Source organism: Diadema antillarum, unplaced genomic scaffold, assembly GCF_040938485.1.
Source record: "Diadema antillarum isolate AM-2024a unplaced genomic scaffold, OU_Dant_1.0 seq00000510_RagTag, whole genome shotgun sequence".
Taxonomy (NCBI): Eukaryota; Metazoa; Echinodermata; class Echinoidea; order Diadematoida; family Diadematidae; genus Diadema; species Diadema antillarum.
The window spans coordinates 902,946-1,015,000 of record NW_027271464.1 but is presented as its reverse complement, the minus strand read 5'-3'; the positions used below and the strand labels follow the sequence as shown (position 1 = coordinate 1,015,000).

General features: G+C 38.8%; 2 protein-coding genes across 2 annotated transcripts; one reads left to right on the top strand and one right to left on the bottom strand.

Annotated features, from left to right (window-relative positions):
* The first annotated feature begins 32,169 nt into the window (after positions 1 to 32,169).
* Positions 32,170 to 42,227, top strand: LOC139734109 (extracellular tyrosine-protein kinase PKDCC-like). Its single transcript, XM_071644926.1, has 5 exons — positions 32,170 to 32,211; positions 35,146 to 35,253; positions 35,849 to 36,089; positions 39,152 to 39,259; positions 41,543 to 42,227. Exons 1-5 carry the CDS (start codon positions 32,188 to 32,190, stop codon positions 41,812 to 41,814), a joined length of 753 nt encoding a protein of 250 aa, XP_071501027.1. The 5' UTR covers positions 32,170 to 32,187; the 3' UTR covers positions 41,815 to 42,227.
* Positions 42,228 to 48,874: 6,647 nt separating this feature from the next.
* Positions 48,875 to 78,976, bottom strand: LOC139734105 (RNA-binding protein 25-like). The gene is made up of 21 exons (XM_071644920.1): positions 78,894 to 78,976; positions 75,325 to 75,509; positions 74,481 to 74,536; positions 73,649 to 73,711; positions 69,377 to 69,436; positions 67,772 to 67,873; positions 67,009 to 67,158; positions 66,369 to 66,434; positions 65,691 to 65,793; positions 64,389 to 64,450; positions 63,678 to 63,761; positions 58,906 to 59,114; positions 58,139 to 58,373; positions 57,103 to 57,266; positions 56,177 to 56,327; positions 55,090 to 55,218; positions 54,491 to 54,656; positions 53,744 to 53,821; positions 52,019 to 52,350; positions 50,153 to 50,299; positions 48,875 to 48,967 (listed from the first exon to the last, which is right to left on the bottom strand). Exons 2-21 carry the CDS (start codon positions 75,413 to 75,415, stop codon positions 48,875 to 48,877), a joined length of 2,541 nt encoding a protein of 846 aa, XP_071501021.1. The 5' UTR covers positions 75,416 to 75,509; positions 78,894 to 78,976.
* Between the last annotated feature and the right edge of the window lie 33,079 nt (positions 78,977 to 112,055).

The window sequence follows — 112,055 nt, the reverse complement described above, 5'->3', positions numbered from 1 at the left end:
ATAATATATTATTCCATGATAAAAATGCAAAATGAGGACGAGCAGGTGTTATTCTATGCATTATGCAAACTTAAGAATTACATTGTACCTGCCGTTCAAAGGACAATTTAAGCAACTCTAAAATATAACAGAAATACAGGAGACCATCATCACAAGTAAACGCTTGACAAGGCCTCAGAAATGGTTGTCTAAACAATACGACAAATTAAGGGGATATACTCAAGTCACCGCTCACTGGGTAGAGATAAAGAGAGAAAGAAAAAAAATGAAGACAAAACAAGTGCAGTGGTGCATTGTACATTGTGTCCCTCTGAAGTTCATCGATTTTCCTCTGAACATAGCAACTTATGCAAGTTCATGAGGTTTCAATTCCAAAGATAGAAAACCGTGTATATAGTATTGTTGTAGAGAGGACATATTTTCAAATTGTGTATGTGAATGTGTCGTTCGTCTTGTAGTCGTATTAGGTATATAGATGCATCATTACTTGAATATACATCAATTTCAAATATTATTTTTAGGGGAGATTTGTTACAATACTTGATGATGTAATATTATCATGAAGGTAATGTGTCCATCGTAAGACAATCGGGCTTATTATCGAAGTTCCACGCGATGCATTGTAAATCAGAGACACTCTAGCAAAAAGAATTACATTACACACCGTGGCTTGATACTGTTAATGGCTGCAGGACGTCTTCCACCCTCTTCCCCTCCCCCTCTTCTTTTTCTCTCTCTAGGTTTCTTTCTCTTTATTTGTACCTCTCTTCCTCTTCTTCCGTCTTTCTTCCCTGTAGGCCTGCCAACCACACTCTCCTGGAGATGTATCTTCTTGAAGAAAAAGCTTTGTCCGATCGTGCCACCCAATCTGTAACATGCTTTGCAATCTATACCCGGCGCCCCTTTCCCTACTTTTGTATGTACCCCCTCTCCCTCTCCCTCTGATGTATATACCAGGGATTACAAGGTGCATGACTTGAATGCGTTCTGTCGAGTTTGCAGGTGAGAACTCCGAAGAGAGGGGCGAAGCCGGCGCTGGTGTTTACCTGCCGCCTATATGAATTCAAAGAAGATGTATAAGAGAGTGAGAAAAAAAGGGAGGATAAGAACGCAGAAAGAGGGGATGGTGATACTGTATACAAAGACACGAGAGGGGAGTTTAATCGAAAGCGTTCGGGGAAGCTTGGATGAGGACAGAATGCTAGCGAGGGAAGGGAGAGAGGGGGATTTTAATTTGATTTGGGGTTGATCTTGTAAACAGGGTATAAGAATCGGAGGGAAGACGGGGGCGAATTCTCGACTTGGAGGTGATGAGGTGAGGGGATGAGATGAGGCGAGTTGTATACATGATCCTGGAATATATCAAATTTTCCAAAATTATATCACAACATAGCTTATTCATGAAGAGGAATGAGTTTTATACCATCTTTGTGCAGCTTCCCTCTAAAATAAAAATTCGAACACAATGATAGCAGTGATACCGTCGACCATCTCGATCTGAATTTACAGTATGAGTGTACCAGTAATAAACTGTCTTTACAACAGAAATATTCGATAGTAGATAATGCAATGCAGCGTTAAGTGGTGATAATGATTGATTTTAGAAGCAAATCAAACTAGAAAAGAGAAAGAGAGGAAAAGGGAATAATCAGACTGAAAACATATTAGGCCCTATACTTTATGACTTGTTCTACTCATACAAATAAATATTGTTAAAACAATTCAATTCGATTAGTGCATTTTTATCACCCTTTGTTAAATGAGGTACATATGTCACTGAAATTAGATTAAATTCAGAATGGAAGGTCGTTTCTCACAGGATAACGCAAAGATAACTCCACCGAATGTGTACTGAGAAACCAGTAGGCCTACATAGCTTTAATGGGCTATTACGAGGCCACGCGGACTTGGCCGTTTTATAATGAGCATGTGTTCACCTTCTACATAGCACGGAGGCTCACCTCCCTGTACATAGTGAGCTACATAGATATACTGGTCATGATTGCGCTATTGATGATAGCCTTAAAGTGTGCCGTAAGCGTCGGGGCCGACAGGACATGGACGAATGCAAGGCATCAATTAATAACGGGGGAAAGATCCCATCAAAAAAAAGCTAATCGCCAATACCCAAATGTATTCGGTCCCAAAGCAGGACCGTGTCTGCAACGGCAGAGTTGCAATTAGCGACGAATGATTGGAAAGAAAGTACTGACCCACTCGGCTGATGTAAAAAGCACTAAAATTATAATGTTCATGGACGAATAGCATGGCTAGAGAAACAATGATTCATGAATACTAATCTCTTATCCTATCAGGCGGCTGCGTGTTTTAATGGAAGTGTAGGGTTTGTTGTCGTTGCAGTTTGTTCGTTTACTCTTTGTTTTTCTTCAGGGACCTCAATCGAAAAGCACTTTTAGTGTGGAACGACCTTCACGGCTGTTATGCCGTGTTGACGTTCACCTCTCACTCGGACCCCGAAAATAGCATCGTGTACTTGAAGTCAAACTGGTAGTATAGAGACTGAAATAAGTGGATGTACTGTGGGTGCGTGTATGTAAAAGCACTTCACATTTGTTGTGTATGTGGTAGGATCTGAATGTGTATAATTGGTTTGGGAGGAGCTCTATTCCGTATTTGAGTTCATGCTATGTAAAGATTATTATCAAACAAACCAAATGGGGATAAGACATTACTAGTATCGGCAAAGTAGTGGAAAATTTACATATTTTTTGAAACCTTTTCATCATTTTCGTAATCGTTAAGTTTCAATACACATTCCGCTTTACTTAACTTTTAGACAAAGGAGCGAGTTGACTTTTATTTATATATACACCCTGACCAACTGACCGTTATGTACATGCACTCTTGTTATCTATCTACACTTTCTGTATAAGATATTATACAAGGAAACACGCATATACCGAATAAGTTGCACACTATTGGAATATTTTTGTCGGTCACTTCCAAGTTATTAGCCTATCTCTCTTTGCAACGATAAATGAATTAATAAACGCAAATGAGTAAACGCGTAAATGCTCCTTTGAATCTGCGTATGTGGTGATCGATTCATGATTATGGTGTCACTTCCTTTCTGCTCTTGCCGATGAAGTGAGTGCGATTCAAAATGTACTTGGTAACAAACTGACCACAAACGACAATTTATAAGGAGAGGAATGCCATCTATTTCATCCGGGGACAGCATGCTTGCCACACAATTCATCAGTCTCTCCGCTGTCCTGTTCTTCCTCTGTGAGCTTACCAAGAGGAGAGCTGGCGGAGTCAAATGATCGGCCGTAATCCTCGGGCTAAATGTCGGTCCCTGTAGCCCCTTCATGCATTAAATTCGAGACGCCCCAATTACGGCCTTGATTGGATACCTTATGGCCCCTCTATCTAACCCAAGATCGGCCCTGGTCTCAAGAAGGATCTCCACAATGTGACGAACTCCGGTATCACTACCAAACATCGCATGCCCCCTTTGAAATTGTATCATTTCTTGCCAGAAAGAAAGGGGGAAAAAATGCTCATCTTTGATTGACACGGGCCCCGGGGATGTGGCGCGAAAACCACGGCAATGACTGAGGAGTAGTGCACGTCAACTCGACGTCTTAGCTGCCCGAGTAGACAAAAAAAGGGTACGTATCTGTTACTTCTCCATTTGATATGAATTGATCTTATCCCATGTGATATGATCTTGTCTGTCATAATCTGGGCCCTTGTGTGCAAAATGGGGAAAAAAACACCAACCCCAAACAGAAACGAATATGCTTTGATTGGAAGTCGAACAACTCCGCGATTTGTGTGTAGTTTTTAACACTTTTTTACGAGTGCGAAATGGTGGGACCGATTTCACTATTTTTAAAAATGATTATGCGAAACTATATATATATATTTCAGTCTTACCTCTTATCTAAGGTCCAATTTCTATGACACTTAAGCGAGTTATTTCTAAGTTTAATCTATTTATTGCAACCAATTTGATCTTGTTTTAAAAGTGGAAGTTTACCATTCTATACATAGCACACCAACTACATGAGATCACATTGAATAGAATGAGATTAAAACTAAAAATTAAAACGGAAATACTTTCTTAACATTCTCTTCTCAAACACACAAACATGTAAAAACACAGGTTACTAGTATTTCCTAAAGAGAGAGAGAAAGGGGATGCATTGAAAAAACATTCCCATACAACAATATTGTAAAAAAAAAAAAAAAAAATGGGTCAGATTTGAAAGTTAACCTCGATGTCATATTTCTTATCATTTTCATCGAATGAGGTTGGATCCTCCAGACATTAGTGCTTATGTTTTCCTCGCCTGATAAAGCTTTGATAGTGACATAATTTTGTTTCTACCCTGGACATTTTATCTGTAGCTCTGCTCTCGATATGGCTCGAGTTTGTTTTTCCCCAAAGTGTATATATCTCCTTTATCGGGCGATCTGTACTTTAATCCCCAGGTAAAATGCTAGAGTTATTTCTAGCGGTGACCGCTTTCCAGAAAGAAGCTTGTTGTATTTATCTGATTTCGTTCTCCGAGAATCGTGCTAAGTAGGGAATTCGGCCTGAAATACTAGCCCCTCCGCGTCTCACGCGGAACGAATTTTGCCAAAAAGAATTTTGAAATCCACAGAGTCCAGGCCATAAAGAGGCTAATTGGTCTTGGGAAATTACTTAGTGTGTTAGATTTCTTCGATAAGTTTTGCTAATCCATTTTGTGTCTCTTAATATATCATCGTCCTTCTTACATTTCGTGCTTAAAAGCAAAAATATAAGACGCTGAGGATTTCTTTGCATTCTTCTCAATTCAACTATTTTGATCATTCCATTTGCAACCAATGTCCATGCAGAATGTAGGTGATTCTTTCACACAGTAAATCTTTCCAGAAACTAGTGCGTCTACTTTGATCATGCTCCCAGATTTGTCTTTCCAATAAGGAAATTTTAGCCGCACCATATCTGAAAAGTCAGTGCGTTGTACTTCGAATGGATTGAAATTCCACAAAGACCAGACCAGGCCTTTGTAGGCTAATTGGTCCAGTGAGATTATTGCAGGTATGGACAGTGTTTACGAGAAGTTTCGATTTGTCGTAAGTGTGTTTATCGATATTGTTATACTTTTAAGATCCTTAAAGATCTTTGGAAGTTTCCACCCAGTCAAAATGCTGTCCCGTTTGGTCCACGATCGGTATACTCCTGCCGAATGTGATGCATTTTCTCTAACATTTCCTCATTTTCGAGGAGAGGTTGACATGGATCTGATTTCGCTCAGAGATGCTTCCAAGCTCAGTCGAGCACAAGCGGCGAATTTAGAATGAAATTTGAGCCGCACCTCACATGAGGCTGAACGAGTTTTGCCGCGAATACATTGAACATCCTAACAGACCGGAATACATGTAAAGGCTAATTCGTCTGTATAGAGTCCATTTCAGGAAAAGAATCAGGTTATTATTGGAGGTTTCGATGGATTTGTTTTTGTTCTCGCTCTAATGTCTTCGCTCTTCCCGTTGGAGATTTTGTTTTGGGATCCATTCTGATTCCGTCCAATCTGACACAATCACCACGATTTGAAGAGTAAGTGTAATAATGGTGCAATGCACTATCGGCCTGGGCCCCATTTCATGAAATATATTAGGATAGCAACTTTTGCTGGAATGGCAACTTCCAATAGCAACAGCCAATCAGGAAGCTGGATTCTTGTCGTTACCATGACAATTTCCACTCTAGCAAGAGTTGCTATCATATCAACTCTATTGAATGGGGCCCTGGTGAGCTATTCTGAGGCGCATTTCCTCATGATATTAGCAAATCCAGGAAGGATGAAAATTGATATCATGTGGGCAAATTTTAATAATCCTTGTGAGCAAAGCTTAAGCAGAATGAAGGTGTGTTCGAATTCAACGGCAATTATAGCTCTCAACGTCGACATCAGGCAAACCAACAAACAAATATACTTCAAATTACTCGCTAGACAATTCTTCAAATAGTAATCATCACCATACAATGTTATTGATATCCAATAAATTGTGATGACAAGGACTCTTGAATACATCGTTGTTTGTTATAGGTTGTTTGTTCGTTTTAAATTAAGTACGGATGTGCGTATTATCTATGGGAATGTAGTGGTTTAAGTATAACGGTTAAACCTCTGGACACTCTGAACACTCAAGAGATACGAAATTCGAGACCTACAGATCCAGTTCGTGCACCCTTGTACAAGACGTCCATTGTCGATGCAGATGTGACATTAGTTACCTACCCTCAATGGGATAGTAATAATGGCAGAGCCCTCTGGAATAGCGGAACCAAGACTAGAGAAAGCTATTGATCTTTGATAGGATCATCGTAGATGACTGTTAATCCCAAATATACACACCCCATCGCCAAGGTACTAATCGATTATCACGAACGAGGTGTTTGACCATATTAATCAGACATACCACGAGGCCCTCTTCTTGCAGGAATCCCTCGAGAAATTCGGAAAGGACGGAGATACAACCACATGTCTGTATTATAGCAACTCACGACGGCAACATGAAGTTAACGAGGTTGAATTTGTGCCTGTCGTACTAAACCTTGGCTAGAAAATGGCAGCGCTTCAAGAGAACAGAGAAGAACGAATTAAAAACTGCCCTCAATCATGTCAATCACAGATTCAAGATAGATTGCTTTCAGAAAATACATTGTTGAGGAAGAAATAATAAGATATTACATGTAGTATATTACACATTATGCTCGTACGTGTACGTAATCATTGATGACAGCGTTGATACAAAATCATTTGCATTAATCTCATTAAATTAAATTGAGTGAAGCGACCGGCAGATTCGAATCAAATTATATCAAATAAACTGATAACGCTCATGAATTAGCGTCACAACGTGACCTTTAAGACATCCGTACTCCAAGGCTTTCAAGCTTTCAAAGGCAGCGAAAGGGCGTCGCCATCCGCGCGCGACCTTCTAAACTTTGGCGGCATTGGGTGACTGCAGCGGGCGCCACCAATCTCCGACGCGGGACGTAAACGTATCTTTCCGATGAAACAATGGATGCGATCAATCACCATGGAGATATAAGTGGAGGAGAAAATGAATATCATCCCATCGCCAAAGTGACGGTCTCACCAATTTATTCTCCCATTTGAGTACAATGTACCACTCCTAACTTGATTTTTCGTAACATATATTTCACATTCATCAAATTAGTATGCTAGCTTACCCCAAACATGCATAATTATGAACATCTTGTTACATCATCATACCAAGTCATATTTGTAATCGGTGATTCTCTGAAGATCAAGCTGGTATTTTTTTTTTCAGAGAAAGAGAATTATACAAGAGAGACATTGTATTTTATGTGTCATACCTAAGCAAGATGCTGCAGTACGGATGAGCATAAACAAGCATAGGTATAGATAGCATCATGCTATAGTGACAGGTAATTAGATATTCAAGAGAGGATCCCATTTCTCCTACAACCATCGCAAAACCAAGGAATATGCCATGATGATGCAGCTAGGAGAGACAGACCGCTGTTAAAAGGTGCTCACTTCACTCCCCTAGCTCATCTTAGTAGTCAACATCGTAGTCAACTGAGGGGCAACCTCCAACCCCTCCCTCTCCGCCTTAGGGATCTCACCCACCTCGCTCCGGTGCCTGAGAGCCGTGATGGCGGATCAAGGTTGGGGGTCAAAGGTCGGGTCGGTCGAAGCGGAATATGACGGGATGATCGAGCGCATGGATGAAAGATGGACAAATTACCGTGAAAGAAGGCCTAAGCCCCAGCGACAAACATCACCACCATCCTCATCACCACCCCCTGCTTCCCCTCCTCCTCCTCCTCCTCCTCCTCGTCAAGTCGCGGTGGAGTGTCTTGCCGATGCCAACTCAAATTCTACTCGAGCGCTGCCAGTCCCGGACGAGGAAAGAGGAGGAAAAACAAAAACAAAGTGGAGACCATTCTCGAAGTCCGCGATGTTGCGAGTTACTGATGGATGGAATTTGTGAAGTTCGCCGTGATTCGAAGACGGTTTTTGTGCGATGACGTGTATGCACCTTGCTGATCCCTCCTTCTACCATCCCCATACTATCTCTTTCTTCATTTTCTTCTTCATCTTCTTCTCCTTCTACTACCTCTTCATAAATTCTATTTACATGGGCACCTTTCTCCCAGGCAGACTTAACTCCGTAGATGATGACCGTATTGTTTCCTTTGATTATAACATTTTTAAAGGATGCATGATTGTTCTATTCTTAGATTGTGTCAATGATATGTTATGCACTATTCCTCCCAGAGATTTTAAATAAAAAGTATATTTATGAATATATGTGAAATTTGAATGGGGAAACATTGCTTCATCTCAGGAATCGACCACAGTGTGCTTTTTTTCTCTTAAGAGAACATAATCTGTACACACTATTTTACTGTTTTACGGGGGCTCATACAATTACATCTCATACGTTCAAGTGTTTCGATTTTGGGCAGGGACAAATCCCGAGCTTTTCTGCTACAGGAAATGTAAAAAACATCGAAGCAAAACCAAAATAAAAAGCCTAAAAATGGACGAGAATATGTCAAAGATTTCTTTTTTTGGATGAATTTCTTGCTGCAAGAAAGTGGAATGTCTTCCTTTAATGCCGCTCTTCGTGCATGCATCCAAACAGCACGTTATGCGCACGAGTCGCAAAAAAGGCGAAATGGATCAGCATACTAATATAGGGCTCTATCGGAGCTGGGAATAAAGACATTGATGGAGAACTGGTGACAAGTCTAAGCCTAACAAGATTACGGGGTATCGACTGATAGGTGAAGCGGTAATGTAGAGGAAATCACTGTGTTAGAAAGGGAGAATAGAAGGAGAGAGATCACGAAGAGAGAAGGAATGAATGAGAGGGAGGAGGCGGCAGTGGTCTATATATATATATATAGAGAGAGAGAAGACGATACAAGTGGTGAGTGAATCAGAGACCTGGGGTTCATTGACACGGTGAACAGATTGGTTTGACCTGTTTCCATATAGGTGGAGCGAACTCCATACGGTATATACCAAGCATAATGATAACACACACTAGATACAATGTAGAACATTATGAAAATGGGTGCCGATATTAAAGTATATGTATTTAGAGACTTGACGCTTCATGCGGCATATAGGCCCACTTGATTATAATCAATATGTATATACACTAGAAAGCACCAGTTTACACCATATCCAGTGGTTTTATTCTTCCATATTGAACACAATCCCTTTAGCAAACACGTGTACACACATGATATTAATTTATGTTTTATTCAAACTAGCTCATATGCATTCTTTGAAATCGAAAAGGATGTTTAGATTAAAATCCGAACTGTACTTCACACAAAAGCCGAAGTAGAACGAGTAAAATGTTGCGCTGCCTTTATACACTCTAGATGTTTGAATTCAATGCACACGTAGATTGTAATTGTTGAAGCATTTTCTGTCCTCCTTTCCTCAAACCTTATATTCCCCCCCCAAAAAAAATAATAATAATAATAAGATGTATGGAACTACCACGTAAATGAAAACGGAGTTCGAAGAGGTAAATTGAGGGCAGGCATTCTCCCTCCACTGTTCCTGAATGCTACCTCTTTGGGATGACGATGGCATACTTGGCGAGATTTTCCCGCCTAGATCAAACATCGTCTGCTCTACTCAAAGAAGTTCTTTCCACCCCTTTGAGATGCTATTATTGTTTGGCGAGGGGGGCAAACTCTCATAGACAAACTATTAGGAGCACTCTTCCGCATCCCCCGCTACCATCCACTTAAACGGTGGTTAATTCCCCTTCACCACCTCTTCGTGTTTGAGGCAATCTCAAGGACTCCTCCAAGAAGAAGATAGATTCATTGTTTCCAAGTTAAAACACAAAGCCTCTTCGTAAATACATTGCTGATGGCAAGACTGGTTACCATGATCAGCGCATATATACATACACACATTGATACAGGCATACACACACCCATACACACACTTTCTGCTATAACATGCATAATATAACAAGTTTGTATGTCCTGTGTTTTGTGTCTGCAGATGCCTTTTGTGTTGTGTGTATATTACTATTAATTATCAGTATACAATATGCATTTCAAATTTGGGTTGTTCCTTTAATTGGTAACCATGGAAAGATGGATGGCGTTTCTCGAGTGTCTCTTGTATTTTCAGTTTGACATTTCATTCCTGTTACCTCAGCTCCTTTTAGGTGGCGTATCCATTCATTCATCCTTTTGTTTTATAACTTATATTATATTCAAAAAGACAGGTGCGAATATATTATGTGTGACTTCTATGCGTGTACATTATCTTCTATAGCCGCATATAAAGGACAGATATGGTACTCGCAGGTTCTGTCTTGATGTGTTGTTAAAGTGTGTGAGTACGTATGTGTGTGTGTGTGTGTGTGTGTGTGTGTGTGTGTGTGTGTGTGTGTGTGTGTGTGTGTGTGTGTGTGTGTGTGTGTGTGTTTGTGATCACAAACATGAAGTGTATGAAAAGTACAGTTAAGATATATGCGTTACCTTCGAATTGGGAATGCCTGCATTTCCGTATATTAAGTAGAGAAGACATGGATATGAACGCGTCCCTTCTCCTTTTAATGACCAAAAATGAATAATATAATATTATTATCATTAACTAAACCCGAAATGTCTTCGTCGTTTGCTTGAAAAACTGTCTGCAAATAGCGAACTTAATGTTGCCACATAACACACGCGTGTCATTATCATCACCAGACGGGTTCCTCAGTAACAGCAAAAATGTATCGTCTTAAAGCTATTGTAGATCAAAGAAAGTGGTTCGAACTCGGCAAACAAAAACCGGGGGCTTTTCGTTTCTCTGTAAGGACTCTCCTCTTAAAACCCTAGACAAATTTGAAGAGGCTCTTTGCTCTGTTTAGACTTCAAAGGGCAGACAAGCAACGACCGGTAGCTTCAAATATCTGTGGTTTTGTTTTCTCATTCTTGTACCTTAACGTCAGATAACTCCCTGTGACTCACAGAATAACACCATGGTCCAGACAGTTGCACCACTGTAATGTATAGAAATATTATGTATTTGCCTGTTTTTCCTTTGTTCAACTTTAGATACTGCAGAATGGTGTCAAACGGATAAAACAATTTACCTCTGCGGTATCAGACAACGAAGATCTAAAGAATGAATCTAAAATTCCATGCACCTTTATGGAATTTCTTTTTCTTTGCCCATACGCGACCGGTTAAGGTGTTTAATTCTTTCAGTAGCCATGCATTTTAAGATGGTTTCAACCGAGGAGACTTGAATTTCAGATTATCAATTGTGTGTGTGTGTGTGTGTGTGTGTGTGTGTGTGTCTGTACAATGTTTGTGTATAATCTTGTTTGTCTTTGTATAATGATTTGTTTTGTTTTTGTGAATGTAAATTTTGTGGCATTGAACGAAATTCGAATAAAGAATTCAAAACAGTGTGTGCGCGTGCGTGTGTGTGTGTGATGTGCATTGTGTTTGTGTGTTTGTTTGTTTTTTTCTGGGTAAGGCCTACCGCTTGCAGAAAGACCCCAAATCTGACTTTTGTAGACAAGAAATTAAATATGCATTCTACTACTTTGATTCGTTGGTGTTCTAAGGCTTAGTGTGAATCCTAAATAAACAAAAACATCTAACATCTACGGAAGATGGCATAATTGAAGTGTGTGAGCCACTATAGTGTTCATCATTCGGCATTCTATTACATGTACAGTGAGAACAGTGTGGCGAGTTGGGGGGAAATGGTGCATGTCCCCGGGTTTTGTATGTACCATGAATACACACTAAATGACGCTGATCAACTGTGATAAAACACGCTGTGGCAAGTTTAACAAAAATGTATAAATGAACTGTTCGTACCGTGGAAACTGTTCTGAATTATTCGGGATCGCACTGTGTCATGTATTATGTCTCCCTTTGAGATAGGTTCGTCTGACAAGTTCGTTTGCCCTCGATCATTCTATTTTCCATTATGTCACAACTTCTGCGTATCCTTCAGTCAATGAGTGAAGGAGGGAGAGTGTAATTTATTCATATCTTTGCGTGTGTATGCTGCGGTTTTAAATATTAATCAAGATCTAACTGTTCGAGATCCACACTCAGGTCATCACACTGTGGCATACCTATATCTGTGCCGCGCGATCCGAGGTGTGGGTTAGACACCGTCTCGCCTATCTCGCTCAGTCACTGTCCATCATGTTATAACCTCTTGACTTCCTTAACAGTGAATAGTGGAGGGGAAGTGTAATACATTCTCCATTCTTGTCTGAGAGTATGCATGTCAGGGGAAGGAGAGGGTAGGAAGAGGGGGAGAACGCGAGCTATAGGCTGCTTTAGTATGCCCCCATTGTGAAACCGAATAGGTTTATCCTGGTATTGGTTTTCGTGGATCAACATGCGAAGCCTCTGGGAAAATGCAATGTGCGACTCCTTATACATCCATCAACGTCCCGATCTCCTTTGGAAAGGTAACACCCCGGCGAAAGAAGCTGAAACATTTCTGGATACAATAACAGATGCTATCCCCTGTTTACATGGACTAAACCCAATAAAAGCACTTAATTCAAACATCTGCCTCGGTCGGCCCGAAGACCTTTGCGGATGCGCGCGCGTAAAGTACGTCCTGCTGCTCTGTTGCCCAACCTGTAAGTCCCACCCATTGGCGCTGTTAAGCCATTGTCTGCGAGATAAGATGATTTTCAATGTTTCACACAGGGCACGTTCCATGTAGGCCTACTCGATAACTTAAACCGCAACAATTGAGTCATACATGTAGCTGACGTCAAGATTTATCTTCAGGGCGCAACTCCTCATCTTTCTTTCCTTTCCTTCTTATTTTGAATCGTTCTTTGTTCACGCTGAACGCTCCTGGAGGTGTTTAAGTTTGTTATCCTCATTCACGGAGCTCCATGGGACTGCGCGAAGGGGACTACGTTATTTTTAAGGTCTATGATAATGAATTTTGTGATGAACCTACATACCAGAACATACGTTGTATTGTCAAAACCTTACTTTTAAACCGACGTACACCCACCCATCCACACACAACTTACACGAGAAATGAATTCATCTTATCACCATGTTAGGAGACATTCTAAACAGTAACAGGTCAAAGAAGTAAATTTGTATTGCAACTTTCACAGTCGTTTGAACAATTACGCAACTTCATCATTGAAGGTGATTAATCTAAGGAGGGAGACATCTCACCTCCCTGATTACTCATCTCTCTGAGAGTTAACAGAGATTGAACGTACTGACCACTTGGGAATACAAGGCACTAGTAGGCACAGACAAGTACAAATAAATAAGCGAAGACGAACCTTTCTCTTCCCCCCCCCCCCACAAAAAAAGAAGGGCTGCTGATGAAGACACAAATAAAAACACAAACACAAACACACAAGCTCCCCTGTTCTGTTTATCATTTTGATCTACTATATAACTAAATGAACAAAACAACAAAAACAACGACGACGACACCAACAACAATAACACCATCAACCATTCAACAGGACAAATCATAATAGCAAAAGAATGAACATGTACAAGTATACCGACTGGAAATTGCCGATGCGATTTTTTGTCGAATACAGAGGTCCTCTTATCATCAAACAAGTCATAATGGGTCGTGACGTCTTAACATGGATCGGCACGCGATGTTGTAATGCATTGTGACAATGCCGACATTTTCCTCATTCTTTTCAAACCCAGTCGGGAAGAAGACCGAGGAAATATAACAAAGCAATGGGTAGGGAAGACTCCTTTGGAACTATAAGAAGAGAAAAGAATGCTCTCTGAGAAAGTACAGTAACTTTCACTCATATTCACAGCTTGAAATTATGAAGGCCGATGGTTTCGAGATAAAGCTCTTATTTTGATAATCATAGCATCTTGAAATGACAATGTGATGTTCTCGGGGAAATTTGCTTGGTGACAGTCTTGTCTGCTCCCTGAATTCAGTCATGTTAATTCTGATTTCTCTCCAAGTTGATAACCATGATTTTTCTCTGATTGACTCACACTCAACGATATCATTTCACACATGAGTTTGCTATTCCGTCTGCCTTTTCCAAGTAGCATAACCCTGTTGCTCTGTCTCACTATTACACAGATTCTACTTGAGAAGTATTGAAAACTTACTTGATAAAAAAAGAGACAAGAAGAGGAATACTTGAACTTGATGTATACCTTTAAGCACAAAATGTCGGTCTCCCCCATCCATGACCTCGAGTGCACCTCGAGCCGCAATGGTCCCGGGCGATTGGAGTCATCTTCGCCCTAATTGCTCCATGACATTCTGCGACAAAACGGGACAAAACAAAATGAAACGAATAGAACAAAACAAAACAAAACGGGGCAGGGGGATATCAGATATCGTCTGTCAAATTTCGGCCAGGGGGCTTGAGTGCCATGTCGAACCCTATGACATGTTTACTCGTCCTTATTTCTGAAGACACATTCTGTAGTGCCCCGATCCGCACCCATGTCTCGAAGCACAAGCAGTGTCCCGCCTCCTGGCGGTTTTTGATCATTCCATCATAATCACGTGATAGTCATCACAGTCAAAAAGCCAGTCACCGGAGGCAACGATTTGAATGACTGTCGTCTATTTATTTTACTCCGCCCTCTTCAATTCCATTTTATTCATAGAGCTCACTGAAAAGCAGTAAATATTGATGTGGATTGGTTGATATCTGCGGTGTGACGAGAGGGTAACGGTCTTTGAAAAGAATCGGAGAAAAAAGACTCGATGCAATAACAAATCGCATACAGATGATTAAGATGAGATAATGGGTTCATGATTCGTAACTATTTAGAACGTTTGCAAACTGTTAGAGCTGGATGATAATGGAAATATTATGCTGATGTTCACGTTTTCTGATTGGTCAGATATCCTAGGAATCTATTCCGTATGTTTAACTTAGCAACTAAGCTGACAAAGTCTCGTCGGATGCAATGAATGTATGATGATCATGATTGCAGATTTTTCTGTGCCACAAAGGCATCGGGAATGCTCGCCGCAAAGTCGTCGCTATTGTGCTGTTACACGACATCTGCTGACTCTTGCTGGAAGCCAAACCTCACACCCGACCCCTAACATAACAAATCAATCGTATGAAGTGAAGAACTTACATAGTTACTTTTCAATTCCTACGCGTGTATCTCCAAGGATACGGGGTAAGGATTCCCAGATAATACCGGTAATTATTTGTCAATTTGTAACATAAGTCCCTATCAGATGCGATCATCCAGCACGCCTGGATCTTTCCTGAAACTAAGACTATTGTCGAACCTAGCTCGGGGACAGGGATGACTTGAGTGACATCGTCGAGAGTAAGACAATACCATGATTAAATGGGGTAGGACAATCGTCGGGGAAAACAACTTAGGCCGCCAGCGCTAGTCGGCGGAGAGCGCATAGAATGTGTTGCGTCTGTGACTCACATATCACTAGCATTGCTTTTAAAAAAATGAAAGAGCCCATGTGTGTGTGTGTGTGTGTGTGTGTGTGCTTTTTTCCCCCAGATTTGTTTTAAAGGATCACAATATATGAAATTCACTTCGACAGTGATAAAGTAGATATCATGGCGTCCAACAGGGTCCCTCAACATAAGATCTTTGCTTCTTTCCTTTTTTTTTCAATTACAATAACGAAACAAAGCAAATCGCGCACTTTTATGTTTTTGTTTTTTAGGGGTTTTTTTATACCTATGACAAAAAGGAACGCTTAAAATCGAAGGTTAATCCTTCCAGACGCTTATGATCTGTGTCCTTGGACTAAATATTCATCCTTTGTGTCTTGTCTGACCCAAGTGTAAATAAAATGGGTACCTGACAATGCTTGGGTAATGATAATGGCGAGGCCAATCTATACTGGAAAATCAGCGCTAATTATGAAGAGGCTGCACTTGCCCTGGTGTTAAGGCGTAAGTTTATTAGCATTTCTGATTTATCCATAGTCACTCTCACTCCCAACATAATTATATATGCATGGGGCTGAGAATCGTTTTATCAGTTTTATATGAGTCCCCGGATGCCTATACAAAATGCGTACTATTCATCTGTAATTCATTTATCAAGTTTGTGAGGATGTGAAGACTTGAAGGGATTTTAAGACCTTGATAAAGAGTAAAGTGATTTTCGAATTTTTGATTATTGTTTTTTACTCTAACGTACAGCACATGCGTTTATAGATCCCCAACACACACTGTTACAAGTGCATACTATAAATAAACGCAACCATTCAGAAAAAAAAAAATCATTTAGAAAACAACATTGTTGTGCAATCCTGTACGATCGAGTCGACAAATGATTTTACGCAGCAAGAAAAGCAAAACAGGCAGTTTGAGTATTTAAAAAAAATGCAAACAAAAAATTACTCAGTTTGAAAATGAGAAGAGTTCCATTGGCGTATATGCTGACCATCATGCAAACGCTGTGCCTAAACAAATTCTATTTACTTTAGATTTTGTGCAATTAACAAATCACACTGAAAAGAATTAAGTTAACAGTCACCTGTGATTAGTCACAATCTTTCATGCAACAGGGTTTCGAGGCAACAGCCTAAATAAAGATCATGCATGAAACTTGATTCTCTGCAGTCATTGCTATCATAATGTTCTTCATGTAGTCATCTAAAATACAGCGCCGCTTGCGTTCGTCATGGAAAAAGCAAAAACGCAAAAGAAAAAAAAAGTCACGGGATAGATCGCGTCTTGATTTCAACCTGTCCCGCGGCGGAACTGAATTGAGGACAGGGGTGTGAGAAAAGAGAATTGTGTTTTGGCGCCTTATTTCGACTTCCTCCTCACTCTCCAAATGCTAATGGCAAAGTGTGTTGTCTGCAAACCCTGAGACTGATGTTGTTAAAGTCATTATAATCTTGGCTCCATGCGACTATTAGGGCATTTTAGAACCTCAAGAACAGGAGGGCATGATTAACCCGCAACCAGATTTTTTTCTTAATCTCTCTCCCTTTCTCTATTTCATAGATGGATTCTATCCATACATTCACCGAATTCATCTGATGTGAAAGTGAAATCTGAGCTTTGCCACTATTCAGAGCTCAAGGGCGGTATCAAGAAAGTAGAAAATACTCGCAAATTCCTTGTGGCCCAGATCCGCCTGCAGTAAAAGAATGTCCGGGTCAAATTGAGCCCAAAGGATCTGCTCGTGTCGGACCCGATACCGGGTCGAAATTGACCCGGCATTTGGTAAACTTGACAATTGTAATCTATCGAAAATTGATTCAAATTGGCCCAATTTGCCGTAATTTTCGACCCAGAAAAGGGTGAAGACCCCGTAGCTTAGAATCACTTTGACCTTGGATTCTTTTTTTAAAGACTATATGTATCATCCGTGATTTAAACTACGGGCTTCTCCCCCCTCCCACATCGATACGGCAACGTCGTCTGCTGAATTATCCAAAGGCCTTCAGAGACAATCTCTCCATAGGTTCACCTGATTCATTGATGCAGAAGCATTCAGGGGCCCTTTGCATCAATAAATGAACAGGAGATTAGGCTGAGAATGGGAGACGAGGGCGTGGCTTACACACTTTCTTTTAGTAACGATGCTTCCTCCATCTTCTCTTCCCAACTCCCTGATCTTCCTATTAAAGAACAAAAGAAAACCCTCCCTTGATTAGAAATTGTACCGCCGGAGAAACAGGGATGTGTGGAGAAACCAACTGCAGTCGTAGAATTAGGATAGGCCCTACTGATAATAATTATTATGCTGATGATTCTTTCTCATTTGTCCTGTCTACAGTCTTTGTTTCCTCCTTCGAGTGGACATGTGTGTGTGTGTGTGTGTGTGTGTGTGTGTGTGTGTGTGTGTGTGTGTGTGTGCGTGCGTATATGTGTGCACACACGCTCCAAAATAAAAACACCCCAAAATAAATTGTACTGTATGTTGAAATATATGATTAAGGAGCACAAGAGAGAAGAATAACTGCTTATTTTTGTTTATATTAATTTCGTTGTTAACATGGACCTGATATTCAATGAAATTCAAATAAAGAATATTATAAAACAAAAAAGTGTGTGTTTGTCTGTGTGTGCGTGAGCGTGTTTGTGTGTCCTTCTGTGTCTTCTACACTTATGTTGCTTTCTGCAGTACTTCCTGGATGGTCCACATCATCTTTGCAAGTCTGTCCTTCACGTGGGCCTCTCATTTCCAATAACACGATGATTTGGATGAAATTCTTATGTAATCATTGTATTTAAAAGAATTCAAGTGATATTCGAAAGAAAAATCTGAATTGAATCGAATTAATGTTGATGGTCGGTTTCAAATATGACATTTTTATTCGAGAATAATCGTGACAAGATCTAACATAAGAATGAGGAGCATAATTAGTTACAAACCTCTCAAAATCGATATCGTCTTATAATATAGGAAGCTGATACGTTACACGACAACGAACAAGGTTTGCTGGGTAGGAAATACGCTGTAGCCAGATGCCAATTATTTCGATCAGCTCTGCGTCCATGTATCTATGAATATTCATCAGCGTTCGCATTAAGTCATGAAACATTGAGATGTCCCATCTTTTTTGAAACAAGCAAAGAAAACAGAAGCAAAAGTAAAAACATAAAAGTGCATTAACACCGATGAAGTGCAGTCAGCGGATCAATAACTTATCAGTCCATCGTCGCTGATCTATAGACTAAGAAACCGAATCCTCCTCCGGTCATGGATATGCATTATAATGACGTCATTTATTATTTGTAGTAATGACATTGACAATAACGACTGTCTCGCGGGGACAGAGGATGTTATTATTTCTTCGTGTACCCTTTATCAACTAAAACAGTGTTCTTCTCTTTTCTCATTTAAGGCACATCTAAAAGAGTAAACTGATTGTCGAACTGTACACAGCCGATACTGATGTCTTTGAGTTTGATTAGATTTTTTTCAAGTTTTGGTCACTCCTCAACAAGATAGAAATATTTACCGATTTGAGACATCCGTTCTTCTCCTTTTTTTCATGATTGTAAAAGGGCAGCTAAATTTAACACAAAAACATGCATGTTCAGAATTCACACCGTCACACTTGCACTATTAGATACTCTTTTACAAGAGGTCAAGTAAAGGATACAGCGACTTCATCTAATCACACACCCAAAAATATGCCTGCACGCAAACGTAAGCAAGAAACTTCACGATCCCACAGTTTGTCGCCTTTCCCTCTTAGGAATATGATTATGTATACTGTATAACAATTTGATTGCATTAGTAAAGTTTTAACGTGGATGTATCAGATGGGGGTCAAGCCAAGTCAAGCTCTGCTTATGATGACGGTCTCCTGTATTGTTTTTTCCGCTTGTTTACGTATTCTATAATTATGAAATGCAATGTCGCTTTTTTCCTGTGTATTTTGTTATAGGAACAGTGGTGTATTGCGGAACTGACAACGCCCACATTTGTTTGTTATGTTTTTAAAAATTCTTACATGACATTCTGTATATACATTTGTTACTGTACTTTGAAAAAGAAAGAAAAACAGTAATCTAACCAAATCAAATTAAATCAAATCATGGGAATGAAGATAAAAGAGCGCCAGTGAAAGTGTGGGATTTATGTCTGTAAAGAATATGCTTTGATAAAAAGTCAAAGAAGATAAGATATTGCCTGTATCGTTTTTCGTTTTTGGGGAGGTTCTTTGTTTCAGTGTATCGCATCTTTCAATTATATAGGAATTCAGATAATCATTCCCAGCAAACGTGATTGTAATCCATTATATGAATGACTGAATACACAATATTGTCGGGTACACAACGTTGACACAGAATGAGATTCCTCTTGAATAGACGGACCGACTGTTTTGAGCAGTATTAAGCCCACTATTATACGTATATTTACATTATTTCCAGTCCGTAGAATATCTTTGAAGTTTGCTATTTTTCAGATGTAATAAACCAGGAACATAAACAAGAAATATAAAACAGAGAGTCTGAGTGAACGTGCACAAAAAAATAGTAAAGAACTCACAATCATGAATGGAATAAGACAAGTGCAAATATTCAGCCTTCCAATACACTTCATGAATATATTATTTCGCATTGCTCTTAGCAATGAAAAATAGGAAACCGCAAAGAAGCGTATGCATTTTAGAATACACAAGATTCTTTTACAAAATGTTGGAAAACCGTATATTCTTCCCTATACGTGGCTGCCAAATACAGACGCATAATCCGATAAGAGAATAATGGAAGCTCGCGGATTAAAGTGAGACATATTTTGTCATCACCATCTCCCGTTCTAACTGCATTTACCCAATACCACAAAGAGCTTGTCGGAATGAATACTAAACAACGCGTCATCCGCGTTCTCTCTAAAGTCTGCAGTCATTGACTGCGCAGTCAATTTGCTGCACGATATATAGGATAAGATTTCAAACAATACGCGGAAAAAAATGTGGCAATAAAAGTGCAGGCTTCTCCCAATTCCCCATCACCCCACCCCACCCCGCCGTTGTCCTTGTGCATTTCCCAGTTTTGTAGGGTTCAACTGGGATTCGGATTTCGTTCATTTCCAGCGCATTAACGAGTGACATTCACTCTTGTTCCTCTCTGCCGCCCCAACCAAAAGAGCAGAGGAAAGCAAAAAAGAAAAAAAAAGGCATCCCAGGCCTCTCCGGGAGATGAGGGTTGGATGCGGGCCCTGACACCTTGGAGTGGCAATTTCCACGGGGTGATGATGAGTGGTATCGGGTTGCCATGGCGACGATGCACCCCAAGATGAGAACGTGAAGAATGAGATGTTGCAGGTGGAAACTATAATGATATAAGGTTGAGGCCATATGGAGAGAGGAGGCAAATAGAGAAATACACAGAATTGATGGAGAAGAGAATAAGACGGGGTGAGGGAGAGATGAAAATATGAACAGAGAGAGGGAGAGGAATCTAAGGAGAATGAGAAATATAAACTCTGTGTCCACATCTTTGTATGTGTGTAAAAAGATGAGGAAAGAATCTCATATGAACTTCTTTATTTACAAATTATATTGATGTGTCTTCAAATTGTTGGACAGATACATTTTTATGTAGGACGTTACTGTCTCATACTAACGTCTTCAATTATTGCCGTTCATCCACAACAGCTTCAACTATTTAATACTCTTGAGGAGAAACAAGATCAAACTTGTGTCTGGTCTATACTCAACACATTTCTCCTGTTCAGCCGGGTTGCTAGAAGGAATCGGAATTTGTTTTGTTTCTTGCTTACCTCTCATGATGTAAACACGCACACACACGCACACACACACACACACACACACACACACACACACGACACTCTTCGCTTGTATACACACACGCAGACAGTGATGCGTGCACACACACACAAACACATATACACACAAACAAACAAAGAAAAATACCTCCTGTCACTTGTACTTCTTTTCCCCATCATTTAGGTCACGGGCAGGCCAGAAGAGTGCAGTGACAGTGGGAATGTTGTCAATACCCCCCCCCCCCCCCCCATCCCATCACCAAGTTGCTGAAGGAAAAAAAAAAGTGGAAAAGGGGAAAACCATCAGAAACGTAGATGTACATTGCGTGTGCATGCGCTGGGCGTATTATGTGCTAACAGCCTCGAATGATGAGATTTGTAACTTCTCAGTGATCGCGCTATCTGGGCTACAACGTCATACACGAATAATATGCTGTAGGCCCCCGAGTCGTCAGAACGCGTAAAGAGGCGAAGCTATGGTGCGGAATGGAAAGGGAGGGAGTGGAAGGGAGAGGGGAGGAGGAGGAAGATGAGGAGGAGGAGGAGGAGGAGGAGGAAGAGGAGGATGCAAAAGGACAACAAACAAGAAGGATGATATCAATATGGAATTCAGAGGAGAAGGAAGAAGGAGACAAATAAAGACAAAGGAGGAGAAAGGGTGGACCCAGCAGAGGGCTGATGGAAGGAAGCGTATGAAAAGACAGGGAAATGGATAGGAAAAAGAACAAGAGGAGAAAGAGTATGATATAGGACAAAAGGGACATATTTAGATGGATGAAAAGGAGGTGCTGTTGCAAACTATAGAGGAATAGGAGTGGGGTTACAGAAAGAGGAGGAGGAGGGGAGTTGGAGAAGAATTATGATGCACAAGAGAAAAAGGGAGAGGTGATGATGGTGGTTGTGGATGAGGAAGATGAAAGATGAGAGCCAGGAAAGACATGTGACCAGGATAAACATGAAGATGATGAGGTAGAAAAGGGAAGACTACGAAAAATATCGAACTACAGAGAAGGAAGACCAAAGATTGAAGGGGAGAAAAAACATATTAAAAGGAGAGGAAGAGTAAGAATATAAAACTGAAATGAGAACAAGGAGGGGCAAAGAAAGTTACTAACTTGATAAAGATGTACACAGTTTTTAGTTATTCATATCAATTCACCACTCGTTCTGCAGTTCCAGCTTTTCTTTTGGTTCAGTGAATAACCCATCTCACTCCGTCACCGAATGAGTTTCTCTTTTTTTTTTCTTCTTCTTCCGGAGAGGAAGATAAGTTAGTTGTAAAGTGCATTTATCAGAACAGAATCAATGAATGGGGGAATGGGTGGGAGAAAGAGAACGAAGGAGTTCGATCAAGTATGTTATAACATGAATGCTTGGACGCAGCATTTGGAAATGAATCGAATCAACCCCTCCGTCGCCACATGTCCTTAGTCCTTCAGATGGAGGGAAAAAGGAAAGGAAGATGGATCGGAGTAAAAGAGCGGGGAACTGACAAATACAATTTGCCTCACTTCAGCCAGCCCAACTTCGACGCTAGGGAGGGACACTCGTTAGTCGAATAGGCGACGTCTGAATTGAATAGATTGATTGTTTGTGTTCGCCTTTTAGCGTCCTGTAAGTGTTCTCTACATGTTCGAGTTCGAACGGTTGATGACGCGGCTAACGTAACCGAGAATTGACGGTTAATGCATAGTGACGGCTCTCAAAAGTACAACGTACTTATGTGACGGAATGTGAAGAATAAAAAAAAAGAACAAAACTTGCACACTGTACACATCAGGTCAGGAAGCGAAATGAAACATTCATTGCGTATGTCAGTCCAGTTCTGCCGTATGAATTTCCTCGTCTTCAGCAATGGGTCGCGCCATGTCGCTGAAACTGCGAACCCAACCGGAGTGACGAGAGAGCTCGGGGAACCCGCCGCAAAACCGTCCGGGTTGACATGATCCCACTGGATTTACAGCCAAGCTGTGACTGAAACTTCACGAGTGGCCTCTTGAATAAATGAACACATCAAATTAAAGAAAGAGAGGGAGAGAAGGGGAAGGGGTGAGATGCAAGATGGAACTAACGGACGATGGGAAGAAAGATGAAGCAGGCAACTGTACGGGGAAAGCTATGCGTTGGAAGTCTGGTGATGCGGTTACATTTCATTATTCCGAAGGTTCGTAGTTCCGAAAATGAAACGAGGTTCGTTATTCCGAACAAGTTACATGAGTACGCTCCTTTTTTCCCTCTCTCTCTCTCTCTCTCTCTCTCTCATTTTCGGATCAACAAACCTTCGAAATAGGCCACAAAATTAATGTTAGGAATAACGAACCCTATTTCATTTTCGGATTAACGAACATCTAGGTATAGGTATACGATATTTGTGTGTTTCCGAATAACGAACCTTCGGAATAACGAACGTCGCTCTGGTGATACAGTGGAGAGTGCTCAGGACTCTAAAACACGAATTTCCGAGTTCGAACCCTGTCTGGTGCGTAGGCATACATGCTCTGAAGAGGCTTCTGCCCTCCGTGTCCAGCTTGTCCCAATAAACGGGAAGTAGGAATGGGGGAGAATATCTGAAAATACTCGGGTGATGCTGCCGGAATGTATATTCAAGAAAAATGATGATATCAACACTGATGAAGATAATCTGGGCAAAAAGGAGTGTGTATATCGTTGGAAATGACTGATAAGGCTGTATACTTCTCTAACCACGGGGATTTGTGCAAAATGCCAAATGGAATGGCTAAAGCCCTTACAGCTTCGAGACTCGAAACCCACACCTTCATATGATTTTCACTTTTTTTCCCCTCTAAATGTCTAGTTTTAGACAGAGCACAATTGGATGAGCTTAGAGCATGTAGAGTGAATGTAGAGTAATTTCATGTAATTAAATGTATGAAATAAGTGTCACTATAAAGTATCACTATGTGGCTATTATGATATATTACTCGTATATCGCAATGTCACTTACAAATAATATAGTGATGATATAATAATGAAGTACCTAGAGTAGCGTCTTCAATCTTAACCCTGCTCTTCCAGAGGGCCCTGCCATTGTTATTACCCCAGCGTTGCCAGGTACCCATTTTAACCTCTGGGCCGAGAAGGATGCCGTGGGTAAAAACATCTTGTCCGATAGGACGTAAGCACTCAGCTGTTAGACTCGAACTCGGGACCTCCATGTCAACGTCAATAGTCTTATCCACTATACCATTGTAGCATGCTTCCACAAAATAGTCTATCACTCTCTATCAAATCTATCTTTTTGACTTTCAGTTTTCTGAGGCACATGACATGTTTTTGCTTGGGGGGAAACTGGATGAAACATTTGCTTGTTATACGGTGATGTTTGCTTTTTGGTTTTGTCGTTTGTCGAACCTAATCAGTATCGCTAAGTAAATCGTAAACGCGTACTGGCAGTGGTTGCCCGAGTTCAAAAGAATCGGTTTGCACTCGTCGCAGATCATACAGACGATCAGATGACATGATCAGGAATTAAAATGAACGCGTAATGTCCTGAAGGGTCAAATGATATTAGATAGATTCATGCTGTTGTTTTCCTGGTTGCCAGAAATGCTAAAATGGAAAATATCATTTTGCGCACGCCGATTAATTCCTAAGGACCGATCTGAGCATTACGCGAAGTGTGATGTTTTGTGTGAAACATTCGCCGGCACGCACTCAAGCAGCGTTTCGTTGTCAACCGTTTGAATTCGTGGACGTCTCCCCTCGCAGTCTGATGTTTCAAAATGACGCACGCTCGTCCCCTCGAGAAAAGTGCACATCCACTCAAAGTATGAAAGAAAGGAGTGTAAAGACGTTTTTTTTTCCTCCCACACGACTTTTCTTGTTCCCAAATGACTATTACTGTATGTTATTTCTTGCCGTCTTGGCTCTAGTGTGCTACTCGGTGTGAGACTAAAAACACTGATGAGTTCGCTCTGAGTATTTTCAGTTGTCAAACAATATGCATTTCTCCATTTCAGTGTGTTTCTACTGTTTCGACACCGCCATTTTGCCCAACAATCAAACGACCACATGCAGTGTCATACCTTCCACAGTGTTTTGGTCAAGGTGTAACGGACATAATGTTAAGACTATACACAGGACCAAAAGACCCAAAAAGTATAAGATAAAATGCCTTGGCTGTGATCTTCATTTCTGTCATGTGTACAATCTCAGTTTTGCACTGTGTAACACATCGAGGATAAAACAACAGGAACCAAAGCAGACATTCTTTGAAGCTTTATAGGCCAACATTGCTCCACAAAGTAGCAAGGTATGGTAACATTGTCACCTATTGATTACTGAAACATGACACAAATTGCTCTGAGATCTGTAAGATACTCTGTTCATTATTTTTTGCTTCCTTGAAAAGATGATAAAAGAATCGCTTTCTCCGCTTCCTTGTAACCATGTTGAAGCTTGCCATCTTCTCATGGGAGGACGGGGGGGGGGGGGGTAAGAGGTATCAATGTATCAACGAAGGAAATGATACCCCAAATCAATGCTGAAAAGTGCGACCACCGTTCCCTTTTCGTAAAAAGGGCAGACGGCATGCGCACCCTTTCCCGCACGTCGTTAAAAATGCACCCGTGAATGCACCTCTTCTGCGTGCAGCTTCGCGACTGCGCGAGCTCACAGTCGCGGCCACGTACTGCGCCCGCGGGCGATGAGTAATGAAAGGAGCGCAGGATTGGTACTCAAGAGATAATGCGAAGGGTGTCATACAGGCTCATCCTAAAAAATGGCTGTGGCCCATCGCCTGTGATTGACGTCCTGATGTCACGTGGAATGCTTTCTGCCACAGACTGCAACCTCTCGCGTCCTACTTTCTATTCATTCCCTCTTTTCTTCCCTCGCTTTTTCCCATCCTCTTCTTTCGCACGCATCTCTTTCTCCTCAGTTTTCTTTCTCATTTTTTAGCACTGGCTCTTTCACTCAATAGATTAAATTTGTCTCGAACTGTTAGACCATGGAGCTTCTATGGTTAAACAAGAGTGTCATCTCAATTCGACAACAGCAACGGCAACAAAAAAGATCAAATTGCAAATTGCCAACATGTAAGAAAGATTACTTCAGACACCCTACTAGGACTTCCTCTTGAATAATTGTAAGAGCAATCCAAGAAGCTGACAGTTTTAGGAAGAGATGGAATTAATGGTTTCCTCTCTCACATTGGTTATGTTGTCCTTTGAATATTTCATGTACACTGAATGAGATTAAATTTTCTTTTTATTAACATGTATAACTAATCGAAATGAAATGGTATGAATTTGATATCTATCATTTTCTTCGACATCTTTAAGGATTCGTTTTTGCTTGTTTTTTGTTTATTTGTTGCCATTACACTACTCACCTGATTTATATTTGATCGAATCATTTCTTTTGGGACAACTCTCGATCAAACATTGACCAGGCACTTCGTCATTTTGTCCTCAGATGACCGCTTACACGCGGGCATTTTGATTAAGTGTGTTTGTGGTGTACAAATGGGGACACGCTCTTTACTTCTTCTGCACAGCTCATGAATCCTTGAAGAAGTTGTCTTATCGGCGTGTGACAGGTTTGACGCATGCGATGGGTCCACATTTAGACAGGCTCAAGTGTGTTGTCAGAGATGGGTTAAAGGGTGGACGGGGGCACAACCCAAAGAGGGCACAACCCCGCCGATCGTATCGTCGGACCGGAAAATGGGTGTGATCAAAACGTATACATGTATAGTCTGACTTCCCAATGGAGTACTACACTTTGTAGTACATTGTAATTTGTGTGTGTGTGTGTGTGTGTGTGTGTGTGTGCGTTGGGGATGCACATTGTGAATGTTTAGCGTGTGGTTGTTGTTTTCGTCTCCTTCTTTTTTTCGTGTACCATCTGCCGTCGCTGTAGCCTGCACGCCACCAATGATGCTTCGTCGAGATGATGGATGGTATCCCGTCAGCCCCGCATTGACGTGTAATAATGTTTGAATGTGTCTGAATGTGCATGAACATGCGTGCGTTTGTGTTTATGTGTATGTATTTGTGAGTGTGCCTGCGTGTGTGTGTGTGTGTATGTGTGTGTGTGTGTGTGTGTATGTGTGTGTGTGTGTGTGTGTGTGTGTGTATGTGTGTGCGTGTGTGTGTGTGTGCGTGTGTGTATGTTTGTGCGTGATGATGAATAGTTATGTGTATGCATGCGTGTGTGAAAACACAACAACTCAATATTAACCAGATAAGACAATGTACATGGTTCAAGCATTGAGAGTGAGAGTGGAGGGGGGGGGGGGTTAGGGGAGAGAGGGAGCAGAGGAACCAAGAAAAAAAATGAATTCCATCCATCAATGTCCATTGTTTCTCGTATTTAGGGTCAAAGCCTTGATACTGGATTTCAGACCAGATTTACGTCAGAATCTATGCAGCATGCTTCCCCTTTGTGACACCCTTGTCGAACGGAGAAAAGAAAAGTGTTTTGTTTGTGACCTTTGTCAGTGTTGTTGTTGGACTTTTTTTTTTTCATTCGAGAGATGAACAGAGCAGAAGAGAGTTATTTCTGGAGAGTCGCAGTCTTGATTTCAAATCGTTGTTTGATTTTAAATTTGATATGTCATACAAATGTAAAATTTTAGAAAATTCTAAAATTGAATTGAAATGAATTGAATTGAATTGAATTGAAAAGAGGGAAATTAGTGAATAAAACGATTCGTGAGAGCGAATGTGAATCTTTTGAAGGCAGAATGATGTCATCAACTGGAGTAAAGTAATTACATAATGACTTTTGTCGTTATTATTACTAGTATTCGTTAAAGATATGAAAGACGTTAACATTCCCTAACTTACTTTAGCCAATATAGTGAAGTCAATGCAAACATAGAGTGCCTGTTCACTTGAAATCAAAGCTACACTTCATATATTTAAGTGCGGGAAAGATCCAGACGATTTTGTTAATGAGGACGACTTGCACATTCAAACCATTTTGCGGTTATTATTATGCCCCTCCCCCATGAAGCTATATACTAGTATACGATAGCAGTTGCAAATCGGATGACAGTTCCGAGTCAAGTGCAGGGGCGGCGCAGCCGTGGGGGCCCCCACACTTTTTTTCAACCCGGAAGTACGTAAGTGGCACTAAAATGGGAGGGGAGAGAATGAGCTGAGGACCTTTTTTTTTTTTTTTTTTTTTTTGCTTGTTAGCTGAAGAAACCCGGAAGTGGACGGGGAGAGATGAGCTGAGGACCTTTTTTTTTTTTTTTTTTTTTGCTTGTCAGCTGAAGAAACCCGGAAGTGGACGGGGACGGGAAGAGATGAGCTGTGGCCTTTTTTTATTTTTTTTTGCTTGTTAGCTCATGAAACTCGGAAGTGGGCCCCCACGCTTTTGAAAACACTGCTCCGGCCCTGAAGTGCTGTTAGCATCGTTTCGCCGCTGGCCTACTCCGGGATATCTTGGAGTCAATTTGGAGTTACTCGAACGGTCCACAGCAAATCGCAATATGGCGCCTCTCATCGATCTTCTTTTTTTAAAATCATTATTCTGTGTGTACATTTCAGGTCACAGCTGCTTCATCCTTTTCTCTGTATTTTTTTCCCTGGCTGTAAAAAGCGACATTTTGTTTCTCTGAATTGACAAAGAGGAAAATTCATGGTGGACGAAGTGAACGGTCAAGTAGGAGCCCATTTGTGATTTTTTTTCTTTCTTACTCTTGCATTGTTCATGCTGAATGCCCTAAAAACATTATTAAAAACGATATTATTTCCTTGTCCCTTTTCTCCTCCTTCTCCTCCTCCTCTCCCTATACATGTACTATTCTTTGCTGTTGTTCATCTTTTCCTCCAGACCCCTCTTGCTTGTCTTCTTTTGTTTCTTCCTCGTTTTCGACTCGACCATCGTAATTTGTTTTGACAATTTATTCCTCTCTTTGATGTCCTTCTTTAATCTTTATACATCTCAATCTCTTTATGACTATCTGTCCCATAATCTCCTTCTTGTCTATTTTGTCAAGTTTGACTTGATATGAGTTAGGCTTCATCTGAGGAAAGTCACATTTTTGTGTTTCCCTGCACTGGCATACATAGCGCAGGTTAAAGAAAAAAAAATCTTCAACAGCTTGGACACTAGACTATGTCTTAGTGTATCCATCCCTTCTTCGACTCTTACGCTTCTCTTCTTTCCATTTTTTTTTCTTTCACCTCGAGAGTTCAAAAGCAAAACCATCAAACACCTCGCTCCATCTCGCCTGTCTACCTTCCGTCTCATTATCCCGATTCCAGCGCCGCCGAAAATATTCTAAAAACAGAAATCAATGACACTCCAACCCTCATGAAAGCCATGGATCAATGAGTCCGCGTCTACGTTTCTCCTACTCCATGGCACCCCACAGTTCTTCATCTCCCTGCCGTTCCTCCTCCTCCTCCGCTCTTGCTCCTTAACACCAGTTCTCATTTCCAATTCATGTGAAAAGTCATCAGCAACCGTTGTTGCTAATTTTTTGGAAAGGCGATAGTGGGACGACTGCTCCGCGGTGCGAAAAAAAAACCAAAAAAAAACTTCAAGCGCCCAGTTCTTTCCCCCCAGTGGTTGCCTTGAGTGCGCGGCGGACGGAATCTCCGCTGCGGGAACGATTTTGTTTTTTGCGCGGAGGACTCATATGAAATTTTAATTCGACATTTTGCCCTTTATTATATTCTTTGACCGGAAAAGAAGCGAAATAAGGTCACCTCATCGGCTGCAGCGTAAGCATTTCGTCGCAGTTTACCGATCGATAGGGTGTCGGAAATATGAACCAGGGAGACCACTTTTTCCATAAGTCAATGAGATGGCACAAGCTGCATCTTCGTATACAGACTCGCCACAAAGACTGTGTGATTTTCAGCTGACTATTTCAATCACTTTCGAATTGTTTACACCTAAAAGGGAGAGAAAATGGATAAGTATGACGCAGAATGACGCGGAATTTCCAAAGCATGTATAGAGACTCTCTGTGGTATGAAATCAACGAAAAAAATGGTTGTTTAGAAGACATTATGCATCCTTAAAGGAGACTTCCGGTTGACTTCTATTCATATACTTAAGCATTTGAACATCTATAGATTGGTCATACTGGATATAGCGTTTCAGAGTTTATAGTGATTGGGATGAGGGATAAAAATGTTTTCGAAATTCATTACAAATCATGAACGAGGATGATGACATAGCAGCTTCACATAAGAATGCATGGTTTGGCGCTCAAGGAAGCAGAAGAATAGAAGAAAGCATGCATAAATTCTACACGGGTGAAGCTGTTCAGCAGGTGATGGTGCTACATTTCTGGGATATTGGAGCCTCTATGTCATCATCCTTGTTCAATGTTTTATGTTTGGGGTTTTTCAAAATATTGGTTTATCTGCCCTTATAGGTCCACAATGAGTTCCACAAAATAAAAAACATGGCACTATCGATTCATATTACATTACATGATGTGACATTGTAAAAAATCGTCTGGATGTCCCTTTAAACGTTATGCTTGAAGTGAGGAAACAAATCGAAGTATTTCACAGAATGTATTTAATCCTTCTTCTTCTCCTCCTTTTCCTCGTCTCTCTCATCTTCGCTGTCTTTCCCTCCTCATTACGTCAACTCATGGAGGTCCATGGCCCAATCAAATCCCACTCTCCCCATTACTCAGTGAAGATAAATCGCCACTTTGCATTTAACACCCTAGATATCAATATTCCATGAAAACAGTCTGCCATTTTTAACATTCGAATATTCTCATTCATAATTTAGTGTTATGGGGGTGAAAACACTGGTCCTGAAAGGGGCGCATCTCAGTATATGGTGAGCGCGTTTGGACGCCTTTAATGAGTAGACACCTAAAAGAGATTGACGATGTGTGCCTTGATTTTGAACCGCGGAGCTACAACGGAAACATACTCACCTAACATACAAAATATTACACCTCAATAAAATGATTCAGACATAGCTCGCTTGGATATTCTCGTTGGGAATGTGTCACGGATAATGCCGCGTATATGAATGAGTTCTTGAAACAGCCTCTGCGTATTTTGCAAGCGTATAATATATTGCATGACTGATCGTGTTGCGGTTGAAATTGCAATGACGTCATCAACTGATTCAAACTTGACAAAAAGATCTCATCGTGATAAAGAGATTGTTGTTGTTGTTTTCAGGGGATACCCAATAAATTATTTTTAAAGGATAACCATCATAATACATTTCAGTTACGACGTTGCTCTAGCAATCATGTCAAACTTCTGTCAATCACTTGCATAAGTCTATGACAGGATCCAGACAGTGTAAACAGAATGGAAAATATCTATCGACTTTAAGGAACGTTCTGCCCTTTCACCGCTTGCTTTTTAGCTCGTTTTTCCCGTCATGCTTGAAGACATCGTAGATCAACCATCTCGGGAAATGATAACACATTTGGAAACTCAGACAGGTTGTCAAAGGGCAGATTTTGTTATTGTTTACATGCAATTTTGTCCCCGTTATTTCGGTATCGAAGCGTAAGTCCTCCTACAGGTGTCGAAAGCTGCACAGACGTACCGTACAAACATTAGTCTAAAACACAAGACCGCTTCTAGTCAGTCGATAAATCAAAACAGACTACAACGAATGATGATTTCACGTGTCTGTAACCAGAGCTTTGTGTGACCAATATCTTTTAAAGTTGATTGTTATTACTTTTATAGTAACAGATCTTGAAATACATATTCATAGTTGGTTCCATGAATGACTCAGTTATGCAGCTGCGTGAATCAGCGATTAAATGAAGAAATCTATAGCCAGTTTTACTCATCTCTTATTTCTTTCTCTCAATTATATTTCCGTAGCTACTTGGATTCTGCGTGAGCGATGGCGAGCAAGCTGGAGAGCAGGCGGCCGACGGCGATCTGCCGCCCTCTATAGTTATCATAGCGGAAAACGGTACCCCACTCACATTCCTCAACTATCTTCAGATGCCGTGGGAAGACCGTCTTCGGGTGAGTCACAGCCACTGATACAGCCAAATCTGCTCTCTTTTTCTCTCTTCCCTTCTTTAAGTTTTAATGACAATTTGCAAAGAGACTTTACCAAGATTCACCTGCTCAGCCTCACGTTCGGGATTACCTGTTGACGATAGAATACACACCGGTCTGGGGAAATGAGTTCCTTTGATATTCTTAGTCATCAAGGGCTTTTGAGGGTTTCTTAACCTATGCTTCATACCTTGCTAGCCTTAGATTTGTGAATTGTCGTGGGCATTTCTCTCTCTCTCTCCCTCACAAAACAAAACAAAAACAAAGCAAAAAACGGTGATCCGTTCGTTCATATTTTGATGGGCAAAAGAGCATTGACCGCAATGACTTCTATCAGCATCAATGTCGTTTTTATACCTCTACGCGTTCACAAGTCTAGCGCAACGTTGGATTTAGTGAATTGGCTCGATGAAAGACGAGCCTTTACATTCCAGTCGCATCCTGTTGTATGTGCATAAAGAATGCAATAAATAAAGGCCGTCATTATTTAAGCTCAACGTTAATGAAGGCAAGCTCTTTCTTCTTCTTCTTCTTCTTTTTTTTAACCAAATGTAGTATTCAAGTTAATAGCAACAAAGAGCATTGCATCCCATCTTAAGGTAATCCAATTTCTTCAGCCCTTCAATTGAGAAGGACTGAAACTTCCCAATGGTCAACGAAAAAGCAATTGAAATGATTTCCATCAAGCTTTTTTGTTTTATTGAAATACACAATTTCATTATTTACGACTGTTCGTCTCCCCGCAAGAAAAATGCCCAGTTCTGAGGTATAAGGTAATAATAAGGTTGCTATAGGTTCTGATTTTTTAATCTTTCAGATTATACCAGCCTCTTTCCAGCATATAACATGATGCAAATTCATATCACCTCTGTGCTTTTCTTTAAAGAGATAGAGAATCAAAACATGCATACAAGTCATATAAGTGTCCATTGTGCACATGATAATATGCATCATTACGTAATTGCCATTTTTGCTATACTGGCATGCTGTATCTGTGCGATTTCATTAAGACAGTTCTGAAGCAATCTGGTATACTGTTGAAACAGTTCCACTTACAGCACAACATCAATGACAGGAAGATAAGAGAAAAACCAAGTATAAGGACAAGAACGAATTAAAGGTTTAAGATCGACTTGGAAGAAGTGGCTCTTCAAAAACACCGAACAGCAATGATGGATTCATTCAACAGTAGGACCACCCATCAGCCTGTGCGTTTCCTTCGAGCTCAATGACGTGACCATCTCGAGAAAATGTTACATCGTTATCACGAGGGAACGACTCTGCCTCTGACGTCACGACACTCATGGTGCCTGTGTATAGGGGAACAGGAGGGCTAGGAGAAAGAGGAAGAGGGGATGATTCGTATTGATAAGAGCAATCTTTAAACAACAAACACTTTCCATTTCATGTAAACATACTTAATTGGGTCCTTCCGGCCAGTGAGTCTTAGAACATTAACAGTCGTCTTAAAGGAGAACTTACATGCAACAAAGAAATAGGTAAACTTTCTTTAAATCAAGGCTACGTCACATGCCTCTGTGTTCTCTAAAATTCAGAGATTATTGTGAGTCTCTCAATAAATCATCTGCCATGACATTTGTACAGGTACTTTAAAAATGACATTCCCATACAATTACGCAAATGTGATATCTAACTAGAAACATCTTTCACTCTGTTGCTTCGTTATAAAAAAAAATGAAGGGAATTATGTTCTTGTTTTCTTTGTGTTTTTCGCCAATATGTTGCACAAGAGCCTGACTTTCTTTTGGCCGGGACTCGGTAAGACATTTAGAGGGCATTGCGCTAGATATGATGTGTATGAACCGGAATCATACCTTCTTTGCGATAAGTGTAAACTTTGTGACATTCTACGTGTACAGAGAGTAAAACGAGAATTAAGTCTTTCAAGTAAGAGTATGATGAAATTATTCGACCACGATGACTCTTCTACGGTCTTGATACACGACGCCTCGTAACATGACCCACGGACATTCAAGTTGACCGTTATATCTTGAATTTTGTAGCATTGCCGTCGTCATGGTTACTTTCCCCTAATTGACCTTTCCCCGCCTTGTCTTGCCTGTTGTATTGATGTCACCACTTATGTAAATCGTATACTGAAGGTGACGGTACTTAAGGACGAGGAATTACTCGCTTACTTCATTCATGAACCTAGGGTATATCGGGATTTATTCAGTGAGAATGAGTCACGAAATTGTTGAAACTTTACGTTATGGAGACGAAAGGAAAGGGAAAGGAAAGGAAAGGGAGAGAAGAAAGAGGATTGGATCAATAGGAATATAGAGACAAGGACATGCATCATCTACATGAATCTGCATGTCAACAATATGGAATATTGTACCAAGGATAATCAGGGTAGAAAAGGCGGATGTCACCAAAACTGAGGTCTCGCTTCCGTTTTTCATTTTGTCTTTGAAAAGTTTGTCGTGCAGGGTCGTCACTTGTACAAACACGTTTAATTTTCTCCCTTTTAGCCCTGAGGAATTTCACGCATTAAGAAACAAACAAACACACACACACACACACAAAATAAACAATCCTTGTACTACATGAATGCCCTTCCCATTTAAGATGAAGTCTTCGATTGATAATTGAACCAAGAATCTTATCCTCCCATCAATGACAAATAATAATAATAATAATAATAATAATGATAATAATGATGATGATGATAATGATGATGATGATGATAATAATAATAATAATAATGATAATAATAATAATAATAATAATAATAATAATAATAATAATGATAAAGGTAATAATGATAATGATAATAATGATAATAATAATAAAAATAAAATCCCTCTATGTCGCTACAATTTTCAGAAATCTCATCTAACCTGCAATCCTTTCGTCTGCACTTGTCATTACTAGGTCTCTTTCGGCGTCGCGCGCCTCCTCAACTTTCTGGTCGAGTCTCCGCTGGGATCCCTGGCCATCCACGACTTCAAGATGTCGCAGTTCGTGCTCGTCAACGGAGAGGTCAGTGGATATAGTGATTTTAAAAATTCAAATGATTGGGAAATACTTTCAACGAATAAATATTAATGTTTTCAAGGGTGAAAACACGACTATCCAACAATAAAGAAACCAAAAGATTGACCTTTTTTACTCCAGATAAACGGCACTGCGTTGTCGACCATGTAAATGTTGTGAAAATACAGAAACAAGTCACTTTCCATCATCTCTGCACTATAAAACATATTATAGGCCTACCAAAAATATTGATTCTAGCCTCTTTAGAAGTCATTCTTTGGCTCATTTCTTTCTTTTGCGGAAAGGTTTGGGATAAATTCCTTATTGTTTTCGTCTCGTCCAATTAGACTCAAAATCTATAAGACAACGCATCAACCAGTGGCCGCTGGTTGCATTTATCACATTAAGGCAAAGATGTATCATTTACGTAGCCCAGAAGGAACTGTCGATACTAAAACATTGACATGATTTTGGTAAAATAAAGTAATTCAGTAAATGTTGTCTTCAATATTTTGACAAAGACAGCCGCACAAGGACTAGATTTACTGGAAAGCATGAACTAACATATCCTGTGTATTGTATCTAATTTCCCGATTCGCAGCTCAAACTGAGCGACTTGGACGACATAGACGACGGGCTCCAGTCGTGTTCATCGACCAGCGACTGCGCGTTGAAGGTCGGGACCAATGAGACAATCTTCACACTGTGCAGAGAGGGGGTCTGCGTGGACTACAGCGAGATATCGAACGTAGTTCACTCGCACACGACGTTCTACGCGCTTCTCCTTTTCGACGCACCGCGTGGAATGGAGGAACTCGTTGGGAGGCTGTTGAACCACACCAGTAAGTGAACAATGTGCCCTGATGTAAATGATGTGAAAATACGGAGGAAAATTATTTATAAAAAAAAAGATTAAACAGCAAGCTAAGAAACAAAAAAAAAGAAGAAAAAAAAGAGAAAAAGCAAAGCAGAGCCTGCTCGCAGCAGGGGGTGTCTCAATTCCTACCCTGCTCGCGCGTATTCACTTAACGAAGATTTGTGTTTATGTAATGTGACGAACAGAGGTGGTTCTCTAGATCTACGTATGTGAAGTAAATGATTAGCAGAAAGGAAGAAGAAACAATGGTATGAAAAAGTGAAGAAGTGAAACGATTGCTGGTGCTATAAAGCCCCCTTCATAATCATTTTCGTGGGAATCTGTGAATTGACGAATGCTGATTGCTTATAAGTAGGCCTATTGCTATATCAAAATGTTCTATGACTACAATTTTAAAAGTGGAGCGCTAGCAAATGATTTATTTCATAAAATTCTTGGATAGATTCATAGCTGAGAACATTATATTTGTGGTAATTTTGCCCACAGCAGACGTGGACTTAAAACATCATCAGATGTCTGTCCACGTGCAATCCTTCGTCATGTAGATAATGCTCAAGGGAATAAATTTCATGAGAGTTTGCTCTCCAAGTAGTCCCGGATGGAATCGTTTGGGTAGAGTTACCTCGAAATGAAAGTCAAGTGATCTGACCGCATGTCATGAATTTCTTTTGATAGATTTCCTACAGTAGTGGTATATATATATATATATATATATATATATATATATGTGTGTGTGTGTGTGTGTGTGTGTGTGTGTGTGTGTGTGTGTGTGTGTGTGTGTATGTATGTATATGTATAAGTCCTTGTGTATTTCTCGTTAAAAAAAGCAACAAAACAAAATACCCCTTGATATGTCAATGGACCCTCCAACTACTCCGGAATTTCCTGCCTGAGTAGAATTACCACTGAATTGTCCCATAGTATTATGAATGGGAAATAATACTTATACACTGTCATGTGCCTGCGTTGAATAGTTCAAATTATGCATGCAACGTCTTGAACGGACACTTGCCATCAAAATTTTCAGTGATGAATATGGCGATTGTTCCGTTGCAGATACGCATTCTATATGAAAATAATTATTTACACTACTCGTATCGCACAACAAGAGAGAGAGGGGGGAAAAAAGAGATGGAGAGAAATTCACCCAGAACTGAGTTAAGATTGATATTGAGTTAAGAGTTTGAAGTGTGATACATAGTGTGAGATATAATGTTTTGAAATAATGTATGTCAATGAGAAGTATTCATCAATCTTCTATTGAGGGGGGATTTGGCGCATTGAGTGTCGATTTATATTGTTTTGGCAGCTCGGTGAGTTGACAGGTTGGCTTTGCCTGTACTCCAAGGCGCATACTCCAAGGCGCATGGTATTTGATAAAATGGGTCTTAACTGACCTCAGGAAAGAATAAGAAGAAGAAAAAAATGCTGGGTAGAACTGGAGTGGCCGGTAGCAGCGGACTGTTTGACAGCACAGATAAACAAAAATTGCTCCTGGGTCACATGATGTTTACTCAAACTTGACATTGCTATCAACTTTCCATAGAAACACTCTAATTACGGGCTAGTTTAGGGGCAGCGAATGGGAATCGAAATCTCACAAATATTTACTGAACTCAAGAAAAAGTCATCACTCACTCCTCTCTCTCTCTCCCTCTGTCTGTGCTCTCTCTCTCTCTTTTCATCTGTTTCAATCCATCTATCTATCCTTTCCATTCCTTCTCTCTCTCTCTTATCCTATCTCACGTGTCATTCTTCCCAGGCCTTGCTTCAAAAGCGATGACATGCTAATTATTGTGTTTAGCTTGTGCCGGCAAGTGAAGAAAGAGAACGAAAAAGTGGGAATTAAGTTTGTTCGTGCCACACAAAAGGGAAGATGGGGAAACACAGAGGGAGAAGGTCACTGTATAGAATGACCTTTGGTATAGGCTTCATCGTAAAGGGCTACAAAGTGAAGCTTGCATATGTTCACCGGAGCAGCAATGTTTTGATAATCATCACTCAAACATGTCACAATATTCAATTCAAGATAATGTAATCGTAAGTTAATATGTTAATATTGTACCACAATAATTATGTTCATGTTAAGACGACCAGATAATGCCAGGTGCAAGATTTAAAAGAAAACATTGATATCCAGTTGCGAATTGGCAGAGTTTGGCCTAATAATGACATTTAATTGATATTCAAATACTGATACTATCAACAAAGAAGCTGTATGCAAGTATCGAGGACTTTCATTTATAATAATGAATGCATGGTTATTTATACATGTTGAAACGAGACCATCGTTGCAATGTCATAATATGATAAGATCCGTAGGAAACTTAAATGTGGTAGTATTGACGTATTAACACAGAATTGACTGAAGAACGTAATGCGTGGTGTCTGTAGTGTCGGATTAAATTCATGTGCATAAACAGTAATTTAAAAAGTGGGCATCCCAAGCATTCTGAGTGTGAATAGGTGTTTAGCCCATTCTGTTAAAAGTGTCATAACTGTGATATTACCGCTATCTTGAAATCACAATAGCCTGGCTTTAAATGGTGGGGTCGCAATTGCAAACGTCAAATGAAAACGTCACGTTTAGTGTAATACCGTCTTTGTTGTTGTTGTTGTTGTTGTTTCATTTATTTGTCGTAAGTCGCAATCAACCCGTCCGGAGGAGTTGATGTATAGTTAAAGTGTAATTGAAGTCTTACTTGAGTATTTCTGGGCCACATTATACGACGTGAAATGAAATCATAGCTAATAGTATCATGTAGCAAAAAATCATAGTAGTATCACAATAATATCAGTATGCTAGTACCTCCTACAACTGGTACAATCATTGTTATTTGATAGAAGGAGACAAAAGGATTATCGTATCTTGTCTTTCCACTAATCATACATCATTTGGCATTATGCTCATTTTCACGTATACACGCTAAAACGTTACTATTTTTGGTTCAGGCCTATAATGTAATCACTCTCACCACCACTTCAACTTTGTGTTTCTTTGCTTATGTTTGTTTGTGTGCGCTTCAGAACGTGCCACGTGGACAGCACGCGAGATTTTTCAGCACATGGAGATCATCGTGGACTTCTACAAAGGCGGGAAATACATCAACGGAGAAGATGGATACCCATTTAAAAGTAATCATTTTATTATTCTGGGCCCTTTTTTTATAAAGAGTTATAATAGATTATATAGTTGCTTTCAATTATAAGTCTATGGCAGCCCGTGTGGTAAGGAAATTTATAATCGATTATATCTTTTGATAAAACAGGGCTATGGTGACTTTGTAGCAGTATAGCCTTTTGTATACGCCAATGTGCTTTACGTTCATTCTACGAGGAGTATAGAGCACCTGAATCCTAGTGTCGATCTCAACGAGAAAATGGACGTAAACCAAGCAACGATATGTCTCTTAAAAACGAGAGGGATATAGATTTGAATGCATCGATGCAAAATACCAAGTTTGTTCTTCATCTTCTACCTCTCCATCTCGTCCCGTATGTAGAATGTAACTGTATACAACTTTCCTTGCATGAATCCACTATTATGGATTCTGCAAGCTGCATAGAAATATGCAACACAGAAATATCAATAATAAAAATATATCAATGGGAAGAGGAAAGATAAATTTTTGCCGTGTACCGATATGCGAATATTTGACGCTTGTATGCCTATACTTTGGCTTTGTGGATCAAAATAAGATACCCCTGCGACTCACATTCGAACGAAAAATGTTGTTGAAAATATAACATTTGGGAATTTAGATGACATTGACTCAGCAATGATAAAATTTAGAAAGAAAAGATCAGTGTATGGCGATCAATAGTTTGTTTTTGTCAGTGATAACAATATATCATCACTTAAAAGGCTCAAGAAATAACAGTTAAAGCAAGCAAAGAAATAAACAACAAACTTCAGTGGAGAGTTTATGAAATGGCTTATGAGAATTGATTAAAGCATGATGTAAATTCATCGTCATTCATTGATAATTAAACTGAAAAGTTCAGTGTTCAGAAAACGCGAGAAAAAGATGACACGTCTCAATCAGTTAGCGAAGTTTCAAGATATAAGTCCTCTCACTGTGAAGTATTATTATCAACAACCATACAATATAATGTCACGTGGGGTGAAGGTGATATAGATTATAATGCATGGGCAAAAAAAAAAAGTTTTGTGACAGGCAGACTATTGAATGAGGTGTCGAAAAATGGCGCCATACAGCATTCCGATCTCACGTGACACACAACACACACACACACACACACACACACACACACACACACACACACACACACACACACACACACACACACACACACACACATACGAAAACACAAAGACACGGACACCAAAATATGTTAAAGACTGAAAAAAAAACCGCATTATTATCTCTTATTCGCACATTAGCAAGGCTGGCGGTGGAGGATATTTCAGCGCACCTTAATTCTAAGCGCCACATAATTAGGTCATCAAATTGATGAGTCCCGCGATGAAATGACCCAAATACGTCAGATTTTAGCTTTTTCTTAATAATCTTTCTCTCTCCTTCTATTCCATATTCCTCATTTGAATTCTCGGAGGAGCTGCGCTCTAAATCCATCCGTTTACCGAAATGAGAGTATCGTGAATGGGCAGTTGATGAATAATTAAAGAAAGCTGCTAGGCACAACGTAATGTATCTAGCGGAGAGTGCCTCGTGCATATTGTGAGAGCACCTGCGCGTTACCCTTATCTCGAGAGCACGATTTTATTTTTCCCCATATTGACCGGCTGCGCGTTGCTTCCACCTTCGTACGCTCTGAACTTTTTGTGTTTACAGGGACGAGAACTCACTGAGCAGTGAAGTTTCATTATAATTATTCCATAACAACGTTATTCATATGTGTGTTGCATCCATATTAGAATACCAGTACATAATTAGATGCCACAATGGTTCAAAAATAACGACCATGCTACTGACTGAAGAGAGAATGATAGCTTGTGTCTTAAATGAACACACACACACACACACACACACACACACACACACACACACACACAAACAAGCAGAAAGAAAAACGGAACTCCATGCTTGACATATACAAATAATGGGGATGAAAGTGTCAAATGGTTATTATGAATAGTTCTGAAATTTCCAGGCATTTGTTTCACTCACTTTCACCTTTACCACAAATAAAATACGACGGATTCGTTCTGTCTCCCCTTTCACTGTGTTTCACTTGTACTTGTCAAAAATACATAAGGCCTATTTCCTATTCAGTTATCACTTGTTGTGAACCGTATGATTCTAAAATAAATCAATGAATTCATGAAAATAGGATCGAAGATGACCTCCAAAGCTTAACAAGTGTCATCTGTTGTGCATCCCTTACACCTTTGCCGACAATATCAGATATATACCTCTTGCCTTATCCTTCCAGATATGTCACTGCAAGTCTTTCACGACCGAGACCTACCCGGAACTGATGACTACTGGTGCCCCGGAAGTAGACAGCAAGCCGCAACGTGTGTGCTGTCGGTGTACGATGTTAAAGAAGCGACGCGGATCTGCGCGCGCGAACACCAATGTCACGCGTTCGTCGTGACCTCAGAGCGCACTTGGACTGGTCGTCAGCTGGTTTACTTCAAAAAGGGCGTATCGGTGTCTCCACAGCACCGCACCGGAAATGTCCTGTATGTTTTTCCGAGGTGATACGACATACGTCCGGAGATACAACGACGGACGCGTTTTGCCTATTTAGATATAGATAGGGACCTACGTAGCTTCGCGTAATCGTTACGACACCACAGAACGCCGTTTAAGAGAATTGGATACGACGTCAATTTTATTCATGCTGCATAGGTCTGCAGTGTGCTTCGTCATCTGTTGTCAAACGTAGCGATTGCTATAGTCGACATTTTGTGTGCTTTATTTATACAATATCCAGTTCAAATCCTGCAGGAGGTAATAAAGGCTAGTTTTACATAAAAACGTGATGGAACGTTAGGAGACACCATAAACGTTTCAGTTAAGAACAATTCTGGACCAGGAAAAACTTAATGCCATAAAAAAGGATACGCAATTTACAAGTACTATAATGAAAATGTTATCATTATCGATTAAAAAAAAATCAGGAAGTTATGAAATTTTACAGATTTGTGATACAGTTCTTTAACAATTCATATATGCAAATGAGTGAGCTGATGATGTCATTACCACACACTTTTTAATTTATCGATTCAACTAAATGCTGACGGAAGTTAAGATTTTCTATCATTAAAGTGCAAAATATAATGTTCCTGGCTAAGTAACTTCAAAATAATGATCAGTTAAATACATTGTATGTTAGAATTTAAGTCTGGGGCATCAATTGCTTTTGAACAAAGAAAAAAAAAATGAAATTCGAAGATTTTGTGTGCAAACTCCAGTAAATGACAAATAATGCAGCGATGACATTATCAACTCACTCATTTACATATTATCCTTCAAAGACTGTTGTGAAAATCTAGAGAAACTTTACAATCTAACTTCCCTCGCTTTTATCCGATTTTGATAACATTTTCACTGTTAAACTTATAAAACTATGCTCTTACTTTTCAGACTTTCAACTGGTTCGTTATCATCCTTTAAACTAATTTTCTCTTTCTCGTTGTGGCCTTTAATGCATACATTAACTTGTACACTTTTCTATGTAGGAATTGTCAAGTTTTCAAGAATCTTGAATTGTCTTCTAGCCATTAATCTTTTCTTCATGTGTGTTGCACAAGGAGAGAGGAGAGGAGATAAGAATACATCGTACTGTGTCATTAAAACACTCAGACGCCGTACCTTGCCAGAACATTCCTTTGTTTGTGTAGTTGCTTTTGTTCTTTATATTGAATTAGATTGATGCAAATGATAAGCTGGAAATGACCACTAACGAAGACTTAATGCTTATAAGCGAGCAACCACACGACCGACGGCTTTAAAAGAAACCGAACCCCAAATACAAATTCTAATTGAGTGAAAGTAGCAGTATTAGTATACATCAGTGAAAGTTCGAGAAAGATTGGATATTCCAGTCAAAAGTGATGATTTTTTTTTTTTACAGTTTCAGTGCCATCATCGCTGGCTGAGGAGACTACTACACTTCATGACGTCATTATGGACAACATAATAACGAATTTTAAAGGAGATTCAACATATTGTCATTTTTCTACCATAATGAAAGAGGACTCGACTTACCTCTTTCAGAAAGCAGGGGAAATATTATAACCTTTACATGTGTCAGTAACAAGTCGATGGAATGTCCACTTTCATAAAAAATGACATTTTGTGAAATTCTCCGTAAATTTTCTTGATATTGTCGTCCCCTCCGACGGACCAGGCAATGGGCATTACGTGCCATGCCTATAAGAGCACAACTCGATACGAGATTCGATCAAGGGGCCTCAAGATTGAAAGTTCCTGGTCTTATCCATTGGTCTACAATATCTGTATTCTTTTTATTTATCGTCCTAAAGTCTTGCCTCTCTCAAGGACACTGACGTCACAGAGAGTAAATGATGTAGAAGTGTGTTGTTGCCCTTTTAAAAAGTTTTTGGGGAATTTTTCTGTCTCCTCCTCCCACCCCCCCCCCCCCCGTTTTTTATTCTCATCGGCCAGCCCACGAGACTTACTTTCCATCATACTTTGTAAAAGCACTTTCATACTTTTTTAAATTCTTTTTGATAATCAAGAGATAATGGAAATTAGAACTACTGTTTTGGTGATAATTATTTGACATCAAGGGAGCAGCAGTGAAAATATTCATTCCTCTGGAAAATATGACGACGTAATCTTTTTTTCAAGTCAATCTCAGACACATTACTCTATAGAGTGACATGACAACCTTGCGAGAGATTATGAAATTCACAATTTGAACCGCCTATTATGTATGTATGCAATTTTGTAGGAAATGAAATCTGAAACCAAACCTGAGGAATATTGTTCTCATATTGGCAGGAATAGTTCCGGTTTGTTTATCATATGGATGATGGGCATGTACAAGTATATTTTTTCAATAAACTAATAATCGGTCCTTCATTTATCTGTTGTCACGGTTTCTTGATTTGATATCTTGATTTGGCCCACCTCATGATGAAATACGCACGCTCAAATATTTTTATGATATATATATATATATATATATATATATATATATATATATATATGTACAGTGGACTCCCATTATAACGTAACGAAGTCCTCGGGACCAGCAATTTTCTTTCGTTATATCAAAATTTCGATATAACCGAATGAATAAACAATAAAAATACATAGAGTTGATAATGTTGAGGCCCTAAATTTTACTTTGTTGTAACCGGAATTTTGTTATAACAGTGTTCGTTAAAACGGGAGTGCACTGTGTGTGTGTGTGTGTATATATATATATATATATATATATATATATATATATATATAATATTATATATTATATTATATACATTCACTTTGTTGTAACCGGAATTTTGTTATAACCGTGTTCGTTATAACGGGAGTCCACTGTATATATATATATATATATATATATATATATATATATAGAGAGAGAGAGAGAGAGAGAGAGGTACGGATACCGGTATATGTACAATGCACTTATTCTTTGACTTTGTCTTTTTTTTCTACTTGTGCGAGGTCAAAATAATCTGGGGGTTGCTGTATAAACATAAACGTGTGTATTATATATATATATATATATTATACCAGTATACATACATATCTGACGTACATGGTAGTACAATATACTAAATCTTATAACCATCTCTCCTCCCAACCCAACCCCCCCCCCAAAAAAAAAAAAAAAAAACTAGAAATGTCGCTATGGCGACTGATGCCTCCGCCATAATGCATGATCCTCCCAATAGGTGTATTGTACAATGTCTTCACAATGTGTGATGACAGTTTCACATAACTGGCAAAATATCGAAATTACAGGTTTGTCAGAAATATCTTGAATGTTCACTTTCCACAAACTGGGTTTGCTATAATTGTCTATTAAAGAGTGCAGGTACACATATTTGGGGAATTGAAAATTTTTACTTGACTTCTGACCGACCTTATTATAAGTTTATGCATTGAGTATAATTTTCAAGGTATGAAGAAAGAGTGTAATTACAGAACAAAATATATCTTTTTTTTTCCATTCAAACCTGACCTTTGACCTTCTGGCTGGAAATTTCCAAGAGAATCTCCATTAAGTAATACATGTACATATATCAAATTTTAAAACTGATAATGCAATCATTGCATATACTAGTATATGAGGGAAATAGTAACATTTTGAGGAGTTGACCTTGACCTTTGACCCCTGACTAATGACCCATGACCCCTAAATTCCCTAGATAATCCCTGCCAGTCAGTACATGCATATGTACCAAGTTCCATGCAGATACATTGAACTATTTGCGAGAAAAGTGATATTGCAACATTTTCACCTAACCTTTGACCTTTTGACCTTTGACCTTATGACATGAAACTCTCTCTGAATAATCTTTACGCAGTAGTACATGTCTACACTAAGTTTCAAGAAAATAACAGTGGGCATTGCATAGATATGGGGGAAATAGCAACATTTTTAGCATTTGACCTTGACCTTTTGACCTTTGACCTCTTGCCAATGTCACGAAACTCTACTCAACTAATTGTCCCATCATACATCATCCTTGGACCAAGTTTGGTGAAAGCTGCTTCATCCAGTTTTGAGTTACTGTAAAACATGATATATTCGCGGCATGAATTCTTCGCGAATTGGAGCCGACGGCCTTTTTTGCGGCATGAAATTTTCGCGAACTGCCACTGGCATTCAATGCATATAGTGTAGAAAAGAACTTTCGCGTGCATTTTAATTTCGCGAATCTTGGCGCTCGCGAAATTCGCGAAATTAAAATGCACGCGAAAATTCCTCGCTTTACAGTATCACGTAAACAGATAAATTTCAGGATTTGACCTTGATCTTTGACCTTTGACCTCTGTCCGATTTCACTGAAAAACTGATCAAGTAATTGTTCCATCATACATCATCCTCAAAGAAAGTTTGGTGAAATTTGCTCCATCCAGTCTTGAGTTATCGCCTAAACGGATACAATTTCATGATTTGACCTTGACCTTTGACCTTTAGCCGACTTCACCCAAAATCTAATCAAATCATTGCCCCATCATACTTCATACTTGGACCAAGTTTGGTAAAATTCCAGTAAATATTACTCAAGTTATCGCGTAAACGAAAGCGGACGGACGTACGTATGGATGTACGTACGGACGTACGGACAACCCGAAAACATAATGCCTCCGGCACCACTTCGTGGCGGAGGCATAAAAAAAAAAAAAATATATATATATATATATATATATGTATCTTTCTTCTTTGACACAAACATATATCACTAGGCAGGGCCAAGTAACCAGAAATCTTATAACACATAAGCACAGGATAACCTCACAAGTAGCCCCATGATCACACTCTATACAACAGGCACTCACGGAGGAATGAATCCAAGCCAGAAATAGTCATATTCAAGAATAAATTTCATCAATTTATTCATTTATGTGGAAAAAAGGGAAACATTTAACTATTTACACAGGAAATCATACATTACAAAAGATGAAATTTCTTCCCCTGCATGTCAATTATTCAATTACTCCACTTGGATTAATTTGTTACATTTTATTTCCATGGCAAACTATGAACAAAAGAGCATTGAAATTCAAACGAGGACATGTTCTGGAAAGTAATTTTTGCTTGTTGGTTAATTGGTTTGCTTGTCATCAAACACCCCAAACCATAACTTGGACAACTACTCCATTGAACTCTTTGATACATGCATTTTCTCAGAAAATACAAAAACAAAACAAAAGCAATGTCAGTATTTCATAGGAGCTGCTGATTCTGAGAAGGTGCACTGAACACAGTCAATAATCCACTATGACATGAATGAGATTTTCCCTTTTAAAGACAACACGGTACTCCTCGAAGCAGCATTATTATAACAGTTTGCAATGATGTGGTATATCCCTTCATATTCCAAGTATTGACAGTAATGCTTTCCTTTTCTCTCTCTCTCTCCCTCTGCACCCCTCTATGCCATTATTCTGTTGCTCTACATGCCATTTCTGGGAATGCATTTTTTTGGTTATACACAACATAAATTTTATAAGTATGTGTGGTTTCCCAATGAAAAATGTACAATGCAGACATAATGGCACACCCACAACTTGTAAATAACACCAACAAAAAGGAAGCGGTGTTCCTTTATCCATTTTATCCGTTTATCCATTTCTGCTGGACTCGTGTCAATAATAGGGAGCTTTAGATTTGCGACGAGCACATTCAAGACGACGATTGCATTGGCCACTCTCCTATCTCCCTGTGTCGTGTTGCAAAGTAGCTTTAGATTATGCAAGGATGCAGCCTATACAAAGTAAAATGGCGCACTCACATGATCACAGCATCAAGTTGCTCTCTGTGGTGTGAATTTGAATGGACACAAGAATGGCCCAGAACCGACCATGCAAACTGAGACGACACGAGGTCGATTTTGATGAGCAACTTTGCACATGCGCAGAACAGGTTTCTTTCTCTCAGAACGTTGTGTCGTGAAAACCTAAAGCTCCCTTTAGACTGATCAATAAGCATTCCACTTTCCTCAATAAGATTTCAACAGTAGACTATTTGACGATTTCTTTGATATGGGTCTCTGAAGGTGCAGCTGGCATATAAATTTTGCACAAATGTGTTTTACATCTCTCAGACATGTTCACACAATGATAATCCCGGGCAAGTGCTGTTTTCCACATTATTCAGACAGAAGTAGCAGTTGATATACATGAATCAAACTTTAAACACAATTTCAATTGGAAAATCTCCATAGACACCTTCAAAATTGAAATGTAACTTATGCCACTTTAGTCTGACTGTGACCAGATTTTGGTGACACAACTATGTCTCCAGTTTGAGAAAAAAACAAAACATGAAAAATCCAAAATGTGCAGATTGTCACTGTTTACATCACTAACATCTTTTCCATTTCTCAAGAGTCCTCTCCACTTTTCATGACACTTTCCTGCAGGTTACAACACAAATATGAAGCGCATAAAACACATACTTACAATGGCCAACAATGTTATCCTTTTTGTGAGCAGATGCTATGTTCACAAGCCGAGAACATTATCTTGACCAGCAATCAAAAAAAGAAAAGAAAAAAGAAAAGAGTGGCACATGTTAATTCAATTTCTCTGCATGCAGGAAAAAGTGAAGGAATGGACAAGCTCTTTCAGCCCTGCAGACAGACAGCCTCGTGCTGTTGGCCAGTGCGAGACAAGACAAGCATATGATGTAGGGGCGGGGGCCAGTATTTTGACACTTCACAAACATAGAATTACAGACTAAAAGCATGGATGGTGAACTTGAATTCTTTTTTTTTACCCAGTCACAGAGAAAATCACTTTCAAAGCACATCCACATCAATCTCTTGATGACTCAACGACGTAAGATGTGCAAACAATGAAGTTGATGCGCTAGAAGTGGCAGCTCGTCAACTGTCAAAGCCCCGTTTGCGAGACACTGGTCAAATATGCCGACCAAACCACGGATTCCTCCACTTGCGAGTCAATGCACGAAGCAAAACTCTCCACAATCCCTCTCATTCCTCGTACTCACACGAATCACTTCCTTGGCGCTTCACAGTACCGATCTAGTGTCAAGTTTTCGTTTGCAAGGTATTTTTTGTCCAGCGGGCAGCGGTAGACTGGTCCACTACCTGACAAGGCCGTGCTTCTTCGCTTCCACCTCGTAGATCAGGAGACGCCACATTTTGACGACAAAGACTTCGGCTTCCTCATCCAAAACCTGAGATGGGGTATGTAAGAGTCAGAATCACTAATACTGGTAGACCATGCTTACATATGATAAAGGAGATGGTTAGAAAAATTTTACAGAACATGGAAGAGATGGAATCGTTTATAGATAATGCTTGAATGTGATATATGATACGGTTAGATAACTTTTATAAGCACATCCAGAACTCCATGTAACATTCCTCAATAAATTCAAGTTAAATGATTCTGTTTCTTTACTACTGCAGCAGAAACTGCTTATCTCAAAGAGATATTGCCTGTGATTCAGGAGGATCTTTAGATCCTGCTCATAAAAAGAAATTTGAAGTTCATTAACTTTCTCAGGGCGATTACTCCAAAGTACCATTGGCACTATTAGAAGAAGAACTGACAATGATGACAGACTAAAACTACACACAGATTTGCATCCTTGTTGTAAGGGTGATACTGTATACGCCATATATTTTGAGGGCTTTTCATTTCTGTACATTTTGCGAGTCGGATGCAATGTGCCAATTTAACATGGCAAAACATTAACTCTGATCCCAACATGAATGCGATGGGCACGAATATTGTAAAACCAGACATTTTTGTATGGATGAAATTTTTTGCAAATTTCGCTAGGAGCCAAGATTCGCGAAATTAAAATGCACGCAAAACTTCTTGTCTTCATTACATGCATTGAATGCATTTTGCAAAAATGTCAAGCCGTGAAAAAAGGCCGTCGGCTCCTAATTTGCGAAAATTTCATGCCACAGATATTTCTTGTTTTACAGTACATTTTAATCCCTTCATTACAGCACTCTATGATTGCAAATTTACCCACTTGTGATATTGTCGGAAGTCACGAGAGACTCAGTAAATATATGGCATATACCATGGCTGGTGCCACGTTTTCAAAAGTGGGGGGGGGGGGCACTTCAGACTTCTGGTGCCACTTTTGGGTTTCATCAGCTAACCAAAAAAAAAGGGTCTTCAGCACAAATACAAAGCCTTTCCGCACTCACACTTCAAGGTTTCTATCTATTTCTTTCTCGTGCCACTAGTGCCGCTTACGCACTTCCGGGGTAAAAAAAAAAGTGGGGGCCCAAAGTGGTGACACCATGTGTATTCCTTTGTATGGTGCCAAAAAAAAGTGGGGGGGGGGGCTGAGCCCCCCTGCCCCCCTGGTTCTGCCAGCCCTGTATACAGTACTCACCATGGTGATGTCGCTGAGGATGTTCTCAGCACTGCTGTGCACCAGCAGCTTGGAGCAGATGAACTCTGTCAGCGTTGGCTCCTCCTCCCCGATGTATTCCACAATCTTCTTGTTGATCCACGGCTTGATACGTCTGTCCATCAACGACTGCAAAATGAATCCATGGCGGGTTGGTTACTTATCACAAGGGGTATACCAGCATCACACTCAGGGGACTCACTTGTTTTCCAAAAATTAAATTCTGCAAAGTCCTTTTCAGAGCTGAGAAAAACTTGCTCAACCAAGGTCATGTTGACACGCTTAATCATATCTATATCTTGCATACAATACAAGCAGAATATACCTTTATAGTGGGGCAAGTATGATTGCAAAGTTTGAAGAATTTTCTTTCTAGTGTAGCTAGTCTGATGCACTCTATATGTTCGATGTCGTAAAACTGTCAACTTTTTCCTCCTGGTAACGGATGATTAATATCGATGGCCATAATCAACAGTAGAGTACATCGGCATAGTCGAGGCCTTTGTTCATGAAGTACTTACGGACATGGCATCTTTCCATATCTGCCGCTTTTAGGCCAAAAACAGGGAAAGTACAAAAAACCTGTGAAATATCAAACCTACTGTGACTGTAACTTCAATTGCTCAAACTTACAAATGTAAAGTGCTTTTACAAAACAGGAACCTGTCTGCATGGAAGCCTTCAGTTCCATGACATTTGCTCCTGCAACAATTGCTCCCATGAAATATCTGCATGCTTAGCCAAACATAAATTCTATCCACAAACATTACCCTATATCTAATCCTATTCCTCACATCAAACTCTACCTAACACCTTATCACAACCCTAGCCTTAATTCCTTGGGGGAAAATAAGACCACAGCAATTGTCATAGGCACAAGTGTTGTGCCACCAGGCTGTCAGCTTTACCACCTTTGCCTATCACTGCACTATTTTCACTTAAATGCTACAGCCACTGCAGCCTAAGTACTAAAACTGACCGACGGAGGTGCAGTCACAAAATAGGGCCCTTTCTCACGGCTTTCATCCATCATTCATCAAGGTCAGAGGGATTACAAAGAGCAGTCAGGGAGATACCTGTGTGTTACTTGTATCTCAATGGGCAAACATAATTCCCAAATCAGGGAGATTTTCTCACTTCCTTAGCCAGAGAAGAAGAAATATTTTTTCCCTGCAGAATCAGGGAGACCTGGGGGGTGTTTCACAAAGATGTTTCTTAAAGTTACGACTGGTGATCAGTTCTTATGTGCTATACTTATCAGAATCTCAATAATTCAGCACAAGAACTGATCACCAGTCGTTCTTAAGTCCTTTGTAACTTTGAGAACAGCTTTGTGAAACACCCCCTAGGTCTACATGTTAGACCCACTTTGCAGTGGCGGGCCGGCTTTGGGCTGGCCCGAGGTCCGCCTACGTTGCTGTATTCAGTCTCTCATTTTCATGTGTTTACGCTGCCTCGTTGAGCTGCGCCAGGGGAGGGAAATTTCCTATGCATGTTCTTTTAGCTGTAGTGGCACTCTACGTACATGTACTTGTAAACACCCTTTTTTCCCCCCAGTGATCTGTACAGTACAGCTGAGTGGGTTTGACCGTGCATTTGGGTCCACTTGCGTTTACATCAACGAAAGGCAGGTCTCAGGCTGGCCCAGCTTTTGGTACCGGAGTTGGGCCTTCATGTGTTTACACACACCAAAAAAATCTGGTACCGAGGCCGGCCTCGGTACTGCAATTACTTTGGAGCCAATTACTTTGGAGCCAAGTTGTCAGCTTCGACATGTTTGCTCCTCATTACATCATTTTCATTGAGTAAAAGAACAGGAGGAGGACATTTAATGGATCTGCAACTAACCTCATCCACAATAGACCAGTCCACTTTGTAGGCGAAGAGCTCCTCCTTGGCGGTGGGTATCCTCTCTATCAGGTTCTTGATAGTCTTGCGCTTCTCCTCGGCCGCTGAGGCCACCTTCTGCGACTGGCCCACTGCCTTCATCTCCTCCTCCGAGTACTCGATGGGCACCAGCTTGCGCTTCTTCTTGCCCCCCGTGTCTGCCCCGTCCTCCTCCTGGTTGAACACCTCGCCCAGGGTCAGCTTCTTGCGCTTGCTGCCGACCAGGGCCATGCCGCCAGATGAACGCTGGTGGTGGTCTGGGCGGGCGTTGGACTGGGGCGATGCGGCACCTACTGCAGGTGGGGTAGAAAGTGATGGAGACAAAGAGATTATAAACACATGATGTAATTTTCACTTGGTCTTTGTCCATCTTGAGACTGCTACAGATATAGATCTTGTTTTCCCATCTATTCATATGAATGACCCGAAATATCATACATGGGGCGAACATGAAAGCAGATGCAACAAGCATATCTGGGAAGGAAAAAATGAAGTCAATTACTCTCCAGTTGACTCAAATCCATGCCAGAAAAAACAATTGCAAACCATCATTGCGTGTGAGTAACTAACATGTCTGCTTTGCATTAACTTCACGATACATTGTAGAACCGCGACAAAGTGACAGGACTCTTGTGCGACATATTGTTATCTAATTAACAATCTCATATTTCAAGTTTTCAATTACTGTGTATTGTCCTTGGAGAATTAGTAGCTTGATTTCAGTAAAGCCTTTCCTGCAACAGTGCTTAAATTTGTAATTTGCAGTTAACTGAAGCAAAACATGCTGATATGAATGAAGCAAACATACCACTATTGAGGGCCCTCCCCAAATTAAATATCAATGCTTTGCTGGACGTTAAGAAAGTTGAAAAGGTAGATGGACTGTGAAGGGGTCAACTGCACTAGAGGTCGTCAGACCTGTACTGTCACCAGACACACAGCACATTTGGAATAGCAATCACAACTACAGACTCCTCAAAATGTCAAGCTTTACATCGATTGTAAAGTAATAATTTCTGGAAAAAAAAAATATCATAGCACTTTATTACTCTTCTACACCAGCACACAGAATGCAACCTTTGCCTGGGAAATTTAGCAAAAGAGAGTTGATGCCTCTTGAATAATTACTGTAGAGACATTTACGAGAGAAGAAGAAAAAATAAAATTCATAAAATGATGAACATACGTACCATATTAAACAAAAGGCATATACACACAAATAAGTCCTGCATCAATACACGAGAATTATCTGGGATGATTTTCACAGCGTACAAAATGACACACTGGTATAAAGGACACAACTGAATAATCAAATCAATGATTTGTCATATTATTATGAGTTAAAAACAAGAAAGGTCCTGAACTTCACACACTTTGTGTACCAGTCCCACCCTTTCTGGTTCCTGAAAGATGACAAATACTTCAACTTTCTTCATCTTTCTTTTCTTTTTCTCAAATTCCTCTGGTGCGCTATCTTTTTGACATAGGCAACACATCCTCTGTAGCATTTCGATCGTAGGCACGATAAGGAACACAAGGAATTGAGGCGAACAAATATTGTGGTCTGCAAAAAATGTCATGATTGATGGCAGAGAATAGAGACGTTTGAGTGCTCAAATTTGGCTTTGCACAATTTTTGTGGGCAAGCAGAGAAACTTGCAATGGCTACACAAGGCATATAGTCACCAGAAATCTGGCCGTCTGATCTGCTGGTGGTGGCAGTGATTTGGTGTGCAAAAGCCTCTTCCGCCGTGGCACCCCCGGCTGCATGGTAAAGACGGGGTTAGCGGTCAACACTCACAAAAATCCAATCTCTTTCATGGAGTGGCTGGTGGCAATTCATGCAAGGGAAGAATGGTTCCTCGCAACCATTCATTTCCACATTTCTGGCGTAGGACCAACTTTAGAAATGATTGGTCACATTTGATATGTCTGTTCATTTAAATGCTCATTTAACTTATTTCACTCAGTTGTGTAAAACATGTGTAAAACAATATCTTACATGTAGGCTAAAGTTTGCTTCCACACACTAACAAAACAATACTATTCCTCTTCTTTTTTGTTTTGTTTCAGAACTTATTAATGTACGTAAATTGACAAGAAGAGGAATCAATACATTCTGACTGCTACATCTTACCTATCCTCTACGGAAATCATAAAGCTCACACCCATTCCATTCGATAATACAATTTATTTTTATTCAATGATATTGCTGTAAATATCATACATCGGTAAGAAATTACACTGATTGGCTTTTTCCAAATTAGCGAATAAGGAACTCCAGCATAAACTCATAGCAACTCTGAAAAGCATGGCATGACCCCACCCCCCCTGACCCCACCATCACTCAAGATGATCCAACCAATAATGTGTAGCAGAGCCACACGAGGGGGAAAGAGTTACGTAAGAACCAAGCCACGGAGAGGCAACTACCTAGCTTGAGGCCACCAAATTTCATCCTTGGGGCGGCCGCCGTGTTGGGGTCCTCCTCGGCCATCGAGGACTGGCTGCTCTCGTCCTGGGCCGGCATGAATCCTCCGCCCCCGTCGTCGTCGTCGCTGCTGCTGGCTGGCGTCTGGGGTCCCTGGTTGGCCTCCTCCTAATGAATGACATTTTGACATTTGACATTGTCAAGTGTAACTATCACACTGAACACATGAATTATTACCATCTTCCTTTTTTGGATGGCTACTCTGTTGACAGTGAAAGTTTGCATAACTATAAATATTTACATGCTCTTTGAGACAGCCATCAGTATCTTTGTATTCTACAACCACACAAATGTATGTACAACTGAAATTGAAAGGACTGCACCATGATAGTTGGGAGACTTTGAATATTCATACACATATGTGTATATACGAGTATGTGTGCGTGTCGGTATAGATACATACAGTGACAGCTGACAGATTCAAGTAATATCTATCAATTCTTTTGACTGGCACTTGCAACATCAACTCGGCATCAAAGACTCTCGGTAGATATCGAGACTCCTGTCTTGGCCATGGGACATGTTTCTTGTAAGCACTGACCTCCTCAGGTTCGGCAGGTTCAAAGGTCGGCTTGAGGGTGGGCTGAGGCTCCTGCTTGATCTGCAGCTGTCTGGGAGTCAGGAGCTTGTCCAGCTGTGGTTGCTTGTGTCGGTCCCTCTCACTCTCCAACTGGTGAGAGAGAATGTGACAACGCAGTGTTCAGCCAAGTGTTACACAATCAGGCTGGTTTTATGTGTGACCACTGGTGATATGCAGGAGGGCCAAGCAAACCTTTAACATCAAATATATGGGACTTTTTCTTTTCTTTTCTTTTCTTTTATTTCTTTATCTAACTATTGACTGAATACAGCAGATTGCTATTGATCTTTCTCTTCATTTGAAGCATTTGTGAAGTGGGACTGGCATAGTTTCATTACTTTTCAGGAACAAATCAATAACTATCACTCCTGTCAGTGTCATACATTCACAAATTCGAAACATTTGCAAAACAAAACAAAACAAAACAATAATCACTTACGTTTGACTACTCTCTCTCTCTATCTCTCTCACAAACTGCTCCAGGAAGGCACCAATTATTTCCTGAATAACTGTTTGGATTGAAGATTTACCACATTTTTTATTCAGACTAAAACTAAGGCAATAGCCAGTGGATCATTAAGGAATAGAAAACTTTGCAGAGGTATATATGTCAATCCTGCTTTTTGGATATCATGTAAACAACTATGAGCTATTCTAAAAGAAGACATTTGACATATCATATTTATGTTAAGTTCATTGAGTATATTTTAAACAGGAGTGCTACTAATATATAGATGTGGAGTGAGTAAATGTAGTAATATTAGTAGGGTATTCAAGCCTGAGGAAAATCAGAATATCTGCCAAAAAGTTACTGTTGGAAATTCTTTAAGTTTCAGTGCCATCATTGCTGGATGAGAAGACTACAACAGTTCATGACAAAGCTTCTGCACTGAAACTTCAAAAAATTCATAACTTTTGAACAGACTGTCCACTTTTCCTCCAACTTCATTAATGTGTTACACTAATACTGCTGCATTCACTAAATCCACATATATATTTTGGGGAATCATTCCCCTTCTGAGTGGATAGACTTGGGGGTTTGCCTTACCTTTTCTATTTCAGCATCAAGATCCTCTCCTCCTTCCTCCAACAGACGTCGTTTGATCTCCTCTATTTCCTCCCTCTCTCTCCTCCTGTCACGGTTGTCGCTGTCCTCCTCCTTCTCACGTTCCTTACGTCTCCTCTCCAATGCACTGCCCCTAAGGACAACAGTGCCAGACAAGACCATCATGACAAATGGCTGACACAGCGACATTCACACAACCACTTCCATCATCAAATGTTTCCCTTTTTTCTACCATTGTGTCTGTGAATCCCGAAAGTCCCTGCCATACTGTAACGGTAATCACGGCATAGCTGCAACTCAGACAATTGTAGTCACCACCTTTTACAGTACATTGCATTGTGCCGCTTACAACCCTCCATAACATTCATTCTTTCACTAAGCACTGTACTATAGCATTTTACTACAGAATGTGAGCTTATCACTCAAGGTGGGCTTATGGAACTTCTTGCCACATCTCAATCTTTATGCATTATTTATTTGAGAAAGACTTTTCTTTGCACAAAATTTATAACAGCTTCACAGGAAAACCATAATTTCAGTCAATCAGAATATGTCCTTCCATTGAGATTCCAAATTGTCCAGTTTTTTAATATTTTTAGATTGATCAAAAGACAAAAGATCAACCAACGGTGCACAAATGTGTTCTACTGGTCATTGCTGTGCAAGTACATAGTAACCTCAACTCCCCAGGCAATCATAAGGGAGCATTCTGCTGTAATACAACAGTACATAATACTTGAGGTGAATCCATGGCATTTTTCCTTTAAAGAAGTCATTTAAGTTTTTTTTTTAAAAATCCTCCTTGAAATTTTGACCCAGCATGAAGATTTTGTTTTAAGTTTTTCTTGGTAGAGACAAGTACACCACTCTTCCCCCGTCTCCCTTGGATTCTGGGATGACATCCTTACTTGTAATATTTCGGGTCGTCTCTCTCATCTTCGTAGTCCTCGAGGAACTCCTTGAGACGCTTGCCTTCCTTCTCCATCTCAATCTTCTCCACCTCCTCCTTCTCCTTCATCTTGTCGTGCTCGCGCTGTTTCTTGTATTCCCTCGCCTCCCAGTTTCTCAGTCTCTGCAACGTCAATGAAAATGCATGTCATTCGTAGTCAGACATACGACATCACAGCTTTTTCTTTTCTGTACTTAAAGGATATCTACGACAATGACACGACATTTGCTCCTGCGACAATTGCTCTGGTCTTATTTAACTGCAAGGACTTAGGGTTAGGGTTGTGACAGGGTTTTAGGTTTATTGTTGATGCAAGGATTAGGATTAGGGCTATGGTTATGTCTGTGGAACCAATCTATGTCAGGCTTAGCATGCAGATATTTCATAACAGCAGCTGTCGCAGGAACAAATGTCATGGAACCATCTACAACAATTAGTGAAAGTACATGTCATATGTGGCTTGAAAAAAAAGATATAATAACCTTTCTGTAAACATAGGATACCTACAATGGAAAATCACTGTAATGGATGTATGAGTGTGGCACTAAGTGTTAACTTCTTTAAGATTAGTACAATATGTGTGCATGTGTACACAAGCCGTAGTGCTTGTGCCATTGTCTCTATTGCTGTATTTATGACAATGCCACCAAAGGGAAAGCATAAAGATTATCAAGGGAGATACAATGTGGTCACACAAATGATTGACCTTTCTCATATCAGGTGTGAAAACATAATTCATAGTGATATGTAATAATATGTAACTAAGTATCTACTGATGACTTTTGTTCTCTCTAGGTCCATTGGAAGAGCACAAGTACACTGCTTTCTTGACAGCAGAAATTCTGGAATGACGTGTCGAACATATTTGAGACAATATCAAAACTCATCGCATTATCAATATCTAGCTGATATTAAATTACTCATTCTTGGGTACCACGAACAAGACCAGTGAAGAAACTCTTCAGGATCACACAAAAATCTTCTGGTTTACTCACAGCCTGGTAGGCCTCTTCCTTCTCCCGCAACTTGCGTTCAAGCTTTCTCTTCTCATAGTCCTCCTCCTCCTCCAGCCGGTCACGGTCACGGTCCCGGTCCCGATCTCGGTCCGGGTCGCGGTCCCTGTCCCTGCTGCGGTCCCGGTCCCGGCTGCTCTCTCGGTCTCGGTCCCAGTCGCGATCACGACTGCGGTCGCGGTCACGGTCACGGTCACGGTCACGGTCGCGGTCTCTCCTGCTGAAATAAAAAAAAAAAACAGTGGCCCAAGCATGGCATCAATACATCTTTCGTGGTGGGATTGACATGCCAACGATATCCACCTTCACCAAGGTCATTTATACGACCAAGAACATCACCTTCATAGATCATAGTTCACACACACTACTAAAGAGCTCAAACTCCTCACACTTGAAACATGCATGCGCATACAATATGTTGCTACACGGTTTGTACGAATAACCGCGGGACAGGCAGTTTTCTTTTATTACATTGAAATTTTGTTACAGCCAAACAAATAAAGTATATAAAGGTATATAAAATAATTTTTGTACCTAAATTTTTACTGCATTGTAATGAAAGTTTGTTAGAATGGAAGTGCACTGTGCATCATTTGCGTATCACTGTAAATCATCCTGTAACCAGTCAAAGGTCTCTTTCTCATTTCATCTGTCAGCATACCAGATTAGACTTCATATACAACTAATTTCAGCAGGTCAATGTAGAAATGATGGTTCACAAAAAAAGAGCCAAGGAATCCTTCCCTCACCTTTCCCTCTCGTCACGCGCCCTCTCTTCCCGCATCCTCTCCCGCTCCCGCTCACGTTCCCTGTCGCGCTCCCGGTCCCGGTCCCGGCGTTCCCGCTCCTTGAGCTGCTCCCGGTGTTGCCTCTCCCGTTCCCGCTCCTTCTCCCGCTCCTTGCGGCTCTTCTCCTTCTCCTCGGGGGTCTCCTTCTGCTCCAGGGCCTCCCGCTGGTCCTGCACAAAAGTACAAGAAAAACACAGGAGCTCTTGCATTAGTATAAAAGTGACTCGCATGTTGGAAGCACACAGCCTGTATGTAGGGGGCAGACAATCAGAAATATTCATGAATTGCTTGTCATACAGAGTGCAGAACTACTGCATGTAGGAGGCATCCCAATTAAGGGAAGGAAATGCTGAAAAATATCTGTCAGTAAGTAGTGGCATACTTTGCACTTCAAATTCTTTTCAAGATATCAGGACAACTATGCAGTTGATGAATTTCTAAAATGTTTACATGTTGTGAAAATTTGAGTTATCTCCATGAATATTTCCGTTCATCTCATCACAAGAATTTCACCATTACAACGTGTATGTTACACAGACTTGCTTGTACTATAATGCTGACAGCCAAAGCAGGTATGTGTTATGTTGATATCCTTTTTACACCTTCCTCTTCATTTTGCCAAGTTTTACCTATTCTCTGTGAACATCAGACATACTTTGATCCACACACATTCACTGTGTGGCACAGGAAACCAAAAATCAAACGGAATTGCATCTAAAAATGCAGTAAAATACCAGCAATCAGTACTTATGTGAGTTGTATAATTGAATGAACACAAATCAGTAATACGTGTGCTATTTGATACACACTGTTCTCTGTGTAGCACAACTACCAGCAAGTCTATGAAACATTTTATATTCAACACTTCCTTTAGCAATCACATGACACAGAACAGGGAAAACAAATCCAGCAGTAGTTTTACAATTTCTGAGGTATTTTTGTGCAAAATGTCCCTAGTACAATCCCAAGACGAAACTTTGCTCACACTCAAATAGACCATTTAAGAAGGGACAAGTACTTTATTAAAGTTTCAAAAACCAAAGAAGGGGGCAGATTTGTTCTTTCCCTGTTCTCAAGAAGCCACCTATGAAGACCTCGTCCAACTACAAAACCTATCTCCTCCCGCACCACCGATGCCGTGATCCGCCATGCTGAAGTGCTCCTCCGCTGGAAGGTGACGTTTTCTGGCAGCTGGGAAATCCATCCAGTGATCCAGGTTTTCTTTGAAAGCACCATCACACCCAGCTAAAGGACTCCTTGCAATCGAACAATCACTGCAAGGGAGTGCCAGTGTGTCTGTACAGCTGCAACGCCTGCCGTGCAATGCAACCTGCAAGTCGTCCTCCTCCTCTCCTTGCACTAAAAGAAATCAGTTAAACTTCTCCAGAATGCTGTACAGCAACACAGCTGTAATCTGCACACTTCTGAGTCAAGTTAACAAACGTTAACAATGTCCAACATGGGTGGCAGCAAAATTGGCTTGCACCTCCCTCTGTAACAGCTTGTCCTTGCTTTCTTTGACAGGCATGCAGCAAAGTCTGGGTGTGTCTTTGAAGTCTTGTGGTTGATCACTGTAATACACTCCTCTGGGTGATGGACAGATGATGACAGCCGTGCCGGTGACACGATGAAATGGGCGCGAGAAGATCATTGTTGGACGAGGTCATTCATAGGTTTTTGTTTCTTGTGTCATAGCATTTCATAGATAAGAAAGAGAAAATCACCAACTATCGGAACATGCATTAACGGAGATAAAAACAAAACAAAAATGGACAAACAGACAAATAAAACGTGTGCATTGAAAATTCATTGCCACCCCAAATCTGTAATACCTTTGATCCAAAACGCAAATATTGGTGACAAGTCTTGTAATACTAATCGAAGTGTACAAGCAAAGGAAGACTTGCTTTGCATTTACAGTAAAACATATATATGGAATGGAAAAAAGGAGGAACCCTGCATTTCCTCTCCTCTAGAAGCATGTCCAATTTGAAATATAAAAACAATTTTCTTCATACATAAAAATCCTTCCATTGTATCTTTTAATATCATCATGATCAGAGTTACCAGAAACAACACACACACGCCTAGATGAACCAGCAACTCTGTCATCACACAAGGCATCCATGTAAACATTTATGAACACAGACATATCAATACATCTACATTATGGACTTGCGCATGACCGTTGACCTTTGACATCCGCTGAGTTGCTTGCAAAGACCCGACCAAACTCCTCCTATAACTCCCAAGTTGGATGACCTCCATTGTGCCCAATACGTTTTGAGCACACAATATGGCCTGGGCACAATGCTAGCGCCATATAATTCTCAACAGCAGGAATGGAAAACAGTTATCGTGTAGATTTTTTGCAAGGTTAAAGAGGACGAGGAAAGATTTCATAATCATGCTCAACTGCTGGTGAGAGAACATGTTCAGATTACACAAGTGACAAGATAATAATAGCCATTACAAAAAAAAAAAAATCTGGTCTATATGCTTTGTAAGGTAACCATATGACTTGACATAGTACTTTTGAGGCTGTTAAAAAAAAATGGATAAATTTCTCAAGCAGTCAGTCTCAATAACAATAGGACTGAAAACATGTTCATGCACAAAATTAAGAACTAAAGCCTACACACACTCACAGATTACAGATCCTAAAATGGTGTTAACAACTTAACTGTTCACTTAAGACCACATGAGACACTGCTCTCCTTGTCTCTGTCGGGTAGTGTCGTCATACCAAACTAGACCTACATCTGATCGTTAATGTTAAAGTAGCTAGTTTGGGGGGAGCAGGAAGACTCTAATCTGAACCAATGACTAAGCTTCATAATCATTTGTATCTCAGTCAAAAATGTTGAGATCTTTGCTTCTACCAGCCAAAACGTCGTGCTCCTCTAAAGGCATTTCAGACACTTCAGGTGCACCAAAATATTGTATGAACGAGTTAGATAATACAAGACAATACACACATGAACAACTTGCAGACTGACATACAAACTTGCCACTGCTATCATGCACACTAATCAGTGGTTCGCATACATGTACATACCCTCCAACGCAACTGAGGAAAATGCAAGTTATCAGATTTGCTTTTCCAGTATAAAGTCAACAGGAACAATTCTCATTTGTATAGCATCAGTGCATGTGTATTTAATAATATAAATGTACCAAGTGTTCTGTTAAGAAACAACTTCCAGGAAATTCTCTTCTCACTGGCAGCCTGAAATGTGCACAAGTTACAACTTTCTTTGAGGCCATTTTAGAGACAGCAGTTGGAGATTATGCACATGTGGAAAACAGCCAATCATCAGCTCACTATTTCTAATCTAAAAGAAACTGAAAAACCTTCTCACTATCTGATTGAAATTTAATTCCAGCCGTAGTGTCAAATGTGTCCTCTTGTTTCAAATTGTCTAGTCTTCACTGTAAATTTCTCTAAGTTTAAATGCTTCTAAACAGTAATGACAGCTCTACTCAACCCAACATATTTCACACTCTCTCAGTATATCACAAACAAAGAATATTGCGTAAAATTATTTTGGTCCATCTGGTGAAAATCTGTTGGGATAATGGGCCTAGAGGTTTAATAATATTAACAGTAAACTACACAATCACATGTTTAGCACTATGGTATTGTTTCACAGACTGAAGCAAGTGTGTTTGTATGCTTCAGCTGATTAAGACTTGTATAGTGGTCTTTTCATAGAGCAAATGATGTATTTGGCATAATAAGTCTTTTCAGTAACAACCCCTTTTTGGCTTGAATTCAAGATACCTTTCAAATACTTCTCATAAGTGTGATGCTATCTACTTTGTGACTACCACACCCTGCATTTGCAATTATCTACATGGCAAACCAATAAATATGAAATGAAAAAGAAAAGTGTAAAACATACCTGAGACTACATATGGCCAACTCTTTCTTCCATTTGCTGCAAGAGAAAACTTCTATGTTTTTTTTTTCATTTCTTTGTCCTACCACAACTGGAATAAAATATAAGGAAATGGTTCAGTACTTACCATCTCAATCAACATTTTAAAGGAAATGAACGCAGGCTGCGGCAACTATCACGCCACTGTGGCGACACCTTGGCCCCAGGCGCCAAGGGGGGCTGTGACGAAGCAGTACTATAGTAGTCATGGCAGAGGTATAATTGTTGTATTAAGAAAAACTATTTTAATATGGACGCTGTGCGTAGGAGCATGAGCGTGCTAGTAATGGTGATATAATAATTCTGGTATGAAGATTTGTGTCAGCTATCACTAGTATGCAACCCACACCCACAGTTACAACTAGAAAAAGAAAAAGAAAGTAATCGAAATATGTGACATTGTATTGGCCACATCCCTTTCAAATAAACTTTAAGTTTGTCAAATTTAGCATTTTGGAAGGAATTGCATTGCTCATCAGCACATACTGTACATCTGTAGGTCTGTGTGCTGTATATTTCATGTTAAAAAAAAGAAAAAAATATGTATATGATTTCTCAGCCTCCTTTCGGAGAAGTCACTGTCTCTCTGAACAATAATCTTGCAGTGTTTAAGCCTCTGGATCCAGAACAACTATTTCCACTGAAATGTTGAAATGCTAATATTGTTCCTGTAAAAACAACAAAAAACATTCATACAGTAACAGTCATTCATTTTAACGGAGTGAAAGTGAAAACACACAAAAGCTGGCAAAAAAAAAAGTGAAAATAATGTGAAGCAAAAGAATAACCTACCTTGTAGGACTGTCTAAATCGATTGATCTCACGGTTTATGAGATCTTTTTTGTCTTCCTCTAAATTCATGTCGTCAAGCTTGTCCTGCAAACCAAACCAAGACAGAAAATGATCATAGTCAGTTAACTGAGCACACATCAACCCATGTTGTTTAACTTGGATGTACTTAGTATCAGTATCTGTGAACAACTTCACTCAGTCCCATACACTAAAAAACACATGTGCCCTTTGAACATGTTGCAAACAACATTAAGTGATACTAACTCCATCATCTCTTCGACTTGGCATCACAAGGATTCCATGTAGTGTTAAACGTGTATATGGTACATAATTCAAGTATCATCATTTTTTATCTACTTTCCTCCAATCATGGGTCCAGGACAGACAACATTCCAAAGACGTAACCTCATTCAAAAGGTCAAGTTTGGTCTAAATGTGGAACCTCTGCATGAGTTGGCTGTATTGCTTACAGTACTTCCCTCCCGAATATTGTTTCTTTAATTCTGACAGATTCAGTTTCTCTAATGTCAGAGCACATAGACAGAAGTTCCGCTTCAATTTGTCCTGTAAATCTGACTTTTATCCACTCATTACTAAATCTGGATTCATGCATCCAACAAGTTCAGTTGGCTGCTAGCTATTCCCAGAGCTAGGGTGTCAAATCCCATTAATTGAATAAAAAGAAAACAAAAATCCCATTGATGCACTCACCTTAGCTTTCTGCTTTTCATCCTTCAGCTTCTGCTTCTGGGCAAGGAAGTTGCTCCTCTCTTCTGTTCATTGAAACAAAAATATAAGAAAATAAGGTAAAATGAAAATAAAATCTTTACAGCTTCTCATGACACACATGCTTGATCATACACAGAGTGGTTGAAAAATATAATTCCAAACTGATTTGCAGTCATCATGACAAAACTTAAAGGCATAATTCACCATTTGCAGATGAAACAAAAACCCAGCATTAGTGATTTAAAATAGTTCTAAAATGTGAGTTAGGGACAGAAACAACCACTGTACAAATTTGAATCCGTTTAATCGTTATTAAGTGTTGTTAAATACACAAAATGTGAACAATAGCTATAATAAAAATGTTTCCAGACTAAACCTTCTAAAGTTACGGTTTATTGACAAAAACACTGATATCTCCTTATATTTTAGGCTTTATTGCACAAATTTTATATGGAAGGACGTTTTGTGATACAGCAGACCTACACATATGCATCAAATGTGACACAACTGTTTATCTTCGACATTTTTTAAATCACTGCTCCCAAAGGTAAACAGGATCTTTAACTGTAGCAACACATACATGTAGGTTTTGTTAAAATTTAAAATAGACCCACCTTTAAAAAGAAAAAAAAAAAGAAAAAAAAACTATAAACAAAGAAACAAACTTACCAGTCTTTCAAACTTTCTAATCCTGATCATGACGACGAGATTAATAATTAAATTCTAAACACTTTACAGATCATATATGATCTGTAAACTAAAAGACAGGGGCATTTGGTACCAACACTTTTGGGGCTTTAGTGTGTAACCTTGCACAATATGTCAGAAATCATGCAATACCATGTTTGGTTCTCTGACTATGCTCTTGTGCAAACTACTTTTTCACACACATCATATGTCATACATCTTTCACATGGTCGTGATATATAAACCAACGTTTACGTTTTCCTCTGGTTTCAAAACTATATTAAAATTCACTATCAAGCCAAACTTTCACATAACTGCAGATCTTTTCTCCTCCGTATTTTCTCTCCAATATTTTAAGACCAATTTATTCTAAGTATATGTAGACATAGGTTGGTAATCCAAACTGAGCTGAAAACCATATAAAATGTGGAAAACTTGTTATGTCGCCATGATGGTACGGAAGAATGTGTCATTCCACAACACAAAATGGTTTAAAGAACACATAATCTAAGGAGTCAGCCATTTCTATGCTGCCTTTGTTCCATAATGTAAAGCATGCATACACAGAAATATCTGAACAACAAATAAACCACGTACCATTTGTCCTGTTCAGCTGTGCAGAGCAGTCTTGGATCAGTCGCCGTATTTGATTCGAGATATCCGAGTCTTCTTTTGACGTGACATCATCGACATCCGAACCCTGAAATGATTGGACATGAAAAGGAGCATGAAGTATAAACAGACATAAGGCATCGAAATAGACTTAAATATAACCTACACTATCCCATTACTACATCATATTCATTAACAATACATGTGGAAACAATTCATGTGTGTTACCTTTCATTGTCATGGATGTACGTTACAAATACAACACCGAATAATTTGTGTGGAAGTTTAATAAATGAAATGAAATGAAATATGAAACTTTTCTGGTACTCACATTCACACATACATTTGATTAGAAAAAAATCTGATCTGTCCTTCTTAATGTCAAGTTGACAATGACAAAATGTTCTTCCCTCTAAGATGAAGACTTTTTTTTTCATTTACAAAGAGCAAGAGAGTGCAAGGTATACTAACATACTCTAAACCATCTGAAGTTCATACACACGACACCTTAAACAAACACTTGATTGTTGTTGGCTGAAATTATCAGCACTGCAGTGGACAAAAACCCAATATGTAAGTATAGAAAAGCTTTTTGAACATGCATGCACATGTCACCGATGGGGAAAAAACTTCAAGAAAATAGGACATTTCTGTTTTTCTCACCGCATCTCCATTTTTCTTCTGCAGGTATTCATCAAGCAGTGTTCTTGTCTTTTGGTCAACCTTTACCTGCAATGCAAAGAAACATTCAAAAAATGCAAGAAAGAAACCACACAATAAGTTGGTCATCCAGCTGTAGTTTCTTTTAAGAGCACATATGTGTAATATGACAGCACATGAGTCCTTAACTTGTGTTTGAAATTTGTGTCTGTTTGAACACAGCATAAATTGTACATTCACAAACAGCTCCACTGTTTCATTCCATCCTTGAGACCATAAATAAAATATGTACCAGGTATTCACAAGTATGATGGGGCGGGGATACACTCAAGACATCTCAGTATACACTTGACAAAAAGAATTCAACATAAACTTTCTCCTGTTTGACATTTATCTGAATCACACCTTACAACATCAGCACAGATGACGAAATCAGATGCCCAGAATAACTCACATCCTAGTATCACATGACACTTATCTGAAAACTGAATGCATTCCTTTGATTGTTTGCAATCTTCAAAAGTCTACTTACTATGAGATATCACTTATTGTTGGACCACCACTCTCTCATTTTCTGTTTTTATTTTTGCTGTGGGGGCGACAGGACTCCTACAAAGAAAAGGTGAAAGGTGAATGTGCTTACCACAAGCTTCTTGTCTCCAATTTCCAGGTCGTGGAGGATGCGAATAGCCCGAAGGCTGGCGTCCGGTCCGGCATACTCGCAGAACCCAAACGCTTGCAACTTGCCGGATGCCCCCTGGACTCTCTTCCAGCTTAGCACCGCACCACATTTCTGTACACATGCCAGATCAAAAAAAAATGCTGTTTCTAATTACTGTGGTTTGAGGCACACGCTACGCCATCACAATACTTACCAAAAACTATGAAAAATACAATGACTAATAATAACAGTGCACAACCAAGTTTGATGAAGTCCAGTATTTCTCAAGTTGTTGCATAAACAATGACATTTTAAATCTGACCTCACTTCTCATTCGACTTTCATCGCATCTATCACGTCACAGAATTACCACTTATTTAATAATTACACCAGGTTTCGACAAAATACTGTACATATTTCTCATCCTGTGGATAAAAAAAAATGTCAAAGTTTTGCTATATTTTCCTAGCCTATCAACTGTCTTCAGATCTGAAGTATTCCGAAAGAAATTGTTTCATAGCAAATTCTAGTTGCACATCTGCTTGCATGAATTTTGGAGCAGTCACCGTATCAACTGACCTCATGCACCAAAATCATATCATTTCACACTTCGCACTTTGTATTACAAGGTCACATACATGTGTGCATAAACAGCTTTATCAAGAAACCTCTGGTCATACCATGTTTCCTGCGACAAAATAGTAACACTATTTGCGAAAATTATTTCATTTGCAGAGAAACTTACAGCAAGGAGGCTCTTGATGAGGGAATCCGGAGCTCGTTCCGAAATGTTGCCAACAAAGACAGACATCTTAGGCTTACTGGCGTCGTCAACTGGCTTGTCATCCTGTATTTCAGAAAGCAAGGCAAGCACAAGAAGGAAACGACACACATAATTATCAATTAACAACCATACCTAAAATAGTGCAACAAAGAACTCCCTATCTGCATCCTCAAGAGTCATTTGCAGTAATAAAAAGACCCTTTGTCTGTGAGCACAATGCATTTACAGCCAAGTCATAAAAATTGGCATACATGAAAGCACCTCATAGAGAATGCTTCCAAGAATTGTGCCATCACAATTTGGCTTTCAGGGTTCTTAAAACGTCATGTAAAAAATTGATTCTAGATTTATTACAGCTGCCATGGCAACAGCAAAGAAGTAGCTAATCATTTCTGGCTTTAAAAGGAAGTTGCCACAGCAGTTGCGATAAACTGTTTCTGTAATGTATTACAATCTATGGATGTTTCTTTTCCAACAGCCTAGTAAGAAAGCATTTCATTCCCCTGCTCCCTCCCATTAAGTTCCAAAGGCAGGAATTCACTTAGTCGTTGCTAGGTAGGGCAAGCCTCCAGCGAGCTTTGTCATTTTTAAAGGACAAGTCCACCTTCATATACATGTGGATTGAGTAAATGCAGCAATATTTGTACAATGTAGAACACATTTGTGAAAGTTTGGGGAAATCGGACAATCTGTTCAGTAGTTATGAATCTTGCACCTGCACAGTCACTGCTGGATGAGAAGACTACTAGAGTGTATGATGTCACATGCGTACAACGATATAAGGAAAATATAAAGAGAATTTAACAAAATGTTACTTTTGGGGAAAAGTGCACGTTTCCTCGACTCGTCACTGATGTATGTTATGGGTAATATTATTCCCCTTGCCTTTCGAAAGAGGAAAGTCAGGTGCTCTTTTACTATGTGAGAAAAGTGAAAATATCTTGAATTTTCTGAATACTTTCTCTATACACTGTAGTTGTATATATACATGTGACATCACAATCTGTAGTAGTCTTCTCATCCAGCAGTGACTAAGCAGAAACTTCAAAAATTCATAACTTTTAAAAAATTGTCCAATTTCTCTAAAATTCTTGCTCATGTGTTCGATCAATATTGCTGCATTCACTCAATCATCATGTCTATGAAAGTGAACTTGTCCTTTAATTCTGGCAAAGCAATATTGGGAAGAAGCTTGTGCTGGTTTCACATCATTTTTCCATGTGTATTAAACATGTGTATAAGCCTCATATAAGGCATCATCATTCAAAGTTTGTGAGCTCCTTCACACTCGATAAGCGAATGTGTAATTGATTTATTTTGCCATTCTGTCAAAAGCTAGACGGTCACATCAAACTAGGAAGTTCACTTAACAGTTGATGAGACCTGCCCATCTGATTGACATATCGCTTGACAAACTGCCCTTGTTTGTCCTGGAGTCTCTCTGGTCATGAGTAAGAAAAATGGTGTAATGATCTTGCTCTAATATCTTATATAAAGTCTTTGTATGTATGGTATTAGAACAAGGTCATCACATCGTTTTTTTAAACCAATGTTAACTGCACTAGCCTTATCTGCTGCGGAATTGTTCTTCAACAATGGTCCCGGTTTGCCAAAATTTCTTTGAATCTGAAAAGAATGTAAAAGACATTGCACAATCCCAAGTAACATCAAAACTTGAGCAGTGCCTTGGGCAATTAAAAATAAAAAACAACAACCAAGAGGCAACACATAATGCCCCCTTTCCATGTGAAATATTTTCAATTTCATCAAATGAGAATGAGAAGGGTGTTAAGGTGCCTCAAACACTCTGGCTTTAGTGGCAACTTAACACCCTTCTCATTCTCACCTGACGATTTGTGTACCTACTTTGGAAATCTCAACATCTCTTAAGAGTATGGTTACTACATGCTTCATTCAAGCTGTTAAATGCATAGAAAATGTAGAAGTTACAGTATATCAACACAATTCCACTAAATTGCACTACCAACAGCATGCAAATATATGGGTAATTCCATGGGGTTGGGACTGAAATTGTGACATACAAGTTGAAAATTCAAGTTGGGTGAATTGACATTTCCTTTTCCCCCCTGATTTGTTACTCCCATTCTTCAACTTATTCCACTAGAAATCTGTTTATTACATCGCACACTTTTAGTCAGCATGGGTAAACAGGTATGGCAGAATACCTATGTTACATGGACTTCATTTGTTGACATCCTTCATAATTTTGTGTTCTGAAATGATAACAATGAACACATCCACATTTTTTTCATCCATAGCACATCAACATGTTATTTAACAGGCGCATGAGATCATTATTAGTAAGATTGTATGTTCTGATGTCAACTGCAAGCCACTTTTATTAACATGTTTTTTTCTACAAACCATTAACAATTTCAATCAAAGGTTTAACTTTTTCTTCAAGAGTGACACAATGATAATATTCTTAAAAGCACCACAATTGAAGCAAGTGATTGGCATGGGTATTCAAGTGAAAACATGATTTTATTGTTATAATCAGGGGTTTTCAGACAACAACCTCGCCCACGGTGTACTACCTATGTTACACGGACAGTATGTCTTTGTAACATAGGTACACTACGACATATCAACTGATTTCCTTTATTGTGGTGTGAGATGTTAAAACCTACACATATAGACTTTATGTATGTTCCCACAAATAACACTATTGTAACAGTTCTTTGGAATTATATCTACTGCACACCTGTGGAACAATACCTATGTTACACAGACTTCAATTCTTTGTAACTCTGGTATGAAAGAAGGCAGACTTAATCAAAAGAAGAAGAAGAAAGTGAAGCTTTACACAATTTGACCTAATATACACTAACAACATCATCAACTAGTTGTCAACTAATTAAGAAAACTAATAAAGAGAAATCAGACAAGTCTTCTTGTCTTCTCCATGTTCTTTGTTTGAAATTAATTTCTGTCCAATGTCCATTTAGCCCTCGATTTTTATTTTTCTTCTGTCCATTTTCCCTCTGTGCAGTTTTCTTCTTGTCTAGTTTGTTACATATGCTCTTCTTGGGTGTTGCTTTGTCGGCTTCCTCTCTGTTTGGGGAGTGCTGTGGATGTGTCCTTTTCACTCTTTCATGTAGTTTAACACGTTGCGGTGGCAGAGGAGGAGCCATGGCAGATTCATCAACAAACTGAACAAAAGGTGTAAAGAGAAATAGAATAAAAAAATTTAAAGAAAATTTTTGTCGGGGTTGACTATATATTCCTGTTGATGTATCTGTGTGTTTATGAATGGAATTAAATAATTCTAACAATTTTGCTTACATTTCTACCTTGCTTGGCATACCCATTAGCTAGAGTTCCATGTGTACCTCCCACCAAAATTGAAAAAAAAAATGGGTTTTGCTTAAAAAATGATGTAAATATTAATAATAATAATATAGCATGTAAAACATAGGAAAATATCATTTTCATACTCTAAAAACTTGTTTTCAGATGTAAGCTAGGAAGGGCAGGTCGCTACCCCCAGTGTCCTAGCTAAGGTTAGGGCTAGGGTCAGGGTTACGGTTACGGTTATGGTCCTTAATAGACTCCCAAAATAATACTAGGCCCTATTTTGTATTCATCCCCCATCGAAATTGTCGCCCTCTTTATGAATGATAGTGTAGAGCAATAATAGTCCAATTTTGATTGGGGTTCATAATTTTATTGAAGCCTTTCCTACCCACTACCCACCCAAACTGAAAAGGACACTGGCATTTTAGCTTTGAGACTTCACAGTGGGTGAACATGGAATGGAAATGGTGAATCCTTGTGAAATGTTAACAACTTCATCAGAGCATCTAACAGGTCAGTGAAATCTTGGAAGGAAAACATTGACATTTTCGAAGTAAATCTGTTAAAGAGAAAGAATTTCACAGCTCCTAGTTCCCTCAATATCACCAGCAAAATAAGGCAAACTCTATTTCTCTAGTTCAGATGCAGTCTGGACATCTATGTTTTCCAACTAGTATACAGTGATTAATACTAACTCTAGCACGTCTACCTTGGTAGATACCTAATGACAAAAGGGTCCAAAAATTCACAATAATCGGGAGGTAAAACAATTTTATATTGCAGTGAAGATACACTGATATACTTTTGTATGGTTTTCTAAGAGAGGAATATATGCTCCTTTTGCAGAGACCGGCATGGACGGAAAATTTGCCAATCAAAATTATGAACATGAACCTGTAACAAATATCTCAGTATGTGGGACTACAGTATCATTGTCCACCGTATTTTTGGCCAGTTCAGAGGTTTAGATGTCGTTTTTTTTCTCTAACAGAGTTACAGAATATGACAAATGTTATTATTTTCATAAAATAGCGTAAAAGCTTACCAATTGACATCAGAAACGTTAAAACTCCTGTACCTACGTTACATGGACAACGGCAGAAAAACAGATCTTGCGCTGTCCAGGTAGGTGTATATTGGCTGTGAGTAGTTTTTCTGCCATTGGGGGAGGACTGCCAGTGACATGAATACGATTGCTGAAGTTAGTAGCTCTTCTTTTTATCGCGAGACGCGTCTTTCCTTACCTACGTTACACGAAGAGGCCGGACATCGCACTGAAGTACAGTGATATGTTCCGTATTTTCTCGTTTATTTGGAGGATTTTGATGCTAATTTTTAGATAAGAATACTCCTGAAATATAAATCTCATTATAGAAATAAAGTTTCTAATCATATTATAATTGGAAGTGTATGTAAAACCATGCTATACCTATGTTACAACCAAAATTGCCATGGACATCGTTTGTAACATAGGTATGAGGTTGCTTGAAGATGCTCTGGTGTTCTTATTTTTTTACAAATGTTTATGTGCCTTATAGTCTTTGTAGAAGTCACCTTGCCTCTCTTAATTATGATAGGCATAATGCTGAAAGGTTGTATATTCCTGTTTTACATTGCCATGAAAATGGCATATATTTATGTCACAACATAAACCACAAAAAACCATGGGACATCATCAGTGAAACAGTCATAGACAAAATACATTTGTACACAGGCTTGTTTTTTTTTTCATCAAATAATTCTTCACACATTTCTCTCCAAGAATAACTGCAAACCACAGACATTTATTTGATAAATTTTTCAGAATATGACTTTTATTCCCTACACAACATGAAAACCTAGAGAAGACCCAACCCCATGGAATGACCCATATGGGTAGAGTAAAAGCAACACACACACTGTACATGTACACTCACAATACATTTCTATAGCCACATTGCTCTGCTTGCTATTTCAAACTGAAGAAAACACAGGATGTGTACTATGCAATAATTATTTGTTATATATACAGCTGTACATAAAAAAATAACACTTCACTCACCAACATACCATGGACACACACACACATGCACTGTATGCAATGGCTAAGTTATATTCACATCAAAAGTATTGTGGACTGCTATCTATTCAATACTGTCACAGACACATAAATATAGGGAATGACAATACATGGAACATGTGAAAATTAACCACAATGAAAGGGACAGGGTTACCACTCCCAATCAGCATAAAATGAAATCTGACTTAAACCTTTCATTTTTCTCCCCTCTCACATCCCCTTTCTCTCGCCAAGAGGGTGAACATGTTATTTATCACACCATGCATTTTGGCATTTCTGCGAAGCTTGTCATGGGGGGTTGTACTGTATGCTTCAGGGCACATGTCTTTCCGAAAACCACTTCAATTTGAGTGAGGACTTTTCTACCGGAATTTACAATGATAACCAATACCAAGGCCTTGCCGCCTACTACTACACATTGTGTACACATCCATCACATGATGGGTCTCCTTGCCACTTACTTTGGTCACATGAGATGGCTGGTTTGACCTGATGACGGGCTGCGACATGTTGGCTGGCACTGTCTGCAGACGGGGCAAATCATTGGAAGAAAACCTTTGAAACGCACCTGTAGGAACCGGGGCACCTATTAACAGTGAATCGCCCCTGCCTCAAATTAAACCCCATCTCACCATTATCCTCCTCACTTTCTCCTACGTGGTGCCCTTCAACCTCTTCAGCAGGCAGGGGGTAAAATATCTTCTCTATTTGACTATGCTTATAAATGTAGTTTTCTGTATCGGTCTAATGAATTGTCTGAAGAGCATGTACAGTAGCATGAGCACAACACACGGCGTGATGACTTCTATGCATGCTGACAAAGGATGAGAATACAACAGTCATGCATTCTGCAATCTTTCTTTCCTCTCAGTTAGGACACATGTATTTGATACATTATGAAGAGCATGCAAGAACCACACAGAGTTTCAAATAGTGCCCACAAGCATGCATATATGAATTTAAGTCATTCTGCTAAAATTCATGCACATATACTCATTCAGAGAGCTTGGTTTACTGATGTAGGTATTCAAATCTTATGTACAACTCTATGACAGAAAAGTTGTTCTAGGGGAAGAGCCTGCAAGCTCACCTGAAAATTGCTCAACAGATAATGTGTAGATGTAGCTGGAAAAAGGATATTGTAGGAACAGGGAATTGAAATACAGCGTAGCTTGTAACTAGTTCCTCCTGGGAATACCATTCCCAGATTTGAATGTACAACATTAGTAAACCACCCAATTCACGTCACACAAGATTTCTGTATTAACATGGCAAGTATAGATGCATAATTACCCCAGGTGGAGTTGGTAGAAGTCCAGGCATTCTTACACCAGGTGCCACTGGAACACCTGATCGTACAGTGAAATGAACAGATATTGGACATGGAGACAAAAAGCATTCAAGTACACATAACGCAGTCGAATTTATACAATATGCAAGAAATCTTGTATCTGTTAAAGTTATGGCCACATAGCCCTTGACATAACTTCTCTTTTTTTTTTTTTATTGCTGAGCTGGAATTTTCTCTAAGTGTTCATAAACAAACAAATAAGCAAATATAGTCAGGACATGAGCTTGTATGATGTGTACAGCTGTAGGCAAAAGCAGCAGATTTATGAAAACTAGTGTGTCAATAGGAATTATGATTGCTCAAATAACAGTTTCAGCAAGTAAGGAAGAATAAACATGCAACAGTAGTGTACTCCCAAGTTCTCTTGTGCATCACATTTGTAATGTAGAAGTTACCGAGCAGGTTAATGTGAATTCATCTCACCAAAGACGTAATGAATTGTCATATTTTTCACTGAAATTTACAGTTCCTGACATTGGATTACCATGAGATACCTTGCATATTAGACAATTATTCAAAAATCTTCCAATTTGTTAAAGGGTATCTCTTCAAGCTTCTGAGTTGCATCAAAAAAGGAGAAAATACATCCATGATCCATGTGTGCTGTAAACCATGCCCGTTCCTCCATCCTTTTTTCCCCCAATATCTCAGTGTTGCGTTGTATAGCAACATTACAAAAGATGGCAAAAAGTAGATTTGATTACATAATATGTATTTACAGTGTAACACTCTGTGAAGTACAGTAAGTACTTTCAGCATATATGAAAAAAGGTGAACCGCTCTTACCTGGCCGTATATACGGTTGTGGTATACCTGGTGGGTATGTCCCAGTAAACCCAGGCATGCCATAAGGTGGCCCTCCACCAGCAAACGACATGTGATCTTCTCTACTCCCAAGGCTTATGTTGGACTAAATTTACTGGTATTGGCACACAAAGCTACTATCAAAATTGCTCCTCTACGTTGACAACCTGTGACACAAAGAAATAACAAAAATCAGAAAGCATGTAAGAACACATCAACAGCTCAGCAAACAATAGGTCATCATCAACATACCCACTACGCGACACTCATAAACTGAACTTCATCAGCAAACACATTTGATGTTTGCAAATGCACCTATCAAAATGATCCCACCAAACGATTTTGGTGCTTTTTTTCTGTTCTGTTCGGCTGTACGTTTGATGAACTTGACACCTACACTGTACTAATGTAGCTCAACCCAATTTTGGAATTAAGGAATTAATCATAATTAATATAATGCATGTACATGTGGTACCCATCAAAGTAAACAGTATAGACATTGATACTAGAGTAGGTGGGTTCTAAAATTTGTCAGAAAACTAATCACTTTCCTTTAGATATTACAGGTTTACTTTCTTCATGAATTCCGCCATCCACAAGCCTTTGGGCGCCTTTCGTGCAAGCGTCCGTCCTGCTGCAGACAGCGCACAAGCCATGCAAGCTGTGGGATTTTCAAAGCGAGCTTTATTTAAACTTTATATATCAGATGTGATATGAATGAGAAGTGAACAGGGCCTTCAGGGGGGGCCCCTGACATAAGACTCAAAAGCACGTACATGCGTAGCACCCCGGCCGACACTGGCTCAGCTCAGGAAGAGGGGGAATTTCTATTTAGAATCTAATGTTAGTTAATATTAATAATATGAGCCGCCCTCATTAAATGAGCGGGTTTCCCGGACTGATTTCTACACTCACAGAAACTAGACTAGGTACAATGTACCCCCAATAGAAATCTAGATGTTTAAATGCAGTAACTATACCTGGTACTATACACAGCCCAGTCTCTAATTTGCACAGACTCTGCTGCAGAGATATTTTATCAACCATCCCTCGCACTCGTACTGTGCTGCATGTGTGTACAACCAAGGAGGTTCGAAAAATGGAGTCACAACAGTCTTTGTATATTTGCTTTGATCCCATGCTTGAAGCCGCCACTAAAAAATATTTGAATTATGTGTCAAACTGGATCTGCCCCTCAGATGCGAAGACAATTGACTCGTGTCTCATTGCATAATCACCAGCCGCTTTCCAAGGAAGATATATGTCTTTGTGATGGTACTTACTTTTCGCTATCCCTACTTACAAACGATGGGCTGTAGACAATAGTAAAGGCAAGGGGGTGCGCGAATAGAAATTGCTCAAATATTGCTGAAATAGATATCAAAACTACTCGACTGTACGTGTCTGTACGCTAATCTGACATATCAATTCATAAAGAACTATAATTTGCAAAAAATACTTGAAGATGATACCATATAGTTTCATTTGGCGGAAATAAGGAGAAAAGTGATAAAACCGGCTTTCCATGAGGGTAAAATTTCAAACACTTTCACAAAATACAGCTCAGATTTACACTTTTGCACATATTTTCAAACGGAATTGACTTTTGTTTTATATAGTTTAGCATTAGGTGAAATTTCATTGCATTTGATATATAAACGAGCAGCATATAGCATTATAGATCTAACATGTTAGATTCTAAATATTGTTAGGGCCTAACGTTAAGCCCTAGGCTAGGGCATAGGCCAACCCGAATATGTTTTAGCGTTACAAATGAATCTTCAGATTGTTTCAAGCATCGAACATCAAAGGCACAAATGCACCTGTGGAATTCTTTTCTCCATCCATACAAAAACTGACAGCTGATTGAATAATTATAGTCAGTTGTAACTCCATCTCTCGAACCTCCTTGGTACAACTACAGTGTACAGCAATATAGCGCTGTGTTAACGTTACTCATAATGGTATATCAAGGAGGTTCGAGAGATGGAGTCACAACAGTCTTATTCGCTTTGATCCAATGCTCGAAGCCGCCACTGAAGACAATTGACTCGTGCCTCACTGCATAATCACCAGCCACTTTCCAAGGAAGATGTATGTCTTTGTGATGGTAATTACTTTTCGCTATCCCTACTTACTGTACAAACGATGGGCAGTAGACAATGGTAAAGGCACGGGGGTGCGCGAACAGAAATTGCTCAAATATTGCTGAAATAGATATCAAAATTACTTGACTGTACGTGTCTGTATGCTAATCTGACATATTCAAATAAAGAACTATACTTGAAGATGATACCATATTAGTTTCATTTTGCGGAAATAAGGAGAAAAGTGATAACTGAAACTGATAAAACCGGCTCTCCACGAGGGTAAAATTTCAAACACTTTCACAAAAATACAGCTCAGATTTACACTTTTGCACATATTTTCGAACGGAATTGACTTTTGTTTTATATGCTTTATCATTAGGTGAAATTTCATTGCATTTGATATACAAACGAGCAGCATATATAACTCTAACAGTTACATGTAGATCTACAAAGTACACGTAAATTACAAATGGTTACTTGTATACTTGGGTGACCCGCACCTCGTCATAGTTAATGTTTGCCCATAATTGAATCACATTTCGCCACTGAAATTCTTTGAAATCCAACTCACATACAGGAAAAATGCTGAAAATTCCAATGGAATCACAAGTTCACTGATCGATATCGAAAATTTGCAGCTATCGTTGTCAAACGCGAACGATGCGAAAAAGTTGCGCGCTAGGGAAGGGGCCCGCACCTCGTCACCTGCGCTCCCATAGACAAAGCACGTAAAAGACGTGTGCGGGTGACCGGGATGCTCCCATAGACATACACGTAAAAGATGCGTGCGGGGACAGTGGTGATACTTTACACGTAGTGTCCTATTCCGATTAAAATTTCAGATTTTCGCGAAAAACTGTTCGGTTTTCACCAAAATTTGCTTGATTGTGGTAGCCCTGCCAAGTTTCAAGCGTACTGAACACAGTCCCGGGCATAAATTTTTGTTTAGTGCGCTTAAAACAATTTTAGGTGGGGTGACGGTATTCGGGCCCCTGACGAGGTGCGGGCACCTGGCTATACCTGGCACTGGCAGTGGTACCCGATATTATGTTAGCGTTAAAAATGAATCTTCAGATTGCACAGAAAGATGACAGCTTCAAGCATCGAACATCAAAGGCACAAATGCACCTGTGGAATTCTTTTGTCCATCCATAGAAAACTGACAGCTGATTGAACAATTATAGTCAGTGAACTCCATCTCTCGAACCTCCTTGCTCATATCACGCAGACAGACATGAGACACAGCTACAGTACAACACAATAGTCAATACATGTACAGTGCCAGTGCAGTGGCCAGTGCAGTGGCACGGCAGTGCACAGCACACAGTCGCAATCACACATTTTTTTTTTTTTTTTGAACACGCTATAAAGCACGCACGTATACTAGCTTATTCATGCAAAAATGCTCATTGAATTCGTCTAGCAAATGGTATGGTTCTATTTTAGACTATACGGACTTACATTGCCAAATATTCTCGTCAGACTGTGGTTGTTTGCTGACTGGACATGATGGACGGCACCCACGAATCGTTCCTACATACAGTCTGTACACGTACTTACACGTACGTACGTCGGAACTTAGTACGTTGTGTGTATGATGTACGTCCGCGCCGCTTGTATTACAGCTGCGCACGTCCGTATAGATATAAATTAACACTGTACATTACACGTACAATATGCATGCTTGCACGACTAGTTACACCAACACAGCATCATTTAGCACGCATGTGAGATGGAGAATAGGATCGATCGCAGGACACGCGCACGTACCATAAGAGTTCTGTGGCGCGCACGCACATCACGCGTGATTATGATCAGACAAACGATGTGCAGTGTTAGTCCTTGGTGTTAGTGTACAGCATAGAGCAGCTCTATGGTGTACAGTTACACTTCAGGAATGAGCAAAGAGATTGTTAATTATGGCTCCAAACTATGATCACACGGGTGAATATTTCCCCACGGAGACGTGTGTTAAAATTCAAAATTCAAAAAATTCTGTAAAATAGCTGGGAGAAATGAGGTGTTTCATCTTCGGTAACCTGAAAAATTGAAGTATACCCTATACCCATCCATCAAATTTCCAAGGGGGATTCTTCAGCTCAAACTCTGTCCAAGTGTTTGCAAAGCCAGATTACGAGTTCTTTTTTACTCAAAATATCACATAATTATTTTCTGTATAAACATGCACCAAATCAAATAATTAGTCCCTTCAAATTCCATGAGAAAAGCTTTCATCTTCCAACCAAAATGCAGTTTGTAGAGTAATTCATACTCAATATCTGCAGCTATTCAATTTCTGCCAAACTGCCTTTTCTGATTTTTAATTATTTTTTTCCTTCATTTATTTTAGTATCTTTGGTACGATTTTGTGATCAGGGATAGGTATGAGCCCTGTATGGAACCTCACTATCCCACAATGCTTGTACTTGCGCATGTGAGCCATCCAAGAAGGAAAAACATCATAGGAAAATGACTCTCCCCATACACCCTACCTCCCTGCACCTGCAGGTAAAGTTGGTGTCGAACTTTTAGTGTTTGATAAAGTTAATATACTGCAGTTGAAAATGAATATCGAACTATTCTAATATAAATGTCAATTAACTTGAACTTCTTTTTTTCTTCAAAGCAAAAAAAAAAGGAACCTAGTGGTCAAAACAGAAGTGATCTTTACGAATATTGTGTTAAAAGTGAGTTTACTTTGATGTGGATCACAATACCATCACCCATCACTCTTGACTGGCAGGGTCCCATTAAGAACCACACCATTTCATGTTAAGGTTTGTCTTTGAAGAGTAAATTGCACATGCAGTGGTAGAAGAGTTATTGATAGACCTACGGGGGAGGGGGGGGGGGTAGTAATAAAAGTAAGAGAGTTATGGAAGTTCCAATTCTTTTAACCCGAATATAGCGACAGGTGTACAAATTATAGCCGAGGCGAAGATTATACCTAGAACGACTTTCGCATCGGTTTCCACGCTGTAAATTCATAAAAACAACGTTTTTGTCTTAAATTTAGCGGTTTATATAATCCTCTCCTTCCTCTGCTAGTTATGTCAACATTGCTCCCACCACTCATATAAATAAATAAAGTAAATAAATAAGTAAATAAATACAACAATGTGGTGCACTGTGGCAAGGTTTGTTTGTAGGCGATTGGTAGATGTGCATTGATGACATCATTGCCTCATTAATCTGCTTGCTATTGAATGTGCTTGCTGATCACAACGTTAGGAAATTATAGGCCTACTTCCATATCTTTCGAATTTGTTGGAAGTGCTGACGATATTACATAGGCTACTCTGTTCAACTAATGAAGGTTTTTCTAATTATCTAACATGATGTACACGAATATTTGTCTGCCGTTTTTCGAGTTCACCGAAGTACTAATGGGTCTTAGAGGATATACGGCTGTTGGCAAATTATAGGCCTATATAACAATGAAGCAATAAGATCCATGTATCCTTTGGCCGTTATAGATTTGTTTTGTGCAGCTTTTTGAATCCGAGGGTGTGGACTAATGGGGTATAAGTAAACGGTGAGAGGACTTCGTATTTCCAATGGCGTTTTTTCTAATAAAAAAACTCTTCAATTTGTCATAAAATAAAAGAACGTTTAGTAACACACAGAATTGACAAGGAATGGGGTCAGATATGACTCATTCAGAGTCATGAATTGGATCAGGGTGACCCCATTCGAGGTCTTCATGACCAAATTCCCAGTCATTTTTGACCCGGAATGGTGTGTGACCCCAATGGACCCAGTTCCGGGTCAGTTCTGACTCGGATGTTTTAAGAATGTATAGAGGCACTGAGATTCGTAACAATTTCATAAACACACTATAAAATGGTAATCCATCGCTGTGTGACGTGTCGATACACCTGGTGAAAAACAAAAGAAACAATGATAAATACAAACATTTAAAGTTGTAGGAATCAAACATAAAAGATCTCAAGCAAGCACAGAGAGCGGAAGTATCGCTAGACAAAATTGGTAATGGTGAACACCATAATAATTATGGATGGCAAGACATTAAAGAACATTCATTTTTCTTTTTTTTCTTTTGCTCTAAAGGAAATTGCCGTCATTGATTTTGACGTCATAATTTAACGCAAAACAATGCTCAGCATGCCACATGACGTCATCATCAGCCCCTGGAAGATAATGTCTTATGATGGTAATTACTTTTCGGTGTTCCTTCTTATGAAACATGAGCGGTACAGACACAGGGATGTGCGAATGAAAATTCCCTCATAATTGCTGAAATAAGAATTAAAATTACCCGACTTTACATGTTTTTACAATAATCTAACATATAAATGAATAAAGAACTACATTTACCATAATATCAATTTCGTTTGTCGGATGTGATCGGAAAGATGATAAAATCGACTTTCCAGTAAGGGTGCAGTTCAAATATTTTTACAACGTACGGCTCAGATTTACTCTTTTTGGCGTAATCCTGGACAGTTACTTTCTTTTTCATAATTATGCCTTATCATTAGCTTAAATTTAATCTCCTTCAATACAAAAACAAACATAATGCAGCCGACTGTATGTTAGCGTTCCAAATGAATCATCTCTTTGCTCGGAAAGACGGCGGCATCGAACCCCGATCATCAAAGTCACAAATGCACCTGTGGATTTTTTTTTTGTACGTCAAAAGAAAACTGACAGTTGTTTGAAACTCCATTTCTCAAACCTCCTTGGGACTACTTCGTCGCAACCTGCAATTCTGTCCAGAGTAATGTAAACAAACGACATAACTTGCCTGAGCACGCTCGGTCTTGGAGCATGAGCCTGTGTGTATATGGGATCCACACCTTCAAAAGACATCGACAACCTTGAACAAGTACAACGCAGGGCTCTCCGATTCATCACAGGAGACTACACAACCCTGGCTGCTGCATCACCAGTATGAGGCAGAGGCTAAACCTACCCACTCTAGCATCAAGAAGGCCGATACTCAACTAATTGGCATCCTTCTTCAAAGCGATCGAGGGGTTGGTCCTGTGTGTATTTATTGATGATTTTCTGATTAGAACAAGACCTAAAATAAATATCAAAATTAAACAGTTCAAAGATTACAAAAATTTGTTGTTGTAACACAGAGCAATATTAACATTCCTTTTTTTGTGAGCACCCCCCCCCCCCCGACTTGGAATCACCTCCCAGCAACAGAAATCAATTAACAGCCCATCTCCAGAAATCTTCAGAAGTAAGATAGAAAAATGCCACCTTCCCTACGAATAAAAAACAAAACAAAAACACAAACAAAAAACACAAAACACAAACAAAAAACGCAAACAAAACAAAATAAACTAGAAATGTCGCTACGGCGACTGGTATGCCTCCGCCATAATGCATGATTTTCCTAATAGGTCTAGATAGTACATGTGGACAATGTGTGATTATATTTTCACAAAACTGGCAAAATATTGAAATGACAACTTTGTCACAAATGTGTTGAATGTTCACCTTCCTTGACCTTGGTTTAATTGGATGAATAGGAGAACATGTATTTGGGGATTTAAGGACTTTAACTTGACTTTGACCCATTCATACATTTATGCATTGAGTAATTTTCATGGTACCGGTATGGAGAAAAAGTGCAATTTCTGTACTGAAGAGTAAATTGTTACCATGTTCATCTGGCCTTTGACCCTAAAATTCATAAGATACTAGTAATCACTTTCAGGTAGAACATGCATAAATATGCAGTAAGTTTCACAATAAATTGAGCCACTTCTGAGATATGGAGGAAAAGTTAGTTCAGCACTTTCACTTGATCTTTGACCTTTTGACCTTTGAGGCAAAAAAAAAAAAGAAAAAGAAAAAAAAAACTCTCCAGAGAATTTCTATTAGGTTACACATGCATACAGCAAGTGTAAAAAAAAATAATAATAATCCTGCTGGCATTGCATGAACATGAGGGAAATAGTAAAATTTTGAAGTGCTGCACTTGACCTTTGACCCCTGACCTTTGACCCCATGAACCCTACATTCTCTAGATAATCACTGCCAGTCAGTACATGTATATACTATGTTCCATGAAGATACCTTGAACAATTTTCCAATTTACAGAGAAAAAAAGAAGTTTTAATACTTTTACTCGACCTTTTGACCTTTGACCTTTGACCTTTGACCTCATGACCCAAACTTTCACCAGAGAATCTAAATTGGGTAATACATGTATACACTAAGTTTCAAGAAAATATCTTCTGGCATTGCATAGATATGGTGAAAATAGTGAAATTTTATGTATTTGACCTTGACCTTTTGACCTTTGACCTAGAGCACGTGCACCCAAAAGTTGATAGGCACAACTTCACCCCCTAATACACATACATGCCAAGTTTCATTAGGATACCTCAACAGGTTTTGATAGTTACCTTGTCCACAAAATTCATTACGGACGGACGGAAAGACGGACGGACGGACGGACGGAAGGACGGACGGACGGACGGACGGAAGGACGGACGGACGGACGGACGGACGGACGGACAACCCGAAAACATAATGCCTCCGGCACCACTTCGTGGCGGAGGCATAAAAACCTGTGATTAGTTTTGCGTCCTCTCTCCCCGCTGCACTAACCACCCGGTCCGGTAGTGTACTGATCCAGATCCAGATCCAGATAGGTCTACTACAGCCCATGAGTCACACAGCTCACTATATTGTAGATCTTGACGCCATCACTGATTTTGATGAGCCCATGTCAGCCGAGTTGAGCGCCATGATCTGCGCCTGCGATCGAGGCCGAGCTGGGAGACCCAACAGATCCCAGCGCGACAACAGAGAAGGAAATTGAAGAGAGGTATCGACTCAGCGAGATTGATTCATGGCTTTGCCCTCAAATCTATTTTTGTAGTGAAATGTTTTCTTACAGTATCACGAGAAATGTAATATGATAATACAATATACATTATTGATTGCTGGTAAGCATTATGATATCAATTTACTTCCTTTTTTTTTTCATCTATGAATAAACCATGCCGAGGAGGTAGGTATTGAAGCATAATTCTAAATGAGGGTACATACATCATAGCTTATGTTTTGGCCCTACTTATATTGCAAATGTTTATTCTGTTCATGTCAAACACTATAGGGAAATCAAGTTTATATAGGCCTATATATGTTTTTAGTTTCTCTTCTTTTTTTTTTGCCCGACAGTCTGCAGAAACTGGCAGAAATTGACTGACCGGTCGGTAAATATGTACTGACAGGTTCAAATTTATCCAACATTAAACTAGGAAATACACTGGAAGAACGGAAGGTATAAGGATTGTTTATTCTCATAAAACCAAAACAAATAAGATAAAAGACACAAATTATCCTAAGATTACTACAACTTTAACTTTGGGTATTCTTCTTTTCTACTTTTTCTTTGTAATAACTGAAGTTGTAGGTCTACACAAATGCCGAATGGTTGCTGAACGTTTAGGTTGTATCTGTGGTTCCAATTTATTTGCTCCTGCGACAATATTGCTTCCATAAAATATCTGCACGCTAAGCCAAACATGAATTCGACCCACAAACATAACCCTGAGCCTAATCCTAATCATCACATCAAATTAAATCTAAGACCATATCACAACTCTATAAACCTTAACACCAAGTCCTTGGAGAACATGAAACCGCAGACATAATATTATCGCATGAGCAAAAAATTATTGTTGTATCACCTGTACCTTCATTCACAGCGCCCGCCCGGGCTTCAGGCTGGTGATTTGTACTTGCACAAAGTCATATTTCCATGGTTGAGTCACTCATATCAAGGATACCTGGTAAGCAAGAATCCAAACATTCTCGTCCGGACTACATGCGAAATCTCAAAGAAGACATCCGAGATAATCTCTTCAGCCCATATAAAAGAGTCTCTTTCTCTTACCCAAATCACTCTTCACCCAAGGAAATGCGAAGGTCTCAAAATCAGTACGAGCCGGGAGACGGAAATCATCGCCAAGAGTGGGAGAACGAAAACGATCAAAGACTCCGAAAGAGAAAGATGGGTATCTCTATATCACACTCTCAAAGCAAGCAGGCGAACCATGAGCAAACATCATCTCATCAACACTTCCACTTTGGGCATAATCCAGGTACTGTATACCTCATTCTAACCAGATGCAAGCGCATTACACACACACACACACACACACACACACACACACACACACACACATATATATATATATATATATATATATATATATATATCATACATATATATATATATACACACACACATACGAACATAGGATCTGTTCACCAATAACAATCAACCACACTGCAAACATGCACAAAAAAAGTAGCCATAGATGTGGAGTAAGGATCACCGTATTATCTATCAATTCTATGATTCCATTCCTAATGTGTAAGACCAGCGTACCTCGTTTCATTGCTAATCTCCTTTCTTCTTCTCGACTTTCCAACATTGTTTCTTTCATTTCCCTTATCAATGAAGGTCTGTTCTTTTCCTTTGAAAATAAAAATAACCATCCATTTATCAGAAATGTGAATGGTTTTAATATGAGTTGCCCTTTTCCAATATCCTGTGATTTAATACCTCTACACGAACAGATTGCGAAACTAGACTACACAAATTCCAAATCTGATCGTACGTGCAGTCCAATGATCGATGTACATGTACACATTGGCCGGGACACATTGGATAAAGCAATGCATGACGTTGAACTTGAAGCCCTTAGAAGTACTGGAGTAGTTGAAAGTGCATTGTACTACCATTCGTTGCGAATGTAGACATAGGGCATACTCTATTGTGTATTGCACATCCACACAGACAAGCTGAATATAGACGCCAGTGAATTATGGAGGAATTAGGTCAGGACCAAAAAAACAAAGATTGCGCAATCGAGGGGGAAAACACCGAGCTCAGCTCCTGAATCCTAGCCTCCAATTGGTCAACAGGAAACAAGCCAACGCGGGATATTCATATTTGTATTGTTATTTTTCAAAACAATATTATTGTGATGGATCACAGTATGCTGTCATTGAACTATAGAGGGCCTCTGTCAATTTTGTTGGGGCACCTCTCCCATTACTTTATACAGGTGAGTGCGCCCGTTATGTGGAACTCCGTCATTTTTTATGAAATACCAGTTTATGGCACAATGTCATTCAGTATCCATTATGTCATATTATACATACATATTTCAGGTTTGGAAGTGTTATTGTTAGATTGTATAATGTTATTTTAAAGATGGATAATTTGGTGTTAGGAGTATGGTTTACACTTGGCTTGATACAACACCTAGTATGTATAGTACGCACGTCTATGCCACAGTCGTAATGTGTGTGAATTAGCCTGCGGATATGTGTGTTGTGTATAGGCGCATTGAGTCACTGCGGTCGTAGGCTTGTACGTATGATATACTGCAGTACGTAAAGACTGTAGGCCTAAGTGGGGTTGGAGTACACGGTCAATTCAGGATGCATTGGATAAGCGTAGTGAGTCAGTGTGTTAGAATGCCTAATATAGTGTGATAGGAAGAATGGATGGTTTTTATTGACTATCGTTACTTAATTAATGCAACTATGTAATATGATCTTGGTAACGTGGAAGAGTCAGAGATGTACGGTGCAGTGAAGGTACGATGTTGTGGGTTTATAATGTAATACCACTGACGTTGTAAGAGGGAATATTATTCCTTTTGCTCCGATCCCCTAATAGAGTAAGATTCTGTATTGATAAGAGGGACTAGGGTGTTTTGTAAATGTGTTGTCTAGCAAGAGATTTAAAGAAGTATTTACCTGAGTATCGATCATAATAGTTTTGACACACAGTGGAGGAGTTAAGAATACAGATGTAATGCACTGCCATTATCATCATTTAAGGTTTGTTATGCTGAGACATTGTGTAGATTTGCATGTGTTTTTTTATAGTTGCAGTGTACCCTGTGATCTGAAGTTGTAAGATCCGCAGTAGTTTGGTATAATGTAATTTTTCAGCATTATCATACCGCCATCCTACCTTGCTGACATTCCAGATTTGATGTAGTAGAACCTATATGGATCAGATGTGTGATTGTAATTGTTTTAAGCAATAGTTGATTTGATTGTGACGATGTGACTTTTATGTGTTAGGAATGGTTGATTGAAGAGAGGATTTGTCTGTATGATATCGCGTGACTTTTATTCGAGAGCAAATGTGACCAAAGAAAGGTTATGTGAAGGTGCTAATAATAGATGCATTTACGTTTGGGCAAAACTGTTCAGCAATTTGGAATTACTGAAGAGAGAACTGCTGTCTCATGTGTTTTTATTATTATTGAAATTCAAACAAAACAGCATAGTTTGAGTCGGATCTCTGTTGGATTCTAAAACAAAACAGGTATTATTCTTTTCACAAATAATGATGAATGAGATATGTTTTGTATATTTTATATGCAAGGACTGGTAGTCACAGATGTAAAAAGCCTTTATCCTACTACATGTATATGGGGTCTGACATTGCACTAACAGAGTGGACATAACACTGGCTGCTTGTCATGAAGTGTGGAGAATATGATTTTATTTCGTAGAGTGAGCTTTCTATGTGAATAGGCATTACAGTGTTGTTACATACAAAATGTATAAGTCTCAAAAAGCAGATATTGTTGCAACACATTTGCATTGTATCAAATGGTTCCACAACATTTGTACCCAGCCATTTACAGTCTGTTTAATGCATTATAAATGGTTTTGAAAAGTCAGTGAAACAACAGAGAGAAAGAGAGATTTATGACACACATACAGCTGATGATACGGCAGATGCTTTCACTAGTTATGATACTATTATTGATATTCCACTGTGGATTTACATGGTTTAAAGGATGATAACTCATTTGGTATCTGTGTGTTACTATATGACTAAGATGGTTTTGGTGTTAAACATGTACGGATTTCATGATATCGTACACTACGGTGTTTCGAGAGTTAGTGTGTTTCAAGTGCATTTTAAGGCATGTATTTGTGTTGGACAAAGATGTTTGTTCGTAATGATATTATCATTACATACGTACAATCGTATTAATAAAGACCTCTCCCATTATTTTATACAGGCAGATCCGTCTCCCGCTCGGTCATCTTTCATGGTGCCTCGTGTTCGCCCCTTACCCACTGGATTGCCATAAGAACCCCGCAACAGAACCAGTAGGGCGTACTCACACACCTAGCACCCCATCACACTTCTAGTAAATCATCCAGTTCAACACACATACACCCACACCCCGCAATAATCCCCCAAGAGGACCACCACCTCCCCCACTACATTATGATCACGCTCAGCTTACGTGTGTGCAGGGAGGTGGGAATCCCCGCCTCCCTTGTGTTTACAGTCCACAAAGTCTACAATGGTGCCACCTGTGGACGATGTTCTGATTTGTTCCTGGGTTCATTAATGTTGTTATGAAATGAACCCAGCAGCCAATCAGAGCTTGCCATGATGAATGGGTGAACTGGTCGTTGGAATTGGCACGAAATTGAAAGAATATTATGAATAGCCGAACTCCGATTCAAAAATTCACTTCACACTCGGTTACCTGAAGCGATAAGACGTCTAGAAGCGACGCTCCTCGCAAGCAACTGGCTGCTACGAACGCTCCCACCACAGGAGGAATTACAGAAGACCCATCTTTATACCATGCTGAACAGTCGCACTTCGTGAGATTCTCATACCGAAATCACCTATACTTTCATTGTAGGCCCTAGGCCTATAAAAGCAATTAGATCAGATAGAACTGGACAGGACAATTACCCACGGCTAAATAGGACCTATACGTACCGGCTAGTGATTTGATATAGTAAAGATTAGGGTTAGGATTTTGATTAGTATAGGTTCAGAATAAGGTCAGGGGAAGGTTCAGTGGTATTTGTCCAGGCAGGGGTTGTCCTAGAACTATAGAGCATGGGATTACATTAGACAATATTGTCAAAGGTATTTCTGGGGAGAGATATCAATACTATCTGAACAGACGATTGCAAATTGTAAAAGGAAAAGGCACCCAAGGGGATTTGAAGAACAGAATTGCGCATATCTGCATGTCAGCACATCAAGCGAAATACCTAATAAAATGGGTCGAGAACATTATCAAGGAAAGGAGCAGGGCTGTGGTTCTTTCCTACGCGTTCTTGTGAACGCAGACACTTTTTTTGAGTTCATTGTCATTCTGAGAAACACAATAATTTTGACAATGTCAGCAAAATGGACACCTCTCGTTGAGCGTGCGTATTTGGAGCTGAAAAACAAAGTAAATTCAAATGAAGAAACACGTATGGAAACAGACGAAAGGCAGGCCCTCTCAGCTTTAGCCGAGGAAACTTTTGAAACTCTTTTTAACAGAGATGAATATTTTAAAACAAAAAGCAATGTTTGCTTTACTACATTTCTAAATTATCTTACAGAATACGTGCAGAATGATATAAAGACGTACGATTCGGCATTATCAAATCCTTTTTATAACCCTAATGTTGTTTACAAAACTAAAGTGCTCCTTCAATCGAGACCAATCTGGTCAGTATTTATGTTTACGGACTTAACGTGGCATAAGTTATTTGTACCAGCCTCAAAACCTTGGAAAGAGGACAAGGAAAAGATACCCGACAACAAAGATTTAGAGCACACATGCCATGGCACATGCACCCTATCGAAGGATGCAATTCCTGAAGTGGGTGTTGAAAATCTTGAAAAGATTGAATTTATGAATATTTGCTGGTTTACTTCAGTGATCAGGCTCACTGCAAATATACCGCAGGTACGATTCATTTGCAACGGAAGTAAGGATGTGCTGATGTACCATGAAGATGCACCATTCGCAGAGAGCATTCACCATTTGCTTTCAGTCTTTGAAACAGGAAATACAGTGAGTAATATCGATGCCACTTATGTGATACAACCTCTCCGCGCAGCACGGATGGCTCTTGGGATAGCACCACGTCAACTGGGTGATGCATGGGAATTAATGAAAATTGTGATACAAGAATATATGCACTATTACAATATAGACACAAGAGTTCTATTTGAGAAGAAGGAAACCTGCACAGAATGCGGGAAGTCGAGCATAAATCAGGAAGCGAACGATTATGTGTGTTTAAATCTATCACGCCATTGGAAACAGGAAACCTGCCAGTTTGCTTACCTGATACATGAATGTCAGACAGCACCTTCAAATATTTGTTGTGAGAAAAACTGTAGTGGTTTGCTATTACAGTATAAAGAATTTGTATCGCTACCCGGAGTGCTGATCTTCAACATTGAACGAGTCAATGAAGGTAAGAAGATAATGTGTACTGTGAAATTCCCTCAGACCATTACCATTAAGAATGTCACATACAGGCTCATTGGTACTATAAACCACCATGGAGAAACCGTTAACAGCGGTCACTTTACAACTTCCATCGTGACATCCGATGGAGGTGCATTATATTATGATGACATTAACAATATCGTCGAAAAATATCCAAGGCCCAATGAGTTCGGGCAAGCGTACATTGCTATTTTGGTTAAGGTAGCTTAATGTCTTTGGACTCCAATTTTTCATAGCAAATTACTCTTGTTGTAAAGTTAAGAAGATACCGCGTCCTTTGGAAGTGTTTTTATTTTCTTGTAATGGATGAAAATCGTGCCAAATAGTTTGTTCAGACTGCATATACTGTGCACTCTCTCAGAGTTATTGTATTATTACGGTAATTTTCTGTATATTTTTTTTTGTCTATGTGTGTGTATGTGTGTGTGTGTGTGTATGCTTGCTGCTGTGCACAATTCCACATATGCCTGATCCTCGTTTACATTATAAATAGTTTATTTGATGACGAATTTCGTACCAAAATGAATAAATCAACACGCATTTAGTGTGCGGATCGTATAACAAGTGAACATCCATCGAGCGAGTTAGCGTTCGGGCTATTACACAGCGCCTATATGGGGTTGTCGTATGAACAAAGGGATCACCTTAAATATCAAATTTGCATTAAAGGAGACCTCCGGATGATTTTCAGATTTTTACATTTGAACAACTAAATATTAGTTATACTGAACACAGAGTTTCAGAATTTATTATAATCAGGATAAAGAATAAGAATATTTTCGAAATAAAAAAAAAATGCCATGGACAAGGATGATAACATGGCAGAGTCATCATAAGAATGCATGAGTTGGGGCTCAAGGAAGCAGAACAAAAGAAGAAGGAATGCATAGATTATACACAGGTGAACTTGCAAGCAAGCGGTATTGTTATGGAATTACGCTGATTTCTGAAATATGTGAACCTCCTATGTCATCATCCTTGTTCATTGTATTTTTTTTTTTACTCCAACAGGGTATTTATTGCCTCCATAATTCAACCTTTTATATCACATTATACAAAAAGGGGAAAAAGAAAATACACTGAGCTTCAAAGCACATTCTTGAGGTAAAAAAACACACGAACTATTTACACAATATACTTCATTTGCTTTGGTAAATTATAACGTGTTTTCTTACTATTCAAATCTTCCTCTATTCTTTTAAAAATTTCTCTTTCAAACAAATGTTGCGAATTAGTTTCACGACATTCTTTTCCGGTTTTATTTCTTAACAGTATATATCTATAAATACACCAAAAGGCAATTGTCAAAAGCAAATCTAATTCAGTCCCCTTATGGGCTTTTAACAGATGCATTCCTGTCATCTCAAAATCAACATTATATATAATTTTGATTATAACTGTTAGATACGAAAAGAAAATCTTATTTAATTTACACTCAATAAACGCATGTAGATTATCTTCATCTACACCGCAATGCTCACATTTTCCATCTCTTTTGATATGCCATCTGTACACATTTTTTTTTCCACTGGTAGTAGATTATACAAAATCTTAAAATTGAATTCTTTCAATTTGTTTTCTTTACAATGACACAAGTTTCTTTTGAATATATTCATCCAGTCTAATGATGAGTCGAATATCTTTTCCCAGTATATACAACATCTGTTACTATCTGGACAATGTGTACACAACAGTTTGTAAAACTGTTTGGTTGAAACATCTTGAATACTTCTTTTCTGCTTTCTTATTCCTATTCTTATTTTAGGAATTTCTAATGACCTATTATAAAACTTTATACATGATTCCGTATAATTACTTATCCATGCTTTTGGTATAGCCTGGCGTAATAAGATATAATAAAAAATCAACGTTTGCTTACTTTTCTGTCGTTTAAGTTTAGACAGAATTTCTGAGATGGATATAGAATTACCATTCTTGAAAATGTCTTTAAAAAATACAATTCCACTTTGATATACCAACCATCAAAGCATTTTTATGAAAAGTTACATATTTATTATGCCATAAAATTCCATATTGTATACTCCATGTACCATGGATTGAAATTTTATACAAATATTATTCTTTATCATTAACCAAGCTTCTAATATTTCAATATAAAACAATGGGAGTTGATTTTTACTAATCATTTTCATATTCAAACAATCCAAGTTGGAATTTAATAACAATTCTAATCCACCAAAAAAAATTATACCAATAACAACACATTTTACTCCATGTTCCTTTCCTTGCACCTATAGTGCGTCCAAGCCATCTCAATCGGAAGCTGAGTTTTTGCTTGGAAAGGTCGATCATGTTAACACCTCCTTTCAAACTCTTTGATCATCACAGTTCGTTTCACTTTTTCAGTTTTTGTTTGCCAAATAAAAGTGTATAACAAATTATTCAATCCTTTCAATATTTTCTCAGGAACTATGTCAACCATAAGTATATGAACTATTTGACTTAAGGCTAAGTTTTTACAATAATCAATCCACCAAAAAGAGTAAGTTTTCTTTTTCTCCAATTATCCAAAAGTCTTTGCAATTTCGTAAGTTTGTTTTCCCAATTCAAAGCTCGTGCTTTATCCATATCAGGTGAAACATAAAACCCTAAGTACTTTGTGGGTGTGTCTGTCCACACTAAATCAAGATCATCAAGTGACCATTTTGACTTGGCAGCTCCCAGCCACATATCTGATGTTTTGCTCTTATTCAATTTTGGTCCTGCTACATTTCCAAATAATTCCAACTCTTCATTTACTATTTCTAATGATTGTTTATCTGAAACAAAAAATAATGTGTCATCTGCATATTGTAATAATTTTACTTCAAAATTTTCCACCATCTTTAAAACAGAAATACCATTTATACACTTATTATTTCTTATTCGAGTCGACATAAATTCTGCAGCAAGCACAAAAAGTAAAGCTGAAAGAGGACATCCTTGTCTAATGCCTCTTTGTATTAAGAAAGACTCAGATATCCAGCCATGTACTAACACTGAGCTGCGAATATCTGTATACAGTATTTTTATCCATGTCTGAAAAATATCACCAAAATTAAATTTATTTAAACACAACACAAAATCAAAATCAATTACATCAAAAGCTTTTGAAAAATCTGCCATCATTATTGCACCATTTATTCTTTTTCTTTTCATGTATTCAATAACATCGATTGTCATTCGTATATTAAAAGCGGATAATCGATTTTTGATACAACCAGTTTGATCTTCGTTTACAATTTCACTAATCACTGATCGCAAGCGTGTGGCTAAAACTGCGGCAATTATCTTGTAGTCGCAGTTCAACAGTGAAATTAGTCTCCAATTTTCTAAATGTCGCTGATCTCCTTTTTTATAAATCAATGTTATGAGTCCATTTTTTTTTTCAGTTTGTTTCAGACATTTCTTTCTTTTTAAAACATTCATTAAGAAAATTCGGCAATACAAATTGAATTTCATACCAAAAAGTTTGGTAAACTTCTATAGGTATACCGTCAGAACCGGTGATTTGTTTTTATTCATTGAAAAAAACCGCACGTTTGCATTCAGCAATTGTAAGCAGACGGTCACATTTGTTTTTCCCTCTTCACTCATTGTAAGAATTTGAACTGAATTGATATACTGATTTTGCTTATTTTCTTCAACATTAGATTTCTTATATAACAGTGAATAGAATTTCACTATTTCTTGCAGCATTTCTGTTTGGTCAGTTAAACATCTGTCTTTTCCTACTGAAAACAACTGGTTTATATCTTTTCTTTCTTTCTTGTTCAGTGTAATTTGTTTAAGGTTTTTCAAAGTATTGTTTCTCTGCTCAAGAACCACAATAAATTCCGCAAATTTATAAATGGAGCTGTTGGTTTATGTACTATAAATGATGTGAAATTATGAAAATCGTCTTAAATGCCCCTTTAGTAAAGCTTGGGTGCGTTCCAATTCTAGGCCTAATGCATTTTTATACCCCATGACACTCTTCAATACTGTATGACTTCCTATATAGGGTATTACAAAATAGGTAGGTGTACTCTGTATTCCTTATTGATCCTCGAGATATGAGACTTTAGAAGGTCGTCACGCAACTCATATTCAAGAGCTGGCCGAAGCTCTTTGATGGTACTTGTACCTCCATACCACCTCTATGTGCCTCATGTATGGTCAGTTTTACGGTAAAGGGTGTAACTTTCAATTTTTAGCCTTTTGGCCCACCCTGAACACATAGATTTACAGATCTCAAAGATTTTTTCCCATGTGAGTCACCTTATGAGTAGCCACCTTGGGTAGCATAATCAGGTCCAGGTATTGATGCGTTTTGTTTTGACAGTCACATATGTACCCTAAAAATGACTATTTTGTTGCATTGAAATTTATATAACATTTTTGAAATGTTAATAATTTTCTACAGCAACTGCAGAGATCTAATTTTTTATGTTAAAAGCATAGTTGTATGGTCAATTGAAATGACCAAATTAGTTTGGTTTGTATCTGGCCCTTTATTTTAGAATACTATGACTTCAAATTTGAGGTTTCGGAGGCTTCATTTTCCGTTAACAATTGTTTACAAACTTTGATGGACAGTAATGATCAGTGGATGTGTTTTGGTTACTTTCTTTTATGCTGAAAATAGTAAGGTACAGCTAAACTTTTGACTTACATCAAAGTTTACTTGATTCTAGGGCTATTTGAAATTTTGTGATAATTTTATTCCATCAAGTGAAATTTCCGTTAGCAGTTTTGAAGCCTCCGAAACAAAGTGTTTAGTCAAATAATATGAATATAGATAAGAGAAGCGACCTAATCTATATGTCAAAATGTAGGATATGGGGCCCTAACCTAATAGACCAAAAATAGTTAAGATCCGCCAAACTCTCTGAAAATAGGAGACAATACAAATTTTCCGTTAACACGTGAAGCCTCCGAGACGCATTGAAGCCTCCGAAACAGCAAAAACATCTAATTTGACATTTCTGATAAATTCTTTGAGTGTCTGCCCCAAATTATGCCATGAAATCATCAACAGACATAGACAGACAACAAAAATAATAAAAACATTATGATACTGCAATAATTTTTTGAGCTAATACATTTTATAGAGAAAAAGTGGTTTCGGAGGCTTCAAAAGGATGTTAACACTGCATTTTTGTGATTTTCTCTGGACAAAATCAAATTAGATTTATTGTTCACCCACCCAATGATTGCTTATGACATATCTAAAGATATTTAATCACATTCAGTTTTCTGGCTGCTTTGTTTACTCACCAATATAGATTTACTATATGATTTACCTATTTTTCTTAAACAGTGCAGACGTGTCACACATAACTCTCCTTTTCATTCAGCAATAAAATATTAGCAGATGAGGATGTTGCCCCACAAATATGTTTAAATAGTGTATATCAACCAAAAAAGACACAATTTACCCATCACTTTCTACATAACATACATGATTTTCATAAAAACATAAGGCATACCAAATTAATTTTCCAGATGTTTCGGAGGCTTCATTTTATGTTAACAGCATGTAAATGGAATGTTTTGATTACAATTTTGTAATTCTAAGTCTATCAAATAACTGTTTGGACTGAATGAGACTTAATGATTCCTCAAGCAAGGTGTAGATAGTTGTTTAAATGTACGAAAAGCATTTATTTTGTAGGTTTCCTTTTGAAACAATGAAACAGGCTAGATATTGTGAGTAATGAAAGTGACTTCCAGCTTGCGTGCATGCCCACATCATGCAACAGTAGTGCAACAAAGCAAGTAGTTGTGGATACATCAATGTTCTTAAGTTGGATAACTCATTTTTACTCTTGAGAGAAGTTGAAGTGTTGTGACCATATTTGTATCACTCTTTTGACTGGTTAGACTTTGATAATGAAGACCAAACAATTACTTGATTATTTAGTGTTAAATACACTTTTTTTTAAAAGAACTGAACACTATTCCTGTCCTGAAGATTCAAGGACTTTAATAGATGGTTACTCAAGAGGGAAGCATACACTTAACTAAGAAATATATTACTTTTGAATTTAAGGTTGTATCTTTTATGCATGATCCAGAGCAAATGGTGGGAAATACTTTTTGGATTTTTAGACTTTCGACTCACTATCATCTGAGTGTAATAGTTTCGAAACACAATCTTCTACATGTCCATTTATAACCCATTGACAAATCCATTCCATTGTTACTCACATGGCATTTGTTTTTGCCATACTAAAATCTTGACTTTTTCAGCTTTCCATTTCTTAACAAGTTCTTTGGCTTTCATTTCCAATACTTATTTGGAGGAAAATAATTAATCAATAAATTTGTGATTGGATTTGAAAATAGCTAACATCTTGCAGATTATCATTTCTGTGGTGTGACTTGGATCACAGGGTACTGTTTTGGAATTTTGACATTTGATTACTTCATTCAGACAGGTTTTCATATCAATCTGTATGTCAGATCTGATGCATGTAAGGTGCAACACAATCTTGATACTATACCCTATTTTCCATACTTTATCATGCTGGCAGTGACCACTTGACTATTTTTGATTAAACAAAATGTTACTTGTGTTACGAAACATCTCTTCGCATACATGTGTGAGACTCTATGACATGTTTGCGGATGTAGTTCTCAGTGCAGTAAATGGACAGTAATGGTTGGGATAGGATTGTTTATAAATGACATAGACCTCTACTTATAAATAGCCTGTTGCCATGGGATACATGTAGTTTACATGGGTGGGTGACTGGAGAAGTTATGTTCATGAAGAACAATTATTGAAATGATTGAAATCTTTATAATCTGTTTAGTCCTGGCTTTTGTGGAAAAAGTTACAAGCCCCTAACTATTTTGAAATTCAAAGGGTTAAAACTGTAGTCTGTGGGTTTATATACTATTTCAAACAAACTTGTGGGTTTCTAAAAAACTTAGATATTTTTAAACACATTTGCTGCTTTTTAATTTTTTGCTAAAAAGGTTGTCATTTTTAGAAACAGTAAAAGTTCTGTTAGCAATTTCTCAATGCGTACCTTCAAAAACAGGCCTCCTAGCTGTCACAGGAGTCACACTAACTGGAATTTTATAAAATAACTATAAAAAAAAAGAAGCCTTTGAAGAATTAAAAAAAAAAGAAAAATAAAATGATATGAAACAGGGGTGACTTGTATACCACAGAAAAAGAAAGTAAAATTCTAACTATCATATATTATAGGGAACTATACATTTGGTCAACATTTTTTTTAAAATTCAAATTCGTACACAGTCATGGGTAGGGTATGTACATTTATCTTTTCAACAGCCGATTCAAAAAGATGAATGGGATCTTGACCATTTCAATTTCTATTGAGCTCCATGATAATATCACCAATATATTGATTATTCCAACTCCATTTTGATGATGACAGTTTGATGATGACCCTTACATGGAATGGCTGATCGGTGTTTAAGATTGCTGTTCTATGACCATGATCACTGCATTTGATAGCTACAGTGATAGTAGGGGGTATCAGGCATGGTCATATGCAAAAGAATGTTTATAAGCCTTTTTTCCCCTGTCTATTTTACAATGCTATGTTGTAATCTAACCGTCGTGCCATCTCATAGTCTATTTTCTATCCCTTTCTCATCAACAGTTGAAATTGATTTCACATGTATATAAAACAATTATGATGGGTGGTTTATGTCAATATACATCCCACAAACTGCACTTATAAAGCAAGCAAACATAATCTTTGCATTAAGTCTATAGCTACAGTTCTAACTCACTGAAAGTAATTCTTACTGCATTATGATGAAAAGTTTGACAAATGCATACAGCTGTACATGTGTGTAGCCTAATCATGTTCTGCATTGCCAAAGTCATGGATATGCAAATACAGTGTATGTATACAACTGAGCATAAAGATTTAAAATATTTTTCTTTGTCTCTTAACATATATGTTGGAAAGTCTTTTTTCTGCATACAAATAAATACTATTTTACATGTTACAACATTGTTAGTTATTTGGAAACAATCAGCTGCATTAAAGTACTTCATATTACCTTAAAATGGACCATTTTTGCATGTTAACAGTCATGATAAAGCCTCCAAAACATGCGTTGCTGCTAACTTTAAGCCGCAAAAAAAAAAGATGTTCCTAATCAGTGTACTTTTATTGCTACTGTTGCAGTTTCCTTTAGAATCATATTGCCTCATGTAATGTCATAAATTCGAACTGAGCATTGCTCAAAGTGTACACAGTTTGTCATTCACTTTTGTGGAAGCCAATTTCCTTATAATAATAAGTACAATTTGTATGAAGGGTACACATTATGCACTGCCATAAAATGTACATCTGTATACTGTTATTCACATTTTATTGATGCCTTGTTCTTATTCTAGCATGTAGTGATAGTTGCTTACTGTAGTTTTATTATTTTAAGTGAATACAGGACTAGAACTTTGTGTTACCAGTTTTGAAGCCTCCGAAACACACTAGTTTGTTAACTGAAGCCTCCGAAACTCACAAGTCTGAAAATTTCAACTTTGTCAAAAATAATCAAATTTCTTTGGGATTTGGGTTGATAAATGTTTGTTACCAAGAGATAATTTAGGGCTATGTTTAGAGTGGCTCTTGCTTCTAGAACATTCTTTTAACTTAAAAATAATTTGTCAGGTACCATTTTTACCTTGGAATTTGAAGTTCACATCCAAATAATTGCAAGAGCAAATATCTGTTGGGGGAAAAGTGTTTTGATATTTCAAATATATGTTCACAGCAAATGAAAAGTTGCATTACCTCCGCCATTGATCTTCATTTGGTTGCTGTGGGTGACCAAAACATTCTTGTTGTTTTTACCTAAATTTATCTTAAATTCCATAATAGTCACTTCATTTTTCATATTTAGCCTAAGAATTAAGCTCTGGAATGACAAAATATTGAAAATATAGACATTCCTATATAAAATAATGGCAAAGATAAATATGGAAACACAACTTTAATTTTTGACCCTTGCCACATCAAAGTTACACCCTTTACTGTAAAACTGACCGTATATGTGCGCACCTCTCTGTTGGACCGTACCGGGACTGGTAGGCCTGACCTGACTGAGAGAAGGACCGAACTCATTGCTGGAGAACTGAAAGGTACAGGGAGTGTCAGGTAAAAATGTCACAGGTCAAAATGTCAGAGGTGAAAATGTCAAAAGTCAAAATGTCAGAGGTAAAAATGTCAGAGGTAAAAATGTCAAAAGTGAAAATGTCAGAAGAAAAATGTAAGAGGTAAAAATGTCACATTCTGACATATTTACCTCTGACATTTTCACTTCTGACATTTTTACTTCTGACATTTTTACCTCAGACATTTTTACCTCTGATATTTTTACCCTCTGACATTTTTCTCTCTGACAATTACCTCTGACATTTTTACCTCTGACATCATTGCCTCTGACATTTTTACCTATGACATTTTTTATCTCTGACATTTTTACTTCTGACAGTTTTACCTCTGACAGTTTTACTTTTGACATTTTTTCTTCTGAAATGTTTACTTATGACATTTTTACGTCTGACATTTTTACTTCTGACATTTTTGCCTCTGACATTTTTTACTTATGACATTTTTACCTCTGACATTATTGCACCGAACCAGTACAGGGTACATATTGCCTCCCTTAACGAGACATGATTTGCCAAGGAAGGTCTACTGTCAGAGGTACACCCCGGTTGTACATTCTTCTGAATTGGGTGTAAACAAGATGAATGTCGTGAGACATGAGTTGTATTCGCCCCTAGTCAACAAGCTGGATCTGCCAAAGGGTATCAACCATTGCGTGATGACTGTCCGACTGCCACTGCCCAGAAAGCGGTACGTCGAGGAAATCTACATTAGGAACTGCAAGCGACCATTTCTGCTGTGCCCAGAACAGACTGACTCATCCTCTTTGGTGACTTCAACGGTCGGTATCAAATACACATCGTGGAATGGATTCTCAGGGAAAATGGACTGGGCAAATGCAAAACATTGTAGTAATGGCTTGATTACTTGTATTGGAAACCTGCATCCCATCTACTCATTGTCAATACAGTCTTTCGTCGACTGGACCATAATACGACTTCATGGAGGCATCCTCGCTTCAAACGCTGGCACTTGCTGGATTGCATCATCGTCGCAGACAAAGGGACAGGTAAGTCACCAAAGACATATTATGCGGTGCAGAGTATACTGGACAGATCACCGCTTTGGATGATCTCGAAGCTCAATATCAGGATTCAACCACCCGAATGCCCGCAGGGAAAGAAGACATTGAAACGTGTAGTGTCTCAAAACTGGAGAGAGATCAGCAGTCACTGATTGAAGAGATGGATAGCGAGCTACAACAACAGAGTTTCTCAACATTGCCTATGCCGCTGCCTCAGAGGCGCTATGTCCCATCACTCGAAAACTCCAGGACTGGTTCGATGACAGCAGCGAACTCATTCAGTCTCTACTGGAAGAGAAACATCGCATTAGCCGAGTACACCTCAAGGACCCGTCATCAGTGTCCAAGAAAGCTGCTTTCTGCAGCCTCAGAAGAAGCGTACACCTGGAGCTACACCAAAATAATGCATGAAGTGCTCACTCTTTTGGACCCTGTCGTGACTGATGCCCCTGAGAGAAACAAGATGAACGTCGTGAGGCTGGATTTTGGATGTGCTCTCAAGGGTATCAGTCATCGTGTGATGACTGTCCAGAAGGCGGTATGCCACAATGATCTACGCACCCACCATATACCAGCCTGCTGATGTCAAGGAAAGGTTCTACGAAGATCTTCAAGTGACCATTTCCGCCGCGGTGGTTCAAGTATACTGGTTCGATGAAACCAACGACCGCATTCAGTCTGTACTGCCTATGGGAGAGAAACACTGCCTGAATGTACTGAGCACACCTAAACGGTCCTTCATCAGCGTCCAAGAAAGCTGATTGCTGCAACCTCAGAAGAAGCGCACAACTAGCTGGAGCTGGAGAATACATCACTGTAAAGCCCGCCGCACACTACACGATTTTGCCCCGATTCACCGGTCTTAAGACCTTAAGACTAGAAGTGTGACGTCACAGTCTTGCCATTTTCTAGTCGTACGACTGGGTCTTAGCGCCAGTCGTAGAGATTTGACATGTTGAATCTCTACGACTGGTCGTAGGCTTTCAGCCATTCACAATGCAGTAAAATACAAGCGCACGCAGTGCGCACTGCGCGCGCTTTACAGTCGGGTCGTATAGTGTGCGGTGTCTGGTCGTACGACTGGTCTTAAGACCCAGCTTGGCTTAAGACTTTAAGACCAGTCTGATCGTGTAGTGTGCAGTGGCCTTAACCTATGAGTATGATTATGTGCTTGTGTGTATGTGTGTATGTATGTACGTATGACAAGTTGATCTGGCAAGACTATAGTATCGGGAGGTTTTTTATCACCCCCCCCCCCCTCTCTCTCTCTCTTCCCCTAATCCTTATTCCACGAGCATCATGTTGGACCCCTTGTTTTTCTTCATTGGTAATGTTATTCATTATCGGTTGCCAAACAGTCAGGTTTTGTGCTTATTCTGAGCAAGGTCTGTTTGCAAATATAGAGTTGTATATCATGTAATTATGTTATATTACAGACGTATTGCATCGTTGATGAAAATCATGTAATTATATCACATTACAGACGTATTGTATCGTTGATGAAAATCATGATGATTGTTGAAAATATTTATATTACAATTATTTTGTATAATGTTAATGAAACTGCAGAAAATTGATATACCTGCTTGAAAAAAATGGCATACAGAGCATTAATCAAATCAAATCAAATCATATCAAAATGCAGGATGTGCGCACCTCTGTTGGACCGTGCTGGGACTGATAAACCTGAGAGAAACAAGATGAACGTCGTGCGGCCGGATTTGGATTTGCCCTAGTCAACGAGCTGATTTTTACCAAATCTGAACGGTAAGTTTAAATGTCCTTGAGTTTGGTTGATGACTGGCTCCCGTAAAGTATAACTATAGTGCGCTTTGAGCGCGCGAACAAGTCCAGTACAATGTGTAGTATTGTAGTGAATAAAAAGAGGAGAAAAGAGATACTACGAAAAAAAAGCATAGTAAACAAAATATAATCCATCTGAATGAAAAACTATCGATTTCAGCATCTTGCTATCGCAAACAAAGTCCATGCCCTACACTCCATACGCATATCGAACAAGGGCACGGTTTAGATGCAACGTTGCTGAACGTTGTTGAACCCACAAATGTAGAAATTTTCAACCACGTAGTAACGAACAGCACCCATTAATATGTAGTAACAAAGTTGCAAAGATTAACAACAACAAAAAAAGAATGTATAATTTTTGTTCACTGTTCTTTATGTGGTTTGCTGTTGTTCCTGTAAACGGTGAGTTCAGCTTTTTCTTAAGATATTCTGAAGAGGGTTTTTTTTTTTTTTTTTTTGCTACGTGTATTTCCTTATTTTTGGGGTGCTGAACACGAATCCTACCAACAGCCAAATAAAACCATAATAACTGCTCCTTACATAAACCACCCCGTGAAATAATCTATATTGAAATTCTCTCAAGATCTCTGAGGTTCTAGGTCCGCAAAAAAAGAAGAAATTCTCATACTTTTTTTTTAGGAAAATAAAATTTCTAATGGCCGTCTGTATCATCTATCAAAGCAGTAGTTTATTTCAAAACACTAATGTGTATAAATTTTCCTCGATTGCGCAAATTTTAAGAGATGACTTTAATAAGTAAGAACTTGATGAGAAAACAGTCACGTCTACCACCAGTGCAGTCTTCAAACAGACACTTTAAAACTTAAACACCCCTTCTGCCCTCCATGCTCTGCACATAGGCCTATACTACTATACTAATCACAACGTTGGTGGAATATATCGACGGATCCGAAACAGAAACAAATAGCATATTTTAGTCTAGGCATGCCTTTCAACAAAAGCCAATAAATAATTTACCATTTGCGCATTTGTGGGCGACGTTTGCGAATTATTGGGCGTTTCAACATTGTTGGCGCTGTCGAGTTTTTACATTTTTTGTGGGCGATTCTTTACATTTGTGGTTGATGTATTTCTACATGAGTGGGCGTTTGTACATTATTTTGTTGGCGTTCGTACATTTGTTGGTTCAACAGTCCCCATGCATGGTAATCGAAAATACAAACCCTGGCCGTGTAAAAATAACCTGTTAAACGCATATCGCATGCTGTGAGTGGTAGGCGGTTTTAGCCGATCGGGTTGCAGAGATTCTCATTTTGCATAATCAATATGCAAAGAGCACATAGGTAAGGGATTAATCTGGACTCGGGTAAAGGCTTCGGTCACAACCCCCAATTCAAAGCTATGACCGTGTATGTCTTGCAGATTACTCAATACAATCTATTGCCCGATTTTGATCAAGCAAAATATGCGTGTTAGTTTACTATATACGGTTGAATTAGACGTGTAACCCTGTTTCTACTCTGCTTAGTGGCAAGAGGTCAATAACCTATGTGTATCAACTTGTGATATAGATGATACATGGTTTGTTTTCTCGTACTAACAAAGCTATGACTGTACATGTCTTGCAAACTACTCAATACAATCTATTGCCCGATTTTGTTCAAGCAAAATTTGTGTGTTAGTTTACAATGCGGTGGTTGAATTAGACGTGCAAGCCTATTTTTGCTCTGCTTAAAAGCAAGAGGTCAATACCCCATGTGTATCAACATGTGATATAGATAATACATGGTTTCTTTGAATGTATTACATATCTTGCAGGCTACTGAATACAACCTATTTGCCCGATTTTCGTTCAAATATAATTTGTGTGTTAGTTTATAGACAATATACGGTCGAATTAGACGTGTAAGTCTATTTCTCCTCCGCTTTTATATAGCAAAAGGTCAGCAACCTTTGTAACAACGTGTTGTCATTAGATAATGCACGGTTTCGCTGTGCATGTGCATGCCTTGCAGGCTAGCAATTCGGCCTACTCGCCCATTTCTGTTTCAGCCAAATGTGTGTAAGCCTATGTATAATATACGTTCGAGATAGTCGGACATCATGTTTTAAGCAATCATTTGTTGAGTCACAAAACAATATTCACACTTCACTAAAGCGATGTGACTTTCTGACTACGTTGTAACTGTTTTGTATATTGATATTATCAACTTATCACTTTTTTTCGAAAGTAAGAACTTTGTGAACATAATCATTTTTTTGTGTCAGTTTTTTTTTCTCCCTTGTACGCTTTAAACTTTTTTTTGTGTGTGTGTATAATGAGTTTCCCCTCGTATTGTCTCATGGTTATCAACTTTCCCTGTGTTTTATGCAAATGTGCTGTCAAAACATGTCAAAAGGGTCTCTTAACTGTGCATATCTTGTAACCAATGGGTACATGTCTCGTGTGCTAGTGTACCACTGCATTTATACAATGATGCTTCTCATCAGTTCACTGGATGGGAATGCCCAAAGTGTATCATGAAACTTTTACCATTCTATGAATCAGATATCGAAAATTATAGTGAACGAAATGATGTAATTAATGTTAATTTAAAAGGACAAACTGATGCTCAATCCCTACCTAATTCAGTCGAAACTATGGTGTATAACAAGCTCTCGGTTAAAGGTTTGAAATTTGTTCAATTGAATATTGTTAGCCTGACGAAACACATCGATGAGATACGAACAATCTTATGTTATAACGACATACATGTTCTCGCTCTTAATGAGACAAGACTTGATAATTCAATTTATGATAGTGAAATTCAGATTCCTCATTATAACATAGTACGTAAAGATCGCAACAGGTCTGGTGGCGGTGTATCATTCTATGTACATAACAGTTTAGGTTTTGATCTTTTCGATGACTCTCCTATTTCTGATTTGGCAGCCATTCCTATTCTTTTACGCATCAAAAATTCCAAACCTATATTATTAACAAATTGGTATCGACCTCCGAACTCTAAGTGTGATCTTTTAGATCAATATGAACAATTCTTAGAATTCACTGAAAGCATCGATTGTCATCTGATTGTTATGGGAGATCTAAATCTCGACATTAGTAAGGAGGTAGATGACTATGTTGTGAAACGGTACAAACAGATTAACAGCATTTATTCTTTGCATTTCGTCAATTATAGTGAATGTACCAGAATAACAAACAAAACAGCTTCTTTGATAGATCATATGCTAACAAATAGCATTGAGATGATCAAATCGCATGGTGTTTTACACAGTGGAGTAAGTGATCACTCAATGAGCTACCTAATCTGGAAAGCTCATCAGGTTCATTCAGGTGTGATATATGTTACATATAGAAAAACCAAAGATGTAGATATAGATATATTCAAGGCTGATCTCTCAAAACAGAACTGGGTAGAAGTTGAAGAGGAGGATTGTATTGATAAATGTACTGGAAAATTTGAAAAATTATTATTTGAAGTTGTTGATAAGCATATGCCCGTAAAAACCAAGACAGTTCGGAAAACTCAATCACCATGGTTAAATGAAACGATTTTTAAACTAATGAAGGAAAGAGATTTATTAAAAAGGAAAGCTATAAGAACCAAAGATGAGAGTATCTGGAAAGAATATCGTAAGTCTAAACGCAAATATTTTATTGAACAATTCACTAAAGATCAAAGTTATAATAACTCATGGAAAACATCATCATCAGTATTATCCAAGGAATGTTCTTCCTCTCAGCCTCCACCCAGTCAGTGTCAAAGCATGGCAAACGAATTTAATCACCATTTTGCCAATGTTGCAACCAGTTTGATTTCTGAATCAGCTGATACTGTAGTAGAACCTGTAGTCAGAATCTGTACAGATGCTGCCACATGCGAACCATGTGTGCGATATCCATTAACGTTTTCTATTGTAAGTGAAAGTGAAGTTTTAAAGGAAATAGAGCAATTAGAAAATAAGAAGTCAGTCGGATTAGATGGAATATCCGTGAAGATCCTAAAAATGTCAAAGGATGTAATTGTTCGACCAATAACTTTTTTGATTAATAAATCTATAACCCAAGGAAAAGTTCCAAATAAATGGAAGATAGCAAAAATTATTCCTCTACATAAAAAGGGTGATAGATTGATTCCAAATAATTACAGACCAATTTCTATTTTATCGTGTTTATCAAAAATTCTTGAAAAGATTATACAAAAACAATTACTTCAACATTTAAGTAGAAATGATATACTTGTAATGGAACAATCCAGATTTCGGCCAAAACATTCAACCTCCACGGCACTGATTAAAGTAACCGATGGATGGTTGAAGTCTTTGGATAACGGATTATACACTGGTGCAGTTTTTGTACATTTACAAAAAGCTTTTGATATGATCAACCCTAAATGCCTGCTGCATAAACTTTTCACAATAGGTATTAACGGCCCCATCCTTAAATGGTTTGAAAATTATTTATCTGACAGAAAAATAGTAACTAGTATAGGTAATTGTACCTCCGAAGAACTGGATGTTAAGCTCGGTGTGCCACAGGGATCGATATTGGGTCCATTGTTGTTTATTATATTTATCAACGACTTACCTTCCATATTTGATTCATGTAATGTGCATCTATATGCGGATGACACTGTTATTTATTTTTCTCATAAAGACCCACAAAAAGTACAAACTATTGAATGAGGAATTATTTGTATTAGATAGTTGGATGTGTAAGAACAAATTGAAAATCAATTATGATAAAACTGTGAGTATGTTTATTGGTAATAGATATATACCTATGTTGAAAAGATATAACAGTTTGGATTTGAGTATAAAAGGATATGAAATTAATCAGGTTAAAAGTTTGAAATACCTAGGATTGTATATTGATGACGAACTCAGATAGGACGTTCATGTAACTTATCTGTGTGAAAAAGTAGGCCGTATGATTTCTTTTCTTCGTCGTTTGACATATTTCATAAACAGAAATTCTTTGAAATTGATATATCGCAATATTATTCTTCCTCATTTGGATTATGCAAATGTTATTTGGGAGTCCTTTTGTGAAAAACATATAAATCAACTGCAAAAATGCAAAATAGAGCAGGAAGAATTATTCTGAAGATTAATCCTAAATAACACTTTTTTGTCAGGTCAATACATGATATATTACAGTGGGAAATGTTAAAATCCCGCCAAAAATTTCATGTCGGAGTAATGATTTTCAAGATTTTGAATAATTTAACACCTACCTATTTACACGAAAATATATTTTATTCCCCCAAACCCTACCAATTTCGGCACAGTAGCCTCAGCCTTCCAAAACCTCGGACAAACTTTTGCAAACGTGCATTTTTCTACAGGGGAGCCAAACTATATAACAGCCTTCCTCATGCTGTCCGTGACTGCAAGTCACTGAATGATTTTAAACGGTCCCTTTTTGAATTGGTTTAATTTCATCCTTGTAAATTTATCTAGATATATTTTTGTCTGATACACAAGAAATTTATCTACACTTTTCAAGAAAGCGTATTTTGCCTTGAGATTTTGTATAATTATTGCATTATAAGTTTTCATGAGACTATTATAATGTTGTATTTATATAATATGTAATCTTATACTCTTTTTTTTTCTTTTCCATACCTCTTTATAACTGGTCCCCATGGAAGACCAGCGGCACCAGAAAAGTGCAGCTGATTATGGGCTATCCAGCCGTTATCTTTCTATAATCCTACATTCTATTTCTTTTTTTTCTTTTTTTTTGTATATCGATGATGTGTCACACTATTCATTTGCTATGTGTGTTTCATTTTATGCATGATGTATCATTTTCCCTGTACCTTATATGTTGTCTTTTTTATCTGTATGTATGTTTATGACGGAAATAAAACAAACAAACAAACAAAGCCTGCCCGGAGACCAGTCATCGGCTTTTTAACCAATTTCGGTTGGACACCGACCGGTAACAGACCGGTGACCGACCAGGCACCACTAATTTTTAGGGCATCGGTCGGTCGCCGCTAAAGCTTTAACGCGGATTTAAAATTTCATCAACGACCGACCAGTTTTCACTCACACAGAATACGCTCGGTGGCTGAACGGCAACCGCCCAGCCACCGACCTAATCGAGCGGTCGTAATCAAGAGATTTATTGAACAAAAATGATGAAGATAAAAATGGCAAAAACACAGAAGAAAATCAAGTGACTAGATGGGGAAGAGGGCCCAGAGAGATCTGGAAGAAACAGGGGAGGGATAGAGGCAAGGAAACCTCATCAACTTCTCAGCAACTAGCTTCTATCTGACATTCTCAGCAGGTAGCCCACGCAGAAGAGGACTCGGCTAGCCACAAGGCATTGCAAGGGGGATATGGAAGGCAGGGACAACCACTTTCGGGCGAAAGAGATGAAGGTATATGGGGTCTTTATATAGGCATAGTAATATATAGTTTAGTTATTTTATTATTTATCTTGGCCATATGAATAAAGAAGTAATGAATGAAAAGAGATGGGGATAAAGAAAATACGACATGAGATAGGAATGGAAAATATCAGTGTAGTTAAAAAAACCCAAAGATAATTTCGAACATTCTAATCCAGGAGTGATTACAATTTTTTTTTATCTAGTCCCTTTCCGCCCATTTATTTGATTTCCTATTTTCTACTTATCTGTGGTTTCACGCAGCTGAGGTTGGTAAATCGTATTGTAATTCTTTAATCTTTTCTTTTAGTTTTTATCTTAATGATTAAGATGCTAATAGCTCAAATACCAAATCGATGTTCCATATGCGCTTAACAATATCTCTTACCATCTCACAGCATAAGCTCAAAAGCAAATGATAACAATAAAAAAATTAATGTTATCACACGATAGAGAACATAAACTGTAATCTGACATCGATTGCTATACGTTACTTTAACAAAAATATGTTTACTTCACAAGCGAATCTTTATGGCAAATTGATTTTTCCTTTTTGTTTAAAGATCCCAAATACTGGGATTGTTAGCCTCGCTTTCGTGGTCGTTGAGGTAGAATTAGGAGCACAGTAAACCTTGTTGCCCTGTTAGATGGAAAGCAAAAGCGTTGTTGCTAATGGCCAAGTCACATAGGCATTACATAATAATTATCCAGGTAGATGTTGAGACATTCCCGGCAGAGACCGCCGGTATAAGCCTACGGGACACCGGTAAGTGACCCATCGATCACCCGTCAGTCGCCGAGCAATTTTGTAAAAATCGACCGGTGGGACATCGTCCAATTGCCGATGATGGGGCATCGTTCGGTGACTGCTCGGACTCTGTGCGGAGAAGATCCTCACATGATATTTGGCGAAATTTGCATCTAAAATCGACGGGTGACCGACTGGAAATTGACAGGGAATCGCTCGGGCATCTCTGAGTTTTACAGCCTGCTCGTCATTTCCAAAAACTGCGGGGAGATGCCAAAATTTCAGCGGCGACCGAAGAGGCTACATATCTGTCGGTCGCCGTTCTGAGTTGTGACTGTAGAGCCTAAGCAACATAATGCTAAGTTGGCTGCCAAATGTTGAGAGGAAATAAATGATTTATTTATTTACATCGATGTAGGGCAATTTGTCAATAAGTTGCAATGAAAACATCTCGACAGAAGAATTTCATGAATTTGAATAATTACGCAGTACCCACTGCATGCTATAAGGATTAGAACCAACACTTACTGTCAGGCGGAAGCTCGGTGGTCTAGTGGAGATTACACATGTCGGAGAACAGGAGGTCGTAGGTTCGAATCCTGATCGAGTATGTACGCCCTTGATTTTTTTTAAATCATGGCTACTACTAAAACACTGATCAATTCAGTCCTTATTTACGTCGACGTACGGCAATTTGTCAATCAGTTGCAATGAAAAACATCTCGACAGAAGAATTTCATGAACTTGAATACGCAGTAGGCCTATACCCGCTGCATGCTATAAGGATTAGAACCAACACTTACTGTCGGGCGGAAGCTCGGTGGTCTAGTGGAGATAACGCCTGTCCGGAGATCAGGAGGGCGTAGGTTCGAATCCTGCTCGAGTATGTACGCCCTTGATTTTTTATCATGGCTACTTCTAAAACACTGATCAATTCAGTGCTTATTTACGTCGATTTAGGGCAATTTGTCAATCAATTGCAATGAAAACAGCTCGACAGAATTTCATGAATTTAAATAATTATGCAGTTGTACCCGCTGCATGCCATAAGGATAAGATCCAACACTTACTGTCGGGCGGAAGCTCGGTGGTCTAGTGGAGATAACGCCTGTCCGGAGATCAGGAGGGCGTAGGTTCGAATCCTGCTCGAATAACAGTTATGTACGCCCTTGATTTTTTTTATTATCATGGCTACTACTAAACCACTGATCAAATCAGTGCTTTTTACGTCGATAAAATATAGCAGTAGGCGTGAAGGACGAACAAATATTGGAGTAATGAGGCTTAAATCAGGGTGAGCACCTGATGAATTCAGTGTAGTTTGTTCGACTGAAGAAAACGTGAATTCGCATTGTGATAACATGAATCATCAACAGAGAGTATCGAGAATAGTCAGTGATAAGTATACGTAACCGACTATAACCGCATTTACATCTACTAACTTCGCGATTTTTTAACTCGCGATACTTTGGTTCCACCGTAATCCACCGTACACTTGCGCAAAAGCATGCGAAGTTTGAGCTTCACGAAACATCAAGATTTTGGGTCGGTAGTGCGCATGTGTATTTACCTCTCTTCCACTAGGGGTTGACGGTAGACGAGTGGAAGCGCGCGCTATTAATTTGTATTCACTGCTGTGCAGTCTAGTTTGCTTGCAGCTGGATGGAAGGTTGAGCCAGGGCTTTTATCAGTCCAATGCACATATTAATTTGCGTTTCCCGTGAGTGTAAACTTACGATAAAACAATATAGTTTGCTGTATTAGATAACATACGTAGTTGGTGTGTAAAACTTTAGTTAAGTATGGGAACGTTGATGAAAGCAGCATTTAGGAGGATCATGAAATTTCGCTGTGACGAAAGTGAGAGGCAGGCTCGGTTTCTTATGTACGAGGTGTTACAAAAAGCATTTTCCGCTTTTGCACCTTAATAGTTCAAAAACTATAAATTAGATAATACTGACATTGATATGAGCAATAGCTGAAAAGTGTACAATTTTGTTGGAGGTAATTTAAAATGATAGCCTAAATCAGTTTCATTAAATTCCAGATTGATTATTAAGTTAAGTTTAAGGTTTTGCTCTGTTTTCGACCCTCTGTACAAAATGTGATTAACAACCAGACAATAGTCCTGAACAATGGCCAGGATTGGAATATGCTCTATTAAATACTCAAGAGAAATTCCACTATCACAGCTAGTCTTTATTCATACTGAAATGCAGTGTATGAAAAC

Excerpts from the sequence above, each read along its gene's own strand:
- LOC139734109 (XM_071644926.1), top strand. The coding sequence starts at position 32,188 with ATGCCGTGGGAAGACCGTCTTCGG. Across the intron at positions 35,254-35,848 it reads TCGTGCTCGTCAACGGAGAG|CTCAAACTGAGCGACTTGGA; the intron begins GTCAGTGGATAT and ends CCCGATTCGCAG. Across the intron at positions 39,260-41,542 it reads AGATGGATACCCATTTAAAA|ATATGTCACTGCAAGTCTTT; the intron begins GTAATCATTTTA and ends TTATCCTTCCAG.
- LOC139734105 (XM_071644920.1), bottom strand. The coding sequence starts at position 75,415 with ATGTCGTTTGCTGGTGGAGGGCCACCTTATGGCATGCCTGGGTTTACT. Across the intron at positions 67,159-67,771 it reads TCATCAAGAGCCTCCTTGCT|AAATGTGGTGCGGTGCTAAG; the intron begins GTAAGTTTCTCT and ends GCATGTGTACAG. Across the intron at positions 64,451-65,690 it reads ACAGCTGAACAGGACAAATG|AAGAGAGGAGCAACTTCCTT; the intron begins GTACGTGGTTTA and ends TTCAATGAACAG.